Source organism: Camelina sativa, chromosome 15 (assembly GCF_030686135.1).
Source record: "Camelina sativa cultivar CO46 ecotype springtype chromosome 15, ASM3068613v1".
NCBI classification, from domain to species: domain Eukaryota; kingdom Viridiplantae; phylum Streptophyta; class Magnoliopsida; order Brassicales; family Brassicaceae; genus Camelina; species Camelina sativa.
The window spans coordinates 28,781,801-28,895,042 of record NC_141894.1 but is presented as its reverse complement, the minus strand read 5'-3'; the positions used below and the strand labels follow the sequence as shown (position 1 = coordinate 28,895,042).

Here is a 113,242-nt window from a genome sequence, read left to right as displayed (position 1 = left end):
CTGTATTAGTAGCCAGAGGACAGTTATCCGTTGGCCTATTGCCTTTGCCTGGAGAAACCGAGTGCCAAACTCCCTCCTCGCCGAAAGTTGTACCATTATCCCTGGAATCCACCACTATAGATTTCTCTGTTGAGAAAGTAACCTTTTCTAGTATCACCTCTCTATCTGAATGCACCACTGAGGGTTGAGTCGTTGCCACAGGTGCCGTTGGAGTCAGAGGCGTTCCCGAGCCAACCACCCCACCAGCGTTTCCTTGTACCTCAGAGACAACATGCACCACAGGTACGCCTTCCACCACCTCCTCTCGGGGGGGGGGGGGGACAGTCCCCTTGCTTACCCGGCACACCTCTTTCAAATGACCCTATTTAGAACAAACTGAACATTTTGGAGGAAGCCATGGGTAACTAAACTCCACAACTGCATCCACACCCTTCTCAGATTTGAAACAAAATAATGTAGGTAAGTCCTTAGACAGATCTGCCTCCACGAAGACTCTTGCCTCCTCAAAGCTCTTACACAATACATTATCCGAATGTAGTCTCTGCAGATCACCAACAGCACTCGCAAGAAACCCTAACCCCTTCCAGGAAAACATCTTATGCGGAACATGTTTAATGATCACCCACAGAGGAACCATACGAATGTCCGGTTGAGACTCCTCAATAATAGGCGACCACCAAGAGATCACCATCGAAATATCTGCGATGTTCCACATACCACGGCGCAAGACCCTTTCTCTGACTACCGGATCCCCGATCCTGAATTAAACTGTCGAAGCATTAACCTCAAACACATCAACTTTCATTTTTTCTCCCCAATAGGCTAGATCTTATTGACAATGACATGAATCTTCGCCACATGCGGAGCAGTGGTGGAGAGAAACTTTCCAATCTGGAAGTCCTCCCATAGGGGAGCTGCATCTTCGAAAATGTTATTGGGGACTTGAATCGTATTAGCACCATTGACCACAATGATATCAACCTGATGCTTACAGAGACTTTGATTGCTTTGAACCACGGAAGAGTAAGATAACTTATTCTGACTACCAGAGGAAACCACCTTTGCCGACGACTATATCACCGGCAAAATGGACGAGATGGACGGCACCGAGGCCGCCATACCACGGGAGAGTGAATCTCATGCCAAAACCCTAATCGCCTTCAAATCGCCTGCCACATCAGCAGAGCAAAAATCAACGAACCAATCTTTATGTCCTCAAAAAGGAAAATTAACGAGAGCACACCTTAGAGAGTGCTAATTCTTCGGCCAACAAAAACAAAAGACTGATGAATGATGATCTTAGTTCGAAATGTCTTCAAGCCCAATCGTTTAAACAAGTTCCCCATATGTATAAAAGAATCGATCATCAAATCCGATAAAATATATTAAGGCCACTACAACCACTTGCGTATATAAACAGATAAAAAAAGAATTAGATCAGTCACTGCGCACGCTATTAGAACTTGAGTGTGACCTCATTTCTTGTTAAGTATAGTCTAGTTAAACAAGTAAAAAAAAGAACTATGTATTCGTCATCTCAATATCACAACATGTAGTTAAAAATTATAAGGTGTGTGTGTGTGTATTTAAGTTGGTAGTGATAATGGAAACCAACCCTGGTTTTGTTTTTAGACGCTTATTGGTTGAGTAAAAGATAACTGAGCCTGATGTGACTTGATTTTTCAGTTCACAGTAGCCAGAGGCTTTTATAATGCGAAAGAGAAACTGAACATTTAAATAAAACAGGCTCTTGATTTTTTTTTTTTTTACAAATAATACAATTTCTCATCATCTTATCAAATTTTTTTTGAGTCTTTAGGATTATTGAGAAAACTATTCACTTGTGACTAAAAGATATGTTTAGGATAGAATAGAACCAGGTCCGGCTCAATTATTTTTTGGACCCTGAACTAAAAAAATTTTGGACTCTATTTCTTCATGTAAAAAAAAAAAAAAATTTGGACCCTACAATCAAAGGAAAAAAACCCAAAAAATAAATGGACCCTGTACATTTGCATTCCCTGCACATGTCTAGAGCCGGGCCTGAATAGAACTAGTGTTATGTCAGTCTTGCTCTTTCCCAAACTTCATTAACTTTGCTTCGATATTAGAGAAGATTAATATCCAAATGCTTTATATACATCTTATATAATATGAGAAGGTTTTTCTCAACTTTTGCTCTTATATAATATGAGAAGGTTTTTCTCAACTTTTGCTAAGAAGATGACAATTAGCGTACTATATTTCTGACACCGGTATTTTTTTGTTTGGACCTAATTAACTATAGTTTGAACCTAATTAACTATAGGTCCATAAAACTAAAACAAAAATAAAGCATCAACATTTTCTTCCTTCCTTCTTTGATCAGAAACATATGCAGCCTCCAAGCATGTAGAGCCACCTTATATCAGTGTGTGGTTGGTTTCATCTTGGAACTAAACCAGCATTATATTAAATTTATAGGTTTGAATTCTTTAGTTTAATTTATGTGTTTGAATCTTATATAATTTTCACGGACACAAGCGGAATAAAATTTAATCAAGATGGTGGGATGGTATTGTTTAAGTAAATTAGTTTTACTTTTAAAAAACTTGTTTATATAAAATTAAATTTTTGAGCTTACTTTCTCGTAACATCTCACAATCTTACGTAATTTTCCAGAAAGTAAGCTCAAAATTTTAATTTTATATAAACAAATTTTTTAAAAGTAAAACTAATTTACTTAAACAATACCATCCCACCATCTTAATTAAATTTTATTCCGCTTGTGTTCGTGAAAATTATATAAGATTCAAACACAATAGTATTGTTGTTCGAATCATCCGTTTTTGGGAAGTTCCTAACTTCAGAAGAAATATTATCTTACTAAGTCTTGAATATTTTTTTCAAAAATGTAAAATATTTTTACTAATGTTCATCTTTTGATGATCTATGCAATGATTTTAAAATATTTATAAAAGAAAATAAATAATTGTATGTGTATTTGATGCTGGGCCTCAGATTCTTAGAGTAAGAGTTGAAAAAAACCTTAATATATTATATCATATAATAATAAAGTAGCTAAATCGGCATTGATTTCTTTCACCCGTTGTACCGAAGTCTAATTAATGAAACCGGGTTTTGACAAAAAAAAATAAAAATAATAATAATAAAGTAAAGTTTTCTTTTGGCAAGCTCCAAAATATTGTCATTTGATGCGCTTTTCTTTCAAAAGTGTCATTTTGTTTCTTTAAAATTTTAGTATAGCAAAATTTATTCAATTGAATTTTTATAATAAAATTTTCTCTTAACAAGTAATTTGATGATTAAATAGTTTAAGGATATAATATTATAATATATATATTTGGTTGTATAGGATAATGTCGAGTAATAATTTGCTGTTTTATTTCCACACTTTAATCTAAATAATTCACATGATCTTGATATTACATTATTTCATTTCATTTTCTATTCATTTAAAATAAACTAAAGTATATTTTAATATATAATTTCTTAATAACTAAATGAGAATTGAATATATTTTTTTGTGATAAAGAGATAACTGTATATATTTCTGTTTAAAGACATAAGTGAATATATATTTAAATTCATGATTTGATAAGCTAAGATGCCCTTTCATAGATCTATATTTATAATATATAACTCTTGAATATATATTTAAAACAATAGACAATATATTAATTCACAATAATGTATTTTTATAAACCTGACACATTTTATTCCATCTCATCAGTCCCATATTTTATTTTGTACTAACTCTCATTTTTGTAACTTTCATAATATTTATAGTAATGCAATGAATGATTAATAACAACATTTAGAAATATTACATATATAAGAAAATATATTAATATGTAATGATTGCATATCTATAACTCTCACATAGTTTATATGACTCCTATAATAATGAAATACTCCCTCTGTTTTAATTTAGTTGTCTTTTTAGGTTTTCATGAATATGTCTGGTGAATATTCTAGTTTTATCTCTGCTGTTTTAAAGTTTTGACCAATGAAATATTTTTAAAGGGTAAAACAACCAATTTAATAATTTTTTTAAATTTGTGTAAGAAAACCTTAAAAGACAAGTAAAAAACCGGAGGAAGTATAAATTATATTTACCTAATAGATAGAAATTGATATAAAAATTAGTACATTTGTTATCCAATTAAATAATAAATTTTTCATATACTCTTAGCTACAATTTTTCTCATAAATAGAAAGATTCACATTTTACTAACTCTCATATCTCAAATTTCACATAATATTTTTATTTTATTAATATTGTCTTAACTAACAATCTCCAAAATCACAAAAAAATATGAAAAAATAATGTAAACTAAATTTGTGCCTAGCACTTACTAGTTTAGTATATACGGAAAGGCGAAAAAACAACATAGCCCTATATTGTTATAGAAATTGACCATCGACCTCGGTCATTAGTCATTATACACAAAATGACTAAAGTTTTTTTTTTTTTTTTTTATCTTGCTTTATCTTATTAACATGAACCGATGGACAATGAAAATACCCCATGAGTTTCTTTGACCGTCTGATGCTTTCACTTGGATATGCACATCAGCACATGTATCACATTCACATCTATCAGTAATAGGTTGTCTCTCTAGATCGTACGACGGCAACATGAGTAGTGGTAACAATTATACTACATTTCAACTTGGAAGGTGTGTCTTCTGTATTTTGAATGGAGATTGGAGAAGGTGTCTTCTGTACTTTACAAGTTGCAAATTTCTACTCCAATTGATAAGAATCATTTTAGGGTAGCTTACTATTTTGGTTTCTTTGTGTGTTTTGTTTGTTTATATAGGTACATTTGTATATTGCTTTTTTATTATTAATAAATAATTGTGAGTCTAGGTTTCGTAGACATAGATTTTCCCCTGAAGCTATTAGCCTATTAGTTTGGTCGTTTCTGTTTCAGTCTTGTTCCACATATAGCAAATAGCTATGCATAAATATAATATGTTTACAAAAATACATGTGTTGAAATTAAGTTATGAATTTCACCTAGTTCAGAGAGAAAAATAAGTTATGAATTTCAATAATATGCATATCATCTTGCAAGGAGAGAGTTGGAATTTTGTAATCTTAATTTTACTATGCTGATGATATATAGGATGAAATGAATATCTTAGTAAGAATTCAAAATACAAATAAAAATTAACAAAAGATAATTCGCAAAAAAACTAAATCAACATTATTTAAGATATATTTGTTATGTTGTTATCTCATAAGTACTAATTTTACCTCATATCTTAATCAATTTTAAATGAGTGAAATTTATAAAATAAAAACATATATAAAGATATAGAGACATATTTTCATCAAATAACTGAAGATTCATTCCTATAAATTATAATTTATTTTGAATTATCTTATGTTTTGACATATGCATTACAAAAATACATGTGTTGAAATTATAAAATCAAACATTAAAAAAATTACTAATATTCTTAAATGGTTTTTTAAAATGTTACATATTAATATTTGAAAAAGAATTATTCTAAAATAAATTTCATCGTTAGACATTCAGTTTAGTAATCACATTTAACTATCTATTCCATCTTAAAACCATAATTCACTTCTCCATGGATTAGAGTTAAAATTTTAATTTTATAAATAATATGAGTATCATATGAGATAATACATATATTGGTTAGTATTTTAAATTTAATAATAATAATAATCAGTAAAAAAATCAGTTAACATCCACAATAATTTTGGAAATCCAAAAATATCATAAATATTATTCTTCTATATGTCATAATTTCATAAGTAATACTTTTGTCAATTTTCATCAATTAACCAAAAATTCATTCCTACAAACTCATTTTTTCAAATTTTTTTTCTTCAGATTTCTCATATTACTACATGCATTAAAATCTTTAAAGTAAAACTATACTAATACAGATCATTTATTGAATTTTCTTTTTAAATTCATTATTGTTTCAAGGTTTTGTGTAATTACTTACAATAAAAATTTAGATTACAACGATAAATACAATTTATATCCGACTAAAATAGTGTTAAATAACTTATGCTTTTTTTTTAACTTTGTTGTTCATTATTTATTGATTAATATACATACTTAATAAATTAAGTTTTTGCTTACACATGTCCAATTTTATTGAGAAGACATATATAATATAATTAGCATACAATGAAAAATATATTGATTTTGTTAGTTTTCCTTTTTTATTTAGAAAAATAAATATTCAAAATATAAACATGTAAAATTCTGTAAATATAATTAGCTGTCTTACTACGTTTAAGAAAGACAAAAATTGACATGTGTCAACATCTAATCAATATATCTGACACGTGTCACGATCTTGTTAATGAGTAACTTTGACATCAAGCTTTATACAATACTTTTTGATTTAGAAAAATAAATTGTGCAAATTATAAACATGTAAAATTCTGTAAATTGTCTTACTACGTTTAAGAAAAAAAATTGACACGTGTCAACATCTAATCAATATATCTGACACTTATCACGATCTTGTTAATGAGTAACTTTGAACTAAAGTTTTATATAATAAGATATACTCCCTCTATATCACAAATGATGATTTTTTCAGATTTTTACATAGATTAAGAAAATAATTAATGTTTAGTCATAAATGTATTTTTATTTATAATACTCCCTCCGTTCTAGTTTAACTGTCGTTTAAGGTTTTTGCACACAAATTAAGGAAACTATTAAATTTTATGTTTTGTCCTTCATTAATATATTTTATAATTTTTTCATTGGTTGAAACTTTAAAACAGCAGGGATAAGATTGGAATATTCATCAAACATCTGCATTGAAAATTTAAAACGACAACTAATATGAAACAAAAATTAAATCCTAGAACGACAACTAAATTAGAACGGAGGGAGTAATATATTTCTCATAACTATTAACCAATAGTAGTTCATCAAAGTTTTAAATTCTCAATTAATGAATTTTGAAATCTACAATTTGATAACATTAATTAATAAAGAAAGGCAGAAAATCAATCAATTTTGACCAAAAAATAAAAAACAGAAAATCAATCTTTGTGATACAAGATAAATTTCTAAAACATCATCTATTATAATACAGAGGGAGTATATATATATATATACATATTTTTTTTTTGTCGACAGGGAGTATATATATATATGGGAGATTTGCACTGAGACACACTTTTACTAAAAGTATGTTCATTTGACACACTTTCTGACCAAGAGGCACTTTTTGGCCAACATTTGTGATTTTAGACTGTTTTAGCCCTGATCATGTAAACATATGTTTAACTAGAGAGAAAAAAACAGTTGTATTAAGGTCCGTCCGATTCTAACTAAGAATTTGATCCGACGGCTAGAGATGAGTGTGTAATTGGTGGTATCCTAGACCATTGGATTTCCATTACTAGTTTGGATCTAATGGCTTAGAATGGTTGAAAAAAAAAACAAAAAAAAATTTGCATCTCTCTCTTCTTCTTATTCTTTCTTCTTCCTTCTTCACTTTTTTTCTCTTTTTATTTGTAATCATTTTATCTAATTATTATGACATATATTTTTGATTTTGTTTTTATGATTCATTATAATTTTATTTTTTCTACATTATAAGATCCATTTTACTATATTTAAAGTGAATAATTATAATACATATACTATAATTATGTGGATGCAAAAACTATCTTATTATGTGGATACTTATTTGTGGATACTAATAGTTTCAATGGAATGGTTTTTATTATTTGTGACAAATCTATAAAATATTTTATATCCATAAAATCAAGTTCATATGGAAGATGAGTTATACTTGTGTTTTGGTAAAATAATCATTGTTAACTATCAAACAATATATATTATCCAATTATAATAGAATATTTGTTAATTGTTATGTGGATGCTAAAAATGTCTAATTATGTGGATACTTATTTGTGTATACTATACTTATTTTAAAATCAAGTCCACATGGACGATGAGTTATACACGTCCACCAAAAACTATTTATGTGGATACTTATTTTATGTCCATAAACTAAAGTTATACACGTCCACTAAAAATGTCTAATTATGTGGATAATATACTTATTCTAAAATCAAGTCCACATGGACGATGAGTTATACACGTCCGCCAAAAACTATTTATGTGGATACTTATTTGTTATTTATGTGGATACTTATTTTATGTCCATAAACTAAAGTTATACACGTCCACTAAAAATGTCTAATTATGTGGATACTATACTTACTCTAAAATCAAGTCCACATGGACGATGAGTTATACACGTCCCTAAACCCTAAACCCTAAACCCTAAAGCCTAAACCCTAAACTATAATCCTTAACCTTAGATCATAATAATAATCATAAATTTAATTTCATAGCAATTTTAACCTATACTAAACATCAAACCCTAAACCCTAAACCTCAAACCCTAAACCCTAAACCTTTAAACCCTAAACCCTGAACTCTAAACGCTAAACCTTAAACCCTAAACCCTAAATCTTAAATCATAAACCCTAGGGTCTAAACCCTAAAGCCTAAATCATGAATAGAAAATGTGAAAACAAATTATTTGAACTGTTGGATCATAAGAGAAACGAGTATGTTCAGTCATAGAACCATCCACATAAAACAATCCATGTTTATTCATACAAGTATACGACCATCCACACAAAACCTATCCACTCATCCATATCTATTAAGTTAGGTTCATATATCCTTCTATACCACTTTATAGACACATAACCATCCATATTATGCTGAAAATCATATTGTTTTCAATAGAACTTATCTTCTTTTCGTTAGAAAAACTTATGTAAATAAAACCAAGCTTATTTACTTTTAGTGGCATCATGTGTAATCTTAAATCAAACAAACGTAAAGCTACAAACGAAGTACATATATAGAGAGAGACACATGGGGTGAGAGATGACATTTGTTCTCAGTTCAGATATGAATGTGAGAAAATAAAGCGTAAGATGAGAAAACTACTAATGGAGATCGTGAACTGTCCATTATTGGTTGATCATTTGTTCACTATTATATGGACACAAGAATGTTTAACAAAACCATTGTTTTTGGTATATTGCTACCAAAAATACAGTCCACTATTCGACCATCACACTTATTTTCCACTCTTCTACCTCTTCCATCATCCAAATGATGTGGATCAGTGACGTGATGCACACATGACATAGAGTAAGATTTGACATAAAAAAGAAGAAAGTATACAATGAAAATCATAACAAGAACAAATGTGGAGGCTACAATAAAATACTGCCAAGAAGCAGGAGCTAGACAATGTGGATCAAAAGAAGAGCTTGTCAAGGAACACACAAAGCCAACACATTGCCCTAAACCCTAAACCCAAACCCTAAACCCTAAACCTTAACCCCTAAACCCTAAACCCTAAACCCTAAATCCTAAACCCTAAACCCTAAACCCTTAAACATAAATCCTAAACCTTAAATCCTAAACCTTTAACTCTAAACCGTAAACTTTAAACCCTTAATCCTAAATCCTAAAATCTAAACCCTTAACTCTAAACCGTAAACCTTAGACCCTAAACTTAATTTGACATAATTAACAAAACTTAGCTAAAACTTAAGAATTTTTTAGTAGAAACCATATTATAACTTGAACAAACAAATTACATTTTATTATTGTTTACATCAAAATATTTTGGTTTAAATTTTTTCTCAAAATTTTGTAATGAACATCTAAGCATATCCTAGAAACTGTGACCACATGGATATATATGATCAAAATGTCGAAAAAGAAAATGAATTAGTACGAATCTAACTGACACCCATAAAGTTGGAAAATTTTGACCTTAAACTTTGGACAAAAGATTTACGAAACCATATTATCATTGTTTCATGGACATCAATTTTTGAGCTTGCTTGATTCCACAAGGATCTGACCATATAATAGTTATTGCGTGGACATAAAAAAATGTGTTTTAAAAATTGATGGTCTTATACACAGCCACAAGAAAAAAAATGATGATGTGGATACCAACCTTTTAAAGATCACAAAGTTATACGGCTGGCTATAAAAGAACAAAAGTTAACTAGTTCTAGTACTTTACATTGGTCATGAGGATCTCAGTCTTGAATTTCGATTGTAATTTTTTCATTCTTCTTGTCTATATAAATCTACAACAATGTTTATTACAAAAACCTTAGTTTGACATTTATTCTTTTGACCAGTGTTCATCAACCAGATTCAATCTCAAATCCATTTAATTAATTCTTGGAGTAAATTTCTAACTTTGATAGAAACAAATAAACTAAAAAGAACTCTAATTTTGACGGCTAACGCAAATACCAAATAATAATTACCAAATCTAGCTTAAATCTAAGATTCAATTACCAAATCTAGCTTAAATCAAAGAAAAGATCTTGTAATGCTCAGGAAACAAAAAAAAATGCTCAGGAAACGAAGGTACATCAAAGAAGAGGAAGATGAGAGAGGAAAATTCTCGCAAAGGCGCAAAGCTCAATTCGTTATTATTTTGTTTAAATTAGCAATTGTACCACTAGATGATGAAAAAGACGAAAGGGAAAAACCAATTAGACGATTCAAAGATGAAACCAAGCTTCGGGACCGCCGTCACGGAACAACCGTTGTTCTGCGCATCGCAGCCATGAGTTGGAAATGACCCAGAATTGTGTAATTAAAAACATTGTTCTCCACAGTCAAAAATCAAAGGTGTTAGATTGGTAAATGATCTTCTTTGAAATAGTAAATCATAGTTCCCAAAAGTAGTAAACAATAAATTGCAGAAAAATTGAGATAGAGAAGAGCGATGAAAGAGAGATGAGAGCAATAAAGGAGAGAGAAGGAGGTGAATTTGGTAACTAGAAGAGATTTTTAGTTTTATGGCATTGTTGTTAATAAAATTGTAACTAGAGGGTAGAAAAGTTAATAGATATAGAAAAGTGCCTTGTGGACAGAAAGTGTGCTATTGGGCAATTAAATGTATGAAAAGTGTGTTAGGATGCAATATTTCCTATATATATATATACTATTTGTAAGTTTTAGAGTAGAAGTTTAGGATGGAGAACAAGTGAGATTTTAGTATAATCGGAAGAGATTTTGATTGTGAGAGAGAGAGAGAATCGAACAAAGAGAAGAAGAAGAATTAGCTTCTTACCATTAAAGGATCCTAGTTACATTCTACTTATAGACTAATTACACAGCATATTCCTAAGGAATCTATACACGGTTTTCATGTGTGAAAGTGACATCCTTCTCTCTTACTTAAACATGTGACTTTGGGTGTAAAAATATCTCCCACTTGCACTAAACCTCCAACGGTCGGGAATGAGAAGGATCTAGAGACATGATGTCTCACCAAGACATGTAAAGCTTCTAGTGGGCTTCTTTACACGAGATGGTAAGGTTGGCCCGGTGAGAGTGTACGGACGTTGACTTGTACGGATGGGGTGATCATGATCTCAACTTATACTCCCCCTCAAGCTTAGTCATTGGGTTCCATGACATAAGCTTGAACCATTGATCACCTACCTCATTAAAAACCTTAGTATATAAAACCACTTGGGAAAAATTATACTTAAGGGAAAAAGAGTGTAGGATCTCAAGGCTTGGTGAGGTCCATGAGTCCAAGCTTAGGGTGAATGTAATCACACACTTGTGGACTGGCCGCCTTTGTGAAGATGTCGGCTAGTTGCTCCTTGGTGTCGGTATGGCATGGAAGAGTGACTCCTAGCTGGATTTGCTCTCGCACTTTATGGCAATCCACTTCAATATGCTTGGTTCGCTCATGAAACACGGAATTGGTGGCTATATGGATGGCTGCTTCATTGTCACAATGCATAGTGATGGGTTTTGATGTTTCAACTCCAAGATCCTTCAGTAGGGCTTTGAGCCACATAAGCTCGGTGGTTAACTTCCTCATGGCTCTATACTCGGACTCAGCACTTGATAGGGAAACGACTTTTTGCTTCTTGCTTTTCCATGTTACTAGGTTCCCTCCTAAGAAGGTGCAATATCCGGTGGTTGAGCGACGGTCCCCATGGTCTCCGGCGTAGTCAGCGTCACAATATCCTACTAACTCGGTGCTCTTGTTCCTTCTCATCCATATGCCCTGCCCCGGTGACCCTTTTATGTACTTGACGATTCGGTTCACCATGTTCCAATGATGCCTTGTTGGGTTTTGCATGTGTTGGCTCACCTGGTTCACAGCAAAACAAAGATCAGGCCTTGTAATAGTTAGATAAATGAGTTTACCTACTAAGCGCCGGTACGTCACAGCCTTTGATCCAAGCTTTCCTGCTTCACTCAAAAGATCAAGTGCATATTTTCGTTGTGATAGAAACAATCCTTCATCCGATCTATATACTTCTATACCAAGGAAATACTTAAGCTCTCCTAGGTCTTTAATATCAAAAACTGACTTAAGAAACTCTTTAGCATCTTGAATTCCTACCTTGTCACTTCCAGTTATGATGATATCATCAACATATACTAGAATGACCACTATACCTTTTTCGTTTGGTAAGGTGAACAGAGTGTGATCGGATTCTGACCGGCGGAAGCCTTGCCCAAGCAAGGTTGTACTCAACTTGTGATACCAGGCTCTTGGTGATTGCTTAAGTCCGTATATGGCTTTGTTAAGCCTAAGAACCTTACCCGGACCGACCATATCTTCGAGGCCCGGCGGTGGCCGCATATAAACCTCATCTTCAAGCTCTCCTTGTAAGAAGGCATTTTTCACGTCCATTTGCCATAGATCCCAGTCCAAGTTTGTAGCCAAGGAGAGAACCACTCGAATGGTGTGTAACTTAGCCACCGGAGCAAACGTATCTTTGTAGTCCTCCCCATACGTTTGCGTAAACCCACGAGCCACGAGTCTGGCCTTGTACCGTTCAATCTCCCCATTGCTTTTGTACTTGATAGTGAATATGTACCGAGACGTAACTGCTTTCTTGCCCTTTGGTAAGTCGGATTCGTCCCACGTATGATTTTGCACCATAGCCGTGTTCTCGGCATCGACTGCATCTCGCCAAACCTTGTGGTCTTTGGCCTCATCATATGTCTGGGGAACCCAATGTTCATCAATTTTACCGAGAAAGGCTTGGTGTTCCATCGGAAAGTGAGCAAGAGTACACACAGCTTGAATGGGATGCGCCACGGCCACATTGTTGTAGTACACGCGGGTGTTTTTCCAGTGGGTAGGAGGATACTTGATATGTTGGCTGCGTCTAAGAGGGACTAGAGGTCCAGTTTCAGAGTGAGCTCGTCCTGGCGTGATGATTTCCTCAAGTTGCTCTGTCGTTACCTCAGGCGGCTCGGTAACGGTGTCATTGGGCAGTTCGGCTGAATCCTCGGCCAGCTCAGTTGAGTCTTCGGGAAGCTCAGGCGCATCATTAGTCTCAATAGCCGGCTCCGACAACTGCTCAGGCAATGTGGGTCCAGTTGGCTCAGGGATGGCCCGATCGTTTTCAATGCCTAGCCGCTCAAGTATTACTTGGAGGTTGCGTGTTCGATCGGATGGTGATGCTGAGAGGTTGCGAAGTTCATCCCAGTTCTCCTTGTCATAAAACCCGTGTGTCTCTACAAATTTGACATCTCGAGAGACAAGCACCCTCTTTGTCTCGGGTTCATAACACTTATACCCCTTTTGCGTTGTGGAATAGCCGATAAACATAGCTTTGGTGCTCTTGGCGTCTAGCTTATCCCTTAATTCTCCTGGTTTCAACAGAAAACACACACAGCCAAATACTCTAAGATGATCAAAGGTAGGCTTCTCTTTGTTTAATACCTCAAATGGGGAAGCATCTCGTAGAATCTTCGTAGGTGTCCGGTTAATGAGATAGCACGCAGCTAGAACCGCATCACTCCAAAAACATTTTGGGGCGTGTGTATGGAACATCATAGACCTAGCAACCTCCATGAGATGCCTGTTCTTCCTGTCGGCTACACCATTTTGTTGTGGAGTATAGGGACAGCTGGTTTGATGAATTATCCCATGTTTGTTGAGATGTTGTTTGAAGACATGGCTTGTATATTCTCCACCATTATCTGATCTCAAAATTTTAATCTTGGCATTATAATGGTTAGTCACATAATTTTGAAAATTAATAAAAGCCTCAAGGACCCTATCTTTTGTAGGAAGTAAGGTTATCCAAGTATACTTTGATTTTTCATCAATAAAAGTCACAAAATACTTTTGATTTTCTCTAGATAAACATGGAGAGGTCCAAACATCAGAGTGAATTAGATCAAAGCAATTATCATAAATAGTTAAAGACTTAGGAAAAACAGTTTTGCAATGCTTACCAAGAATACAAGCCTCACACTCATCATTTTTAAAAAAAATATTTGGAAGCATAAGCTCAAGAGCTCTAGAGTGAGGATGTCCTAGTCTAGCATGCCAAATAACATTGTTCACAATATTGGAAATTGAACTAAAGCAAGAAGACTTTGAAGTAGATAAGTTTAAATCCTTAAGCAAGTAGAGATCATCTTGAGTAGATCCTTGACCAAGCACTTGACTTGTCTCAATATCCTGAAAATAAACCTCATTAGGACCGAAGATAGCATAGCAATTTAAATCGGTTGTGGCCCTTTTAACTGATAATAGATTAGAAGTGAAGCTTGGCATGTAAAAGGCTTTAGACTCCTTATCAAATAATTTCAAATTCCCAATTCCTTTAACCGGTATTTGTTCACCATTAGCAATAATCACGTTCCCTATGGCCGGTTTAATGTCACTAATTAATTTAGCATCACTAATCATGTGGTGCGATGCACCAGAATCTACTATAAGAGGTTTGTTTGGTTTTAAAGCAAGGAAGGAGTTACCGGAAGCTTCCTTGAGTGCTTTGATGAGGGCATCGAGGTCTAACTTCCTCACGAGATCAATGTTAGCAGCCAGTGCAGCTCCGTTGACCTCCGAGACTGGCTGGGTTGGTTCGGCACTTGATGACTCCACAGCCGCATGATGTGCTCTTGGTGCTCCACGGTAGTTCATCGGCCGGTTGACTCGGAGATGTGGATGTAGAATCCAACACTCATTCTTGAAGTGGCCTGGCTTCTTGAAATGGTTGCACACTGGAGGGTTTTTGTCATTGCCTCGATAGTACCCCTTGTTGGCGGTTGCTACATCAGCCTTGTTGGCGGTTGCAAGCTCCCCCTTACTACCAAATAGCCCTATGGAGCCATGCTCCTTTTGAATCTGGCTGCACACATCTTCCAAGCTTGGAAGTTTCTCTGACCTCAAGATGTGTTTGATGAGATCATCTCGAGCTCGGCCCAAAGAGATCGGAACTTCCCAAAGTGTTTGGTGAACTCCATGTCTTCTTGGCTGAGGTTGTTGATGGCTCTCTTGATCTCAAAGACCCGGTTTAAGTTGGTTGTATTACCAAATACATTTTGTAAGGTATCCCACAAATCTTTAACCGTTTCACAATAGGAGTAGGCTTCGAGTATGGGAGCATCAAGTGAGTTTTGGATAATGGCGAGCACACTTTGGTCCTCTTGGAACCACTTATCTTCGCCGCTTGTGACCGCTTCTTTGCCGTCCTTGGTAGGCTCTTCCTTGGGAGCCTCCTTTGTGGTGATATGGGTCCATAGCCCTCGGCCGCATAGAGCCGTCTTTGTGGTTCTTGCCCACAACAGATAGTTCTCTCCTTTGAGAGTAACTGGAACAATCAAGGTCTTGGTGCCTTCCATGGAGTTTTGTCCGTTGGTCAATAGTATTACCCGCCGGATAAAGAAAGTCGAGTTTTGAGTTTACAAAGAAACAAAGAGAGATGTATGAGCGGAAGTTTGTGATGAGTACAAGGGTGTAACTAGGAATAGAGTGGCTCTGATACCATGTAAGTTTTAGAGTAGAAGTTTAGGATGGAGAACAAGTGAGATTTTAGTATAATCGGAAGAGATTTTGATTGTGAGAGAGAGAGAATCGAACAAAGAGAAGAAGAAGAATTAGCTTCTTACCATTAAAGGATCCTAGTTACATTCTACTTATAGACTAATTACACAGCATATTGCTAAGGAATCTTTACACGGTTTTCATGTGTGAAAGTGACATCCTTCTCTCTTACTTAAACATGTGACTTTGGGTGTAAAAATATCTCCCACTTGCACTAAACCTCCAACGGTCGGGAATGAGAAGGATCTAGAGACATGATGTCTCACCAAGACATGTAAAGCTTCTAGTGGGCTTCTTTACACGAGATGGTAAGGTTGGCCCGGTGAGAGTGTACGGACGTTGACTTGTACGGATGGGGTGATCATGATCTCAACTTATACTATTCGATTCGATTGTGTTTCAAAATACTTAAACAAATATAAAATGTTAAATAGTTTGCAAGTTGTCAATCAAACTGAGCTAGAATATACCAAAGTTGATCTTATGATGTAGTAATATAATATTTTAAACTTTTTAACGCAAAAGAGAACATTATAATAATTTGATACCGATAAAACATAGTGTTTTCATGTAGTTTGTGTTTGAGTATGCCGAATGAATGAATGATAATATATAGTTGTTGAAACTTATGACTAACATTATAATATACGAAAACTTAAACAACAAATTATAATTAATGTACGAAAAAACTAGACTTCATCACCATCAATATGCAAAAAATTAGAGAAAACGTTTTTGATTGTATCAGAATGAGAAAAGATTCAAATTTTTTAGTCTTATGTTTTTCTTTGTTGAATTTCTATATTCTGTATAAATTGTTTAAGTTTTATGTTTAATCTCTAATTATGAAATTAATTTCAATTTATTTTCTATATTGTTTAGGTAATGATTGTGGGATAATCAATCAGATTTTCAGCGTCTTAACTGATAGAGTAAGAAACAATAAAATTAAAAATTAAAACCTGCACATATAATCATTCAAATGAGTATAACGTAAGAGTTACATTATACCACCTATATTAATCCACAAAAATTAACTGAGAAACCCTGTAATCTAGAATCGATAAACTTTGATTCTCTGATTTTTGTTTTCGTTCCAGTTTTATAATGATCAGTAGTTATCACTTATCACCTTTTGGATTGCTCGAACTTGATCCGATTTCATATAATTTCTGCTTGAGTGATAGGTTTTGGACTTTGCCAGCCATTTCATCTTCTAGGATTGGAACAAAAGGAACCCGCAAATGAAGCGGCATTACGTATTTTTTCCACATATGTCGACTTCGTATTTCATAACCCTATAAATAAACACAAATCAAAGTGATGATAACTTGTTTCAATGTAAATTAAACTAGATTTTAACCCGCGGTACACCGCGGGACTATATTTTTATAATTTTTAAATTTTAAATTTATGTTATATTTGTTTGTTAATCTGTGGTTGCTTATTAAAATTCAAATTATATAGTTATAAATATTTATTGGGTTGTTAATTTTAGAACAAATTATATGATAGAAAACACATAAATAAATATTTTGTAATGAATCATTTGCAATAAGGTAAAAAATTTTCAGTGATTAGTTTGTGCAAGTAAATTTAAGTTAGCACGTGATATACTGTGAAATATTTATTACTTAATTATAACGGAATCAACTTAATTTAACTTGTATAATCTTATAATATTAATGGGGTTAACAAAATAACAATATAAACTAAAGTCAATATATGTAAAAATATAAATTAATGGGAATTTAGTATTTTTCGTTATAGTTTTTTTGTGTGTTTGTTTGTGTAATCAAAGCCTAAATGAAGTCAATATTGCACTGAAGGTAATAGATTTTTTATTCATTTGGTTTCCACTGTAGGATAAAGAAAACATAATTAACCAAGCTGAATAGGACAACATTGCTTCATCCTACTCGTATATGAACAAATGAGGATGAGAAAATATCAGTCATATGTAAATTAGGAGTAAACTCCAAAGGAGTATCACCTTCTGCGGTCACCAAGCAACTCGCCTTTCCTTCTAAGTAAAGAAGAGGTAATTTGTTGGTCTTTTTGGCAGTAACACCTTCTGCGGTCCACAAAATGTGGCCACTCATTCTTGGAGACTATGGTCTCCCGCCGTCCACAGATCCGACACGGGAGCAGCCATCTTGTTGTTGTCCATGATATCAATGAGCTATACGGCTACCTCTCTGTTCAAGTTCTAGCCACAGCTGGCCATAGCTGCTACGCCGTGACTTTTCTTGTGGGCAAGCATCGTATTGTTGGGTGTGGTGTGGCCAACTGATAAGGGAAAACATCTATTAGCAACAAAGCCCATACATAGCCTTGAGTTCTCTAATGCATAAGGTAAATGGAAAAAATGATGTGGGCTCACTTAGTTACAAATCGGGGTAAGAACAAAATTCAGACTTCAGTTAATAAATTCTTCAGCCTTTAGTTTTCAAATATATGAACATTCTTATTCTTTTTTTCTTTTCTTTTTGGTAGTTTAATGGTTACCTTTTCAAGAAGACTCTGAACTTGAGGAATTAACAAATTCTTCAGCAGCTAAATGGTTTGAGAACAAATTCTTCAGCAGCTAAATGGTTTGGTTGGAGACTTTCTACACATGTTTTGTATCTGTCATGCTTGCAAGCCTAACAAAGAAACAAACAATGGTTACTCATCATAATCCTTGTTAAGCCACACTACACAGCAAACAGAACATACAACAATGAAGACTAAGTTTGTGGCTTTGCAAGTCTCTAAAGAAATCATTTTCAGATAAAGTTTACCGGTTTAACAATAGAGAAAAATGGTCCAGAAACCGAGCTAAAAAAAAAATACATCACCAATATATTCTCCCACACATCCTCCGTTTTTAAGCAGTCTTGCGATCATGGTACAAATGAAACACAAGAAGCATCAGTAACATTGTGTAGAAAGAATAGTACTTTATACAACATTATTCCATTTACTTGGTGTAACATAAGAATACCACCAATATATAATTGAACCTGTCCGTTCAAGTCCTAGAACAAAAGCAGAAATACACAATTCTGAGATTAACGGATTTTCCTAGAATATAAACAGAAAATATACAATTTCAGATTCAACCTCTACACAAATCAGTATTTACATCAAATCTAGAAAATTGATAACAAAAGGATTATTAGTTCAAGGATTTAAGATGAGTTTACCAGGGAGATCCAATTAAGAAATGAAAGCTAGTCTCGTGGTTCTTCCTCTGTCCAAGCCAACTGTACCAAAACAAAATGATAAAGTTAGTCACAGATTCTAATAAGAAATTGAATAATTTCAAATGTCAGAATCACAAAGCCATACCAGATCTAGAAACGCCGTAAAAACCTATCAGCCACCGGATCAAACAGCTGCAGTTGAGAAACAAAACAAACCCATAATCATATCGATTATTTCGAATCAAAGAAAACAAAAAATCCTAGCAGATGTAATCAAATTTACCGATTGGTTTCATCACTGGAGTTGATCTTAATCCAATAAAAACACGATAAAGAAATTCTTCACTGCCGCCTCCTCCGCTTGATCCATAGAATTGTGAGTCGAGTCATGATATAAGTCTTAATTATAGAGTCTTTTTGGTGTTTTTAGAGTTTTTTGAGTCTTTATAGGATTTAACATGGATGGAAGCATAATGGAGCTAAATTGGAGGATTTGGAGCTTAATCAAGCATTGAGGCTGAGTTACAAAGTTGGGAGACGAAATTGAGAGAGTGCATCGATCGACACATTGATAGCATCGATCGATGCTAGGCCAAATACGAAATTGGAAGTTTTCTCACAAGTTTTGAAGATTTACAAATCTGCCCTAAAGTTTTCCATATTTGCATCATTGGTCCCTGGACGTGTTTAGGAGTATAAATAGGATTTTTATGGTCATTGTTTAGACCTAAGCTTTATTTTTCCCTGCAACTTTTGAGAGCAAAATCCTGTGAGATTTTTGAGAGCTTTTGGAGAGAAGAATCAAGACTCCTTCAGAGAAGATTCAGAACTCCTTTACTTCTTCTTTAATCTCTTTCTTAATGCAATTTATTCAGAAGATGTTTTGTGTTTCATTGATTATGTCTGAGTAGATCTGCTTGTTAGGTTTAGGGTTTCTCATTAGGGATTTCATGGATTATTAGATCTGTTATTATTTAGGATTCATTATCTTTCTTGTTCTTCATCATAGGTTGTTCTCAATGCTAGATCTTTGATTAGTCATCTAGATTTAGATCTTAGGATTATTAATTGATATGAGAATATAATTGATTTTCCTGATAAAACCTTTGGTGAGCAAAATTATTTCTTGCAAAGAGATTTGATTTAATAATTTTGTGAACAATCTAAACTTGTTTTTAAAGCTGATTTATTACCTAGAATTTTGCAAAGAGATTTGGATTTTCTGGTTTTAAATTTAGATAATATTTGCAGTGAGAACTGATTTATTTTATAATTGTGTTTAGAGTTCAAGAACGGTGCTTAATTGTTGAATCCTGCTTATTTAATTAATTGATCTGATTTTCCATGATTTCCTGAGAATTTCCCTAAGCCTAGCGTTTATTCCTATTGATTTACAACTCCTTTATTTTCTGTTTTTGCATTGCTATTTAAATTTAATATTTTGATTTAGCATAATTAAAAGAGTAATAAGTCTATTGTGTGAATCTAGAGTTCTTGTGGATTCGATCCCTAAGTACTACAATTGATCTCTTAATTTGAGAGAGTAGCTCAGGGTTAAATTTGAGCATATCATCGAGCATCTAGGTTTATAATTATTTGGAAAAAGGGTTTGCGGATCCTTATTTTTACCAACCCGTTTGTAATTGATCCAGTGGCATTGTTTGTAAATAACTACCAACTACATGATTTATTTCATAATTGTACTTGGAAAATGTATATATAGATACCTTCAGTTCAATGTGTGAATCTTGTAAAGCGTCCATTATAAGTTGGATATTACTTGTCAACGCTTTGAGCTGAAAAAAGAGCAATCAAGGTTATATGAAAAATAAATAAATAAAACAATCATTGAAGAACAAATAACTAAATAAAATTTTACCTTATTGAAACCAGCAATAAATTGTATATGAACAAAACCATCATTATTCATGTGCATGCGCATGAAATTATCGGTCAATAAATTCTCTTCACTGTTACAAAAGCAAAAACAAAAACAAAGACAAAACCTAAAAACCAAAGTTTTGAAATACATTTATTATAATCGAGAAATGTTTTCTCTTTTAGAGAAAATGTTATAAGTAAAAAATAAATATTACCTAAAATAATAATGAACCTGCTTCCGTATTCTGGTTTCCAAAGAAGTTTGTGGTATACGAGAAGAAGAAGGATTGTTCATTTGTAATGGGGTCAGATCTAAAATGAAACATATGTGTTAGAGTTTTTTTTTTTAAACTACGAAACATAATTCACACTCTTAATTTGAATTAACTCACCATAGATACTCATGGGACCGCCAAATTGATAAAAAGGCTGATGTGCTGGCATCATATACGCTAAGACTGGCGCCATAGGTGTTGTTGGTGCATGTATTACAAATTCCGGTATACCTCTTGGTGCTTGTGTAATCCCGTCTCTCCCATTAGAGTATTGATTCCAATGTCCGTGACTGCACATGCCTCCATGTCTTTGGTGATGATGGTGATTACCATTTTGGTTCTTGTATGAGTTCCATTGATGTTGGTTTTGAGTACCACCATGAGATTGTGAGGCAATCTCATTCGTTTGGTTTTTTCCTCTGGGAAAGAGGTACGACAAAGGACATTTGGGAAGGCCAGATGAACTTTGTCCTGAGGGTTGTACAACAACACTATTTGCAGACACAGAAGTGTTGATTTGTCTACTTAACAATTCATCAGTGCTGTTTAACAACTTAGTAGCTAAAATATTCTGAAATAAACACATAGCTACATTTGTAATACAAAAACATAAGTATATAATAATTTTCTTTAATTAATGTTTAAGATTATTACAAATTAAGTGATACAAGTTAAGAAAGTATATGGGTACTAATGTTAATGTAATTTCAACATTTAAAATTCAGGAAAATTTGAATATTTGTAACCAGAAAAGTTTCATTACTGACGTCAAGAAATAAATAATTCATGAATTACAATAATAATCAGATATATGAGCAAAAAGTTTTAGTAATCAAACAAAATCATCACAAAATAAATTGAGGTAATACCAATAATATCCAAACCTGACGAAGATAAGTTAATGATGTATCACTCATACTTATTAATGAATCAGATGAAGACTTGTTCGAACAAGCTTTGTTCGTCTCAGAAAGTGTTGGCCATGATAAAGCTTCCAAGGCTGGTTTGATCACGGAATCACCATTAGAGGACATGTTCCAAGCATGTTTCCTGTCCACATGGTCCATGTTAGAGCTCTCTGAGTTTTCCTTCTTAATAAGAAGCAGTAGAAGAAATAATGAAGAATGAAAGTGAGGAAGTAGATGTGTATGGTCTTTGAGATGTGGTATATGTTTGTGGTTTCTGGGTGAAACGAAGAAGCTGATGTCTCTAGAGGAGGATGAGGATTTAACGGTCGTGGACACGCAATTTCACTTGTTTCCATGTAAGTTTCTGTAGGAACATGTGCATTTTTTAAAGAATCAGTTTGAAACACTTGTGTCTTAACTCTTAAAAAGATAGGCATATATTGGATTAATAGAAATTTATCTAGTTCATAAGTTTCGAGCTAAAATGTAAATAAACAAGACTTCCGACTAATTATTTCTTTCACTCTAGCATCTAACGACAAGTGTCATGATCAAAGTTGTTGTGCAGTTCGATCTTGGACTTGACCCTCTACAGCTGGAGTCAACATCATCAGAGTGCATTCACTTTGCTGTGTGATGTTGCCGAAGACAATTGCTATTGCCTAGGCCTTTGGTTTGATTGATCGTTGAGTGTAAGTGTATTTCTTTAGCCTTTTCCTCTAGTTGCTTCTTTGGTTCCCCCTGTTTCACACTGCTTTGCTTCAGACTTTATTAATTTATAAAAGGTTAAATATAAAATAAAGCTTTTTTATATATAAAACAAATTATAAAGGATGAAGTAGTGAAAAGTTACGTTGCTGTGAGGTGGATCCACCCAAGCCAGGCCGAGAGGGAAATATAGCACATCACCGAGGGAATAGTAAATACCATGTGTCCTGATGCTCAAATTTACTCTAGATCTATTCTTTTAAATTAAAAGATCACTGTAATATTTAGTGATTCTATCTAAATTCTAAAGTCACAAAATAAATTAAATAATAATTCAATTATTCTAAACAAAAATTGTAATTTAAATAGCATTGCAAAAGCAGAATAAAAGTTTTGAAAAATTCAGATTGAATAAAAGCTAGGTCTAGAGAATGATCTCATGAAATTATGAAATATCAAATCAATCAATCAAACAAGATTAACTCAATTAAAAACCGTTCTTGAACTCTAAACTCAATTTTAAAATAAATCAGTTCTCAATGCAAATATTATCTAAATTTAAAACTAAAAATTCAAATCTCTTTGCAAAATCTAAGTTAAAAACCATCTTTGAAAACAAGTTTAGTTTGTTCACAAAATTACATAATTAAATCTCTTTGTAAACATTATTTTGCTCATCAAAGGTTTTGGTCAGGAAATCAATTATATTCTCGTATCAATTTATTTTCCTAGGTTATTAATTCTAGATGATCATTCAAGAATTAATATGAAGAACAACCAAAGATGAAGAACACATAAGAATATGAATCCCAAGAATATGAATCCCAAGAAATCAGAAGAAGTAAAAGAGTTCTGAATCTCTTTGAAGGAGTCTTGATTTTTCTCTCTCAAAAGCTCTATAAAAATCTCTCAAAAGTTTTACAAAAATAAAGCCTTGATCTAAACATTGACCTAAAAGTCTTATATTGTAAAATACGACTTGAACCTTAATTGCAAATAAGGAGTACTAGGTACGGACCCGCACATACGTGCGTGATTGATTTCAAAAACTATATTTACTATAAGGTTTGTAATATATTATGTACACATAGAGTTACATTTATAGATATAATTATTTGTTAAATAATTTATCAGTTCAAACTTATTTTAGTTTGGTTTCATTCAGTTTGTGATTTTTGAAATAATAAAGGTTTCAGCATAAAATTAAGATTAACAAAACAACATATCCGAATCTAACGTTTACCGAATTAGTGATTAATAAGAATTGTATAAAACTTGTAAATTCTTAAGTGGGTCAAACCCGTCCCTGTAGCCATACTCCATGAGGGGTATAATATTTTTTTTTTATCTATAATAATCCGTCCCTCGAAATTTTTAAGAAATAATATTAAAATATATATAAGAAATCCTAATTTTTAATATGTTAATTTTGAAATTAAGGAATCTTTAATATACGTTAGTTTTATATATCAGAAATTTTCTATATGGAAAACTGAAAATTAGGATTTGCATAAGTTAAAATAAATTTAAGATGCCGTCAATTTTTTTTTTTAAAATTTTCCAATATATATTATTCAAAACCAATTTCAGTTTTTTTGGTCAAAATATTTTAAACAATAAGAAATAATATTATTTATATTTTTAAAATATGATTTAAATATATATTTTTTACATCTCATGTTATAATTTTTTATTATATTATAATACATAGGTTTTGAAAATAATTTCGAAAACATGTAGGGGATAATATTTATTAATATTTGAATAATATTGACTATTTTTAGAATTTATAGGAACAAAATATTGTGTATATAAATAAATTGAATAGCAATCGCAGTTTTATGTAATATTATAGAATATTAAGGGCAAGTAATAAATTGGTCACAGAGCTCTATGGCGACGACACATCAGCTTTTCTTCAAAAATGTTTCTCTTTTAATATATAGGGGATTTCTGGGATGACAATACCCGAAAGTATTGACTTTTTTTTATTACTAGGATATTTCGGGTATTTTCAAAACTTTTTTTTTTATTACTAGGACCTTAATTGCAAAATTTGATTGTTTATTTCATTCCTCTAATATGAGTCTATAAGGGAAAAGAAAATTTGAAAATGAAGCTAGATATTAGTTATTCCTGAAGACTTAAACAATAAAGATAGAAAGTTGAATGAGGATTAAACTCTTGGTGTTCTCCCTTCCTCCAAAGTGAATCTCGAACTCCATTGTCATCACACCTCTTTGACCACAAATAAAGTAATTATTTTGGGCTTTCTTGAACTTGAATTAGGCTCAAAGTAGGCTGCACTTGATAAAAATCATTCCTAATATATTATTCATGCTCTCTTTGGCCATAAGCTCTTGAATTAGCCCATTAAGTGCATTCCTTAGCTTCATAGCCTTTGATCGAGTCATTGGTCCTTCTAGTACAAGCAATGGTTCTTCAGCTACAAGCTCCCCGAGTTCAAGCTCAGCTACACGTTCTCAGGTTCAAGCTCAGCTACAAGCTCCTCCCCCTTAGCTCTATCCATGATCACATCAAACGTCCTCCATTAAGCCTTCATCACTGGGACTCCTCAATTTGATCAATGCCAAAAATCTTCTAGACTCATTCATGTACAATACCTATGGATGCTTGTCATCTTTTACTTGGTCGTCCTTGGGAGTCTGATCGTCGCATTCAACATGATGGTTTTCTCAACATGTATACCTTTCAGTTTAATAACTGTTCTTTTGCGTTGAAGCCAGCTCCACCGTTGTTGCCAGCATTACCACAAAATCATGTTCTTCTGCTGCAACGTTCACCTTTCGAAGCTGCAATGCGTGATAAAGGTTTAGTTATATTTTTTCTTACTAAACCAGTGTCGTCTTTACAGTCCATGTATATACAGCCTGTGTTTCGCTCAGTCCTTGACCAGTTTGCTGATGTTTTTTCATGAAGACTTACCTCCGGGTTTACTACCTCTTCGTGACATACAATGGTTCCGGGCGCGGCCATTCCTAATCGATCTCATTATCGGATGAGTCCTAGTGAGCATGAAGAGATGCGAAAGCAATTAGAGGCTTTGGTTGCTAAAGGTTTTCTGCGAGAAAGCTTGAGTCCGTGTGCGGTACCAGCTTTGCTTATCTCTAAGAAGGATGGATCTTGGCGGATGTGTGTTGATAGGAGAGAAATAAACAAAATGGAGTCAAAGCAATGTTGGGTTTGCGGAAGACCCATTACAAAATCCATGCTTATATCTATGCAAGGCTGAGTTGGAACAGGCAATGACATATAAATACTTGCATTAGCTTAGAACTTTGACACACAATACACCGCTCAACCAAACGTTCAACATCACGCCGCAAGCCTGGCCAAAAATATGAAGAAGTCACGACTGAAGTTTTGAAGTTATGCAATAAGCTGGATACGAAGGATACAATCTGGAATGCAAAGACGAGAACTGGATACGAAGGCTCACACTTCTTTAAAGTTGCAAACAACTTATCACGATGTAACACAAAGAGAACCTCTTGTAAATGTTATAGATGATCAGCCAATGTCAAACTGAAAATTAAAATGTCATCAAAGTAAACAACCATAAATTTACAGATAAAAAGACGGAGAGTTTGGTTCATTACGCGCATGAATGTACTCGGCGCATTAGACAAACCTAATGGCATAACCAGCCATTCAAAAAGTCTTTCAAGAGTTATAAAGGCTGTCTTCCACTCATCACCTAGTCCAATACGAATTTAGTGGTATCCACTCTTTGAATCCATTTTAGAAAATATTGTAGTTGTTCCAATCTGATCAAGAAGATCATCAAGCTGAGAGATGGGAAAACGATAGCGAACAGTGATTTTGTTGTAGTTGATTGTTTTTCTTAAATGGTTCATTTCATACCCTGCAAGTGTACAACGAATGTAGTTTAGGTTGCTACACTCTTCTTTCGAGAGATATACCGTTTACATGGTCTTCCTTCATTAATTGTTTCTGAACGTGATTCACGTTTTCTGAGTCATTTTTGGAGATCATTGTGGAATCTTCTAGGTACAAGTCTTGACATGAATTCTGCTTACCATCCACAATCTGACGGCCAAACAAAAGTTCTTAACCAGTCACTTGTCTCTTGAGAGCTCTGGTTGGTGATTCCATTAAGAAGTGGGATTCTAAGCTCCCTCAAGCTGAATTTGTGCATTCATAGTGATCCGGCTGATCTTTCTACTCTTCATGATCAAACTCGCATTCATAGTGTCGCTGCTGACTTTGTTACTGAAATTTCTAACATTCATGATCTCACTAAAACCAATTTGGAAGCCTCTACCTAGAAGTACAAAGCTGATGCGGATTTACATCGTTGTTGTCTAATTTTTGAAGTTGGTGATATGGTTTGGGCTGTTCTAACAAAGGATCATATGCCATCGCGTACATATAAGAAACTCAAAGCAAAGAAGCTTGGACCACTTTGAAGTTCTTGAATGTATCAACGACAATGCGTATAGGCTCCGTCTTCCCGCTGGTATGAACACATCTAATGTCTTCAATGTGAAATACTTGTCTCGCTACGTTCCTCCTGATCCAGTTCCAAATTCGGGGTTGAATCTTTCTCACCATGAGGGACCTGATGCAGCATCTTAGAATCTTCCTCTTCACGTTTTCTTTATGTCGGTGTAAAACTTTTCCTTTTGTTAGTTATTTCCATTAATTTGTTAGGGTAAGTTTACAATGTTTAGATCTTATCTAGGGCTAGCGGCTTTGCCCTTTGTCTATTTAAGCGTTTAGCTTCTGTTCTTTGTACGCAGCTTTTGATAAATTTTAAAACAAAGAGTATCTCTTCTTTTCCTTGTGTTGATTTGATTATGTCATCAAAATAAGAAGTCGGTCTCAAGAGATTCTTCCTAATCTCTTGATTGAACGAAGTAGGTCTCACGAAAAACCTTGTTTCCTTGATTGAACTACAAAATCTATCCCTTACGCTGCACCATTTTGCATTAGAGGGAGCATGAATGAATGAGCTAAAGCAAAGAAATGATTTGTATTGAGAAGGAGGCTCAAGGAAAAAGGAACAACTAACTTACTTTCTCTGAAAAACTGCAAAAAAAACTACAACTGTGAATGTATAGTTCTTGATATATATAACAACCAGATCCGACAGATCACAAAGACTTCTCAACACATTGGTACTGATTGGTAAACACACACAAAGTATTACAAATGGTACATCTTTGAATTTTTACCAATCACAAAAACTTTACCAAAAACTTTATTAAAAACTTTACTCTCAGCTTTTTTGTATAGCTTTCACGTACAACTCTTTCTTTGCGCTATTCCGTAACAGCTTACACCTTTTCTGTACAGCTTTGGCTACATTACCAATCAGACCCATTACTGTTCCATCATTTTTCATAGTGAGTTAGTTTAAAGGTTTAAAATGTTGGTGAAATCATTCTGGTAGTTTATAATGTTAGTAAAATTCTTTTAAAATTATATCTAGCGACACTTTGATGGTTAAAAATGTGTTTTTGCTCTATAACTTGGCACTTTGTACTTTGATGATCTAAATTCTCTTAATATGAGAGGGTTTACTCTATAACTTTAGCACTTTGTACTACTAACTACTTGACATGTATCATCTTTTCCCTTAAGTTATTACTAATGTTTTAAATTATTCACACTAATATTAAATGTATTAACATTCAATGGTAACTATTTCCAAAATGAGAATTTATTTGTGAAAAATGCTGCAAAAATACTAGTATAGATAGTTCTTGGAAAAAAAAAAATCTTAGATAATATGAGGGGGTTTACTCTATAACTTTTTGATATTTGGCACTTCTACTACTTGACATGGATCATCTTTTACCTTTAAATTATTATTGATGTTTTAATTCATTCACATTAATTTACCACAGTTAATATCTTCACTTCATTGGTCAAAAGTAAATGAATAACTAAATTATTTATATTTTCTATGTTTTGAATAGTTTTATTCCAGACTTTCCATACTTATTTATACCAATATAATATGGAGAATACAATTCACATATGACACTATTAATTTGGTTTTTAAATGGATAATATGGAGAAAAAATATCTTTTTAATTGATTAAGTTATTGATTACAAATAAAAAGTGTTATAAATAAATTTTAATGGCATATACTAATTATTATATGTATAATAAAGCATAAATATGAAAAAGATAAATGGTTATAAAAGCTAAAAGTTTTACAAAAGAAATAAAGATTATATGAAAGATATGCTTTGAACAATATATGAAATTTTCTGTAAGTACTTCAATAATTAAAGATACTAGATTTTAACCCGCGGTGTACCGCGGGACAATTTTTTAACTAAAAATTTTAAATTCTAAGATATATTTATCAATTTTTTTGTTTTGTTTAGTGTTTAAGATTGTATAATTGTATTTTGATTGTTAATTTTAAGATTGTATAACTATATTTTGACTATTTAAGATTATTTAAAATTCAAAATAATAAAATGATGATGGCATAACATCTTTCGTTTAACTCATTGTATTTCAGACTAAAATATTTTGTAGACAACACGTAAAAAAATGTAAACTTAAACCCGCTCTATCACACCCGCAAGCATTTAAATTTTCTTTCATGAAGTTTTCTAATATTTAAAATTTTTAAATTTTTTAAAATTTTTCGAAAATCTTTAACAAATCAAAGATTTCAGCATCAAACGTTTTTTCTATAAAATATTAACTTTTTTTTACGCATCTATAAATGATTATCTAATATTGAAATAATATTCAGTAAGTCGTTTAGAAAACTAAATAATGGGATTAATTTTGACAAAATATTTTTAGGCTTGTTGAAGAAGCCTTATAGTGTAGAGTATAATCGACATTATCTTTTGTATGTTTTTTAAAGCAGTTATTTGAATGGTAAATTTCTTTCTTATTTGAGATTATTTATAAAGATGTGTTTCGTTTTAAAATATAAAAATAACTTTATTTTGTAAGTTTATGTAATCCCACATATAAATACTTAGACCTTGAATGGAGACAATATTAGTGTGGATTTCAAAAAACTTTTTTTAGAAAGTTACTTTATACACCAATCGCAAAGATATTGGTAATTTGCATTTTTTGTAAAAAAAAAATAAGGTGCAGTTTTTTGGTTGAATATTAACTCATGGGCCGCACTTATTTCTCTAACTACCTCTTATCCAGCGTTATTGACAAATAACGCACATACAAACAGCATAATATTTAATTTATGTTGAACAAAAGAAACTTAACTAACACATATTTTAATAAATAAAAGTTCTAGGTACCTTTTTCTCTCTTTCAAGTAATTTTTAGAATGCATATTTTAAAATTATTTTTTCTGATCTTTTTCATCTTATCTATACTATTAAAGTAAGAGTATTCACTATACTCAAATTGGACCATGACTTCTATTTGGTGCGTTTTTCATTAAAAATGATCAGAGAATCGCTTATTTAAATTAAATTAACCTATAGTTTATATTTCTTTAAATGACGTTTATACCCTTTGGGCGACAACATATTCACAACCGGTTGACACGTAGATCTTGTATGACCCGACAATAGTAGACTTCAAAACACGCGGGTCTTTTTGTAACCCGGATTTACACTATTCGGATCGTGTATTTGGTTTGATTCAAGAATAATTATTTCCGTCGCCAAACAGAGGTATAATCCCTATAAATAAGGAAACTGGTATCCGGGTATTTAATGGCTTCAGTAATATCAAATATTAATTACTACCATACTTAATCTCTATAATTATTACGAATATTAATAATAATAAGAAATCTTTAATACTTATCTATTGTGACTTTGTTGCTTCTAAAATAATCAATAGATTAAATATGAAATTGTATATATATGTAAACTTATCTGATTTGTTTTTATTTGTGAGATATTTACAGAAACAACAAATCAACTTAATACAATAAAATAAAAACAAATCATCATTTAGTTTAGATTTTTCTGTATTTCCTTAACGAAATTATAGTAATTAATTATGAGTAGTATAGATGGAAAGAATTAAAAACGAGAAATTATATATATGTAAAGTTGTAAACTAATTTACAGAAAATGTGTACTGTATATCCCACATCGACTAAATATTTTGGAATATGGTTCATAATCACTATAAATATATGACTAAAATGTTTTGATTACAAATGAGCTGGAAACTTGATTTATCAGGTATACAAATCTAACAGTTTAAGTTGGTTCTATATTTGAGAATATTTAAGCTTTTAAAAAGTAAACATATTATAATATATTTACGTTTTTTTTTAAAAAGTTTAAGATATTATAAATATTTAAATTTTTTATAGAATGTTTAAATTATTAAAAATATTTGAAATGCATGAATATTTTGCTATACCAACAAAGACACATACCATGGAACACATGTCTCCGACAAGCTCAGAGAGATGCGAAAGAATGGCTAGATGCCATGGCTGTGGCACAGGAATTTCACTCCATCAGTTCAGCATCCACTACACAACCTTCAACAAGAACAAGATGGTCAAAACCTGATCAGGGCTGAAAAAAATGCAATTATGACGGATCCTTTTTAAACACCACAACCAAAGCACAATCTGGTTGGCTGTTTAGAGATGCACATGGTATTTATAAAGGTTCGGGCCAATCTGAAGGACAATGCACCAATTCCCCCTTAGAAAGTGAACTCCAAGCAGCTCTTCACGCACTGCAACACGCTTCAACGAAAGGTTACACAAAAGTTCACATGGAAGGAGACAATAAGGAAGCAACAACAATCTTTCAGGGGAAGACTTTAAACTTTGCAACACACAATTGGAATCGAGATATCCAATTCTGGATAAAAAAGTTCGAGATAGTCAAGTTCGGATGGACCCCAAGGATCAACAACAAATGCGCAGACACTCTAGCAAAATCACCTCGCTCGTCAAATGCTCCTACCACTTACTACAATTATGTTCCTAGATTTCTAAACTCTATCTTGTTCTATGACTACTTTTAATCATCAATAAAAGTTTTAAGTGTTTAAAAATATATATATTTGAACTCCGTCGAAAATTTAAAATATTATAATATATTTAAAGTCTATAAAATATTTAAGTAATATTAATATTTTTAGTCTTAAAATTTTTAAAATATAAAAAAAGTTTGAGTTAAACCCGTTAAAACAAGTAATTTTATCAAACTATAAATTAAGCCATGTGAAGTGGGGTGTGTCTATCCTCTTACAAAACTACTATCCGATATTGCGGAGTGTCTATTCTCTTACAAAACTACTATCTAATATTGCGATGTGTTTGTTTCCGTGAAAAGCTACATTCTGCAAACTACTTACTCTATTAGGATTTACAATTTACCTTATAACCCCAAATATACAAATAAACACTATATAAACAAAGAAAATAAGTCAAAATAAAAAAGTACATTACAAAAATACAAATTACAAAAAAAAATAACCAACAAATATATATAATCATGTGCTGTAGCAAGAGTCTCCCCTAGTTTGTTTTATTTTGGTAGTATGCATGTATAACCATTATTAAATCCAGTTTTTCTAATAATAAATTGATTTTTTAAAAAACTTTTAATATAATAACAACTGGATTTGTAAGAAATATACTCCATACTAGTTTTTTTTATTGTGTAGTACTTTCTTTTGATTTAACTTGTTAATTTATTTAAAAGTTTGATTTACATTGGATCTCACATGAATCGCCCCATCTATTCTCCTGAGGAGAAGCCCACTCGTGTGGTATTTCTACCATATATAGAAGAATATGATCAACTTTTTAAGTTTACGTTGGTGTTGAGCATTTACCTGTAAGAATATAATTTCTAGAATCTGTAGTTGCAATAACTTTGGAATCAGAAATATATAAACATATATATGGTTAAATTTTAATTTAAATAAAGTTTCATATTTTAAAGTTCATAAATGATATATTAAAATTGGTTCTTAATATATTAAATTACGTATTCGCACTACAATTTTTTCTCACCACAAATTGGAAATATATAATTATACAAAAATGAAAAATATATAATTATACTAGTTATTAATAAAATAATATGAAATCCGTACCACATATTATTTTTCACCAATCAAACATTATTTTGTACCGCTTATTTTGGAGTAACCGCACTTGTCCCGCAAATACATTTATCCTACACATACCGCAGTTGAACCGTACCATACTATCAATTTTTTTTGTCCCACACTACTAAATCCGCCGTTACCATTCGAAGCCTTAATAGATGTAAAAATATGTTTATAATAAAACTTAAGTAATAAGGATCAATTTCTTTTAATTTTTAGATAATAAGGTGCAATGATTTAATTACACATCAATTTTAAAGGAAATACAAATCCTATTATATTTTACAACATTAATTCGGATTAGTAATTTGAATTAAAAAGTATGATTAAAAGTTATAGCAAAACAATATTACTTTTGGATGTTAAATAACAATACATGAGAATATATGGCTTATGAAATAGATAAAAACATATGACATCATGAAATCAAATACTGGAATTGGTAACATAAATATAAATAATTAAAGAGTATTTTGAAAAATGATAAAATATGTATGAAGATTATTATCATTATTGTGATAGTGGTGATGTTCTTACTCGATGGCTAAATCTAGCTTCCAATAAGCATAAACACATTTCGGAGACACTAAATAAAACTTCATCGACATTGCTTTCTTGACAAAATACGTGTACAAATTTTTATTTCATTATTATTGTTCATCTGCAAAGTTAAATTTTAATTAATGTTAGTTTTTCAACTTTTTAATTTAGAAAAAAAGTTTTTTTTTTTTTTGTTAAAGTTTAGAAAAAAAGTTGTTAAAAGAATATTACCTTTGTGAAGTAATCATCATCATCTTCCATTTGAAACTAATATATGCATATATTCCACAAAATTTAGTAGCAAAATCACAATAATCAAATTTTTATTTATATGCATTAACAATTATATAAAAAAAAAAGGAGAGGAAGAGATAACATACTATCGTGAAAGTATATGACAGTTACTTCTCTTTATTACAGGGAGAGGAAGTGTGTTCAACAAAAGTTTTTAACCAAAAAAATCTAAATAAAATCATTGATAATCAATCGATTTTGTAAAACTGAAATAACCCGACCCATTTTTAAAAAATAACCTAATATCTAGTGATCCCATACTCACTAGCAACCTACCCCAATCAATATCAATCAACAGTGGATAACAATTTAATCATTCCAATAAACCAATAAATGAAATAAAGAATAACTTGCAACCATTTCCATCAACAATCCAAAACATAAAAAAAAAGTCAAGAACCAGCCATCCTAACAACCGTTCTAGAATTCTAAATTTCACTCTAGCATCCTAACAACGACATAGAGAAAACAAATGAGGTTATAGAACATCCTACTCTTCATAGCCTTGATCCCACGATCCTACTTTGCCTTTAAATGCACCACAACACATATGAGATGCATGAGTATTTTATAAACATTCAGTGAGGCAATCCTCCCATCTACTAGGCTATACACACAAGCAACTGAGATTTCAATGTTAAACAAGCAACAATCAAACACAACAAACCAGGAAAAACAAGTATCAGCCACTGCTGAAAAAGATTGGTGGCGACCAACACTGCCTCTCAGTGTCGACCGACACTCCTCTTTGGTGTCGACCGACACCACCTCTTGGTGTCGACGGATACCTCTGCTCGACTCGAAAACCCTCGATCTGATCTCGTAAAGTCTCCGCATCGTCAACACATTAGTGACGACCGACTGCGCAGACACATTCCGCTCAAAGCCAAAAGTCGTAGATCCGCTTCCCAAAACGTCCAAAACTCAACCAAAGGTCATGGAAACTCAAGGGAACCAACAACCAACTACAAACATAAGAAAACAACACAATGAGCCATAAAACAAGCAAAACAAAAGATTCTCAGGCTTAGATCAGCCATGGTCATGCACTCACCTTTTTGCAAGAAGTTTTGACCCACAACAACGAATCCAACACCTTGGAAGTCTTCTCATTCGTTCCAGCACAAGATCTTCACTCCGCAGCAACAGATCTCCAAGAAAACACCAAAACTCACAAAAACGCACAAGAACTCTCTCCGGAACTTCTTTTCTCTTTCTGTTTCTCTCTGAAACGACAATAAGCGGTTCTTCCCAAACCCTCAGATCGATTTCCACTTAAATATCTCGGTTAGGAATTTCCAATTGAACCAAACGGAACCAAAACGTCACATTAAATCAACCCGGTCGAACCGGAATTGATGGTGTCAATCGACACACCCCTTTGGTGTCAATCAACACTCACTCCCAAAACCGACTTAATTGTTCGTGGATGTTACAAAGATAATATTGTTTATTTTTTATATAACAACAATTTTAACATACTAAATATAAGTCTTTGATTAAATGTTTTACTATTTTAAAATCAATTATAATCTCTACAGAATATTATTATTAGTGTAGAAGATAAAATTGGTTAGTTATTATTAATATATAATATTTTTAAAATCAACAATTAATGTACATTTTGAAGTCGGTTTTGTAAAAAAAAAATAGAAAGATATTGTAGAGATATTTTAGAAATATGATGTTAAATTTAAAAAAATTTATAAAAATGAAATTTTTTTAGGAAATTATAAATCAAATGCGTAGAGAAAGTTTAACGAGCTTTGTACATCTTTAATCATTTTGTTTGGTCTCAAGAACATGGTTTTGTTGTTTCTCTTAGTTCTCTGTCTTAACCTGAGTCTCTAGTTTTTGTCTCAATGAGATTTGTCCTCTGTTCTTTTTCAACATATTGAAGTAAATTAGACAAATATACAACATAGAAAAGAAAAAATTACAGCTGTAGTGTAAGATTTTTTTGGTGATTCATTATCTTCTAAAGAATACATATTCGTGTATAGTAGATGTCTAAATTTATATACGTGTAAAAATAATTAAAGGATGGCCAAAATTGAGAAGAAGAATAATGAAAGTGAGATAGAGAGAGAATAAGCGGTAGAAGAAGTCGACGTGCTTGGTCTTTGAGATGGTATGTTTGTCGCCTCCGGGTCAAATGAAGAAGTTGGTGGTCTAGCCGAGGAGGAGGAACGGTTCGATGGAAGCGTCCGCGCCGAGGTCTCACCGGTGTAACCTTTAGCCATGAAAAATGAAGTCAGGTTAGAAAGAAGTTTAGGATCTTAGGCTCTACAGGGAATAAAAGTTGATAAGGAACTCACAATCAGATTCTTTCCACCCCAGAATCAGTTTCTCACGATCAAAGACAACACGATAGCCAGTCATGAAGTTCTCTGCAAATTGTAAAAACGAAGAAATCCGATAAAAATCTTGCATTTCTAAGTTTTTGGTTGAGTTTCCAAATTGATACTTACGTCCGATGATGCTAATGTCTTCTATCTTCATGATGGCTAAACAATACACATCTGTGTCCTGAAATCATCACAAGGAGAAGCTTAAGTAATGGCAGAGACAGAACAGAGGCGCGCTGTAATAACAGAGGCCTAACTAACCTTCATGGGGATTACTACTAAAGGGTGATAAACGGGATATGAGCTCCCGCCTTTCATTGTAAGATTCACAGCTGGATATTGGAAGCTGTCTTTGTTTGGGCTGCACATAGATAGATCCAGAAGTTAGTTAGTAAGGTTTCAGAGATAATAAGAGTGATGGTGACCAGAGTACAGAGGCAACCTTAATGCATAACAGTACTCAAAAGGTAACTCTGGATCAGTTGTTTGATATCGTTTGTCCAGAGCTAGAGAATTAAACTGCACAATCATATTGGTTATAAAGCCATGTAATACCAAACCAAGATCATAATACAATATGTAAGATGAAAACTTACGCTTTCTGAAATAAGGGTGTAAGCTGCATCAGTCAGATAAGTGAACGAGGTTCCAGAGTCGAAAACAGCATCAAATTCAAGATCGCCTGTATTTCCCCCAACGCTTATTTTCGTGACGGTGATATTGTAAGTAGGACTGGTTGACAATAAAAGAATATGGTAGTTAGAAGAAACAACTAGAAGTATATTCAAGGAGATGGACAAGGTCGGTTAAACATAGAGAAGATATGATTCAACGGCTTGCTTACTGTGGTTGTCTTATGTTCAATGGCGTTTCCCGTTGGTCTACGCTACCTTTATCTCCAAAACTGATCCTACCAGCTCCATCATTCCCAAAACACATTGAGAATGAGTTTGCCACAATTCCCTCCTTTGCTAGTACGCTAGGAACCGATACGTCTTCTAAGCCAAGACCGAAAAGACCATTTGGAGCTGCACCATCATGGAATACACCGGTCTGAACTTGACCACATCTGTTCCAGCACAGAAAGATTGTTAAGATGAAAACAGAAAGATTTAGGCTTGCCAACATAATAGAAAAATTCTATGATATAATATCATATACTCAAAAGTCTGTATAGAAGAAATTAGTTACCCCAAAGTAACTCGGGCAGGAATAGTTTTAGAACTTTTGTCATTTGAAACTAAGTGAAGTACATCCTCCACCAAGACTCCAGTGGACGAGGTACCATTAGAAAGATACCGGATCTGGTAAGGGCAATTACTTTGAGGGGAAGCACATCGATCACCTCTTGTACATAACGAGCTATTACAAGGAACTTCTGAACTTGTCGATGATACATTAGGGCTATAAATATTAAGGTCCAAACTCTGCAACAAGAAAATTAAATCTTCCCTAAGGAATCGAACAACTTGCAGAAATAAATAAAAATGTCTAAAGAGATGACAGGTCGAATGTCAATAAAACAAAAACTAAGCATAGACATATCTCATTCACTAAATTTTTCTAGTCCACATGGGAGCAACTGAGCACTGAACATATAGATGTCTCTAGTGTCAGTCTCACAGTATTTTAGTGTTAAAGACTTAGTCAACAAAAGACCTGCCCAAAGTCACATTTCTATCCTACAATCGATCTGTATCCCACAACAAAACCCTAACTTAAAACCAATCCTATAGTTTCTTCACAATCTAGACCAAATCCTCAAGATACACAAGCTAGCATAGCAACATACTCAAATGAAACATGTATACCTCTATAAGCAAAAGAAAAATAAACATTACCGAGCCACCAGGCGCTTTCAATTCACGCACACAATTGGTGCAGTCACAGGGCAACCAAAACAAGTCACTTCCAGTATCTAAGGCAACCAGAAACCAATCAGCCGGCGTCCCAACCGATACATTAGCGTAATGCAAACTGTTTACAAAAAAAAACACCAAACATAAACATCATCAACCAAAACCTTTAAGCCTCTCATAAACAATTCACAAGTCTCTCTCCATAAAAAAATAAACCCTTTTTTTTGACAAATGAATGAAATTAAAGAAAACCTTACAATCCAAGGGCATCAACACGAACAGTTTCGTTGCCGTCAGAGAAAGTAACAAGTGATTGATCAACAGAAGAAGCAAGCCTACGACCTCTGATTAACCGATCACGATGAGCCATCACTCTGTAATACTTGGAAGAGTCTCTATTAGGCAAACCATCTCCAGGCAAAACACCAACAACCTGATCCGAGAAACGGTGATGAAACTCAAACCCAAATTCACCAATTCCTTCGCATCTATCCAAAACCCAGCTCGAAGCTATCAAAATAAAAAGACCCAGATACATAATTCTACAGCTTGAGTACCAAACCATGTCTGGCTCGTCGTCAAATTAAAAAAAAAAAGTACTCCGCCGAGATCTCGGAAACTTCCAAAAAATGAAGAAAAAAAAAACGAAATTTCCGAGTAATACTGAAAACCCAGTCTAGCTAAAGAACGAGAAAGAATCAAAAGGTAAATAGAGACCGAGAAAATTAGGGAAGAAGAATCGTGTTAAGTAGGAGAAGCTCCAAAGGTTTCTCCTTTGTATGATGATGATGATGATGATGATGATGATGATGATGAACAACTTTGAAGTCAATTTATTTTCCTGAAAAAAGTAATTAAATATAAAAACTTATTCTTATTAGTATTATTTTGTTTAATTATAGTAAGAAATTATAAAAGGTGGCAGGTAATTTTCATTATCAAAAGACTCTCAAATAAAGCAAAAGTCAAAGTAGAAGTCTATCTCTGTAGAATTTTCAACGTCGTTGTGTAAATTTGTAAACCACAATCAAATTAATATTATTATTATGGTTACGCAATTGAATTGATTTGTCAACACGTCATTCAATTATGTTAAAGATTGGTTTTATTAGTTATATGTAGTTGGACCGACTTTTCCTAAATGTTTTTTTTTTGTTGTAAGGTTAGTTATATAATTTGTTGTTATTTTATAGGTAATTGTTAGATCTAACTGAAATTGGTGAATTAATTAGTTTAGTTGGTTTACATGGTTTGCCTATACATTTGGATCGTTAAGAAAATTAATCGCGTAAAACTACTTAATTTGTGTTCGCTCTAATATTTCTCTTCCTGACGCGACTATCGAGCAACCGCTACTACCTTACTTCTCCGACGCTGGTAGGGCTTCGGCTCGCCGGCATTGAGGTCTCTCAACCTCTCCGATGCTCTTTTACTTTTTCTACTTCTTTAGTTACTCTGTTCACTCTTTTTTCCCCTTTTATTTTCCCTTTTTGATTCCCTGTCAAACTTTTACCCTAGATCCAGACGAAGGTTTGATCTTGTTTCCCTATAATTGGATGCGGAGTCCGGCTAACCCCACTTTCAACTATTCTCGCCCAGCCTTACCATCGACGGTTCCCTTGTCTTTGTGCTTCCCACTTCCTCTTCGCCCCTGAAGAATCCTCTCCACCAACGGCACCAGAGTCGATGTTTGGCGAGAAATCATCCAGGAATGCAAGCTATCTCCGCTATTGGACTCCCGTCTCACCTTTTTGTCACCCTCTGAGCTTGATAGACACATGTATACTACCACCAGAGATGCAGAATCTTTCACTCTCTCCGGTTAGCCGCTGCACGAATCAACTCCCACTCTCTCTGCAGAAGGGCCCTGCATCTGAACTCGGCTTGTTAGTATCTCAAACGGTCTCGCCCAACTTCCAAATTCCCAGGTTTCCTCCACCTACCCTTATGTTATCTGTTAAACTTTACCTAGTGTCTCTGGTTGAACTTGATGTACGAAGACTGCATCTGAGAATCCACTTACCTAGATGGTTTGGTAGAAACAAAGTGTATGTTAGATCCTTGGTCTTAGCTCAATCAGTGACATTGCTCGATAACTGAAAGAACCGAATCACTTGCTTTTCTATGCTAACTAGCGTTTCCAGCTATCAACAACACCCTAGTAACTGCCAGCAACCCTTCTCGATTCTGAAGCTCAGGTCTGCCGTCCTTTTGCCAGTGTATAGCCGACAACAAAACTTGTGTGGAATCCTTGATCACCATTTCCATGGCAGAGAGGATCCACCTGTTAGGTTACTGCTTTCCATTTATCTTCTGCACCTGGTTTTAGCTTCATTGGTGAATGTTTCTAACCCCATTACCTTGCAACAATCCTCTTGTCCAAAAATCAGGTCCATCTGTTATTTGTCAGTGTCTTACCGTTTACTAACCTTATGTGATACTCTTGATCACCATTTCCATGGCAGAGAGGGTTCACCTGGTATGTTTCGTCTGGTACTTATTATTGTCGAATCCTGAGTCTAGATGCAACACAAACCACCATTTCCTTTGTTTGGTATAAGTTTTTTGGATTGCAGCCCTTTGGTCACTCGCCCGTTACACCAAGATTCTTATATGACGGAGCTAGGCAACCAACCTTCAGTACCAGCATCACCACCATCCTATCTCCTACCTATCGAATCTCTGTCAAGGCATACTTGCACCTCACGACGATGAGGCACTTGACCCCGATTCTCCATCTAAAGTCAAAAAGTCTTCAGACTACGACTATCTTATCGTCCTGCGGGTCCCTCGAGAATGATCTCTCAAGCAACCATGATCTCACTTGTCCCAAGCCACTTCTAAGTACTTGCTTCAAAGCTCTCATGGATCAATACTTAGGTTTTTATGTTCTTTTCTGTACGGCTTTGGGGAAAGCCATTCTCTGTAATCTTCTAAACTATGGGATTTTAATCCCTAACTCTTGTACTGGTTGAATTTGAATGAATGAAACTATACGTTTGTCCAAAAAAAACAAAAAAAATTAATACCTCATTAGCACCACAACTTCTTTCTGCTCTTCGGTATGTCCTGCAAATGGCGCAGTAGACAGAATATGGAAAGAAAGGAATTCAAGGAGACATTATTGATACATTCCTCTCTCCCTCCATCACCTTATCAAACACATAGATAAATACGTTCGAAACTGGCTATCATTTATACGAGCTAACAAGTTAGACAAATGCTTTTTGAAGTGTGGTGATCTCTACAAGAAGCTAAATACTCTCCTCTACTCCTCAATCTTAATATGTACTTGATGTAAAAACTGCTGCTTTTTTGGATTGAATAAATTTTACATCCAGTTCCAAAAAAAAAGACCAAAAAAAAGTGCCTAACTCTGACCAGGCAAGTTGTTTTTAGGTATCGCTATTGGTCTTGATTTCCTCAACGGATCAACCTCTGTAGCTTGTGATTCCTACTGTTAGCTATGTGCGTGTCATTGTGTAAAATATTGTGTGTTAAGCAGGTGGTTAGAGCATCATTAGTGGAGTAACCCACTATATTTACTCTCACATTAATTAATTATATAATTAATATTAAAATTAATCAAAGCAACCCTAAGAGAACTTAAGCAAAATCATCTCATTACTAGAGAACCCCAAAGAAGGTTACTCAAGCATTTAAATAATTATTTTTTAATTTGTGTTTATTAATTATCAAACTTTAATTATCTAAAATGATAAAACAATTATTTAAATTTTTTATATTACATAAAATAGAAAACAATATTTTACAAACTTTAGAATATAAAACATATTTTACAAAATTCGGAATAGTAAACATATTTTATAAAATTCAAAATATTAAACATATTAAACAGAATTTGGAATAAGTTTTATTGTGTGGTTGCACCAAATTTTTGCCAGATATGCTCACTACAAGAAAACAGTCGATTAGCGACTACAAGTAACGATACATTTGTAGTCGCCAAAAATAACGACCAGATAGTGACCACTTTGCGACTATGTTGTGACTACAGTAATTTAGTCGCCAGTCAGTCACTACTTTACCGACTACAGTAGATAGTCGTACTATAGTCGTCAATTTTAGCGACTATTCTACGACTCATTCGACGAGTCATTAAATAGTCACCCTTAGTCGCCAAATAGTCATAAAAGACAGTTAAAAAACGTGTTTTTTCTGTGGGGGTCAACTGATATTGAGTAGTCGCCTATTAGTGGCAGAGGTGTAGTCCTTAAAAAGAAATTGCACCCATTTGTCATCTTCATTCCAACACAATTGTCTTTCCTTCCCCAAAAAAAAATGTAGATCAAAAAAAAAAATTTGGCTTTATAAAAACTTTTATTTTCTCCAAAAAAAAAATATATATAGTTCTTAAAAAAAACACAATTTATATATATATATATATATGTAATGGCGGGAAATTTTTCATTAGAATTTGAATTAGTGGGGTTGGACCAATTCTCGTTTGGAAGTAGCCAAGATACAGTTCAGAATAATGGCGGTAAGTTTTTATGTTCATGTAGTGTTTGCAAGAACAATAGATGTCTCTCGGGAAAGTAGAAGAAGAAAACAAACATATGTTTTAAGAAACCTATCATTTTCTTACTTTTATTCACAAACAATATTTGCATAGGATTTGGACTTATGAATATGCTCTATTTAAAGCATCTATATAGGTTATATATAGAATCTTTTCCTTATTTCTTTTTTTTGTTTCAATATTCATTAAGGATTAATAAGTACTAAAATAATTTATGTGAAGATTTATTATTATAATTAAGATAGAAATTATAATATTAAAATTAATTTATTATTTTTCTAAAAATTATAATTATAAATTCTTTTAATTATTATTATAATTAAGATAGAAATTATATATAGAATCTTTTCCTTATTTTTTTTTGTTTCAATATTCATTAAGGATTAATAAGTACTAAAATAATTTAAATTTGCAATTATAATTCTTAGAAAATAATAAATTAATTTTATTATTATAATTTCTATCTTAATTATAATTTCTATCTTAATCATTTAAATGTTTAAGGCCCATACCTAAGTATCTAATTAGGCCTTGTAATTCCTAAAAACCCATTAACCCACTAACTAACCTAAACCCATTAACCCACTAACTAGCCTAAAAAACCTAATCTCACGACACAACTCACAACACAACTCTCAGTCTCTTCGAAACTCTATCGCCTCTCTCTCTCAAACCCTAATCTCACAACACAACTCTCAGTCTCTTCGAATCTATCAGTCTCCATTACCAAGAAGATGCCAAATCGAGGGAAGAAGAGGAAGGTTGGTCCTAACGTTACTCAGAGAGCGACGGGGGCAACACCAAATCGACGGCCTAATACTCTGCCCAGTCGGTACAACTTCACGCCGGCGGGACAAGATCCTCCTCCTCTGCAGACGCCTGAAGCCCAAGTCGGCGGTTTGCAACGACAGTCTCCAGCCCATATCCGGAACTATCCTCCGCCGCAACAACTTTTTCAGAACTCATCTACACATCCACCTCCACCCGATCTACACCGGACTCCTTCAGAAGAAGTCCACTTCAATCCACGGACTCAGGCCAGAAGTCGGGATGTCTCTCCGCCTTCTCCAGTTCGACCCTCTCAAACTCAGGCGAGACTTCAGGTGAGAAGTCAGGCCAGAAGTCGGGAAGTCTCTCCGCCTTCTCCAGTTCGACCCTCTCAACCTCAGGCAAGAAGTCAGTCGCATCCATCGCATCCATCGTCTCAAGGGAACAACTTTGAAGAAGAATCTTCTCCGGTGTTGCCCGAACTACAGTCCGATGTGTTGCGTGCTCTAAATGCATTGCTTGTGGTTCCAGACAGGGATAAGTTCACCACTGTCCTCTCTCCCACACCCGCACCGAACACCCAATGGTATGATTTTTCCTCTTCGATTATTGTGGTCTTGTCTTGTGCGAATATAAATGATTGTGGTTTGTCTTGTGCGAATAGCTTCTAAGTTGGTCTTGTCTTGTGCGAATAACAATGATTGTGGTCTTGTGGTCTTGTCTTGTGCAAATAGAAATGACTGTAGTCTTGTCTTGTGCGAATAGAAATGATTGTGGTCTTGTCTTGTGCGAATAACAATGATTGTGGTCTTGTCTTGTGCGAATAGAAATGGTTGTGGTCTTGTCTTGTGCGAATAGCTTCTAAGTTGGTCTTGTCTTGTGCGAATAACAATGATTGTGGTCTTGTGGTCTTGTCTTGTGCGAATAGCAATGACTGTGGTCTTGTCTTGTGCGAATAGAAATGGTTGTGGTCTTGTCTTGTCTTGTATTGATCTCATTTCTGTTGGTCTTGTCTTGTGCGAATAGAAATGGTTGTGGTCTTGTCTTGTGCGAATAGCCATGATTGTGGTCTTGTCTTGTATTGTACTAAAATTTCTGTTGATCTTACTTATTTTATTGGTTCATGTGTATGGAGGTTTACTTGTGACAAAGGATCGAAACTTGTTCGGAAGATTACTACAATTCTTCAAAACAAATTCGAAGGTCCCTTCTATAGCTGGACATGTGTGCCGCGGGACAAACAAGAGAGATACTTCCTTGAGTTCGCGGTAAGGATAGCTCCTTTTTACATAGCTTTACATGTCTTCTTTTCACTCACAATAGCTCATTTTTTTCTAGAAAACCCACACTTGGGATCTTTTGATAACCGGGACTGTTCAAGCTTACTTTGAAGGAATCTGTCAAAACCGGATCAAAGACATGGTTAGCAGTGTGAGGACTAGTCGAGTTCAACCAAACTGATTGGTGACACTCTCTGGATTACGATGGAGGATTACTGGGACACTGAAGAAGCACAACAAAGGAGTAAAACCTACTCTGATGCCCGTATGTCTGACCGTAACGGCCTAGGTCCTCACGTACACCTCTCATGGCCAAAGTCGTATCGACAGCTTCAAGACGAAATGGTTAAGTAGCTGTTATTTTTGCCACTTTCAATTCTTACATAGCTGTTATTTTTTTTTAGTTAATCTCTGTTTCTTTGCTAACATTGCAGGTTGAGGAATTGGGAAGAGAAGTCCGACTTGGTGAGGTTTTTATCAAGGCACATACAAAGCCTGATGGTACATATGTTGATCGGAAGGCAGAGAAGATTGTTGGAACTTATGAGAAGACTGTTCAAGAGAGGTTGTCTCAGCTCGACGCAGAGTCTTTTGCTGTGTCGGATGGAGAATCACGGCCACGGGACCTCACAACAGAAGAATATACAGAAATTTTCCTTGAGGTAACTTTTTAAAAAAACCAATACACATTTATAGTCTTGTAGTTTCATTTGTCATCACTAATCTTAACTTTTCTCTTATTTTCAAGTCCACTGAGAAAGATACAAGAGGAACACCTTATGGAGTTGGAAGCCTCAAGGACTGCCTTGTCAATGGAAAGCATAAGCAAGCATGTGGCTCTTCTACCTTTGTGACTCTCGAAGAACAGTTGAAGGAAGCTCAACGCATGATAGAAGAACAAGCTGCTCAACTGCGGAGGCATGATGCAGAAACTGCTGTGCGTGAAGCTGAGCAATCCAAACTTATTGCTACTCAAGCTGAGCAATCCAAAGTTATTGCTGCCCAGAAGGACAAGATTGACCATTTATCAGTCGTCGAGGATTTTCTGAGGGAATGTGATCCGCGGTTTGAGAATTTCGTTGCAAGGAAACAGACAACCACAGAACCTCTTCTCCTAGATGATCCAACTACAACTCCATCAACCGCTGCTTAATAGGTTTCTTCTATGTGTTAACTCTTTTTGGATGAACTCTATCTCACTCTACTCGGAAGAACTCTATCTCTCGCTCTTTTGTATGAACTCATTGCCACTTTTTTATGAACTCTATCTCATCCTCTTTTGATTTATGTAACTTGAATATGTAGTGTATTTCAATATTTCGATATTATGTCTTTTTTAATTCGAATCTTTCAATTAAAATTGGTATACAAGAATGAAAAGAAGAGGATAATGGGAATGAAAAGAAGAGGATAATGGGAAATTAGTATATGAAACTTTCAAATAATGAAGTGGCTAAATAGTCGTAACATACAGATTCTGAAATCAACATTAGTGGCCAAATAGTCGTAATGTAGTTTCTAAATAGTCACTACGGTAAGTGACTATATAGCGACTATAAACACTCAGTTACTAATTAATCACACTATAGTCGTAACATAGTCGTATTTTAACAACTATGAGACGACTACTTAATGACCATATAACGACTACATTATATGGTCGTACAGTAGTCGCTAAAAGGCGACTATAAATACGACTACATAAATTAGCGACTATCGATCTCCGACTGCTTGAGTTAGTCGCTATTTGGTCGTAAACACAGTTTATACGACTACAAACCGACTAGTAGTGTAGTCGCTAACCGCCTGCTTTCTTGTAGTGGCTCAATCAAGTCTTTTTGCAAAAGATCATGCATTTCTGTATCATGAACATCATTTTGAATGCCCATCATATTATGTAGATTTGTTGGCGTATCTGTAGAATATGATAAATCGACATGAGAACTTCCGCTTCCTTCTCCGTGATGGAATTCCATTGGATCGTAGAAATTGTAGTCATGTCGTTCGTCTTCCACTATCATGTTATGCAGGATGATAGATGCTCTCATTATTTTTCCTATTTTTCCTTTATCCCAAAAAAGTGCGGGATTCTTCACGATTGCAAATCGAGCTTGCAAGACTCTAAATGCACGCTCTACATCTTTACGACATCCTTCTTGCCATTGAGCAAAGAGTTTTGCTTTTCGACCACGTGGAAGTGTAATAGATTGGATGAAATTTGCCCATTTGGGATAGATACCGTCTGTGAGGTAGTACGCCATTTTATATTGCCGTCCATTGACAAAGTATCTAACTCTCGGAGCTCGGCCCTCTAGGATATCATCAAACACCGGGGAGCGGTCCAAGACATTGATATCATTTAACGAACCCGGTGGTCCAAAAAATGTGTGCCAAATCCATAAATCTTGTGATGCCACAACCTCTAGTACGATTGACGGTTTACCAGATCCACGTGTATATTGTCCTTTCCATGCAGTGGGACAATTCTTCCACATCCAATGCATACAATCTATGTTCCTTATCATTCCGGGGAAACCGCGATATTCCCCAATATTCAGTAATCGTTGGAGGTCTTCCGCTGTAGGTCTTCTGAGATACTCGTCGCCAAACAGATTTATAACTCCCTCAACAAAATGTAGAAGGCATTTGTGGGCGGTTGTTTCAGCTAGTCGTAAATATTCATCCACCACATCTACCGAATATCCGTAAGCCATCAAACGAATAGCTGACGTACATTTTTGAAGTGCAGAAAGACCAAGCCTTCCAGTAGCATCTCGCCTTTGTCTGAAGTATGGGACTCCATTCTCAATAGCGGTAACAATACAAAGGAACAATGGTTTGTTCATTCTAAAGCGACGACGGAACATAGCGTTAGTGTAAGTCGGATTATCACTAAAATAATCATTTCACAATCGAGTGTGGCCTTCTTCGTGGTCTTTCTCAATGTGCACTCTTCGGATTATTGGAGCTGGTGGTACATCTGGGTGAGTGTAGTTGTATTGGATCTCCTCCACTATACTATCAACCTCCTCCTCTACCATTTCTTCAATTTCTTGATCAGAACTCCAATTAGACATTTTTTAGTTTATTTTGTATTGGAAATGGTTTTTTGTTGAGATGATTTGAAGAATCGGTTGAGATGTAAAAAAAGAAAAAGAAGATGTTATTTTGAAGACATTTTTGTACTAAGTTTTATTTTGTAATGGAAATGGGTTTGTGAAAAGTATCTAAACTTTGTAACACAAAATTTGTAATGAAGATGTTATTTTGTAACAAAACATGTGAAAATAAGAGAAAATAGATGAGAAGAATCAGAAGAGAAGAAACAGATGAGAAGCAAATGCAGTTGTGATAAACTTGTCCAATATATAGACTTACAAAAGACACACAACCAAATACAACATTCACGGGTTGGAGAAGCATGAATGTCCTTGCAAAAGACATACAACCCTTACAAAGGGCAAAAGATATACAACCCTTACAAAGGGCAAAAGATATACAACAAAAACAAAAGTGAAAAGCCGACACACATTACAAACAAAGACATTCACGGGTAAAAACATCAACACATTCAACCCGTGATAACATTCAAACATCTTCCATTCACTTCACATCAAACTTGTTTCCCTTCACGTGACACCAACACAGCTACATATGATGACCCGAAACCTGAAACAATAGAAAACATCAACACAACAATTAGTAACACAACAAGCGAATCTAATCAACAAGTTTCACAAGTCTAAAACACAACAAGTTTAATTTTCAAAAATTATACACAACACAACAAGAGTTAAACCTATATGTGTGTACACATTTGGTCAACGAGCTTGTCCCTAAGTATAACTTCAGTGGGTGTTAGTTCACCCTTGTTAATCAGGCAGTCTAGCAATCTCATTTTGGCATGTCTCTCTTTAGCTGCTTGTTTTTGATCCTTCATTGCTATGATCCGATCTAACCTTTTTAACGAACCATCCTCCACATCAATAATAACTTCCGGTTTCTTCCCTTTTTTCTTAGCAGCTTTAACCCCCGGAGGCCTCACATCAGCTCCATCATTGGTTGAACTTGATGAGTATGTTCCGTCTGAAGCAAGCTTCGTCCTCTTGTAACTACATTCCTCAGTCATCCATTTCTGATAATGCTTTAGTTCCCTCCAGCAATGCTCTAAAATAAATGGCTTTTTCATGTCGTTCTTATAAATCTCATGCGCCATAGTGATCACATCCTCTTCTGATTCTCCACTCTAACTTCTAGTACTAGCTTGTGTGTAACATCCAACAAACTTGTTAACTTGATGATTTATTTTGTTCCACCTGGCCTTACATTGACTAGCCCCTCGACAGTTTGAAACGGATGCTCCACCATTTGATTTGTGGTAGCGTGCAATCCTCTTCCAGAAGCTACCTTTCCGCTTCTCGTTACTCACTATAGGATATTTGCTTGTGTTTAACCAAGCGCTTATGAGATTGATATCCTCAGCTACACTCCACCTCGTCCTACTTCCTCTGCCTCCGTCTTCTTCATGGTCGTCTTCCGTAACCTCTATACAGTATTGAGAATCTGATTGGGTGCTAAGATTAACTGGTTGAGAAGAGAATACTTGACTAGTGTGGATAGACTGAGAAGAGAAAGGAGGACTAAATTGGATAGACTGAGAAGAGAAAGGAGGGTTAAATTGAGTAGGCTGAGTAGAGAAAGGAGGGTTAAATTGAGTAGGATGAGTAGAGAAAGGAGGGTTAAATTGAGTAGGCTGAGTAGAGAAAGGAGAGCTAAATTGGATAGGGTGAGAGGTTTGTGCGGAATTAGCAGAAGCGTTGGAATTTTTTTGAGAATTCAAAAGATCCATGAAATTTTGTGAGTCACTACCAAAAGGGTTTGGAGAATCCATTGATTGTGTTGTAGAGAAAATGGTAATGGATTAGGTTAGTGTTTGTTTATAGTTAACATTCAAGGTTTATATTGAGGTGAAGGTTTGTTTAAAGTTAATGAGTGGTTAGTACAAAAGAGATATAGTTTTCATATATCTCTTTAATTTGAATAGACAACTGAAAACTTCATCAGGAAATCTTTTGGTTCAAAAGCACATGAAAGGTGTGTTTAAAGTCAAGACTAATTTCAATTTCAATCATTTTGGGAATAAAACAGTAAACTATTTTTTTTATTAAGATTCAAATCAAATATCTCTAGCTTTTGATAAAAAAACAAACAAACGGTTTCTGAAAATTTTCATACGGTTAATTAAAATTGAAATGTGATATAAAAGGAACAAGTTATGGTTTATGAAAATTTTCAAACAATTGTTAGAAAAAACACATGAACATAAAATACAGTGACATAAAAGGAGCATACTTTTTCAAGCCTAACCTAAGAACAAAAATACAGTGACATAAAAGGAGCATACCTTTTCAAGTAAGAGGTAAAAATACTGGCCAAGCTTGTCTCTCCACTCAGCTGCAAAATAAATGGCAAAATATCTTTGATTTCTTGAAAAAAAAAAAACATAAGAAACTTTCACACAAGATTATTTTCTCAATGAAAAACATGGACATTTTCACCAAACAGAGCGCAACACTGCTTTATAACGGGAATATAAGCTTCACGGTTAATGTATATGGGAAGGGTGAGAGCAAAGCTTACCGGCTTCATCATACCGTTCTTCATCAACAGCTTGCATCATGTTCCTCAATAAGTCAAACTCTTTTGTATCAAAACAAGGCTGGCCATTTGTCCTAACCCAATGATAACATTGTTCCTAAGTTTGTAAACTTATCAGCAAAAGAAAGGATCTTAAATGACTAATTTCACATTTCAAAGGATTACCTGTCTAGTTCAGTGAATAATAAACCATCTGAGGCAGGTGTTTGCTTTAATAGCTTTCCCGAATCAATGACTCTCATTCCATCACTATAAGCTAGATACTTGTTAACTTGAATAGGTACCTAAAAAGAGTGAGTATTGACACCATTTTTCAACAGTTAATATTCAGCTAATATGATCTCATGAAGAGAACTCTTGTGTGATTGTTTCTGAAAACATGGTTATGGACTTAAAGTAATATAACAAATTAATTATACCTTGCATCTAACAGCTATGTTAATTGCATCTGAAGGACGAAGATCGAAGCTAACACACTCCGAATTATTACCACCAACCTGCAATCCCATCATTCAGAGCAGCCTTAGTAATCATTTCGGATTTTGAATTTCAAAAGAAGACATTTAGAAGGATGTACTTCTATGCCAAAATTGCAAACCTTTGAAAGGTATTACTCTGCAAAATATGTCTCGTGAACTCTTGTAGTAACTCTAACAAGCCTAACCTGCAGAAAAATAGTTGGAACATCCTCATATAAGAATTTGTATCTCTACAAGGAAAATAATAGAAAAAGAGAGGAGAGAAGGACCACAACACTTACTTCGTAACCCATTTTTTCGACCATCTCCTTCACCACTTGGTACATAGTTACCTCTACAATCTAAAACACAAAGACGGTTCATCCCTATACAATCTAAAACACAAGGAACAACTGTCATCTTATCATACAAACAATCGATTTTAGCCGAAACCTGTAATCTCTCCAAACAAATATCAAAACCAATTGAATATCTAATCAAATCGACTTTAATCTTAAACCCCAACATTAACAACATGCAATAAGTAAGAGATGAGAAGACATAACCTTCTCTCCTTATTCGTCTCCCAGTGGATCTTGCCGTCCGTTTAACGCCATCAGAAGAAACCGCCGCCGTCGTTGTCGCAGAAGGAGGTTGCTCGTCATCACAACTGAAGCATCAAATCTTATGGGTTAAGCCGATTGTAGTGTCCTTCGCCTTCCTCAACTAAAGTATTCCTGTTTTAGCCGGAAAAATCGAAGGATTCGAGGTGAATCGACAGATTTTTCCGATTTCCATCATAATCGCCGTCGATGGAGTCGAGTCGCCTTCTCTGTCGAGAGAGAAGAAAAAGAGAGACTCTCGAAACAAAGAAAAAAAATGGGAAGAAAAAAGAAAATTAGCTTTTCTATTTCTATATCATCCAATACATGTGTGCCATGTATCGTTACTCTTGTGTTGCTTCAATTGCTAGCCAAAGAATCGATACTCAGGCTAATGGAACTGGATATACATTTTTAATTACAATTTTGGGGCCCAATCCAAAGAGAAATCTTGAGAGTAATAATGGTCTTAGGGGTTTGGATTTTTGCCCCTTTTCCGCCTATGTCAACAATTGTTAAGTCGTTTAGTTGAATGAGGTTCGTCTTTTTTACATGTGTAACCTATGTTGCAACCATCCTTTGTAATAGAGAGAACTATTACTATGCTTCCAACCTCCTTGTGAAACCGTATGTGTAAAGAACCATTTTCAACCATCCTTTGAGAAAATGGTTCTCTGTAACAGGTAAAGAACCATTTTCAACCATCCTTTGTAATAGAGAGAACTATTAATGTATCTTCTCTAATAATAGAAAATACTCCCTCTGTCCCATTCATAAAATTTTCTACCTATAAGTACTAAGTTAAACTAAGAAGCATAAATGTTTTTTTTCTTTTTATATAAACATATTATTTAACATTTATTTTTAAAAAGTTAACCAATAGAAAGGAAACTACACAATACAAATAGTCATAACATAATTTTTTTTGGTAAGGAAGGGGAGACCAAGTCCCCCTTAATTATTCAAACGCAAAAATTAAAGATAAACCCGACGAGGAGCCGCAACCCCCCCCCCCCCCCCGGACATCATCCAAAAGAATCGACTCAACACCACTCGAAACAGTATCAAATGAATGAAAAACTAACTGCAAAGAAAAAGCATAGTTTGCTAATCCGTCAGCATGAAGATATTATGTCAGTTGGGTTTGGAGATGATGGCAAAGAAAGAGGCAAATGCATCCACTGTGGAACCAAGTTGGTGATCAATACTAAAACACATGGGACTAAGAGCTTGCTTTGTCATTTGGAGAAGTGTCCAAAGAAACCAAAAAATGAATATAGGCCTCCATATGATCATCAGATTAACTATGAGATGACAAGTGAGATCAATTTACCATGATTTGCCATTTCGCTATCCTGAGTATGAGAAAGTTAGAGCAAAAGACAAGTATCTCAATCCCGAGTGTCAACCAATTTGTAGACAGACTGCTGCAGCGGATGTGTATATGGAAAAGGTCAAGCTGAAAGAAGTACTTGCAAACCATCGTGGGCGTGTCTGTTTCACTTCAGACTTATGGACAGCTCGAGGTACAGTTATGAGTTATATTTGTTTGACTGCACACTACATTGATGAAAACTGGCACTTGAATAGCAAGATTTTGGCTTTCTGTAAACTTAAATCTCCTCACACTGGTGAAGAAATCTCTAACAAGATTCTGGAATGTTTGAAAGAATGGGGATTGGAGAAAAATGTATTTTCTATTACCTTCTATAATGCAACAAACAACAACAGTATGTTGAACATTCTCAAGGGTCAACTTTAGATGATTAGTGGTAGTGGTTTATTATGTGATGGGAAACTTATGCATGTTAGATGCTGTGCCCATATTCCGAATCTGATAGTGAAGAAAGGTTTAGATCTAGAGAAAGATGTTCTGCACAACATCAGAAAGAGTGTGATATATGTTAAAGCATCTCCAAAGAGGAAAGACGCTTTTGCTGCATGTGTTAAGAGAGTAAAGATTAAGAGTGGAGCAGGGTTATCACTTGATGTTCCTACCACATGGAACTCCACATATGAGATGCTTGTAAGAGCTTTGAAGTTTAAGGAAGCATTTTTCAGCTTGTAGTGGTTTGACAGCAATTACAAGACTTTGCCTTCTGATAATGAATGGAATCGTGGAGAGAAAATCTGTGAGTTGTTGAAGCCGTTTAGTGGTATCACGACGCACTTTTCAGGTTCTAAGTATCCTACTTCTAATGTCTATTTTACACAAGTGTGGAGAATTGAACTGTTGCTGAGGAAATTTGCATCTTGTGATGATGAAGATGTGGCAAAACTGGCTCAGGAAATGCAGATTATGTTTACCAAGTATTGGAAGGATTATAGTCTTATTTTGGCAATGGGAGCTGTTTTAGACCCAAGAATGAAACTGCAAATGCTTGAAGTAGCTTATGAAAGAGTTAATCCAACTACTTCTGCATCGAAAATCAAAGAACTTAAAGACAATTTGGAGATGCTCTATGAAGATTATAAGGCTAAGTCTAGGACATGTTCTTCAAGTGTTTCTGTAACTCCAAATCCGCATGATTGGGTCAATAAATCTCCACTTGATGACGATTATGACAATGTAAGAATGTTGCTTTTGTTGCTTATGTTGCTTCTTTTCTGTAGGATCTTTTTTAGCTTGAAAAAAGCATCGGAGTTGGAGTAGGCAAGACAAAGACACATATGTATATCTATTTAGAAGAGCCAAGATTGGAGAGAAAGTCTTTTCCAAAATTGGATGTTTTGTCCTTTTGGAAGGACAACCAGCGACTTGGGGAATTAGCCTCTATGGCTTGTGAAATACTAAGCATTCCCATCACCACAATAGCATATGAATCAGCCTTTAGTATTGGATCTCGGGTCATAACTTTTTACAGAAACCGTTTGCTTCCAAAGAACGTTCAAGCTTTGCTCTGTACCCGTAATTGGTTACGTGGTTTTGCAGATTATGAAGGTAACTAAACTCTTAACTTTTACATAAAACTATTTTCCTTAATAAGTGACTTTTTAATTAATTCACATCTTTAACAGGTAACATAGAGAACAACGATGACATTGGCACAACAGAAAATGCTAGAAAGATAGCGAGTACTTCAGGAGAAGAATGTTCAAGATCAGGAGATTCTATCATGCATTGAATATATGTTGCTTCTGTTGTTTATGGTTCTCTGTTGCCTTATGATCAGGAGATTTATCTATGTAGTAGTGCTTTTATTATTTTTGCATTTTGAAATTAGAAATTATGAGATTATCATGTTAAGTTTGTTTAGTGAACTTATGTTATTCTAAAATATTTTGATTATTTCTAATCTCTATTTTACTTTTATTCATATATCATTAATGTTAAATATACAAGTTATACAATCTTTAGTTTTTTTATAAAAAAAAAAAGCAAAAACAAATCCATCTAAACGGGTCTAAACGGATCAAATAAATTGGCAGGATCTAAACGGGTACAGAGTCTAAACGGGCAGGGTATAAATAGACAGATATAAATGGGTCCAAAACGGGCAGAGCTTAAATGGACAGGGTCTAAATGGGCAGGGTAGTCCCATTTTAACATCACTATTAATTAACATAAAATTATAGACTTTGGAATTTTGTGTAACCAAAACAATCATTAAAATAATACACTCTTCATTGTTTCAAATGATGGAATTTACTACATTTAGGCTAGCATTTTTTCTGTTTAATCTCCTATTTTTGTTCTAACATTGTTGTGTTGTAGATGAGACCAAGTTCTTACCCAAAAGAATGGAACAATGAATCTTCAGATAGAGAAAAACAAAATATTGTGACATAACTTTGGGCAATCAATGAAAAATATCCCAAAAATAGTATTCCAATCAGAAGAACAAAAAGAAAGGATATTTTACGTACATAATCAATACGAAGATATGACAGGAAAAATTCGAACATCATTCATCATCCTAAACCATCACATTCAACTAGTAACTCCATACATGAGGTGCATATAAGTTACTTATAGATAATTATCTCTTGTCATCTTTCTTTTTTCTTCAATCGATCTCCAATTGTTTTAGGTCTATCAAGATCGCTATGGCATGATGCCAATCCAATATATTTTATTTTTTGGACTGTGAGTTAATGTTTATAGTATTACCTTAAATTATTTTAAATTGTCATAATATGTAGTTATAGAGAAATTGTTTGTTTTGTTTACCTTTTGTATTGTTTGGTAACATGGAAACACGCAGATGGGTACAAATCAGGCTGTTACAATCTTGATTGTCCCAGATTTGAAAATCTATGTGATGGTGCAAATAAACATCTAAAACGTTATTCTAAAAATGTTATAGATCAAAGCATACCATAAATATGAAAATCTATGTGATGGTGCAAATAAAATTTTAGTTAATTTGAGTCGTAAGGTCATATGTAATGCTCTATATGGTAAATGCAAGAACAGACTGAAGAACATAATTTTGTTTTCGAAATGGTTTTTGGGCTCGAAATTTAGGGTAGTGTGGATTTTGTTTGATAGATATATGCAACTCATAATATATAAAATTAAAGATATATTGCATACCTCCTCAACAGAAACATCTCTCTACTACATCAACACGCTTCAATGCATTGTTATAAAGCTCTCCAGATCTAATTTTGTTTTATATTTCTCTTATGAAATTTTAAGACGAGCATCATATTACAACTCATGAAAGTTGAGTTGTAGAACTTTGTGAGCATATGATACCTAAGAATTATTGTGTTCATGATTGCATGTGAAGGTTGACTGATTACGTTATTAGGAATAAGTGAATGTGTTCATGATTGCATGTGAAGGTTGACTGATTACGTTATTAGGAATAAGTGATTGGTGCAACAAAAGTAGATCAAGCATACTTAAGTGCCTTGAGTTCGTGAATCCGCATAGGTAGAGATTGATGGCTATATCTTTCATGAGATCAATTGATCTCTAAAGAGAATGTTCAAACCTCGCATAAATCGATCGATCCCTTTAATTAGATTGATGCATGAACCCTAAAAAAATCCTATAGGACCCAGTTCAACATTTATTTAGCCTTAAATTTGTTTACTTTTCTTAAAACAAAAACCTCATTTTGTTCTAGCTTTATTCTTTTCTATATGAATTTGTAGTATAACTTAGTATTTGTGGGATTGATATGTAGTATTACAATTATTACCTTCACACTGACGACATATTCATGTGTAACTATTTATCTGATTTGTTTAGTGAAAATTACACTAGAAGGCGGTAACTCACTAACTTGTAAGGTCACCATTTACCGAATGTGCTTTTAAGCAACTTGTTGAAAGAAGAAGCACATTGAAACAAGCCATACAATTGCACACAAACCCAGCCTTCGGGGAAGGCGGACCGAAAAATGTGAGATACGTACCGTGAAAAAGAAGTTAAAAGAAAAAATTATAGGCACAACATGATGTGTGCGACAATAATTCCTTGCGGGCAGGAAAAATATGCGGAGGAGTAACTCGTCTTGCAGAAGTGCTAGGAGACTATTAGAAAGGCATTTCTGATTAAAAAATCACTAAAGGATTGCTCAGACAAAATCTTAGTAAACTGCTTTATATTCATCATAGGTGCAAGTACCGACAGATCGACATAAGTTTTTATGAAGCATACCTCACCCTCATGCAGTCATGCCTCATGGGAAAGAATTAATACCTAGAATAATTGAAACTTTCAAGTGTTTTTTAAAAGAACTTTCAAGTGTTACAAAATAATATTATGAAGTCTCTAGTCTCTACTCTCTACAATTAAAGACATTACAAAGTTAGTTATTTCACGAATCTATTAAAAACTTGATGAATATGATGAATTTTATTAGAGGTTTAGGTTATCCTTATACGCCGCAAAACATTTCTTATAATCCAAAGTATGTCTATAATGATCTCATAAAATATATATTTTATGGTGGTTAGTTATGCTAGAACTCCCTCTTTGTCCCAAAAAAAAAGTTATGCTAGAACTCATGATTGTACTGTATATCTATCAATCTATCAATACAATAAAAGAAAAATGAGTTGCATTTGTGGTGTGACACATCAGTCTCAACATTGAAGCTGGTGTTGACACATCAGTTAAATTCTTTAACCAATTAGATTATAACATTAATACATGTCAGCAGCTGGTGTTGACACATCATTTAAATTCTTTAACCAATTAGATTATAACATTAATACATGTCAGCTGTTTTTACTCTTATGTAGACAAAGCAACAGGAAAACGAGAGAGGGAGCGTTTTAATCAATTGCTCGATTTCTTCTTCTTCGTCGCCGTGATACCATGGTCTGACTGTGCTGTTGAATGCTCGTTTTCTTCTTCTTTTCTATTTTCCTTCTTTTCACTATGACCTCAGACTCAATGTTCATAATGATCTATGAGAAGCCACGATTGATCCGGAGCATGGGGATTTGAAGATATCTCGGAGGTTTTTGCAACTGAATGACTCTGGTGGAGGACGATCTGAAGATGTAGATTGGGGAGGGTTTGATTAAGAAGCTTCGAGAAATGAACAAAGACCAGATTCGATTAGACGAAGCTATCGAAGTTTGAATTTTGAATGTTTTCTTGATGTTTGGTGTTTGACTAAATCTGGGATAATTGTGAGATTGAAATTGTGGGTTCTGATTCTACGAAGCTATCTTTGGTGTTTAGCTGAATTTTTGTAGATTGGGGATAGGATCTTGCTGGGTACATACATTAATCGCCATCTGAAAGTACCATAACCTATTGCTTTAGTTTGGTTTGGAGGCTGTTTAAGAATCTCCTTATCTCGACCATTGCTTTTCATATGTTACTCTCATGATGTTATTCTGTTCGTTAAAGAATAATAACCTGATGATTTGTTTCTTCTTTATTGTTGATTGGTTTTCTTACATCTGATGATAATTAGGAAATTATTTATTTTCAGGTCACAGACCTTTCAAAAGGTTTTGAAGAGCTTAATGGAAATGATTTGGTTTTTTTCACTGGGAGATAAGATTGAAGGCAAGCCAGATATTAGTCTTTGTCTCTTAATGATGTTTACACTGCCTATTAAATCTAATCTCATAATCTTAGTGTACTTAGATTCAGAGTATTATTTCTATTTTGTTTGGTATCAGTTTTGTTCCTAATTATTGCTTCACTTGCATAATATTGTATTAGTCAGCTGCTGTGGATTTAGTTGGTCATTCACATAATGAGAACTTTTTTTTTCTTCTTAATTTCTAGAGCTAAAGTTTTAGTTTTTTTTTTTAGAAAAAAAATTATTTTCCTGAAAATGATTTTGGCTTTGCCATGTTAACATGAGTTTTGAGAATGCACATTGTTCTCTTCTCATAATAAAGTTTACTTAAAGTACATTTATATCACTTCTCGGGCTATTTTAAGATTTTGCAATGCTTTGCTAAAAAGCTGCATATGATTTTTAGACAAATGCAACGAACCCATGTCATTACGTGAAATATTTTCTATACAGTGAATACATAATAAAATGTAAACATATAGGAAATTTACAATATATTTATTGAGTAAAACTAATACTCCTATATGTAACGTGTATTTATTAATGTATGAATTGGTAATAATGTAGTAAAATAAAACTACTAAAATCAGAGAAAATAAAAAATTATTAATCATAAATCATTTTAAATTTGTATAAATTATACATATATTAAATTATACTTATATATTAAATAAAATATATTCAAAAATTTAGTTTATGAAATCAAGAACTCAACTATCATATGATAATGCAAATAATAATAAAAAATTAATCAAAAATTTATTTAATTATGGTATTAATTTATGAAAAATATATACATATATAATATAAAAAAGAATAATAAAAACCAAACTTGTGGCGTAGCGCGGGGTCCAACATAGTCTTATATAATATGAGAAGTTTTTTCTCAACTTTAGCTAAGGAGATGACATTTGGCGTGTTAGCTATCTAACACCTATCTTCTATTGTTGTTTGAACCTAATTAACTAAATTCATTTGTACTTTGATTTAAAGTAAATACCGGCCCATAAAAAAAAAACAAAGCCTCTCAATATTTTTGTTTTCCCTTCTTCAATAAGAACCGGCTGTATGCCCTTTCTGATCTAAAGCCACCATTGATCAGTTTGTGATTTCATCATAGGAAAAAATTGATTATAGTTTATTTTGAAATTATAAATATGGGTTTCAATCTTATGTATAATTCAGGGGCAAAACCGGATTCTAAATTATGTATAAAACTTATTTCTGGGTTTCAATCTTATAAATGATTCATGGGCAAGAATGAATTCTAGATTATGTTAGATTGTGGGATGTTTATGTGTTCTCAAAATTCTCTTATAAATTCATAAATATTTTGCTCAAATTTTAAATTATGGGTTTCTATTCCTGTTTAGTTGATGGCCTTTAATCTTATATAATCTAATAGTGTGATGTTTTCCGTAAGTAATTTGATAATTGCTTACTCATTTATTGTCCATTAGATCTTACCAGTTTCTTTCGAATAAAAGTAGAATTCCTTCCGTTTCCTTAAAATTAGAAATTCAATCCCTAATTACTCTCCTTTTAAAACAATTTTTCACTCATTATTATTTAATTTCATTCATTAGGTTCTTATGAATGATTATATTATTTTATTTGTACTTTGGACCTAAGTAACTACAGGCCCATAAAACAAAACAAAAAACTCTCAATTTTATTTTTTCCCTTCTTGAATAAAAACCAGTTGTAAGCCCCTTCTGATCTAAAGCCACCATTTATCAGTTTGTAATTTTATCATAGGAAAACTGATTATAGATTATTTTGAAATTATAAATATGAGTTTCAATCTTATGTATAATTCAGGAGCAAAAAAGGATTCTAAATTATGTATAAAATTTATATCTGAGTTTCAATCTTATAAATGATTCATGGGCAAGAATAGATTCTAGATTATGTTAGATTGTGGGATGTTTATGTGTTCTCAAAATTCTCTTATAAATTCATAAATTTTTGGTTTAAGTTTTAAATTCTTGGGTTCCATTGCTTCTTAGTTTCTGGCCAAATTTTATACTCCCTCCGTTTCACAAAGAGTGTCATTCTGGAGATTTTTCTTTGTTTCACAAAGACTGTCACTTTACAATTCCAATGCATTATTTTATAGTTCCAATGCATCTTTTATCTTAGATTTCCTTGTTTTACCCTTAATTATAACTAAAATAGTCTATTAAAAACTTATTAAATAAGGACATATATGTATATTTCAGTGTTTTCTTAATTTGTGTGAAAAGTGTCAGAGTGACACTGTTTGTGAAACGGAGGGAGTATAATCTAATGGTGGAATGTTTTCTGCAAGTAATTTGATAATTGCTTACTCATTTATTTCCGATTAGATCTTACCAATTCATTTTCCATAAAAGTAGAATTCATTCCGTTTTCCATAAAATTAGAAATTCAATACATAATTACTCTCCTTATAAAATAAAATTTCAGTCATTATTATTTAATTTTTCAGTCATGATTATTTAATTTCAGTCATTGAGTTCATATAAGTATTTATATTATTTTATATATCTTTCCAAATTTTAGTAGGTATTCTTGAACAATTTTAAATTTTTTTCTTGCAAGTTATCATGTCTGTTGTTCGTATTAATACTACATAGTAAAAGATTATGTGAGAATGTTTGGCAAATTTATTTATTCATTAGAGTGTTTATGTATGTCTTTCCTACTCTCCATGGGCTGGTCTGACAATTTTGGATGCCATATGTCAAGGTTTTTTAAAAACCATTTATTGTAAATAAAATCATAAAAAACAGTAATATAAAAACTTATTTTCATTATTTCTATATTATAGTTTGTTTTGCTTGCTCACATTTTTCTTTATATTTTCAATGTTTTCATGTTCATTTAAATATTTATACGGAAACAATTATAATATTGTCTAATAACTCATTATTGTTTTAAAAATTTTTGAATATGGAAACTTTTTATTAAAGTTTCAAATTTGTTTTTGTAAATTAATTTTTATTTTAAATCTTATTAACAACAAGTTTAACTAATAATAATTTAACGCTTATTCACCAACAATTCAAAAGATGAGATAGGTTTTTACATAAACCTAATAAACCTTCTTTCAGAATTGTTGTTGAACATGTTAGGTTTGGTTCGTTTTTTCTTATTATACGATGCATATGAGTCTCTCCATTGTAAAATTAGTTTCTTATTAGTCTTCATGTTTAAGCAAAAAAAAAAACGTAGTTTAACTATTATTAAAAAAAATTTTGAACAACAATGTAAAATTGAGATATAGACATGTTGTCGATAAATTCAGTAAAACTGAGATCTAATTTTTTTTTAAATACGCCGCACTTTGCTGTAGTTCAGAAATTTGGAGGTAAACTACTGATGTTATGTCTAAAAAGAGAGACGTAATTGGTTAACAAGGTTTATTTTTTCAAATATTCTGGATTCACTAGATTATGTAGTATCAAACATGTTTGGACAGAAAAATAAAGTAGTATCAAACATGTTTTCTTTATATTTCTAATAAATCCAAAAAAAAATTAACATAAAAGATGATTTGGTCTCTCGATGTTATCCTTGAATATACAAGACGACTCGCAGACGATATGCATTAGAGTCCCAGCTTGATTATATTGACTTTCACATATTCACTACGTCAACGTTATTGAACTTTTAGCCCAACACGATAAATCATAATTTGATACTTTTTTTTTTTTTTTTCGTGCACGAAGATATTTTGATACTTTGAATCGTTATTTTGCAACATATCCACCTTCTTTAGTATGAATCCCACCTAACGTGAACCTTGTCCATATATTTATAGAGAGTGACATTATTGTTCCAATATCGTTAAAGACAAGCTACAACTTGGTTAGTCAAATCTTAAACATTATAAACCAAAAAAAAAAGAAAAAAAGTAAACTCTTTATCATTTTATTTTGTGAATGATAACCAAAAGTCTTCTTTTATTTTCACTATAAATAGTTTGAAACCCTTTTGCTTACAGAAACAAATAAAAAATCTGAAGACCTAGCTCATACACAAATCAAGAATATTATTACCTCTAATGGCTTCAGGGAAACCAGCTACCCGCCCTTCAGTGAGACACCCGAGCCACAACCATCCACTGCGCAGTCACAAAGCCCAAGTTGAAGACGAGATCATTTGCTCTGGTTGCGACCTAGACCTGATCGGTGCATCTTTCAAGTGCACAAAGTCAGAATGTGATTACTCCTTGCACAAGACATGTTTCGAGCTTTCACGAGAGATTCGTCACAAGTCTCACCCTGATCATCCTTTGACCCTTCTTCATTCCCCACAGAATAATCAGTCCACCTACACGTGTGACGCATGCGGTGAGTATGGATCCGGATTCACGTACAACTGTTCTTTATGCCAGTACGATGTTCATGTTGGATGTGTGTCTATGCCAGAGACCATGAAGCATGACGAGCACGCGCACACGCTCGCTTTGCTCTACAGTACTCCTTGCCCAAAGGGTCATATATTTACGTGTGATGTTTGCCAGGAAACTATGCCGGATAATTTGTGGTTGTACTATTGCCAGAAGTGTGACTACGGTGCTCATTTACATGCATGCGTCGTTGAAGAAGAGGAAAAGCCAAAAAAAGGAGGAAGAGGAGGAGAAGGAGGAAGTAATGGAAATGGGATGAACGGAGGAAGGAGCTCGGCCAATTCAGAGCTAGCTGCGATGTTGAAGGCTCAAAGGGAGATGGAGAAGATGCAGATTGCTCTACACTTGGAGATGCAAAGAGCTAAGATTGATAAAAAGTCAAGAAAACATATGCTCAAAATGATCTAAGACATCAACTCGTCTATTGCTCTCGGAATCTTGAAACTCTAAAACTCTAAAACTCTTTCACTTTTTGCTTGTCTTTATATTTTGTTTATATTTTGTCTTTTCTCCGAGCTTTTATGTAATTTATCTATGAAAGAATCTTTTAGTAGTTGAAAATCATCACTAGCAGTCTAAGAGACGGAAAAAAGAAAGAAAGAATAAAGCAGAATTACAAGCCATTAATTAGCATTAGTTAGTTGTATAGCTAAAATCCATAGACATACTATATTCAAGCAATTTACGTGGTACAAATAGACTACTACTACAGTCTACATCCATTACACTCATCAAATCAATTGATCAGTAATAAACTATTGAATATAATAACGATAAAGACTCATTTAGAAAAAGGAACGTTACAAAGGAAAATAAAAAAGAGTCAATTTGCTAGATAACCAAAATCATAATAAAGAATACAGCCAATTAAATCTGGAAACGAAGTGAATAGCCATAGCCCAAGATGAGATGACCAAAAGGGATAGAACTAGAAGTGAAGGATACGTCCGCGGCGAGAGAGTCAAAGAAGGGAGAGAATAGTGATGACATGGCCAAATAAATATTATCTTAAGTGATAAATGTTGAATTAGTCTCATCCAAATAATTGATTCTTTTTTTGGGTCAAACATAATTTTTTTTTTCTGTGTTCAATATGATTTGAATTTTTAAAATGGGATATTATAGTTAATTAGCATATAAGGGTTAGATGGTTGAAGAGATCACTCACTTAATTTATGTTTTTTGTTGAAGGTGGATTTTTCTCTATCATTTTTTCTCTAAATTTTGACATGTTCTTATTAGTTTTTTCATAGATATATTCGGTTCAATATAGCCCCATGGCCCCATCCTTTAATTAACAAATTATACATATTAGATGTGATAAAGCTTGCTATAAAAGATGATACAACTTTCAACATGTAAACAGAGCTCAAAATACTCAAGTTGATGCTTAGCAAATCAACTTAGTTGATGCTTAGCAAAGAAACTTAGTTGATAGTTAGCAAAGCAACTTAGTTGATGCTTAGCAAAGAAACTTAGTTGATGCTTACCAAGGCAACTTAGTTGATGCTTAGCAAAGTAACTTTGTTGTTGGTCGTGCACTACTCACACTTGGAACGCTTTGAGATGAATTTGCCATCTCTGTACTTGATTTAAAGGTAAATATAAAGGAAAGTAGTCAGCCAGGGAAACAAAATAAAGCATGTCATAAAATTTAAGAGTACTAGGAGTAGTTCTAGTCTCTGAAGGAGGGAGAGGTCAGAAATTTATAGTAGAAGTCATATTAATTACGATTGATTTTTGCAATTTGGTGCTGGACAACGACTTCACACACACACACAAAAAGTTTGATTTCACATTAAAGAGTGCTTTGAATATGTAAGTACATGTGCTTTAAATATGTAAATACTCGTGTCTGTGGTTTTAAGTACTCAAGAAAAAGCCGACCAACTAGTTTCTGGCGTAATTGAACACAAGTCACACAACATTAGCCAGAATAAATAATTTAAATAAACAAATACTTTATTTTTGCGTGTTTCTCTGTACTGTACATATGCTGACTAAACCTAACATTAGAGGACTACGAGTCCTAAAGTCAAAAAGAATCAGAGCAGACCCGATGGGGGACGGGACGATGGGGAAGTGCATCACCCATGCTCAATGTGGATCCGCCCCTCTACACATCGAAACACCATGTTGCAAGGTGGTTCAAAATTTCATAACTCGCAACAAGTAAACAGAGAACAAAATGCCTTAGCAAAAGCAACCAAAGCTAAATTTGTTTTTTTGTTACAATCTACATCAATCTTTTGGAACTTTTTTGAACTTTTGTACTTGGTTTCATAGCAATACAACGGGAAAATACAATACCATGTGATAAAAATTTAGAGTACTGCAATACAAGGCTCTGATTCAGGGAGAGGATTTATGGTACTAGAACTACCAGAGAATTAGAGGACAGAAATTATTATAGAAGATTGCAATTTGGTGCTAGACAACGACTTCACACACCAAAAGAACAATTGTTAGGTTGAGCAAATTACATCAAAGAATGCTTTAAATATGTAAGTACCTAGTTTGGTTCTACCAGACAAGAATCTAGTAAATATCGTTCAATGGATTTGGTCCCGTGAGTAGTATGTCTAGTTTCAAGTGCTCAAGAGAAAGCCGACCAACTAGTTTCTGGCTCAATGGAACACAAGTAACACAACATTAGGCAGAATAAAAATTTAAATAAACAAAAACTCTATATTATGTCTTTCTTTGTACATGGGCTGACTAAAACATGACACTAGAGAACTCGGGAGTCCTACAAAGACTCTGAAAGACAAAGAGAGGTATGGTAATTGTAAACAGCCAAAAAGAACTATAATTTACATGAAAGTTATGGAAGAGGAAAAGGAGCAGAACCGCCTCTTGAGCTACAAGCTGTAGAAATATTTGAACTGCGCGGTTTGACTGCATTACGAGAGACGGACAATGGAGAGAGAGAGAGTGAAATTAAAGGTCACGTCTACACATCGGGCAAGAACCGTGTCTGAGGAGCCAATTGTCTATGCAAGGTAAGTGAAACATGTGATGACAATGAGGCAAGCTTCGAACTGTTTCACCAAGCTGGAAATCCTGCAAAATCACATATCAAGAAAGAGAAGAAACCCCAACAAAAACTTCAGTTAGATATGCGTTTTGACATAATGAGCTAACACAAAGCAAAGTGATGTTAAAACCAACCTGAAGACAAACAGAACAGGAGTCTGTGTTCTCAGAAGCATCTGTGTTATTGTTGCCAGTAATTGTCATCTTTGGGATTTTCTCAACCAGGTCTCCTGTCAATCCTTTTGAGCCTCCTGTATCAAAGAGGCTTATCTGATCATCAAAAGCTGTATCCACAGCTCCCATCTGATCAGAAGAAACAAGACAAAAAAGAATTAATAAAGATGGAGTTGCAAATTAAACGGAAATGGTGAAAAAATTCTGAAAGCTTTGTAATGCAAAAACATACTTGACTTTGCACAGCACTAAGCATTGCAGGACCTATTCGCTCCCGTACAAGTCTCCCGCTTAGAAGACTAACAATGACATCAATCTACACATAATATAACAAAGTTACAAAAGAAACACTAATCAATAACTTTGAAGTTCAATCCAAACTTGATGGCTACTTTGAAAACAGAAGAGTAAAGTGTTGCTTGCTGCGCACCAAATAGAGAAGACATCCGAAAGCTGACTCATCGGATTTCCAGAGATCGAGGGATGATTCAAAGACCTCAATAGAGAAAACAGCACCCGAAATGGCACCAATTGCTGCTCCTCTAATGAAACCACTCTCAGTTTCTTGTCCTATTAAAGCTCCTGTAAGTGCCCCTAGCAATGTCCCCACTGAACATTGAAACAAAAAAAAAGGAAACAACTTTCTTAGCTCCAAGCTGAAGACTTTCTAATAATCATATCTATTCAATGATTTAAACCAATCCAACCAAAGATAAGCAACAAATTTATGTTACCAAACAATCTCAGAATTTTGCAGCAGAGCAACAACAACAAATAATGACTGCACAGAGACAAAATCAGATCCAGAAACAAGTTTCAAGAACAGTTCCGAGAAACGAACCTAAGGCGAAGAAGAAGGTCAAGATGGCGGAGATAATGGTACCCAAAACAGCAGAGACGAGGAAATGACAAGCGTCTTTAATCCGTTCGACGAAATTCCCAAGAGAAGGACTTGACGAAAGAGGACAAAACCCAGATTGGAATCTATAAGAAGACATACTTTTATGCGTAAAGCAGAGTTGGGAGAGAAGCTTTATATATATAGGGAGAGAAAGATGAGATTTTGCTTAGTGCTTAAGAGAGAGAGAGAGAGAGAGAGAGAGGGGGGAGGAGAGATGGGATGTTTCGCTAATTGCATTTAAAGCTCGGGGTGAGTTTTGCTTTCATGGCCAGAATTTGTTGTAGGTGAAGGATTATCTTATAGGGTTTTTTTAAAAGGTGTGTCACAATCAGTGACGACGACGATACACAAAATGAAAGTTTCAAACTTTTCGTTTTCAGAAAGGCACACGAGTCAGAGAAGCAGAAGAGAGATGAGCTCACGGGGCAAAGAACTTTCTAATTATTTTGCAAAAAAGAAAAAAAAACATTTTTGAAAATTATTTAATTATTAACTAAAACATATTTCTTTAGGTAAGCCAATTAGAAGACGTTATTTCTTAGGTAAATATTCCATTTGCAATTTTGCATTATAGTATTGCTTTGATTTGTGACTCTATATTGCTGCGCTATATTACAGTATATTGCTTACTAATAAGTACTGTAATAACCTTTCATCTTTCCCTAGTTAAATTTTTAATAATTTTTTCCTGAGTTTGTGTAAGAGTTTAATGGATGTTAATGATAAAGCTTTTTTCTCTATCTATCGCTCAAAATTAATTGCATGAGTTAATATTAAATTTAAAGTAATTAAAAATCTCCTAAATATTAGTTTTTGTAAGTTCAATCTAAACTTACTAAAAAATCAACTCTACGAATCTAATTTAATAAAAATAATAACTTATGCTTTAATTTTCAAAAACTAAATATTAACTACATAAATCTAATCTTAAAATTTCAAAAAACTAATAAATATGATCGTATAAGCAAGATACACATAAAAAATTTAACAAACAACTGACTAGCTAAATTTAAGTAATAGGAACAACTGCAAAACCGATTATAAAAACTCACCAATAGCTAGTTGCAGGCCTTCCAAGTTATGTGATTGAGCCGAAGACAGTACATTTCTTAAAACCACATGTTAATCTTTTAAAGCAGTTCTATTGCTAAACTGGATTCATACCTAGAATATTACCCATCATAATGATCACTTTTGAATATCAGATTCATATAACTCTATTGATAACCACAAGTAAACTAGAGTATTGTTGCACAAATATTGCATATTAAATTCAATTTTGTAGATTTGATATGTATTTTTTTCAGGTTGAAGGTAAACTTGCAAAATTATGTTATTTATAAAGTTTTTTTTTCTTGTTTTGTATAAAATCCTTTAGTCAGCTCATTTAAACGAGACAATATATATAACCTGACCTAACAATTTTAGATAATTGTATGATAGAAATGGCACACAACAATTCATAAAAAAAAGTGAAAATTAAATTTGAGTTCACTGGTCTCAGTTAAAAAAAAAATAGTTATTAGATATACCTGTTTAACCAACCCAATATTTTAATATAACTTGACAGAAAAAAAAACACCACTTTCTATATTAATAGAAATTATAGCAAGCATAGCCTGAAATTAGTAGAAATTTCGTTTTAAAAAAATCCCAATATTAGAAAAACTAGTTTTAGCTAGTATTCTGAATTTTGATGCAACTCTACTTTCTTTCATTATAATTATACTTATAGTGAAAATGACAAATTGTGTTTACAAATTACATCAATCAAACAAAAAGAAATGAATAGTTGTGAATTGTGAGCTTTGTGTCCAAATTCAGTTAACAACTAAAAACGTGAACACTTTGGCACTAGTAAGCAGAATCCTGAATAAGTACTTCATACTCCATAAAAGAGTCTTTAGTTCGACATGTAGAGTGGGAGAGGCATCTCCGAGATCGTTTCAATCCCAAATGCAACAATATATCGAATATATTGCTAATATTTTTAAAGAAAGAATCTGACGATTTTACGGATGTCCTTAGCAGCCGCTGCGGTGGCTTACACGATGAGCCCGCACTGTGAGTAAGCATTGGAACACATCTTCTATACACATGATCTTTAATACATATCTAGTAATGAATTCGATGTCAGAAGTATGATGTGTCTGTCTCCAAAGTAAAGTATTCAAACACTTATTTCTCTTTAAACAAAAAACAAATATCTTAAGTATTAGTGGCTTCCTTATAATAAATACTCGATCCGGGTTTATATACATAAATGTACATATACGACATTTGACAAAAAAAAAATCAGCTCGAAGATATTTTTTGATCGAGTATATTTATTTTATGTAATCTTCAAGGCATTTGGGTCCATGCCACTAGGCCAGTCAGTCCCCATACACACATCAGAGTTACATAAATAGGCAATAGCGAAGGAAACTGATTAAAAACTCCTTAGACGTATTTATGATAAGAATGGTTTTCTGTATAATGGCGTCATGTTGTAATGTACGTGTGTATACGAAAGAGGATACATGTGTTCGTTCCTTTTTTACTTCTGAATAAAAATGAGCTTACCCTCTTATTATATTAGGAAATACATAAACGAAATAACTTCGACGTAACCGTTTTAATTTAACTAACATAAGGTTACGTAACCATTTTACCAACATAAATTTTTTTTCCTGACAGCATCCGGTCGCTCATACAAAAGTTCATCTTAATTAAAACTTTCGAAATCTACAAGTACCATGTTGACACTTATGTCGTAGACGAATTAAACAAAAGTCTTTAACCAAAAAAAAAAAGAAAAAGAATTTAACAAAAGTCAATCCGAATATAATTAGGCGGCAACCAAACATATGTTTGAGGTCGGAGATCATTGTTGACAACCAAGAAAAAAAAATTCAGAATGTCTCTTAAAAAATAGCATTCCCGTAAACGCCAAAATCCTACAACTCTACAAACCATTTTCTTTTGCTTCACACAGTCCATATATTCATCAGACTAAATTTTCTTTTAAATATGAGGTTTTCTAACAATATTAGATAATATGTGTTATTTTATATATATATATATATTAAATTACACAATTTCATTTGGATTAAGGTTTTATAGTTTCTATGCTTTTGAGTTTTTGTTTTTATCTCTAATATGGCGTGTTTAAATTTTAAGTAGTTTATGATTTGATATAGAAACTCAAAGTATATCTTTTTTTTTTGTTAACTCAGATAATAAATCCCTAGACTTATAGAGGGGTTCGAGATTAATCTCTCTGGAGGAAGAGCATCCCACGGATAGGGTCCTCCCAGTTATGCAAATGGGCCGTAAGCAATGGACCATACCCATATGGCCAAAGAGATAAAGCTGAACAATTCTTACGCTTGGGAAAAATCGATCCCTGGCCTAGACCAACAGGGCGACTCTTCCACCAAAGCTAGAACCACTAGCCCACCACCTCGTGGTTCAAGTATATCCTTATTTTTAAAATCTCCTTTACTTTTAGAACACAATCTTAAGAAAATTACTTTTATTCGAAGAATGGACTACAATTCTAATATTTTTCTACATTATCATCGACAATTCTAATATTATCCACATTTCCATTAATTATAATTACTTTTAACAACATCAACCTCCAAGCTAAAGTATTACATGAATAAAGAAAGAAGAAGATTACGCGCAAAATAAAAATGACATGGGGATTCTGAGATTTTGAGTTACATATCGATGCATAAGAACAGTAAGTCGTAACAGTAAGATTATCGTCAAATTCTTAGTGTTGAGCTTATCTAAGATAAGAAGATTATTACTGAGGCTCATACAGTCATACTTCCGTCCAACTATGACGACTGTTATGAATCTTGATTGCTCGAATGATCTTAGAGGCGATTCTAATAAAACTAATCCGCCGGTTAGTGAAGCTAGCTCCTCCGACAATCTTAGCCAATATTATCTTATAATTCTCATAAAACTCATAAGACAAAGAAAAAAGAAAAAGAAAAAAAACTCATTCTCAATACACCAACTATTTTACCTATTATATATTTTTTTAGATGCCCAATAAAGTAAAATAATTTACTCTTGTATAAGTGATAAAAGAAAATTTAATCTTGTATTAAAGTACGCAACTTCCACATTTTACCTGTTTAACATGCATGCACAATATGATGAAGAGTAACATCTGTAAAATTTTAAATAAAATATAAGTTGTTCAAATTCAAAAGAAATTAAGAAAAGGAAGAAGTAAAAAAAATTGACAATTAAAAAAAAACGAAATTCAAAAATCATGGTTTTTTTTTTTTGTAGAGGGAGAAACCTTAGTTGATAAGTGTGAACTTAAATTCTCTTGCAAACATCTATATATATATTTTGGTTTTGTACCCTTGAAATTTAAATTATTTAAAACTTTATTTACAAAATTGATTCTTACATATTTGCACAAAATAACTGTTTGGACAAAAGTAATCGATTCGTTTAAGTCTACACAAAAAACAGATGTTGAATAGTTATTTTTATTGATCAAAGTCTCGAGCTCAAATACAAGAATTCAAGGCACAACGAATCAATCTATAAACCCTAGCCACGTTCTAGAGTTGAGTCGCGTGTCTTGTGTTTTAGGTCTCTTGCTTTGTTCTCGATGATGTCTCTCGTGGAGGCCGTTCTCCTTTTATACAGAGATTCCGTTACCCTAATCCTTTAGGATATGTCTTGGGCTTGCCGACTCTATCTATGATAGGGTCGGTCTCGAGACTCTTGATCCACTGGTAAAGTCGGTCATTAGACTCTTGGTCTATTAACAGATCCAGTCATGTGACTTTCAGCCCATTGACGAAGTCAATCGCGAGATTCTCGGTCCATTGACAAAGTCAGTCGCGAGATTCTCGCCTATTGTTAAAGTCAGTCACGAGCTCTTAGCCCATAAACAAAGTTAGTCATGAGCTCTTAGCCCATAAACAAATTTAGTCACCAGCTCTTGGCCCAGTGAAAATGTTGGTCATGTGACTCTCAATCCATTGACAGAGTCAGTCACGTGACATTCAACCCAATGACAGACTCGGTCATGCGACTTTCCTCTTAGTAGATTGGCAGACTTGTATTGACTTTGTCGTGTAGAATATGAGTTGACTCTATCCAATATCTTTGTGAATATTCTCTCTGCTTCTCTTTATTTATTGGGTTTGTCGAACTAACCATGAAATTTATTTATTTAATAAAGAAGATAAAATTATATCCAACAGTTTGCCCCCACTCTCTATTTTCTTAGTAAGAATTTAGAGAGTAGTTAGAAACAATGGTATTTTTCCAGCCAACGAAATCTCGAAGTCATGTATCTTTTGGAATGATTTGCAATGGCTTGTGATGTCTCCATAGTAGCTTTATCGAATAGTGACTGTGTAGAGACAATGTGGAGTCTTTAACATTCTCTGGCGGGAATTGTTTTTGTACTTGACTTTATGTATCATGACCATTTATAGGTTATGACATTCTTTTCAGTGATAAGACTTGTATGTGACATTGATTTTGAACGTGATAACAATCTATTACCTTACGATAACCTCCACATGTGAGGATGTACATGACGACAATTTCCTACCTTGTGCCTGAGACACAATTTAGGTCTCACATTCATGACATGATTTGTCTCTTGACATGACTTATACCTCAGGCGCAAGACATTGTTTAAGTCTTGTGAACATGACATTATATGGGCCTCGTCTTCGTGGCACTGTTTATATCCCTTGCCTTGGCACATCCACTGCTTTGTGTCGTGTCACATGATTGTTTTGCCCTCATGATGTTGTTCATGTCACGTGCTTCCGACACCAATCATGTCACATGTTAATGAGACTGCTTAGGTTACATGCTCATGGCATGAGTTTCGTGCTCACAACATCATGTCATCATGATTGTTTACGTACTGCGCTCATGACGCGATTCCTATCGTGTGCTCAGGGAATTAGTCATGTCATGTATTCCTAACAGCATTTATGTCGTGAGTTCTTGACATCGTTCATGTCGTGTGGTCAGGATATTAGTTACGTCATGCGCTCCTAACACCATTTATGTCATGCGTTCTCGACATCGTTCACGTCTTGCACTCGTGACAGTCAGGTGTTCCATAACTGTCACGTGCTCGCTTCTTTAGTAACAATGTTCATGACATTGTCAATATTTTGTGCTCGTGACACGATTCGCGTTGTATGCTCACGACATTGCCTATATCACGCATCGTTACGTGCTCAAGAGATCGTTCATGTCGCACGCCTCTGCTGCTATTTGTATCACGTGTGACTGCTGCTATTCATGTCGCGTGTTCATAACATCGTTCATGTCATGCGCTCATCGCGTGAGTCTTGTGCTCTCGACAATCACATGGTTGCTTATGACACAAATTATTGTCTTGTGCGCGTGACAGTCTAGTGTTCCATAACTAGTCATGTGCTTTCTTTCTTTCTTTCTTTAACTTTAATGTTTATGACATATTATTTATATCTTGTGGTCGTGACAGTCAGGTGTTTCGTAACTGTCACATGCTCCTCTTTAATAAACAATGTTCGTGACATTGTTTATGTTATGTGCTCGTGATAATAAGGTGTTTCTTAACTGTCACGACCTTAACTGTCATGTGTTTCTTCTTACATAAACAATGTTCATGAAATTTTTATGTTCGTTTCTTGTGACAGTCAGGTGTTCCATAACTGTCACGTGCTTTTATGTTCTTCAATAACGATGTTTTTGACGTCGTTTATGTTTTGTGTTCGTGACACATTTAAATCTCGTGCTCGTGACATATTATTTATACCCTGTGCTCGTGACAATCAAGTGGTTCATGACAGTCATGTGCTCGCTTTTTGCAGTAACAATGCTCATGGCATTATTTATGTGTTCATGACACAAATTCATGTCTTGTGCCCATTATAGTCACAAGATTATTTTCGAAATCAGAATGCTCAATACATTTTTTGTGTCTTGTGTTCATGACACATTTGTGTTGTCTTGTGGTCGTGACAGCCAGGTGTTTCATAACTATCACATACATAGTTCTTTAATAATAATGTTAATGACATCGTTTGTATCTTGTGCTCGAGACAGTCAGGTGTTCCACAACTGTCACGTGCTCACTTCTTTAATAACAATGTTCATGACATTGTTTATGCCTTGTGCTCATAGCACCGTTCACATGCTCATGGCATTACATACGTCATGTGATTGTGACACTATTTATATGCTCGCGACATTATCTTCATGTTCATGACACAGATCCACGTCTCGTGTCTACGACACGCACATGCTACTTTTTCAATGCTCATGACATTTTCAAGTGATAGTATCACACGCATTATCTTAGAGGGCTAACGCTCGTGACATTGCCACTCACTGCAAGACTTGCTTTGTAAATCAAAAAGCCCAATTTTTATTGAAAACATTGTCCATAACTTGGGACTAATGTTCATGAAACTCCATAATCGAAGAAAAACACAAATTAATAATAATTAAACACCATAAATCTTATCAAAACTCAAACCTCGTCATTAGTCAAAGTGTTCCAACTATTGGTAAGATTCTTCCCTTCTTTGTTTTGCAACTTATAAGCTCCTGACCCACGCACTTCAATGATTTTGTAAGGACCTTCTCAAGTGGGAAAGAGTTTCCCAGCTCCTTGTTCCCTTGTATTTTGAAAGGTACATCGCAAGACCCAGTCTCCTACTTGGAATGTCCGCGTCCTGACATTTTTGTTGTAGCTTCTAGCCACTTCCTGTTGATAACACCAATTTTTGACTTTTGCTGCTTCTCGTTTCACGTCTAGAGGATCGAGATCGAGACTCAACAACTCTTCGTTTTTCTGCAAGTTAGGGTGCTAGGTTTGTGCTGTAGTCGCGCCTACTTCACATGGCATTACTGTTTCCATCCCATACACTAGATAAAATAGTGTTTTGTAAGTCGGTGACTTAGTGATGGTGAGGTAAGCCCACAACATGCCTGGAAGCTCTTCTACCCACTTTCCTTTAGACTTTTCCAGACGTTTCTTCAATAGTTTCACAATTGTTTTGTTTGAAGATTTAAAGCAGCTGGCGTTTGATCGAAGGAAGTCGATAAGCCTCTTTTGTATGTCGGCTGCTAGTTTTGAACTCACGTTCACCCACTTGTCAGGATCGTCTTCGAGTAATGGCATCTCATTCAACTGTTCCACCTCTGGTTCTTCCCTGTGAGGTACCAGCGGTAGCCTCTGTAATTGCTATAACTGTTGACCTTACCTTTTAAGGTAGTTTGATAGCATGAACGTGAACTTTCTTGTTCCCCTACTATCTCTTTCACTCCCCATGGGGTGGGAAATTTGATAGTCTGATGTAGAGTCGATGGAATAGCTCCCATGTCATGAATCCAAGGGTGCCCCATAATAGCGTTATAAGCCGAAGCACAATCTACTACCAAAAAATTAGTGTGTTTGTTAACTCCCTCTGCATACACTGGAAGCGTCAGTTCGCCAATACTCTAGTTGACCTCACCACTAAACCCTACTAATGGAATAGATTTTCGTGTAAGTTCTCCTTCGTCGAGACCCAACTCCTTATATGTTTGCATATAAAGGATGTTAGTTGAGCTTCCATTGTTGATTAATATCCTTTTCATGAAACAGTTAGCCACCCTCAGCTGTATGACTAAAGCATCGTGATGCAGGGTTGGTACACTGCTTTCATCAGTCATAAAAGTTATGGTGTATGACAGTGTATCGCCTTTCGTAGCGTGTCCTCTATTTTGAGAATTCTTGACAGCTCCAGTGTTTATTTTCGCAGCTGATTGAGTTATCCCACTTATCTCTGATCCTCTAGAGATAACATTGATGACTCGATCATGTTTTGGAGGCGAAACTGGAGCGTTTTCAATTGCTGTTTGCTTGTTGCTCTCGCCATCCATGCGATTGCGGGTTCTATCAGACAAATATTCCCCCAAGTGACCTTTTTCAGCAGCTCGTTCACTTCCATTCTCAATGAGATGCAATCTTCTGTTTAGTGGCCGTGATCGTTGTGGAACTCACACCACTTCGAGGTGTCACGCCTACTGTCAAGTGCTTTCATCTTTGGAGGCCATCTAACGGTTCCACCTATCTCCTTTCATACACCGACTAAATGTGTATGAGAGATTGAGAGGTTGCTAATATCTGGCCATGTTGTTGATTTAGGCCTTTCGTCTTCAGCTCCGCTCAATCGTTGATGTGTGTTCCTTCTTCCAATCTTGGTGTTTTCGTCACGATGTCTTTGGTAAGGCTTATCATCCCTACTCGATCTTTCGTTTCACACCATACGGGAATCAGATCGTGGTGAACGTCGCTGGCGATAAACCGAATCTTCCTCCCACTTTATTTGTGCCCACGCACGTGAGAGCACATCTTCCATTGTTCTGCACTGGTACTTCGTAAGTTCCTTGTACAAATCACCGTCAGGGAGTAAGCCTCTTTTGAATGCAGAGATGGCGGTTGACATGTTGCAACTGGGTATCGATACTTTTTCCTTGTTGAAGCGTCCCACATAGGCACGCAATGATTCATCTTTCTTCTGTCGTACCTCGTAAAGGTCGTCTGATGTCTTCTCCAGGTTCCTGCTGCTTGCGAATTGCTCAACGAAGAGATCTGTCAACGATGCAAACGAGTTGATTGAGCCGTTTGGCAAGTTGATAAACCACTGAAGTGCTGCACCCGTGAGGGTTGAGCCAAAACCCTTGCACATAGTAGCTTCCCTACACTCTTTTTGGATGGCCGTCTTGAACATTCGTTTTTTGTATTGTGCTATGTGGTTATCCGGGTCGGTTGTTCCATCATACATCTTCATAGTTGGTAACGAGAAGTTTCTTGGCATCTCGGTGAGTGCAATTTCATCAGAAAAGGGTGTATCAGCATACGAGTGCAAGTTGCTCTTTCGGATCGGTGGAGCCATTCCTGGCAGTCGTTCAATCATAGCTTCTACTGCACCCAAGCGTTTTGTAAGCATAGCTTCCAAGTAGGTGGGTTCAGCTGACTTGGCGTATGGTTCATGTTCAACTCCTGTTACGTGTGGTGTGTTAACAGTTCGTTGGTGATCCATGTTTTCTTCTTGGATAAGATTTTCATGGGTTTGCCTTATGCTAGGGTTTTCTCCGTTATTCTCCTGCCGTGGAGTCTCCAGTCGTCCATCTTCAGTCGTGGACGTCGTTCGAGTAGTTCTAGGAGTCGTGTTGAGATCTTGCATCCGATTGACTTGCACGCCACGAAATCTTGAGCTTGCTTCAGTAAAAATTCTTCCTGCTGTCACCAGCGAGGTGTATAAATTGGGATTATGATCACCATGTCCGTACAACCACCGTCCGTACAACCTCCACCGGGCCGTCCGTACAACCTCCACCGGGCCATCTGTACAACCTTGTGTAGAAGCCCACTCGAAGCCTTACAAGACTTATGTGAGGTTCAAGCATTGTCTCTAGATCCTTCTCATATAACCGTTGGCGTCTTGAAGCAAGTGGGAGGAGAGAAGTCAACCATTAGTCACATGTTGTGTTAAGAGTCCTAGAGGTCACTTTCATCATGTAAATCGTGTAGCATCTTGTATAAAATATTCTCTAGCTTTATGTCTATATTAGGATTGTAACCATGAACTAAATCAAGTAAGAAGTTATTTTCTTCTTCTACACTTTCTCTCTTACACTCTCACTTGCATACTCTTTCTCGATCAAACTAAACTCTCTTGTTCTACACTCAAACCGTTTATTCTCTCTTTGTTTCTAAACTTACATGGTATCAGAGTCTTGTTGCTCCTCATTCTAAAACCTACGTTCATCACTCACTTTCGCTCCTTCTTCTCTTTCTACTTCTTCTTCATTCGCAAAAGTCTTTTCTCTTTAACCGTTGGGTAATACTATTGACCAGCAGACAAATCTCCATGGAAGGGACCAAGACCTTGATTGTTCCAGTTACTCTCAAATGAGAGAACTACTTGTTGTGGGCAAGAACCACAAAGACGGCACTATGCGGCCGAGGGCTTTGGACCCATATTACCACAAGTGAGGCTCCCAAGGAAGAGCCTACCAAAGACGGCAAAGAAGCGGTCACAAGCGGTGAAGACAAGTGGTTTCAAGAAGACCAAAGTGTGCTTGCTATCATCCAAAACTCTCTTGATGCTCCAATACTCGAGGCATACTCATATTGCGAGACGGATAAGGATCTATGGGACACATTGCAAAATGTGTTTGGCAATACCACCAATTTAAACCGAGTATTTGAGATCAAAGGGCTATCAACAACCTAAGCCAAGAAGACATGGAGTTCACCAAACACTTTGGAAAGTTTAGGTCTCTTTGGGCTGAGCTTGAGATGCTTAGGCCAGCCACACTCGATCCAACCATACTGAACGAAAGGCGAGAGCAAGACAAGGTGTTTGGCCTTCATCTCACACTGAATTCGTCCTACAATGACCTCATCAAACATATTTTGAGGTCGGACAAGCTTCCTAGCCTAGAGGATGTATGCAGCCAGATTCAAAAGGAGCATGGCTCCATGGGGCTGTTTGGAAGCAAGGGGGAGCTTGTAACCGCTAACAAGGCTGAAGTAGCGACCACTAACAAGGGCTACTATCGAGGTGAAGACAAGAATCCTCCAGTGTGTAATCATTGCAAGAAGCCGGGTCATTTCAAGAATCAGTGCTGGATTCTCCATCCACATCTTCGAGCTAACCGGTCGATGAACAATCGTGGAGCCCCAAGAGCACATCAAGCGACCATGGAGCAGCCGAGTGCCGAGCCAAACTAGCGAGTCTCGGATGTGAACAGAACCGCCCTGGCCGCCAACTCTAACATAGTGAGGAAGTCTGACCTCGATGCTCTCATTAAGGCCCTCAAAGAGAACTCCGGTAACTCCTATCTTGCTTTAAATCAAACTAAACCGCTTATAGTTGATTCCAGAGCTTCGCATCATATGATTAGTGACTCTAGGCTAATTAGTGAAATTAAACCGGCCAATGGAAATGTGATTATAGCTAATGGTGAGAGAGTTCCAGTTAAAGGAATTGGTAGCCCTGGGCATAAAATCCGAACCCGATTACCCAACCCGGAACCCAACCCGAAAAACTGGGTTCGGGGTGGGTTCGGGTATAGCTATAAAACCCTATTGGGTTCTATTTTCCAGAACCCGTGGGTTTGGGTTAGGGTTGGGTAATACCCGATACCCATTCGGGTACCCACGGACCGAGCAACATAACACTCTCTCGACATATGAAGCATTTAAAGTATTAGGGTTACCTTTTGTTTTGTAATTCTTTGTCGATTGAGTTTCCTAAAATCTCTCGAGTTTTGATTCGATATAAATTTTTCATCTATTCTAAATTCCAGAGACAAACCTGGAAACCCTACCTGCTTCTAACTCCGCGGAGACCTTATCATCGCCGTCGAAGGAGATAAACTCACCACCGTCAGCCTTGTCGCGAAATCACTCAGAGGTATGACTTCTGATTTTTTAGGGTTCTTCTTCTTTCTCTCAGTTCTGTTATTCTTTTGATTCAAACGACAAACAAAATTAGATTTTTGAATTGATTTGTGTTAAAATCGATTGCTAAATTTGATTGCTAATTGGTAATTGCTTTTTGTTAAACGATTTCTCGACATTACTAATTAGATTATTTAGTTGATTTTTATCTCTAGATTGTTACTAGATTTGATTGTCATCTTCTTGTTTTGTTTTAGATTTGTTACTAATTTTGTCATCTCTTGTGTTGTTGTTAGTTCATAGTTGTTACTGGTTTTGTAATTTTCTTAATCAATTGATTTACGATTCTAAAGAGTAAAGATTAATTGGTTTGTTTGTGTTTTTAAAATGCAGATGGCGTCTTCTTCTGAGCCAAATCCTCCCGATGATAATGTTGAAGTTGAACTAAGTGGATCCGATTCTGAATCCGATGATGATGTTCAAACTCTGGTTCTGAAAATAAGAGGAAGAGGAAAGAGAGAGTTAGTGACGATGGAGGAGGTAATAGTTCTGGTAAGAAGATGAACACAAGATCATGGGTTTGGGATCACTTCACCAAGAAGGGACCAAAGCAGGACAAATGCGAATGCCATTACTGTGGGAGAAACTTGGCTTGTGAGACTAAAAATGGGACTTCTACAATGAAGAAGCATCTCAAATTGTTCTGCAAACAATACAAGGTATGGAAAGATGCTAACGGTAATGATCCAACTCAAACTGTTTTTACTTCTGATGGTGCTGGTGGTAGTCTTAGGGCAGTTAAAGTTTCAGAAGCAATATTTAGAGAGGCTACCAATGAGTTGATAGTACTTGCAGAGCTACCCTTATCATTTGTAGAGTGCTTGGGTTGGAGACATTTCTGCTCCAAGGCTCAAATGTATAAACCTCATTCTAGGAGGACAGCATCGAGAGATATTATGGAGATTTATGTCAATAAGAAAGCAGCTATGAAGAAGATTCTTGGGCAGAACCAACAGAGGTTGTCATTGACTACGGACATATGGGTTTCAACAACTACTGGAGCGAGTTATATGGTAATAACTGCTCATTTTGTGGATGCTATGTGGAAGTTAAGGAAGATGGTCATAGGATTCAAGAGTGTTGATGATCATAAGGGTGAAACAATCTATAATGTTCTCCTTCAGTGTCTAGTCGAGTGGGATATATAGAAAGTGTTCTGCATCACAGTAGATAATGCTACAGCAAATAGTTCTGCTATGACTAAATTTAAGAAAGCTATGAAGAACATTGGAGATGATGCATTGATATTGAAAGGTAAGTATATGAATTTGAGGTGTGCTACGCACATATTGAATTTGGTTGTGAGAGAAGGTTTACAAGAGGTCGACAATAGTGTGGCTAGAATTCGAAATGGTATTCAGTATGTGAGAGCTACAACAAACAGACTCAAAACATTTGATTTGCGACTTGAGGCAGTGAAGATTAAAAGGGGAAGTGTACCTTTGGATGTGAAAACAAGATGGAACTCGACTTACCTCATGTTAGATCAAGCTTTGAAGTTTAGGTTGGCATTTGAGAGGATGGAGGCTGAAGATAAAGTGTATAACGATTATTTTCTAGAAAAGGTGGATGGAACGAAAAGGATTGGACCACCAATGCCATCTGATTTTGATGAAGTTGAGAGGTTGGTTTCTACTCTTGTCCTATTTTATAAGTCCACATTGGTTCTTTCTGCTTCAAATACGGTTGCCTCTCATAAACTCTACAATGAGATAGTTTCTGTTACTAAGAACCTGAGTGAGTTAACTACAAGTACAAATCCTGAAGACCCTTTGAAAAAGAAAGCTTTGTCTATGTTAACAAAGTTGGCAAAGTATTGGGATCCATTTGGAGATCAAGTTGAAATGAATAGGCTGGTGATAGTAGCAAGTGTTTTTGATCCTAGAAAGAAAACAAAATTTGCTGAGCAGTGTTTCGATGCTTTGTATGGGAAAGGCAGTATGGAGTCTGTGCATCTTTTAGATGATTTGAATAGTATCTTGAAGGACTTGTATGATAAGTACAGTAGAAACAGTTTACTAAACAAGACTGGTTCATCTTCTCAGTCACATGGATCATCTTCCCATTCGCAGACCCGAGAGCAAGTTACACCGGATTTTTGTCAGAAAGCAGATATTGTTGACATGGAAAACGTATTTGATGAGATGCTGATGGAAAAGGTAATTTACAGCTCCTCTAATGAGTTGGAAATTTACTTGAAAGATAATGTGGAGAAACCAAGTATTCTTAAAGGTACAAAATATGATTTGTTATCTTGGTGGAAGGTTAACAGTGGGAAGTATCCGATTTTGTCTCTAATTGCTAAGGACATACTTGCAATGCAAGTGTCTTCAGTAGCCTCTGAATCTGCGTTTAGCACTAGTGGTAGAATTTTAGAACCGTATAGGAGCTGTTTAACACACAAAATGATAGAAGTGTTGATCTGCACCGAGCAATGGCTAAAAGCTGAAATTTATATCAATGAAAAAGGAGTCTCCACAGTAGAACATTTGCTTTCGGAAGTTGAGCATGATGATGAACTTTTGAGAGGTAAGTTTTATTTTTATTGTTTAACTCTTTCTACAATTTTGAATATGATTTTGATTGTTCTTACGGTTTACATTTTTTTTTATAGAGTATGAACCTGAATTCACGCATTTGGACAGCTAATCTTGAGAATGAGTCACCCAGATGATCTTTATAGTTTGAACTTTGAATGGTTAGTTTAAGTATATACTATATAGTCTCTACTCTCTACTCTTTGTATTTGTCATTATTCTCATTGTTGTTATTGATATTTGTTTCATTTTGTTTCAGGAAATTTCAAATCAAAGACATCAATCACCAAGTTTCTACTTTCTATCTTCTATTTCTAATTTTCTATGTTGCACTTTCACATCTAAACTCTTCTTTGCTTTCACTCTTTCAGCAACTTGAATTTGTTATCACTTATCACTTTTCTATCTCTTTCAGTTTTTGGATGTTAAATTTGGAGTTATATTCTATGTTTTCATTAGTTATGTGATTTTGGATGGTAAACTGCAGATTTAGGATGGTAAAATGCAGATTTTTTCATGTATTTCAGGTGTAGTTCGGGTTTCGGTTCGGGTTTTCGTTGAGTTCGGGTACACTTTACCCGAAACCGAATAGAACCCATTTTTCGAGTTTTTTTCTGGTTCTGAAAATTGTAACCCAAACCGACCCGAATCCGGTACTACCCTAACCGAACCAAACCCAAACATAGTAAAATATCCGAATGGGTTCTATTTTCCATTACCCATTAACCCGAACCCGAACGGGTAATACCCGAACCCGAACGGGTAACCCGAATGCCCAGGGCTAGGAATTGGTAATCTAAAGTTATTTGATAAGACAACTCAAGCGTTTTATATGCCTAACTTTACCTCTAACTTACTCTCGGTTAAACGAGCCACTACCGATTTAAACTGTTATGCTATCTTTGGTCCTAACAATGTGCATTTTCAGGATATTGAGACCAGTCAAGTTCTTGGACAAGGAGGTTCCAAGGGTGACTTATATGTTCTTGAAGACTTAAATCTATCTTCCTTTAAAGCATCGTGTTTTAGTTCAGTTTCTATTAAAGCAAACAATGCTATATGGCATGCTAGATTAGGACACCTTCATTCTCGTGCCTTAGAAATTATGTTTCCAAGTATTTCTTTTAAAAACAATGAATGTGAGGCTTGTGTTCTTGGTAAACATTGCAAAACTATTTTCCCAAAGTCTTTAACTATTTATGAGAATTGTTTTGATTTAGTTCACTCGGATGTGTGGACTTCTCCATGCTTGTCTAGAGAAAATCAAAAGTATTTTGTCACTTTTATTGATGAGAAGTCTAAATATACTTGGTTAACTCTTCTTCCTACTAAGGATAGAGTTCTTGAAGCATTTATAAGTTTTCAAAATTATGTGACTAACCATTACAATGCTAGGATTAAGATCTTAAGGTCGGACAATGGTGGTGTATACACTAGTCATGCCTTCAAACAGCACTTGACCAACCATGGAATCATTCACCAAACCAGCTGCCCTTACACCCCACAACAAAATGGTGTGGCCGAACGAAAGAATAGACATCTTATGGAAGTCGCTCGGTCTATGATGTTTCACACCAACGTTCCTCGGAGGTTTTGGGGAGACGCAGTTCTTGCCGCTTGCTATCTTATTAACCGCATTCCCACCAATATTCTACAAGATGTCTCTCCGTTTGAAGTACTAAATAAAGAAAAACCTACATTCGATCACTTACGTGTTTTTTGTTGTACATGTTTTGTGTTGAGACCAGGTGAATTACGCGACAAACTTGAGGCTAAAAGCACCAAAGCAATGTTCATTGGATATTCTACTACTCAAAAAGGGTATAAGTGCTATGATCATGAAGCTAAAAGAGTTTTAGTCTCTTGAGATGTGAAGTTCGTGGAATCTCAAGGATATTACAAGAAGAAAAATTGGGAAGACCTACGCGATCTACCAAACCCCACATCTGATCGGGCAACGAACCTCCGGATCATCCTCGAGCGACTAGGGGTCACAAACGATCGGGATGCCCATCATTCACCTGAGCTAAACCCACCAGGAGAGTCTCAACCTACTATCGAAAGCAGCTCCAGGGAACCTCAACCTCAACTCGATCCAACAAATCATTCAAATGATGAAGAGCTCAACTCGCACAACCTTGATGATGTGGATCATCCGGAAGAAACCATTGATCATGAGGCTGAAGAAGATGAAGCTAAAGAAGATGATCCTGAGGACAATGATCATGAGGAGGTCATTCCACTAAGACGTAGCCAACGCCTCGCCGTAACACCATTACGACGCAGCCAACGTATTGCCTCACAGCACAATCGTTTTGACTACAACAACATGGCCGTTGCATACCCTATTCAAGCCGTGCGTTCCCTTGCTCATCTTCCTAAGGATCACCAAGTCTTCCTTGGCCATATTGACAAAAACTGGATTCCACAGACCTATGATGAGGCTAAAGAACACAAGGTTTGGCGTGATGTAGTTCAAGACGAAAGAATGGCCATGGAGAAAAACCACACTTGGGACGAGGCGGATCTACCTAAAGGAAAGAAGGCAATACGTTACATCTAAATGGATCTTCAAGATCAAATATCGAAGTGACGGGAGATTGAACGGTACAAAGCACGGCTTGTGGCGAGAGGCTTCACGCAAACGTACGGGGAAGACTCTAGGGATATGTTTGCTCCGGTAGCCAAACCACACACAATCCGTGTAGTTCTCTCCTTAGCAGTCAACTTGAAATGGGAACTGTGGCAGATGGACGTTAAGAATGCGTTTCTACAAGGAGAATTGGAGGACGAAGTCTACATGAGACCACCACCTGGCCTTAAAGACACGGTTAGCCCGGGCAAAGTGTTCAAACTCAACAAAGCAATCTATGGGTTGAAGCAATCGCCAAGGGCGTGGTATCACAAGCTAAGCTCGACCTTGACCAAGCGTGGATTCAAGAGATCAGAATCTGACCACACACTTTTCACATACCAAAGCGACCAAGGTATCATTGTCATTCTTGTATATGTTGATGACATCATCATATCCGGGAATGACACGGTAGGGATTCAAGAAACTAAGACATATTTAAAGTCAGTTTTTGATATTAAGGACCTTGGTGAGTTGAAATATTTCTTAGGGATAGAAGTGTGTCGCTCGGAAGAGGGTTTATTTCTAACTCAAAGAAAATATGCTATTGATCTCTTAAATGAAGTAGGAAAGCTTGGATCAAGACCAGTCACTACACCATTGGATGAGAACTACAAGGTTTGCCATGAGGGGGAGGCCAAAGACCAACCGTTCAAGAATATAACACAATATAGGCGTTTGGTTGGTAAGCTCATTTACTTAACTATCACTAGACCAGATATTTGTTTTGCTGTGAACCAGGCCAGTCAGCATATGCAAGCTCCGAAGGTGCACCTTTGGAACATAGTCAACCGGATTCTCAAGTATATCAAAGGATCACCAGACCAAGGAATATGGATGGGGTGCAATAACAACACGGAGCTCGTAGGATATTGTGATGCGGACTATGCAAGAGACAAAGGAGACCGTAGATCAACAAGCGGCTACTGTACCTTCCTTGGAGGCAACCTAGTCACATGGAAGAGCAAGAAACAGAAGGTGGTGTCCCTATCCAGGCTGAGTCCGAATATAGAGCGATGCGCAAGCTGACTACCGAACTGATGTGGCTCAAGAATCTACTTAAAGACCTTGGAGTCGACATCACGAAGCCTATCACGATGCATTGTGATAATGAAGCAGCCATTCATATCGCAACCAACTCGGTATTCCACGAGAGAACGAAGCATATTAAGGTTGATTGTCACAAAGTCCGAGAGCAAATCCAACTAGGCGTAACCCTTCCTTGCCACACCGAGAGCTCCGAGCAACTGGCCGATGTATTCACCAAGGCAGCAAGCCCTCAAGTATGTGAGTACCTACACTCAAAGCTTGGACTCATGGACCTCACCAAACCTTGATAGCCTACACTCTTTTTCCCTTAAGTATAGTTTTTCCCAAGTGGTTTTCTATACTAAGGTTTTTAATGAGGTAGGTGATCAATGGTTCTAGCTTGTGTCATGGGGTCCAATGACTAAGCTTGAGGGGGAGTATAAATTGGGATTATGATCACCATGTCCGTACAGCCACGTCCGTACAACCTCCACCGGGCCGTCCGTACAACCTCCACCGGGCCATCCGTACAACCTTGTGTAGAAGCCCACTCGAAGTCTTACAAGACTTATGTGAGGTTCAAGCATTGTCTCTAGATCCTTCTCATATAACCGTTGGCGTCTTGAAGCAAATGGGAGGAGAGAAGTCAACCATTAGTCACATGTTGTGTTAAGAGTCCTAGAGGTCACTTTCATCATGTAAATCGTGTAGCATCTTGTATAAAATATTCTCTAGCTTTATGTCTATATTAGGATTGTAACCATGAACTAAATCAAGTAAGAAGTTATTTTCTTCTTCTACACTTTCTCTCTCACACTCTCACTTTCATACTCTCTCTCGATCAAACTAAACTCTCTTGTTCTACACTCAAACCGTTTATTCTCTCTTTGTTTCTAAACTTACAAGGTGTTCTCCTCCCGTAGCCTAGCATTATTGGCCTTGATCTGCGTCAGCTTCTGCACTGTCTCATTCATCCTAGCAGTCAGGACTTCCAGCTGAGCGGTTAAAGTCGCGTCGGCATTAGTCGTTTCACTTCTGTTTCCCGTCATCTCATGTAGATTACTCTAGGCCCTCCTTCTAGCGCTAATTGTTTGGACAAAAGTAATTGATTCGTTTAAAGACTACAGAAACAAGAAACAGATGTTGAATAATTGTTTTTATTGATCCAAATCTCGAGCTCAAATACAAGAATTCAAGGTACAGCTAATCAACCTATAAACCCTCGCCGCGTTCTAGAGTTGAGTCGCATGTCTTGTGTTTTAGGTCTCTTGCTTTGTTCTCGCTGATGTCTCTCGTGGAGGCCGCTCTCCTTTTATACAAAGATTCTGCTACCCTAATCCCTTAGGATATGTCTTGGGCTTGCCGACTCTATCTATGATAGGGTCGGTCTCGAGACTCTTGGTCCACTGGTAAAGTCGGTCATTAGACTCTTGGTCTATTAACAGATCCAGTCATGTGACTTTCGGCCCATTAACAAAGTCAGTCGCGAGATTCTCGGTCCATTGACAAAGTTAGTCGTGAGATTCTCGCCTATTGTTAAAGTCAGTCATGGGCTCTTAGCCCATAAAAAAAGTTAGTCACGAGCTCTTAGCCCATAAACAAAGTTAGTCACCAGCTCTTGGCCCAGTGAAAATGTCGGTCATGTGACTCTCAATCCATTGACAGATTCAGTCACGTGACATTCAACCCATTGACAGACTCGGTCATGCAACTTTCCTCTTAGTAGATTGGCAGACTTGTATTGACTTTGTCGTGTAGAATATGAGTTGACTCTATCCAATATCTTTGTGAATATTCTCTCTGCTTCTCTTGATTTATCGGGTTTGTCGAACTAACCATAAAATTTATTTATTTAATAGAGAAGATAAAATTATACCCAACAATAATAAGTTAAATATAGTTACTCGATAAAATAAGGAAAAATATGATATTCCAGATTTGCAATATATATTCAATCGGACTCCACAAAACCATATAACACTTATGTAGTTTTCAAGCTATAAATCCGGTTTTGATAGTATTTTTTTTAGATGAGAAGAAAGAATATGACGATTTAGTGCTAACATAACGCCATTAAATCATAATACTATCTATATTTTCTCTAATATATATTCATAAAATCGCTAAATTACAACAATATAAACTAATTAGTACAACTACACTAATTAGTTTGGAGAAGTCTAAGATATTTTTTTCAAGCAATGTTAGTCGGGATATGGAGAGTTTGATCAGTGCGGCAAGTGGTATTGGCTGTACAAGGGATCTGGGTAAGTACTTAGGGATGCCTGTTTTTCACAAGAGATTAACAAGACTACGTACGGGAGGTGTTGGAGAGAGTGTCATCTCGGTTAGCGGGTTGGAAAGGCATGAGTCTCAGTTTGGTGGGGAGAGTAACGTTGACACAAGCAGTTCTCTCTTCCATTGCTTTTCACACCATGAATTCTATTGTCCTACCTGCGTTGACGTTAGAGAGCCTTGATAGGCTATCGAGATCATTTTTGTGGGAGAGTACAGTGGAAACAAAAAATTACACATGGTAGCATGGAAACAAGTGTGTCAACCACGATGTGAGGGAGGTTTGGGTTTTCGTGGTACACGGGACATGAACAGAGCTCTCCTAGTGAAGGTCGGGTGGAGACTTTTACACGATCATACGAATCTTTGGGCGCGAGTTTTGCGGAGTAAATATAGAGTGGGGATGTTCATGATGGCTTTTGGGTTGTTCCAAAGGGTACTTGATCTTCTACTTGGCGGAGTGTGGGAGTGGGCCTTAGAGAGGTTGTTTTTCGTTGGGATTAGGCTGGGTGTCAGGGGATGGCCGCTCGATTCGGTACTGGTTGGATAGATGGTTGGGGACGGAGGCCTTGGTACAGCTGGCGGTAGTTCCAGTACCGGAAGACGAGCTGTATAAGAGAGCAGAGGAGTATTAGGTAGAGGGTGTGGGTTGGCATATGTCGCAACTTGAACAGTATCTGCCTGTGGGTATACGGTTACAACTTGATTCGGTGGTTCTCAATGGAGTTCCAGGGAGGAAGGACACTTTGTCTTGGATGAGTACCTCGAATGGAGGATTCACGGTGAGTTCGGTGTACTATGTACTGAGCCAAGACATAGTGCCGAGACCGTGTATGTCGCAGTTTTATACTCGGATTTGGAAAGTGGTGGTGCCGGAACGAGTTTGACTGTTCTTATGGTTGGTTAGTCAACAAGTCCTAATGACGAATGTGGAGCAGGTACAAAGACATATGGGTGAGAGTGCGGTGTGTCAGGTGTCTAATGGAGCTATGGAGTCGATCTTACATGTGTTGTGGGACTGTCCTGCAATGCACGGGGTGTGGTTAAGGCTGGTTCTGAGGGATAAGCAGTCGGAGTTCTTTGCTAAGTCGCTGCTTGAATGGTTGTTTGGTAATTTGCAAGACCGACCAATTGCAGGTGGGTCTTCCTGGTCGACTCTGTTTAGTGTTGCAGCTTGGTGGGGATGGAAATGGAGGTGTGAGAATGTGTTTGGTGAATATCATATGTGCCGGGATAAGGTGAGATTCTTGATGGAGCTCGCTGTCAAAGTCACAAAAGCTCATGATCTCGGTGCAAGGCGACAGGTTCATGCGTACGGTTGAACAGCTGATAAGTTGGAAAAAACCAAGGGTTGGTTGGTTTAAGGTCTCTACGGATGGGGCGTCACGTGGAAATCTGGGTCCGGCTACGGCCAGTGGGGTTATTCAAGATGAGAGGGGAGAGTGGGTGTGCGGTTTTGCTCTGAATATCGGCATTTGTTCGGCTCTGATGACGAAATTGTGGGGAGTGTACTATGGGCTGGTTATAGCGTGGGAGCGTGGGATAAGACGAGTTGAGCTGGAGGTGGATTCAGATTTGGTGGTAGGTTTTCTTCGGGTAGGGATAAGCGAGGCTCATCCATTGTCATTCCTGTTCCAGTTGTGCCATGGCTTTATCATAAGGGACTGGTTAGTCCGGGTTACACACGTGTATAGGAAAGCTAATCGTCTGGCATATGGGTTAGCAAACTATGCGTTTTCGTTAAGTTTGGGTTTTCTCTTTTTGGTTTCTTGTCCTGACCCCGTCCGAGCAATTTTGTTGGATGATGGGAATGAGACTGCTTTACCACGCAATGTTTGGGTGTAATCTTAGTTTTTGTTGAATAATTCGGGGGAGGTTTTCTCCCCTTCTCCTACCATAAAAAAATTAGTACACCTACAAGACACTTTAATGGGATATTCCTTACCTACATACTAATATTCGATTCGATACCACACCTAATTCTATCGTCACCAAGTAACTCTATAAATAACATGTGAAACTCTGAATAGATGACCCAAAATGCTCCAAATCATACTGATATCTACAAAAGTATAATATATATAAATATTATTATTTTTTGCTATGCTATAAACTAATTAATTTTTGTTCTAGATGTGCTTAATCAAATCGTTAATATTGGGAGATGCAAATGCTAGAGTTTAATATAAATCGATACCAACAAGCTTGATTTCGAATTAAGAGATTAAACTGAGTTTAATAGATTTTGATATTTATAATCTACAGTTCCTTTCATTACTATATGATAGAGAAATTTTTTGTATAGTGATGAGAAACATAGATTGTCGTGTACTTTGTGGGGTACGTTTACTGTATAGGTTTTTGATATTTTCAAGTACCTAATGGAATTATGATTAGAAGGTACAAGGAGAGAAGAACAAAAACATAAACCTCCAAACCATCAACACTTCTCTTCAGCAAATCATTTAGGAAGTGAAAGGGGTAAGTACTGACCCCTTACCTGTAAATAAGAGATTTAATTTGAAGTTTACAAATATATCTCTTATTTACAGCTTACTAATATATATATATATATATATATATATATATATATATATAGCTCATCAAAAAATATGATTGTGTTAGAACAAAAGGTTTAGCGAATTGTTAGCTTTTATTCTTCTCTAATCCGCAGGATACAACATATATATAGGGATACAATATTAGAGTTTACAAGTCCACTAATGGGCCGATAGTGGGCATCCATATAATACTAGATATATTCATAACATTCCCCCTTGGATGAGCATTATAAAAATGTAGTTCCAAATGCGCATATGAGATGTTGCCTCGTTAAAAACATTACCAGGAAAATCCAGTGGGAAAAACCATGGTTAAGGGAAAAAGAGTGCAGCGCGCTTTTACTCCCCCTCTTGAGTACATCACTTGAAATCTTTGAAATGTAGCAATCCAATATGATTAAGTAACTTCTTGAAGTAGTGGTTGAAAACGCTTTGGTAAATGGTTCGCCAAATCTTCACTTGAACAAATTTGTAGGACATGTATATCACCGTACATCACCATTCTTCTGCAGACTATTGGTCTCTTAATTGACTCATCTTGATCATTATCTTTGTCTCTCACGATCTCATCAATGTATGTCAAAGACTTTGAAGATGATATTCTTTCACCATTGGAGTCATAATATTTCTCTTAAGGTGTTTATCTTCGCGTGTTCTTTGTTATCTCATTAAAAACATTTTAAGGAAAAACTCATTGGGATAAAAATCATGATAAGGGAGAAAGAGTACAACCATGCACATGATCATATATCTCCCCCTGAAAGCATCATCTTCAGGTTATGCATTATGGTCATATATATCAACTGTTTGAACTGTTATAAACAATGCTTTCACGTAAAAACTCATATGATCATCATATATTCTATTGGGTCATTGAACTTCAAGTCATTTGAACCCCTTTCATATAGAAGATCTATATGAACTTTAAGCCCAAATCTTCTTTTACATACAATCTTCTAAACTATCATCTTATACATAGAGTTAGGCCTGGGAATTAGAACCGAACCGATTTGTCCAAACTGAACCGAACCGAGATTTGGGCAAATCGGTTCGGTTTAAATTAATTAACATAACCAATCGGAATGATTTTAATTTTTGTCGGTTAACCGAAAATTTCGGTTCGGTTCGCTAGAACCGAACGGTTAACCAAATAATTGAAAACCCTAGTCGAATATATTTCAAGCCGTCATCTCTTCTCCTTTTTCCTACATTTATCGATTCTCTTTTTTTGTTACTAGGCAAACAAAAGAATCTTTCTTTTCTTGTTCTTTTTCTTGTTCTTTTTCTTCTCCTCTTATTTTGATTTATCACCATTATTTTTTCCTTCCTCTTCGATTCATCAACATCTTCTTCTAATCTTCTTCAATCCATCACCATTATCTTTCCTTCTTCGTCTTCTTCTTCTTCTTTTGGTTCATCGTCTTTCATAGTCATCATCAACATCTTCGCATTTCAGATCAATATTAGGAGTTCCACTTTTTCAGAACTCGTCTTCAGTGTCGATCTATTGATTTTCAATGAAAAAAAAGCTTTTTTTTTTAACAACTCAATTGTTAACCTAAATAACCGAGTTTCCGAACCGAAATAACCGATTCCGAATGGAACCAAACCGAAATCTTAATCAGTTCAATTCGGAACAGTTTTCAATTTCTGAGAAAAACCGAAAATCAAAATATCCGAACCAAAATACCCGAAGAAACCGAAGTCCAAGCCTACATAAAGTTATTCATACTCTCTTTGTAAACATTTCTCTTTCAACTCTTCTTCTTAATATAGTACTACAAGATCAGTTTTCTATGTAAGATGATGTAATCATCCATATAATACTAGATATATTCATAACAGATTGTAAATACTGTTCTACGAGTAATTGATCTGTAATAACAATACATGATACCAAACATACTATAAAGAAAGGTCATATCAATCTTGGCAAATAGACTCAGAATTTGAGAAATATAGTTCAAATTAAAAATATTTAAATGTTGTTTTTTTGGTAAGATTTTTCTGCAAAAAAAAAAATCAAAATCATACATCACCAATTAATGTTAGATATCCTATTGCCTTAAATATTTGAATAATTATAGTTTTCTCAAATTCAACTCACATAAATTCAATTATAAATATTACTATGAGTTATTAAAAAAAACACCAAAATATATACAAAAATGTAACATCAATATTAAAAGTCATAGAAACTCACTCTATTTTTTTTTTTTAACTTATATGAAATAGTTGTCCCTTGATGTACCACAGGTTAAATCCTAATAGTTTTTTCAAAAGGGGTAACTATTCTTTTTGGACTACCAACCATAAAATATTGGATCAATTATATAATTCGGCTTTTCTCTCAAATTCTTAGGACAGTCCCAGCGGAGGTTGGTGATGTAAATATGCTTATTAAAAAAAATAAAGATAGAAGAAATGAAGGAGTAACATTCTTTGTTGGAGAACTTTGAGACATGTTTCTCGACAGGTGTTATTTACTTATCGGCGAAAATATTAAAAAATAAATAAGAAATGAAAATGTGTAATAATAATAATCTTTTTTAGTTTTCAGAGAAACGTTCACCGTTCCTCTATTGTAGATGGCCTTAATAGATTTAGGACTAAACGTGTAGACTTACGGAAATAAGCATTTTAAGTCAACTAAAAAGGCAAATTTGTTCTTTTCACTCTTGAAACGATCCAACCCGTTTTTTTAATATAATATATAATAATTGACTAGTGGTCTCGTAGCCATCAGCCACCTAACCACAATCAAACCAACAGCGGAAATAACAAACAGATGCCATTAAACCAATAATCAATAAATAATAAACCAACGACCAATAATTCAAAACCAACAGTCATAAATCAAACATCCATCAACCTAACAATATTCTATGACTCAAATCTAGCAACCTAGCAGAAGCCAGACAACACATCAACGAGCCATTAGAACATCGCCTTGATTCCGCAATCACACTTTGCCTTTACCTACACCACAACATATATGAGATGCATGAGTATTTTATAAACACTCAGTGAGGCAATCCTCCCATCTACTGGGCTATACACACAAGCAATTGAGATAACTCTAACCATCAATCAACAACAAACAATAAACAAGGATAACTGCATTGACCAACACCAACCCATGCATCGACAGACACCAACTGGGGTTGCATCGATCGACGCCTCCACATGGCATCGACCAATGCTCCTAGGTCAAATCGTGCCGTCCTTGCAGTGCATCGACGGACGCACCAAGTGCATCGATCGATGCACATGCTGAACATCATCTTCTCCGAAGCTCCTCGCCGGATCTCCGTCCCTAAACCACCAAAACACAATCCAATACCACAAAGAAGCCTCCCAAAGCCTCTTGTGACTCAACAACATTCTAACAAGCCAAAGAATCAACCATATAACACATAAACAAGCAAAATCAGAGAATCTCAAGCTTAGATAAATCATGTTCATGCACTCACCATTGCCAAGAAGGTTCTGACCCTTAAACAAGCGGATCTACACTCCTAGCAAGCTTCTACAACGATCCCAGCTACAGATCTCTCTAAGAACAGACACAAATCTCTCAAAATTCTCGGGAACACTTAAGAACTTTTTTTTTTTATCAAACTGATAATTTTCATTAAAATTAATTCTCACACTCACTCAAAAGAGGAGACATTACAACCCAAATAAAGGGAAAATACAAGATAACAAGGCAAGAAGTGCCCATACAAACTCCAAAGGAGAGTAAACTAGGGATAAAAACAAGAAACAATTTTACAAAGGAAGCCAAGAAAAATCGAAACACGACGATTTCCAAGACTTCAAGAAAGACTGCATCCAATGCAACCCAAAGGGTTACAAACTCCACAACAAGGGCAGAGGAAGCTAACAACCGGGAGGAAGATCCTTGCAATACCGGAGACGCTTGATCATCCAAACCACTCCAAACAAGAGGGACTTTTGGGAAGACAATGAGGCATTGGGTGCCAAGATGAGGAAGCAAAGCCCTAAACAAGGACTGCACTTCCCAGATTACATTGACATAAACATATATGCCAATGTTAGAAATCGGGACAAAGCTCTTAGTAGCATACCATATTAGAACAAGACTAACAAAGACCTCAATACAAGGTAAAAGGGAATCACCATTAAGGTTGAAATTCCAATCGAAGATCAAGCTGTCCAAGCGAGACAAGATTGACATCGTTACTGCTGGTCCAAACAAAACATCCTTCAACACAATGCTCCGTATAACAATACCACTAAACAAAAGTGAAGTATTTGGGAGGATAATAAACTCCTTCAAGGAGAAGTAAGGACTATGGGAGTCTGAATGAACTAGATTCACTAGAAAGTTGCCAATAAAAATAGTTCTTTGTCCAATCTGCGAGAAAAGGATAGAAAATACTAACGAAGCAAACATTGACATAGAATATCAGAGCATAATCTGCATACTGCAGTAAAGGGTCGCACAAAGGCGATATGGGGGCGACAACAGAGCACACAAGAAAAACCAAAGGCAACAAAGGCCATCGAAAGATCTAAACCCGCATTCCACAAAAACAGAGCCACACACTCCACAAAAATCTGATAACTTTCCAAGAGAGAAGAATCAGAAAAGGAAGAGTAAACCTGGGGAATTGGGAGAGGAGGGGAGGTGGAGGTGTCAGAGAAGAACCAGACAGTTATTGCAAGGGGGTAGGATGTCTCGCTGGCGATGAGAGGCCAGATTCTACGGAGGGGAGTAACGTCGAAGAAACGCCAACAGACTTGGCTAAAACACTGATGCTTAAGACACAAATCTCAGAACATATCTGGTACCGTGAACTGCACACAGCAGGAAAGAATCACAAACAAGCAAAATGAGTATCACTAGAGGATATAAAAAGAGTCGTAGATCCCAGATCTAGAAGAATGGAAAGGTGGAAAGCTGGAAAGAGAGAGGATAGAGGAGATGGTTCGACGATGGAGGTTTGGGCGAAGTTGGAGGGAGGGATGGGGGGATCGGGCGGGTAAGGGGGTTCTGGTAAAGGAGGGTCGCCGACGGCGACTGATATATCATGGTTTTTAGGTGTTTTTAGCCATGATATAAGTCTTATTTGTAGAGTCTTTTTGGTATTTTTAGAGTCTTTTGAGTCTTTATAGGATTTAGCATGGATGAGAGCATAATGGAGCTAAATAGGAAGATTTGGAGCTTAATCAAGCATTGAGGCTGAGCTGCAGAAGTTGAGAGACGAATTTAGAATCCAGCATCGATCGACACACTGATAGCATCGATCGATGCTAGGCCAAAGACGAAATCGGAAGTTTTCCTCACAAGTTTTGAAGATTTACAAAGCTGCCCCAAAGTTTTCCATATTTGCATCATTAGTCCCTGGACGTGTTTAGGAATATAACTAGGATTTTTATGGTCATTGTTTAGACCTAAGCTTTATTTTTCCCTGCAACTTTTGAAAGCAAAACCCTGTGAGAGATTTTAGATAGCTTTTGGAGAAAAGAATCAAGACTCCTTCAGAGAAGATTCAGAACTCCTTTTCTTCTTCCTTTAATCTCTTAATGCTATCTATTTTATTCATGATTTGTGTTCTTACAATTATGTCTGAGTAGATCTGCTTGTTAGGTTTAGGGTTTCTCATTAGGGATTTCATGGATTATTGGATCTGTTAATTTAGGATTCATTATCTTTCTTGTTCTTCACCATAGGTTGTTATTAATGTTAGATCTTTGATTAGTCATCTCGATTTAGATCTTAGGATTATTGATTGATATGAGAATATAATTGATTTTCCTGACAAAAACCTTTGGTGAGCAAAATTACTTTTTGCAAAGAGATTTGAATTAGTGATTTTGTGAACTTATCTAAACTTAATTTTATTGCTGGTTTTCAACTTGAATTTTGCAAAGAGATTTGGATTTTTTTATTTTAAAACTTAAATAATATTTGCAGTGATAACTGATTTATTTTACAATTGTGTTTAGAGTTCAAGAATGGTGCTTAATTGTTGAATCATGCATGCTTAATTAATTGATCTAATTTTCCATGATTTCCTGAGAATTTCCCTAGGCCTAGCGTTTAATCCATGTGAATTTACATCTCTTTTATTTTCTGTTTTATTTTGCAATTCAATTAGAATATTTATGTTTAGCATAATTAAAAGATTATTAAATCTATTGTGTGAATCTAGAGTTCTTGTGGATTCGATCCCTAAGTACTACAATTGATTTCTTAATTTGAGAGAGTTGCTCAGGGTTAAATTTGATCATATCAAATTTTGGCGCCGTTGACTCTTTTGATTCACCATTAGATTAAAATCTTTGATTTTGTCTAAATTTTTCTTTTTCTGTTTTACTCACACGCTTTTGTTTCTTTTCTCTTTTGTGTTTCAGGTACATGCCTAAGCCTAGCACCAGGAAAAATCCTACTGGTCTAGTTGTTAAGCTTACAAACCAAGAGTTAGGAGAGCGTCATAACACAAAAGCAGCCAAATCAGCAAAGATGGTCAACCCAATCATATTGAGACCATATGCGGCTGGAGTTTTGAGGGATCAAGAGGGTCATGTGCGCAACGAACTAGGCCAAAAACTTGATGCTGAAGGACATGTTATTCAAGAAAAACTCGTTGTGGCCGATGGGAATGCAGTCGGCATCGATCAACGCAATCAAGTCGGCATCGATCGACGCAATCAAGAAGGCATTAATCGACGCATCATTGGCATCGATCGACGCAATGTCGGGGCTGGTACGAATGGAGCCAATTTGGATGGTAACAACCAGCATAACCTTCAGCCTAGACGGGACAACAATGGAGAGCTTGTCAAGACTCTTGCGGACTTCAACAGACCAGACTTGTTCTATGAGAACCGTTCCGCAATTGTCTCTCCTCCATTTCCAAGGAATGATTTTGAGCTGAAGCCTGCCTACTTCGCTCTTGTTGGACAAAGGCCATTCCAGAACTTGCCACATGAGAAGCCTCTAGACCACATTGAACACTTTGAGGATATAGTTACAAGCATCAAGGCTAATGGAGTCATAGAGGACTATCTCTAATGCAAGCTTTTCCCCTACTCTCTTGCTGGGGAAGCTTCTCATTGGCTAACGCAGTTGAAACCAGGATCTCTGCAACCTGGCATGACATCAAGGTGGCATTCTTGAATTACTTCTATGATGATGCAATGTCTGATGAGCTGAGGATCAAGCTCTCTACCTTTAGACAAGGACCTGCAAAATCTTACAAAGCTGCTTGGGTGAGATTTAAAGCATACCAGAGAGATTGTCCGAATCATGGGTTCTCAGAGGTGCAGTTGATCAATTTCTTCTTCAGTGGTATTAATTGGAGGTATTAGATGGCTTTGGATGCTGCTAGTGATGAGAACTTTAAGACAAGGTATCCAGATGACGCTGAAAAGTTGATAGAAAGGCTAGCATCAAGCAATAGCACTAAGAATGTAGACTTAGAGCGGAAGAGAGCACATGAAGGCCATGATTCAAATCAGTTTGCTGCAGTGAATGCTAAGTTGGATACAGTGCACAACCTTCTTGTTGGAAAGAAGTCAGTCAATTTTGCTGAAGATGTTGAGATTTTTGAGCCAAAGCCAGAGACTACAGAAGCAGATGTCAACTATGTGTATGGAGCTGGGTATCAAAATCAGAGATTTGGTCAGAAGAATTCATTCTCAGGAAATCCAAACAACAATTTCACAAGGAACTATGGATCTTCTTATTACCAACCCCTCCCTCCACCCAATGCAGAGAGCAAGATGGAATCAATGATTGGACAGATTTTGGAAGGTCAACAAAAGTTAACAGTAGACTTCAATGGGAAGATTGATTCTGTATACACTGAGCTGACTAGGTAGTCTGATGCATTAAATACTCATGTCAAGAAGCTGGAAAATTAAGTGATTCAGACTGTTGGGTCTGTTAAAAGACAAGAGGAACTTCTTTCTAGAAGAACTGAGAACCCCAACCATGCTTGTAATGCGATTTTAGTGAAGGAAGCAGATGAAGATACGTTAGTGGAACCAGCATCGATCGACGCCATCACAATGCATCGATCGATGCAGTCACCATCCGTCGAGGCAACCTCACTCCAGAAAAAAAGCATCGATCGATGCTCCATCAGTATCGATAGACACCCCCCACAGACAGCTACGGTTTCTGTTCCAGTTCCACCATCTGATTCAGAAAAAGCATATAAGCCTAAGGTTCCTTTTCTTAAGCCTAGGAGATCCAAACAGGAGCTTGAGGAAGCTAGATGCAAGGCTATGATGGACAAGGTGATGATAGAAATGCCTTTGATTGATGCAGTCAAGTTTTCTCCTGGTATTAAGAGATATGTGAAGAGGATGGTCACTAATGGTTTAAGCCCTAAGGAAGGAGCTTTGCTTACCAAGGATGTTAGCTCAATTTTGTTGAACCAGCCTGCTCAGAGGAAGAAAGAGAGGAAAGAGAAAGTGGTTGTCTCTGAGAAAGTGAGTGTAATGATTCATAGTAGGATTGCAAAGAAGTTACCAAATCCTAGAAATTTTGTGTTAGATTGTGCTATTTCAACAGGAAGGTTTGCACACTCACTTTGTGATCTTGGCTCTAGTATTAACTTGATGCCACATTCTGTTGCTGTGAGACTTGGGATGACAGATTTCAAGCCAACTAAGATATCTCTTATCTTAGCTGATCGGTCCAGAAGGATTCCTGAAGGTGTCTTAGAGGATATTCCAATCAAGATTGGAGATTGCATGATTCCCACTGACTTGCTAGAATATGACAAAGAGCTAAGTGATCCTCTCATTTTAGGACGCTCTTTCTTGGCTACAGCTAGTGCTATCATAGATGTGAAGAAGGGACACATATCTCTGAATGTGGATGATTTGGTCATGAACTTTGAGATGGACAAGCTGAGAAGGGTTCCCACTATTGATGGTCAGACAATTTCTGTGGAGATTGCTTCTGATGATGATCTGCTCATAGAACTTCATGAAGATATTACTGCTGGGTATGTCAAAGAGTTTGAGACTGCTGAGAAAGTGAATAAGCAAGCTGTTGAGCTTGAAGATTGGAGTGGAGATCATCTAATCAGTACTAGAGATCATGATGAGGTTCTGATGCATGACAAGTCGTTGGTAGATGACGTTTTTGTAATGGAAACACGGATTGCTGAGGAAAGTTGCAGAATCGTTGAAGAAACACGAGTTACAGGCCAAGCATCGATCGATGCAGCTGTTGCATCGATCAACACACCTTCCAGAATCAGCTCGGACTTTTCCAAAACCGAAGATTCTCGCATTGGATCCTTAGCTGCAAGTCCTAGACCTGTTGTAAAGCTGAAATCTCACCATTCCACAGTCCAGAACCCACAGGTAAGGCCAAAGTATGCATCTTCTTCTCCCAAACCTTCTCCTATCATCAACAAGAATTTCAAAGGTACAAAAACTGTTTTGCAGTTAACCAAGCCACGAGATTATCGTAGAGCGCTTGTTTCTTCTGTTGATGATTTTGCAGAACATAAAAGAAAGCCACCAGTACCTAAGTCATGTTCCCCATGTCCTTTGTAGACCTTATTCATCTACTGCCTACACTCCCCCTTGAATGAAGAGGACATACTCTCGGAAGCATTCACTGCCATGTTCCGATCCACCGGATGCCTGAGATCCGACACAGTCAAGCTAACGACTGAAAACAAGCGCTTAGTGGGAGGCAACCCACTGGTAGGTTTATCTTTTTCATTTTTCTTTTGATTTTCATTTATTTTTATTATATTCACCAATCTCTTACTTGATAGCACTGGGGACAGTGTTGTTTAAGTCTGGGAGAGGCAGTTACTAACTACATTTTTGTTTTGTTTTTTTTTTAAATGGTTTTATTGAGTCAAAATTTTGTTGGGAACTATGATTTTTCTTTTTAGTGTACTGTCTTGGTTGATTAATGCTGCAGCTTGAATCCACAAATCCGACTAATGAAAAATCCAATGGCTGACCAGTGAACCAGAGACATCCGAATTTCCAACAGAATCCACAAAAGCTTGAGGTAATTTCTGTACTTTTCTTTTTACCTCATCAAGGAGATTGATGTTCATAGAGCTTGACTCCTTGTTCATACCTGACAAGTAAGACTTCAGAAAAGAAAATTTTGGTACTCCTCTCCCTTATTTAAGTTTAAAATATTTCTCCTGAGAGCTTTGTAAAGAAAAGGAGAATAAAAGATGAGATGATTTTGATCAGTTTAGAGGGTTAGGTAAATTACATGTGATCCCACTATTCTACTCTTGAGTCAAATGATCACATAAAGCTTGGAAGCGAGGAGTAGGTAAATTACCAATGACCCCGGTATTCGCTTACACCTTTGAAAAGAAAAGAAAAATAATAAAAAAAGCAAATCTCTAAGGAAGAATAAATAGAATAAGTCTGGGGGAGAGAAAGAGTACCACATGTGGTAAAAGATATGTCTTGCTTGTTATGGTATTGTATGGGAATGAGTCTAGAAGGTTATTGATATTGATCAAATTGATTAGACTCACCGATGAAAGCTTTATGGAGGAAGTAGTGGAATTTGGTTTGAATTTGGGATGCTATGAAAGTCAACGGAGAAGTACATGGTGGTTCGATTTGGATTTATCTGCTAAGCATGTGGATTAAGGTTTGGATGATCATGGCATTACTTTAAAAAGAAAATGAGTTCCTTCATTTTCAAACATCTTTCACAGATGAAGTTTTTGATTTGCTTGAGGGCAAACAAATGCTAAGTCTGGGGGAGTTGATATATCATGGTTTTTAGGTGTTTTTAGCCATGATATAAGTCTTATTTTTAGAGTCTTTTTGGTATTTTTAGAGTCTTTTGAGTCTTTATAGGATTTAGCATGGATGAGAGCATAATGGAGCTAAATAGGAAGATTTGGAGCTTAATCAAGCATTGAGGCTGAGCTGCAGAAGTTGAGAGATGAATTTAGAATCCAGCATCGATCGACACACTGATAGCATTGATCGATGCTAGGCCAAAGACGAAATCGGAAGTTTTCCTCACAAGTTTTGAAGATTTACAAAGCTGCCCCAAAGTTTTTCATATTTGCATCATTAGTCCCTAGACATGTTTAGGAATATAAATAGGATTTTTATGGTCATTGTTTAGACCTAAGCTTTATTTTTCCCTGCAACTTTTGAGAGCAAAACCCTGTGAGAGATTTTAGAGAGCTTTTGGTGAAAAGAATCAAGACTCCTTCAGAGAAGATTCAGAACTCATTTTCTTCTTCCTTTAATCTCTTAATGCTATCTATTTTAATCATGATTTGTGTTCTTACAATTATGTCTGAGTAGATCTACTTGTTAGGTTTAGGGTTTCTCATTAGGAATTTCATGGATTATTAGATCTGTTAATTTAGGATTCATTATCTTTCTTGTTCTTCACCATAGGTTGTTCTTAATGCTAGATCTTTGATTAGTCATCTGGATTTAGATCTTAGGATTATTGATTGATATGAGAATATAATTGTTTTTCCTGACAAAAACCTTTGGTGAGCAAAATTACTTTTTGCAAAGAGATTTGAATTAGTGATTTTGTGAACTTATCTAAACTTGATTTTATTGCTGGTTTTTAACTTGAATTTTGCAAAGAGATTTGGATTTTTGGGTTTTAAAACTTAGATAATATTTGCATTGAGAACTGATTTATTTTACAATTGTGTTTAGAGTTCAAGAACGGTGCTTAATTGTTGAATCCTGCATGCTTAATTAATTGATCTGATTTTCCATGATTTCCTGAGAATTTCCCTAGGCCTAGCGTTTAATCCATCTGAATTTACATCTCTTTTATTTTCTGTTTTATTTTGCAATTCGATTAAAATATTTCTGTTTAGCATAATTAAAAGATTATTAAATCTCTTGTGTGAATCTAGAGTTCTTGTGGATTCGATCCCTAAGTACTACAATTGATCTCTTAATTTGAGAGAGTAGCTCAGGGTTAAATTTAGCATATCAGCGACAGCAGAAGCCATGGCAAGGAGATTCTTAGGGTTTCCTCGGTTGTCGGGCCTGGGAGAGTATATTAAACACTTAAGAACTTTTTTCTCTCTTACTTTCTATCCAAAAATGGCCAAACTTGGCCAAACCCTCGAGCTTCCATTTTTATACTCGATTCCAGGGTTTTTCCTAACCCAAGACACAACGTTTAACTTACTCTCGTTCGTGAAAACTGACCTTGCATCGATCGATGCAGGTTGCATCGATCGATGCACATCCTAAACCGGGATTTCGATTCGCGGATGTTACAACTCTCATGGTTCTCTCTTCTCTCCCACAATACTCTCCCTCTTGCCTAAGCAAAATTTATTTACTTCTCCTTCAAGACATGAACAAAGATTGACTGCTCAGATCTCTCTTTCAGCGCACGCTCGGCCTCTCTCTAGTGCTCGTATGACGCTTTCTTGTCCTTTAAGAATAAATGTATTTGCGTAGAAATAAAACTTTCTTTTTGTTTGTGTTTGGACTACCTGGAAGAGGAATAAACAACTGGGAAAAAACATCGATGAGGAATAATAACGTCGGAGGAGGCGATAATTTTAATGGGATTGTGAATAGGAAAAGCCGTGAAAAGGATGAAAGCAGATATGGTAGTGATAACGTCGAAAGTATCTCTGGTAGTGATCAACGATTACAAAGAATAAAATAAGTATTTCAAGTGTTTGTTTTGGGTATTTGTTAATTGGCTACAATTAGTATCATCTTTCTCTGATTGAATCAACAAATTTTGTTTCATCTTGTCTGATTTATATCTCAGATTTGTGAATTGCTTCAACATATTCAATTTTTCTTAGTTTAATTTTCCCTTGCGTTCTCTTAGGATTTAGTTTCTATGGCAAAGGAGGAAGACTAACATTCACAATCCGTTTTAATGTTTCCCTTGGGTTCACACCATTTACTACTCTTCTTAGAGCATCTTCATCACACATTTTTTTAAAGGATCTTTGATTAAAAAATAATAAAATAATAAAGTGTGTAAGTTAAAAAAAAAATCGGCGATGGCGATGGCGATTTCTTTGCTCTAGGGTTTTCCAACCTTACTATGAGCGATCTTTATCTGGATTCTTTCTGGTTTTTTTACGGTTGTTTGGGGATCTCTTGCGGTCATGATGTGGCTGGATATCGATCATGGGATCTGGGTTTTATTACTCAAATCCGATTTTGTATCTGGAGGGTGCCTAAGTGGTTTCCGTTCTTGCAGTTTTATTGGGCTCCGAATCTGCTTTGGGATTCGTTTCTCCGGCTCATTGTTGATTTTGGTATCAGAAAAGGAAGGAGGAAGGTCTGGATTTTGATTCCTATTGGTTTGGTTGAGAGAATCGGGGGTAATTGGTGGGATCTGGTCACGATCTGGGTTTTTATTCTGCTATCGGGTGGTGTATCACTCCCGATTGCGATTGTTAAATGGAGATTACAGTTTAATCGAGATACGATGAGGCGGATTTTTTGGGATTATGTAAGTGGTACTCGGTTTTGGAGATGTTTGACAGAGGAGTATAAAAGCTCGACGCTTGTCTACCAGAAATCTCATCACTCATTGAGTCCTTGTTTATCTCTTGGGTTTCTTGGGTTTCTCCACTCTTGTCTTTTGTTCTTGGTTGTTGCTGTTCGTCTTGCTGTGATGTCGCAGAGTCTGGCCTTAGTTCAGGGTTCGAAAATGATGAAGCCAAAGGTGAAGATTCCGTATTTTGACAATACGGCCTTGATCGAGGGTTACTCCAAAACGGTGATCGGGAGATGTATGAACCCAAGGAGGCAGGATATGAAGGCGCTTCTTGTCATGTTTCCTTGCATATGGCATCTAGAGGGGCGTGTTGTTGGCGCAGACCTTGGGATGGGGAAGTTCCAATTCGATTTTGATGAGGAAGCAGACATCCTTGAGGTTTTGAAGATGGCACCATTTCATTTTGACCTTTGGATGGTCTCTATGGCTCGTTGGAGTCCGATGGTGGATCTGTCCTATCCGTCGTCTTTGACTTTCTGGGTTCGAGTTATGGGCGTGCCGTTTCAGTTCTGGGCTATTCCAACGTTTAGGAGCATTGGGGAGGCATTGGGGTCCGTTCAAGATGTGGACCTTGATGGCGGGAGGGTTCAGGTGACGCTCAATGGGTTCAAGTGTCTATCATTTGAGACAGAAGTGGAGTTTTATAACGGTGAGGAAACCATTGTTTCTCTCCGTTATGAAAGGTTGTTTGTCTTCTGTAAGAAGTGTTTTAGCTTGTGCCACGATGAGGATCATTGTCCTCCACCGGAGGAGCCTACTGTGGAGCCAATTGTCTTGCCAAAGGAGGATGCAGATCGACGTCACCAGAGCTATAAAGGGGCGGTCCGATCGGAGAGGCAGCGGGGCTCTGGTTCGGAGGGTGGTGCTAAAGGAGGGTATCGGGGAAAACAAAGTGGTGAGGGGTTTCAGGCTGATGGGAGGAGGTCTTCTGAGGGGAAGGGTGACAAAGGGTTGAAGGGGCGGTCGACGCTCCCTGTTGGGGAGCCGGTGACAAAGCATCATCGCTATTAGTCGTACGTGCAATATAATGAAGACAGGCATCGTCGGGAAGTACCAAGAGAAGCTAGGGCTCAATCTGCGGTTACGGGGGAGAATGTCGGTGGTGTGAACTTAGTAGATGGTCCTCGTCCTGGTAAAGTGGTTCGCAAGGCTCTGTTCCAGGAAGAAGCTCAGTCGGATGATGTGGATGGGGTGCTACCTTCTACACATGCGGTTAAGGAGAAAATTGGTTCTGGTATTCTGTTGGGTTCAGAGGGAGCTGCTATGGAGGCGCATAGTGCGAGCACAGAGGTACTAAGTGGCGTGTTTCAGTCCCAACCAAGTGGCGACGTTACTACTGTGGTTGTGCAGGAGGTTGCTACACAGGATCTTACTATGCAGGAATCTGTTGTGGAGGTTGCTAAGGTTACAGGAAATGCTCAGGAGGTAGACGATACTGTTCCCATCATGGAGGAGACACTAGATATGCAGGTTGATGCTACTGTGGCAGCCGAGGACGGGGCTGAGGATCATGGTGATATTGGTACAGAGGAGGAGCACTCTGCAAGTGAGGAACTCCCGCCTGCAGGATCTCTCTCTCTTGGTGCAGGAGAGCCGAATCAGTTGAGTGATATGGGTCCTTCCATGGTGACCGAGAGATCACGCAAGGGGAAAGGACAATTGGGTGTACAGGGTCTGGGTTCTAGGAAGCTGAATGTGTATGTGCGCACCCCGCGCAAACGTCCTGCTATTAAGAGTTCTGGTTCGGTTGGAGATACTATGGCCCTGAAGCCTCAGGAGATGGAGAAGGGTGTTGCTGGTGGGGCCAAGCCACCAATACCGAAGGTCATTAAATGAAGATTTTAAGTTGGAATTGCCAGGGGCTGGGAAACAAAGCTACTATTGGGTATCTCAGAGACCTCTGGGGAAAGCATCGGCCAGATTTTCTGTTTTTGTCTGAAACAAGACAACCTTTTTCTTTTTTGAAACCTTTTATTGGTCATTTTGGTTATTCAGCTTTAAAAACTGTTAAACCTATTGGATGTAGTGGTGGTTTGGCATTATTCTACAATAATAATAATAATAATTCTGTTACTTTTCTTTTTGAGTCAAACAGATTACTTGATGTGGAAATTACTTATAAAGGACAGCTGATATATTTATCATTTGTATATGGGGATCTGGTTCTAAAGAACCGAGATCTGGTATGGGAACGTTTAACTCGTATTGGTTTGGGTAGGGACCAACCATGGTTTCTAATAGGTGATTTTAATGAAATTAAAGGTAACCATGAGAAGCGGGGTGGTCGCTTGCGGCATGCCTCTTCTTTTGTTCCTTTTAATGCAATGATTCGACATTGCGGATTACTTGAGTTTCCATCGTTGGGGGATAATCTCTCCTGGCGAGGTTGGTGGGATAAGAAACCTATCCGGTGTAGGTTAGACCGGGCCTTAGCAAATGAAAAGTGGCATGCGTTGTTTACGGATTCTTTTTCGGAGTATTTACCACGGATTGCATAGGATCACATGCCGGTGATAGCAGTACTTAAGGATAAAATTCGCCGGGGAAAAAGTAGTTTCCGCTTTGATCGGCGTTGGCTTGACAAGGAGGGTTTCTTTGGAGCCATTACGGAGGGTTGGGATGTGGGTGGCAGTTCGTCTTCTACCTCTCTTGTGGACAAAATCACTACTTGTCGCCGGGCCATTTCTCAGTGGCAAAAATCTCAGGTGCCGTACGGACGGGAGACCATCGAGGATTTGAAATCTAAAATAGCATTAGCGCAAGAGGGTGACTGTAGTGACCCTCACCAAGAGTAGAAATCTTAAAATGAAAGATCGGAGAAATGGCCCGGAAAAGACGTAAGAAAGAAGAGGAAGGAAAACAAAAGGGAATGGTCGAGAGAAGCCCGAGAAAATATTTGTAAGTTGGACAATGGCCGAGCCAAAGACCAGAGTAACCGGATGTACGATCGAGACTCTAGGACCGATCAGGAGTCAGAAGAATGGGCGGAGAAGGTCGAGGAAAGTTGGTCGAGAAAATTTGTCGAGGATTGAAGGAGTTGCCGAGTACTCGAGAAAATGTGTCGAGGATCGAGGGAGATGCCGAGTACTCGAGAAAATTTGTCGAGGATCGAGGGAGATGCCGAGTACTCGAGAAAATGTGTCGAGGATCGAGGAAGATGCCGAGTACTCGAGAAAATTTATCGAGGATTGAAGGAGTTGCCGAGTACTCGAGAAAATTGTCGAGAGCCCGAGAAATTTTGCCGATGACCCGAGAAAGAGTGTCGAAATGTCCGAGACGCGTAGTCGAAGGTGCCGGACAAAGGATCGAGTATTTGGGGAGAAAATTCTTTTTCTCAAGATTCTGACCAATGAGAAGTAAGGAAAGTGGGAATATTATTTTATTTAAGGTGGAGTTAGTGGAAGGATTAAAAAATTAAGGAGATTAACGATATAGTGGGAAGATTAACTTAATCAAGCTGATTAAGAGGATTTGGCGGAGCTCTATTGGCTGAGAGCTAAGATTAAGCCTTGATTAAGTGACATGCACTAATAAGAAGCTTTACATGCACTAATGGAGGAGTTTTCATGCACTAATACAAGGGGGATTAGTGGATTAATGGCGAGCTCCCATTGGAGGTGGGATTCACGCAGCACATGCAAGGGTTGTAGGTGACACTTATCGAAGGGCATTAAGGAAGAAGCCTCGAAATTTTGCCTATAAATACAAGGCAAACGATTTCATTTGGGTGTTTAGCACAAAAACACTCAAAAACTCAGAGAGAAATAAGAAGAGATCATCGAGAGAGAGAAAGAAATCATCGACATTGTGTCGAAGTGATTGTTGAGAAAGAGGTCGAGAACGATCGAGAGAGAGATCGAAGGAGAGGCGTTGGTGTCAAGGAGTTGGTTGTGGATCGAGGTGATCAAGAGGAGAAGCTGTCTGATCGTGAGGTGCAGTGAAGTCCGAGGGAAATCATCGACGCGTAAAGGTGAGTCTGTGGTAAGCATGTAGAGTCGCTTCTTTTGTTGCGGTTAAAGGATATTGCATGCATGCGAGAATAAGCTGATTTGCACGGTGAATATGGGGGATTCACTTGACGTGCGGTTAAAGAAGAGATTGGGTAAATTAAACTCTTAAAAGGTGGTTTAAGAGTTACATGCATGATCGAACCTAGAGGGATTTGAAAATATTAAGCTTTGCTTAAAATCGGGTTCATGCATGAATTGGGAAGTAAAGTGGATTGCATGTTAATGCATAAAATTTGGTTGAGATTGATCGCATGCGTGAGTTGGATATAAGGGTTGTAAGTGGTTAAAGCGACTGAATCTACATGCGAGAAGTGGGTTTGAATGGTTTAAGCATGAGGGGTGCATGCATGTAGAATAATCTTAAAGTTGCTTGATTTACTTTCTTGCTTCTTGTTGATTATTCTATGTTAGTTTTCTTGCGTGATATAAAGCTGGTGTGCTTGGTATATCACGGCTTGAATTGAGGATGGTGTGTGTGTGGTGGTAGCTTAGTCTCTTGAATTCGCTTCTTGAGTCTTAGCTAGTAAGGTATCGATCCGCTGTTCCAATTATTAGTGTCACGCGTGAGTTCCCGAAGACCACTCGCGCGGGGATACTGTCACGGCTGGCTAGCTACCGGCGTGACTGCTGCATGACGATGTGGCTTGAGTGTGTGTGGGCTCATCCTGGTGACCTGTGTGGTCTCGGCATGGAGCAGGTCTTGGAATGGAACAGGGTATCGAAGGGCCCTAGGTGTAAAGAGTCTAGAGTATTCAAGTGTTCCTTGTCTATGTCTAGTCGTCTTTGCATGTTGAGTGTTGCGTGTGGTCTAAGAGTCTACGGTATTTCAAGTATACTAGACGTCTTAGCAAGTGGGTCTAAGTAAGAGTCTAAAGCGTTCTTTAGTCGTCTTGCATGGTGAGTAGCGAGTCGATATCTTCCGAGTTGGTTCGTAGTGATCGAATCTGCCTCGCTTGGTTGTGGTTTGTTTTGCTTCCGCTAAAGCTTCCAGCTGTGTTGCTTTGATGTTATCGCTAGCTTTGTGGCTTGCTAGCTTTCTTTGGTTGCCGGGGTAGTCGGCTTGGGAAGAGTAGTATCCTGTTTAGGATAGAAAGGGGTACCCAGACTCACTGAGTAATCCTAGATTACTCATGACTCTTCGTTTTGGCCTTGCAGGAAAGCCTAAGTGAGTCTAGAGCCGGAGCAAACGTTAGGGTACCGGATAGGGTTTTCTTGCGTTTCTTGTAAAACCCTATATTTTCTTAAACGACTAAGAGTAAAGTTTTCCGACTATCTATGTATATTACTTTGATGATTTATTTTCGAGGAAATATTTTATTAAAGTGATATATTCGGTTTTCAGAAAAGCATGGCAAGTTGCAAATGATACTCGGCCTTGTCCGGGCCAACACAACGCACCAGGCCGCGAGGGTTGAAAAGCCTAAGTAACCTCGGTAGCGGGTGGGATTGTGCTAGGGAGGACCAGTCGGGAAGTCTGCAGCTTCCGTCCCTCGGCCGGATCACCTCGGTGCAGTTCCGCAAGTGGCGTCTCGTGGCTGCCCGATGACCTTTGTGGTCATAGATCGGTTCGGGGGCGTTACAACGGTGGTATCAGAGCGGTGTTTTCGAACCCGCGAGCACTTGTGCATTTCAATGTTTTATCGAGTAATGTGTCGCAAGAGCATGGAATTTTATCCGGACCGTTTGCTTGTCTAGTCTAAGTTGAACCTTAGAATGATTTAAGCATCTAACCTTGTTTCTTGTGGGTTTTAGATGTATTCAGGTGGTTCAGGTTGCGGGGATGGTTCAGGGGATGAGGGGCCGAGACATGAGGATTGTGGGCATCACAATGGGTATTTGTCGAAGGAATCAGAAACCAGTCGAGAGCCGAGTGATTCGAATGACTGGGATGAGGACGGGGTGTTCGACGCGGACGACACCAACTGGTCGATCGAGACCGATCCGTCCGAGTGTTTAGATGAAACGGAGGAAGTGGAAGTTGATCGAGATGATCGAACTATTGTGTTGGAGATTGGGGAGCCGAGCCGTCTTCAAGTTCGAATGGACGCGCAAGGCAAGTTTGAGACTCTTCCTGTTGGAGATCACGGAGAGACGGAAGTGGAGTTAGCCGATAGGCTACAGAAATTGCTATGGGATCTTGTGGAGGACCAGGGCGATGATATCAGTCCCGAGAATTATATGAGGGAGTATCCGGAGGCGGTTGATAAAATCCTAAATTTCTTGACGGACGTGTATGTGCCGGAGGAAGAAGGTAATGCTGGTGGTGCGGGTGTGGTGCCCGAAACCGGAGACATTAGTGAAGAGCGACCTGCGGAAGAGAGACCCGGGACGGTTGCGAGGATCGTACTTATGATAGATGGGATGCGCTCACCGGAGCGAGTAAACGAGAATGACGGGGAAGTCATAGTACCGGAAGCCAATGGAGAAGAGAATCCGGTAGATGGAGACTCTAAGACCGAGAAGCCGACTAAGGAGTTAGAGGTGATCGATCTTGTGTCAAGTGACGACGAGGGGATTCCGACTTTTATAGTGGAACCAAGGAGAGACCAAGACCGAGAAATTGAGGCTAGTACGGAGCCAAGAGAGAATGTGAGGCGATGGGCCAGTTCGAGCCAAGTCGTGAGAGAACGAGGGGAATCGAGCCAAGTTGCACGAGACCGAGGAGAGCCAGATCTCCTAATGCCAGACCAATACGTACCAAATCAGGCGGAGCAGAATCAGATTGTGCCAAGGCGCAATAGTCCCATTAGAGCGGTACCATTGCAAATGGTGTTGCCAGGACAAGAGGAGGAGCAAGAAGAGGAACCAATTGACGTGGATTTGGAAATGCTCGCTAAGGCATACGAGCTGAGAAGGCAGAACCGAGAGCAACTAAGGATGGAAATTGGAGAAAGTAGTTCGAGTTTGAAGAGAACAAGGGAGTATTACCAAGAGTTGCAGGCAAAAGGGGAGTTGGAGATGCACTCCATAACGTTCACACCAAGAGGCAGGCTGAGAGTGCGAGCCACTGCCAGGACGAGGGTGGTCTACCCAAACCAAGTCCACATGAGGAACACGCCCTATTGCGAGTTGTGTGAGGGCATCGGGCATTGGACAAAACATTGTTGGAGACCGGCGTTGAGACGCATATGTGACCCGTCAAAGGAGGATTGCGAATGGTGCGGAGAGCGAGGGCATTTTGCCTATCGCTGCCCAAACCCGAATCGCATGAGATATTGGAGGAGATGCGAGGCGTGTGGAGAACCGGGACATCCAAACAATCATTGCTGGAGGACGAGACCTCAGCATTTTCCGGACCCGGAGTATATGGTATGCACCGTGTGTGGTGGCAGAGGACATTATGTTCATGAATGTCCATATCGGATGGTGCGAGAGAGGATGAGCGCTAACCAGCGAATGGAAGAGACAGGAGAGAACCCGTCAGGCCGAGACGGCCGGAGTGGTGTAAGTCCCACGGAACAAGTTGGAGCCTCGTTGCCTGCTGCCTCTACCTCAACCGAATCTCCCACCGGACCGCCACCTGATGAGCCAGATAGGGAGTGGGTGTGCACGTGCGAGGCGTGTACTAGGCTCAGAAACAAGTAGGATGCCGGGGTGTAAAGGAAGTTTTTTTGGGTGTAAGTGTAAAGGGTTGGATGATTTCTTTTTGGTATCTAGACTTAACCATGTTGTTGTTGTCTAGGATCCGAACCCTTAGTATTTTCGGCTAGGATGGTGTAGAACTTGTGTAGCTTTTTCAATCGGTTTGTAAAAAGTACCTTATGTTCTCTAGCCGTGGTTGTGGTGTTGTGCTATATAAAACTTATGCTAATCCTTGCTTGTTTTATCACTTGCTTTGATTGTTGCTTGAGTTTTATAGGTTTGCATAGTTAATATATTACATAAGCATTTGCATGATTAACTTGCACGCAATCGATGAGGATTCACGTAAGACACCACTAAGCACGATCAGACAAAAGAGAAGAAGCTCAAGAAAGAGCAGGAGAGAGTTCGACCCGGCCAGAACAGCCAGTTCGAGTTGATTATTGGAAGATGGAGAAGAGAAAAGAAAAGAAATGATGATGAAGGTTCAGTCGAAGGCAAAGAAAGTCAGGGAGGAAAGAGTAGTGCAAATCAATTGACAATGGCGAAATTAAAGAGGTCAAAAAATATATATGACCAGAAAAGTGCAAGAAATTAGTGCATGGTCCAGGAGTAGGACAAAAAGGATGCAAGAAGATAATACGTGAAAGAAGAACAGTTTATGAATGGACAAAGAGGGTGCAAGAAAATAATCGGCGGCAAAAGAAACAGCATTTCTATGCTAAGGGGCAAGATATGGGCAAAGATATCAAGTCAAACTTCAGAATATGAGAGTCGAGGAAGAAGTTTGAAGTGGAATTCAAAGTAAGATGGGAAGAGGTTATGGGGAGTGCAAAATAAATTTTGGGCGTGAAGCTAAAGGAATTGGGAAGTTGAAATCCCAAGGAGCGTGAAGCTAAAGAAATTAGAGGAGGTAGAATCCAAAGGAGCGTGAGGCTCAGGAGATTGGAGAAGTTAAAACCTTAAGGAAGGCAAGGTTAAATGAATTGGAGAAAGAAGATTGTTGGTAAAGAGATGGGAAGAGCCAGAGGGGCAAAACGCAGCAAAAAAAAAAAAAAAAAAAAAAAAGAGCAGCAAATAATGTGCTGGGAAGAACAAGAAGTAGTACGGTAAATGTATCAAGACATTGGAAGGAATCAAGCTATAAACTGAAGGAGAAAAGAAAAGAGTCAGGAACAAGCTGAAGAAAGAGAAGCATTGAGCTAAGAAGTTAAAGTAGCGAATAAGCCATGGTGCATCGCGATAAAAGCCTTAGTGTTTAAAGAACATAAGGATTCAAGAGGAGCCAAGTATATGTTGGAGATGAAGAAGTTTACCAAGAAGCATAAGCATCGGGTCCGAGTGCTTAAGTGAAACGGTGTTATAGGCGTGGTATAAGATGTTGGAGAGGAGGTAGCCAAGCAAAGGAGATTTCGGTAAAAATAAGGAGGTGATAGCAATCACAAGATAGTGATACCTTTGTTAAGAAGTAGTAACACCACCAAGAGAAGGAGAAGGCGTGAGAATTCCGGGACGAATTCTTATAAGGGGGGGAGAATGTAGTGACCCTCACCAAGAGTAGAAATCTTAAAATGAAAGATCGGAGAAATGGCCCGGAAAAGACGTAAGAAAGAAGAGGAAGGAAAACAAAAGGGAATGGTCGAGAGAAGCCCGAGAAAATATTCGTAAGTTGGACAATGGCCGAGCCAAAGACCGGAGTAACCGGATGTACGACCGAGACCCTAGGACCGATCAGGAGTCAGAAGAATGGGCCGAGAAGGTCGAGGAAAGTTGGTC

General features: G+C 36.4%; 6 protein-coding genes, 1 long non-coding RNA gene, 1 other non-coding gene and 2 pseudogenes across 17 annotated transcripts; 2 read left to right on the top strand and 8 right to left on the bottom strand.

The window, feature by feature from the left end:
- Window positions 1-17,720: 17,720 nt before the first annotated feature.
- Window positions 17,721-19,666, bottom strand: LOC104747607 (uncharacterized). Of its 9 annotated transcripts, none has more exons than XR_015582733.1 (7): window positions 19,374-19,660; window positions 19,236-19,282; window positions 19,091-19,150; window positions 18,889-18,968; window positions 18,686-18,780; window positions 18,411-18,547; window positions 17,721-18,191 (listed from the first exon to the last, which is right to left on the bottom strand). It is a non-coding gene; the product is annotated as an uncharacterized LOC104747607 (long non-coding RNA). The 9 variants fall into 9 exon arrangements; XR_015582732.1 differs by having other exon boundaries at window positions 18,908-18,968; XR_015582739.1 differs by having other exon boundaries at window positions 18,743-18,780; window positions 18,908-18,968.
- Window positions 19,667-35,638: 15,972 nt separating this feature from the next.
- On the bottom strand, window positions 35,639-38,982 carry LOC104747606 (aspartyl protease family protein 1). 2 transcript variants are annotated; one of them, XM_010469268.3, is made up of 10 exons: window positions 38,252-38,982; window positions 37,977-38,112; window positions 37,327-37,562; window positions 36,980-37,204; window positions 36,732-36,867; window positions 36,578-36,654; window positions 36,397-36,496; window positions 36,259-36,316; window positions 36,106-36,177; window positions 35,639-36,020 (listed from the first exon to the last, which is right to left on the bottom strand). In XM_010469268.3, the coding sequence occupies exons 1-10, from the start codon at window positions 38,557-38,559 to the stop codon at window positions 35,824-35,826; spliced, it is 1,545 nt and encodes a 514-aa protein (XP_010467570.1). In that variant the 5' UTR covers window positions 38,560-38,982; the 3' UTR covers window positions 35,639-35,823. The 2 variants fall into 2 exon arrangements, with proteins under 2 accessions (XP_010467570.1, XP_087344781.1); XM_087488655.1 differs by having other exon boundaries at window positions 38,247-38,799.
- Window positions 38,983-44,789: 5,807 nt separating this feature from the next.
- LOC147927279 (uncharacterized) lies at window positions 44,790-45,738 on the top strand. Its single transcript, XM_087487377.1, has 3 exons — window positions 44,790-44,930; window positions 45,020-45,247; window positions 45,334-45,738. The coding sequence occupies exons 1-3, from the start codon at window positions 44,790-44,792 to the stop codon at window positions 45,736-45,738; spliced, it is 774 nt and encodes a 257-aa protein (XP_087343503.1).
- A 619-nt stretch (window positions 45,739-46,357) lies between these two features.
- Window positions 46,358-47,452, bottom strand: LOC104748825 (uncharacterized). The gene is made up of 2 exons (XM_087487376.1): window positions 46,717-47,452; window positions 46,358-46,599 (listed from the first exon to the last, which is right to left on the bottom strand). Exons 1-2 carry the CDS (start codon window positions 47,450-47,452, stop codon window positions 46,358-46,360), a joined length of 978 nt encoding a protein of 325 aa, XP_087343502.1.
- A 746-nt stretch (window positions 47,453-48,198) lies between these two features.
- On the bottom strand, window positions 48,199-48,801 carry LOC147927278 (glutathione S-transferase T3-like). The gene is made up of 2 exons (XM_087487375.1): window positions 48,399-48,801; window positions 48,199-48,254 (listed from the first exon to the last, which is right to left on the bottom strand). Exons 1-2 carry the CDS (start codon window positions 48,799-48,801, stop codon window positions 48,199-48,201), a joined length of 459 nt encoding a protein of 152 aa, XP_087343501.1.
- A 1,140-nt stretch (window positions 48,802-49,941) lies between these two features.
- LOC147927277 (bifunctional nuclease 2-like) lies at window positions 49,942-52,008 on the bottom strand (annotated as a pseudogene).
- Window positions 52,009-62,222: 10,214 nt separating this feature from the next.
- Window positions 62,223-63,261, top strand: LOC104747605 (protein VACUOLELESS GAMETOPHYTES). The gene has a single exon (XR_015581686.1). It is a non-coding gene; the product is annotated as a protein VACUOLELESS GAMETOPHYTES (transcript).
- A 2,107-nt stretch (window positions 63,262-65,368) lies between these two features.
- LOC104747604 (NEP1-interacting protein 2) lies at window positions 65,369-67,351 on the bottom strand. The gene is made up of 5 exons (XM_010469265.3): window positions 66,752-67,351; window positions 66,341-66,519; window positions 66,143-66,226; window positions 65,872-66,039; window positions 65,369-65,763 (listed from the first exon to the last, which is right to left on the bottom strand). Exons 1-5 carry the CDS (start codon window positions 66,906-66,908, stop codon window positions 65,641-65,643), a joined length of 711 nt encoding a protein of 236 aa, XP_010467567.1. The 5' UTR covers window positions 66,909-67,351; the 3' UTR covers window positions 65,369-65,640.
- Window positions 67,352-76,095: 8,744 nt separating this feature from the next.
- LOC104748823 (uncharacterized) lies at window positions 76,096-77,025 on the bottom strand. Its single transcript, XM_010470408.1, has one exon. It carries the CDS (start codon window positions 77,023-77,025, stop codon window positions 76,096-76,098), a length of 930 nt encoding a protein of 309 aa, XP_010468710.1.
- A 14,701-nt stretch (window positions 77,026-91,726) lies between these two features.
- LOC147927276 (uncharacterized) lies at window positions 91,727-97,139 on the bottom strand (annotated as a pseudogene).
- Window positions 97,140-113,242: the final 16,103 nt, after the last annotated feature.

Excerpts from the sequence above, each read along its gene's own strand:
- LOC104747606 (XM_010469268.3), bottom strand. The coding sequence starts at position 38,559 with ATGGTTTGGTACTCAAGCTGTAGAATTATGTATCTGGGTCTTTTTATT. Across the intron at positions 37,205-37,326 it reads CCTGCCCGAGTTACTTTGGG|ATGTGGTCAAGTTCAGACCG; the intron begins GTAACTAATTTC and ends GTGCTGGAACAG. Across the intron at positions 36,178-36,258 it reads AGACATTAGCATCATCGGAC|AGAACTTCATGACTGGCTAT; the intron begins GTAAGTATCAAT and ends TACAATTTGCAG.
- LOC147927279 (XM_087487377.1), top strand. The coding sequence starts at position 44,790 with ATGGAGGATTACTGGGACACTGAAGAAGCACAACAAAGGAGTAAAACC. Across the intron at positions 44,931-45,019 it reads GACAGCTTCAAGACGAAATG|GTTGAGGAATTGGGAAGAGA; the intron begins GTTAAGTAGCTG and ends CTAACATTGCAG. Across the intron at positions 45,248-45,333 it reads ATACAGAAATTTTCCTTGAG|TCCACTGAGAAAGATACAAG; the intron begins GTAACTTTTTAA and ends CTTATTTTCAAG.
- LOC104748825 (XM_087487376.1), bottom strand. The coding sequence starts at position 47,452 with ATGTTCCGTCGTCGCTTTAGAATGAACAAACCATTGTTCCTTTGTATT. Across the intron at positions 46,600-46,716 it reads ATGTCGTAAAGATGTAGAGC|TGGAAGACGAACGACATGAC; the intron begins GTGCATTTAGAG and ends ATAACATGATAG.
- LOC147927278 (XM_087487375.1), bottom strand. The coding sequence starts at position 48,801 with ATGGCGCATGAGATTTATAAGAACGACATGAAAAAGCCATTTATTTTA. Across the intron at positions 48,255-48,398 it reads CAAGCTCGTTGACCAAATGT|GTTTCGGGTCATCATATGTA; the intron begins GTACACACATAT and ends CTATTGTTTCAG.
- LOC104747604 (XM_010469265.3), bottom strand. The coding sequence starts at position 66,908 with ATGTCTTCTTATAGATTCCAATCTGGGTTTTGTCCTCTTTCGTCAAGT. Across the intron at positions 66,040-66,142 it reads TTAGTGCTGTGCAAAGTCAA|ATGGGAGCTGTGGATACAGC; the intron begins GTATGTTTTTGC and ends TCTTCTGATCAG. Across the intron at positions 65,764-65,871 it reads CCTGTTCTGTTTGTCTTCAG|GATTTCCAGCTTGGTGAAAC; the intron begins GTTGGTTTTAAC and ends GTGATTTTGCAG.
- LOC104748823 (XM_010470408.1), bottom strand. The coding sequence starts at position 77,025 with ATGCAAGATCTCAACACGACTCCTAGAACTACTCGAACGACGTCCACG.